General features: G+C 35.0%; 10 protein-coding genes across 11 annotated transcripts; 3 read left to right on the top strand and 7 right to left on the bottom strand.

Annotated features, from left to right (window-relative positions):
• Positions 1 to 660: 660 nt before the first annotated feature.
• LOC129944350 (multifunctional methyltransferase subunit TRM112-like protein) lies at positions 661 to 1704 on the bottom strand. Its single transcript, XM_056053714.1, has 3 exons — positions 1497 to 1704; positions 1320 to 1421; positions 661 to 1246 (listed from the first exon to the last, which is right to left on the bottom strand). Exons 1-3 carry the CDS (start codon positions 1572 to 1574, stop codon positions 1052 to 1054), a joined length of 375 nt encoding a protein of 124 aa, XP_055909689.1. The 5' UTR covers positions 1575 to 1704; the 3' UTR covers positions 661 to 1051.
• A 6898-nt stretch (positions 1705 to 8602) lies between these two features.
• Positions 8603 to 26767, bottom strand: LOC129945680 (uncharacterized oxidoreductase YjmC). Its single transcript, XM_056055534.1, has 3 exons — positions 26623 to 26767; positions 8997 to 9958; positions 8603 to 8934 (listed from the first exon to the last, which is right to left on the bottom strand). The coding sequence occupies exons 1-3, from the start codon at positions 26765 to 26767 to the stop codon at positions 8776 to 8778; spliced, it is 1266 nt and encodes a 421-aa protein (XP_055911509.1). The 3' UTR covers positions 8603 to 8775.
• Positions 10296 to 28315, top strand: LOC129945681 (ADP-ribose glycohydrolase OARD1-like). Of its 2 annotated transcripts, XM_056055535.1 has the most exons (4): positions 26767 to 26831; positions 26923 to 26982; positions 27733 to 28055; positions 28120 to 28315. In XM_056055535.1, exons 2-4 carry the CDS (start codon positions 26928 to 26930, stop codon positions 28264 to 28266), a joined length of 525 nt encoding a protein of 174 aa, XP_055911510.1. In that variant the 5' UTR covers positions 26767 to 26831; positions 26923 to 26927; the 3' UTR covers positions 28267 to 28315. The 2 variants fall into 2 exon arrangements, with proteins under 2 accessions (XP_055911511.1, XP_055911510.1); XM_056055536.1 differs by lacking the exons at positions 26767 to 26831; positions 26923 to 26982 and adding an exon at positions 10296 to 10573.
• Positions 28248 to 29054, bottom strand: LOC129945683 (ADP-ribose glycohydrolase OARD1). The gene is made up of 3 exons (XM_056055537.1): positions 28853 to 29054; positions 28605 to 28779; positions 28248 to 28422 (listed from the first exon to the last, which is right to left on the bottom strand). The coding sequence occupies exons 1-3, from the start codon at positions 28966 to 28968 to the stop codon at positions 28270 to 28272; spliced, it is 444 nt and encodes a 147-aa protein (XP_055911512.1). The 5' UTR covers positions 28969 to 29054; the 3' UTR covers positions 28248 to 28269.
• Positions 29055 to 38998: 9944 nt separating this feature from the next.
• LOC129947627 (dnaJ homolog subfamily B member 13) lies at positions 38999 to 40353 on the bottom strand. Its single transcript, XM_056058261.1, has 4 exons — positions 40038 to 40353; positions 39634 to 39982; positions 39203 to 39570; positions 38999 to 39146 (listed from the first exon to the last, which is right to left on the bottom strand). Exons 1-4 carry the CDS (start codon positions 40279 to 40281, stop codon positions 39055 to 39057), a joined length of 1053 nt encoding a protein of 350 aa, XP_055914236.1. The 5' UTR covers positions 40282 to 40353; the 3' UTR covers positions 38999 to 39054.
• An 848-nt stretch (positions 40354 to 41201) lies between these two features.
• LOC129945665 (uncharacterized protein CG1161) lies at positions 41202 to 42695 on the top strand. The gene is made up of 5 exons (XM_056055511.1): positions 41202 to 41477; positions 41542 to 41609; positions 41675 to 41783; positions 41876 to 42001; positions 42333 to 42695. The coding sequence occupies exons 1-5, from the start codon at positions 41400 to 41402 to the stop codon at positions 42498 to 42500; spliced, it is 549 nt and encodes a 182-aa protein (XP_055911486.1). The 5' UTR covers positions 41202 to 41399; the 3' UTR covers positions 42501 to 42695.
• A 7228-nt stretch (positions 42696 to 49923) lies between these two features.
• On the bottom strand, positions 49924 to 51028 carry LOC129945433 (proteasome subunit beta type-4). Its single transcript, XM_056055189.1, has 3 exons — positions 50773 to 51028; positions 50210 to 50708; positions 49924 to 50148 (listed from the first exon to the last, which is right to left on the bottom strand). The coding sequence occupies exons 1-3, from the start codon at positions 50913 to 50915 to the stop codon at positions 49996 to 49998; spliced, it is 795 nt and encodes a 264-aa protein (XP_055911164.1). The 5' UTR covers positions 50916 to 51028; the 3' UTR covers positions 49924 to 49995.
• Positions 51029 to 52088: 1060 nt separating this feature from the next.
• Positions 52089 to 61755, top strand: LOC129945654 (translocation protein SEC63 homolog). The gene is made up of 7 exons (XM_056055497.1): positions 52089 to 52465; positions 52656 to 53365; positions 53438 to 53666; positions 53734 to 54024; positions 54087 to 54213; positions 60437 to 61080; positions 61164 to 61755. The coding sequence occupies exons 1-7, from the start codon at positions 52342 to 52344 to the stop codon at positions 61334 to 61336; spliced, it is 2298 nt and encodes a 765-aa protein (XP_055911472.1). The 5' UTR covers positions 52089 to 52341; the 3' UTR covers positions 61337 to 61755.
• Positions 61756 to 72370: 10615 nt separating this feature from the next.
• On the bottom strand, positions 72371 to 88795 carry LOC129945874 (uncharacterized protein DDB_G0286299). The gene is made up of 8 exons (XM_056055824.1): positions 88630 to 88795; positions 88442 to 88549; positions 75700 to 76089; positions 74982 to 75092; positions 74633 to 74891; positions 74031 to 74551; positions 72869 to 73072; positions 72371 to 72626 (listed from the first exon to the last, which is right to left on the bottom strand). The coding sequence occupies exons 2-8, from the start codon at positions 88484 to 88486 to the stop codon at positions 72510 to 72512; spliced, it is 1647 nt and encodes a 548-aa protein (XP_055911799.1). The 5' UTR covers positions 88487 to 88549; positions 88630 to 88795; the 3' UTR covers positions 72371 to 72509.
• A 1753-nt stretch (positions 88796 to 90548) lies between these two features.
• LOC129945243 (uncharacterized) lies at positions 90549 to 96239 on the bottom strand. The gene has a single exon (XM_056054904.1). The coding sequence runs from the start codon at positions 96237 to 96239 to the stop codon at positions 90549 to 90551; it is 5691 nt and encodes a 1896-aa protein (XP_055910879.1).
• Positions 96240 to 101538: the final 5299 nt, after the last annotated feature.

Raw genomic sequence — 101538 nt, forward strand, 5'->3', positions numbered from 1 at the left:
ACGTTTGGATGTGATAATAACTACAGCATTTCCTATGTTTAACTCCAGGTTAAGCCCTAAAACTTAGGTTTAAATTTATTAATAAATAGCCTAAGCTCTGCATTTGCTTGGCAACAACTTAGCAAGAGTTCAGAAAACATCTATGGATATGCCCCATCAAATGTAATAAACACCAAATTATTTTTAAAAAAATGTTAGGTTAAAAAACGGCCACAAAATTCACTCTTTTGGTTGATACACCAATTCCAAGAGAAATCTCCATGAAAGCTTAAAATCCACTCCTTACATAGAATTCATTCTTCGACTTCTCCATCTAAAAGCATAATCAATTCTCAATCAGTTCAATCGAAATGAAGACAGTCAACTGAATGTAAATAGGAACTGCCTCTTCAGAATAATAATTATATGATATTAACTTGATTGTATCAAGTTGGCCGAACACACCCATTATTATTTAAAAAAAAAGAATAAAATTATGTCATTCTTTAAAAATGCAAATTATTGATGGAATTTACGGTCACAAATAAAATAAAATGTACATACATACTTCTTTGTTTACGTGTTCCTAAAATACCTCTTAAATCACAAAATGCAAATGCTAGTTCCTTTTTCTGATACCAAAACAAAAAATAAACAAGTGTTCATGAAAAACAAACAATCTGCAATAATTCTAGATATTTATTGCTTTAAAAACAAATCTCAAAAACAACAGTCATCAAGTGTACGTGCCTCTCAATATCAAAATAATAGTAAACCATATTTATTATAAATGAATACAATCATTAAATATGTTAATTCAAGCGGTCAAGGTAATTAATCAAAGAGTCAAAGTTTTGCAAAGAACCGAGAATGGATGATCGAATATTTAAATTCAAAACCAGTAATAAACATCAATTTGTCTCTTCGGAGGAGGAATGCATCATTTAAATAAAGGAAAACTAATAATTATTATTATTATGACGCATCTGACTCAACACTGGCCTTAAGCGCACCCAGTCGATATACATATACAATATACAATAAACTATATACATACTAAATAATTTATTAACTAAACTTCGTCTTCATTAAGTAACATATTAGGTATGCCGTCACTGATGGGAAAGATTCGTCCGGTTTCTGGACATTCAAGCTTGCCTTCGACAACATCAATCTCGAACAGTAGATTATGTAGTTTTTTGAGGAGTTCTTCATTGCTGACGATATCATCGGGCATTTCTTTTGGAATTACATAGTCAATTTCAGCCTTAAGTCAAAAATAAAGAACCACTGTTAAGAGACCATTCATGAATGGACTTTATGAAAAACAAAGAACTTACAGCTTGAGCAGCAATTGATATCGCTTGCCAGTCCAATTTGGGAAGCAGACGTTCCAGGAAAATAGCATTGTACTCTGTTTCTATACTTTGTTTCTTCTCAATCTGATAAAAATATAAAGAAAACACAAAATAGTTAACTCTTAAGATAACTTTTGCTCCTTACACTAAAAAACTTACTATTAGTTTAAGTGGATAACCAACTTTAACACCACGAATTGCTTTTGATGTAAGAAAGTTGTACGTGCTGAGTTTCATTTTGATATGAAGTGAGATTTGTTAAAATCGTATTTATATTTGAAAAAAACTAGAACTTATTTGTATCGTTATTTTTACTTCAGCAATTTATGAATTCGTGAGGAATTCGCGTTGTTGAAGGTGCACATGTATAGCAGAAAGACACAGAAAAACGAAATGCCAAATATTTTTTTTATCTTTCAACATTTGGATGTGTTCGAGAATGCGCAATCAATAATGTGAAAATGAAAACATCCAGTGGTGGTTAGATTTGAAATTAAATATTTTAAAATCTTTTTATAAACAAAATTATTAAATTTTGAAATTAGACAAATTAAACAATTTTCCATAAAATAAATTAAATTATTTTTCATTTAAATTAAATTTAAAAAACAATTTTGTCTCAACTTTCCTTTACCTAGGCACTGATTTTCAAATGCGTTTTTAAATAATATATAATAATGCGTTTTTTAAGGACTAAACTTCTTTCTATTTTTAATCATTGTTCAAAGTTCACATATTCACATAAGTTACCGGCAACAATATTTTTGTTTGACTTCCCCCCCCCCCCTGTTTTTTTAAATTATTTTATCATACATTATTTTTTGAATCTTCTTAGTTTTTTTTCATACATTTTAGAGAAATTTCAAGAAATCAAAGGTAGGTGCTTCTTGAATAGAACAATAGTTATTAATTATTTTTTAATTCAGCTTTGACAGGTCACTAGGAAAACGTTTTGAAATTTCCCAAGTCCTGTTAATGAAATGTAAGATTTTACCTATTTTAAGGCGAAGTTGCGTTATTTATACCTGGCCCTATTAGAAGGGTAATAAAACCCTTCTTCCTTTTTTTTCAGAAAAATTTTTAATTTTTACCCAAAAAGTAAATATTTGGCAAACAGGGAGTCATAAAGATATTGGGGTCATTAGGAAAACCCACGAGCTTGATGAAAGAAAATAAAAAAGGGTTTGTTTTTTCAAACTGTGCGAAAAAGTGTCCGGATCGCAAAAAACTTGTGCTATAAATGTGACGCTTTTTTTCTTCAATATCTAGTTTGGTTTTAAATATTAGAGAGTAAACGATTTTGAGTTTTACAATTTTTGGAAAAAAATGTTTTATTTGCGAAAACTGTGGCTCTATGTTTTTTGCGTCCATGATATGAAGACGAGCAATGTGGACTATTAAGCGAGGACCTGATGACGTTTGCAGTCTGCTGTGGAAGAGAATTCAAAATCTTGATCCTTCTACCAAAGAACTACATATATGTATTTGGTGAGTTTTGAGGGCAAAATAGGAACAACACACTAGTAAGATTTTTCTGCTATTAGTTTCATTGGGCCGTTTTAAGGTTATTCATCAGTACTTTCTTGTACGGGGTCACTCATTACTGCATTGTGATCGGAATTTTGGGACAACAAAAACGCTTATAAGAAGAACTGATCGGATATACACTCCCTGCGAATACAACAGAATGATATCTAACTCAAAACGAAATGCATTATTTAGAGTACCGAGCATTTCTTCTGATGATATACTGGATTTCAAAAACACCTGGCCAAATTTTTACAAGAAAGGCAGCAAATCATTAAACAAGGATTCTGTGTTATGAATTCTAAATACATAAGAAGATGAAGGAAGTCCGCAAAATCATATCGTATATAGAAGACGACAAAAAGGAGTTCTACCTTACTATATTAACGTGACCAACCACAGCTTCTAAAGGTGAGGAAGAAGAAGAAGGACAACTTTTTTGTATTAAACTTTTTTTTACTATATTTTTGGATGTGATCTTGCTAATGTAATCGTTTAATTACAAAATCTCTACTATTACTAAAATCTTTTGTTATCATTTAAAGCTTTATTTTAAATAAATTATGTATTTATTTCATTAAAATTTGAGTTTTATTTGAAATTTCAAACCGTAAGTTGCAAGAACAGAATAAGTCCAACGTTTTCAAAACGTTATACCTGGCTACCAGACCCGGCTACAAACAAAATTTGTATCTCATTCCACTCAAATCCACGTGATTTTCTTTTTATCTATTGGTCTTGTACCTCAAAAAAGTAAAATATAGAGATATATAGTTTGGCAGGGATGCCAAAACTAGACATGGCTCTATACACCTTGTCCCTATAGATGCTGTCATATGCGGCCTTAAAAGCGATGAAAAGATGGTGGGTGTCGATTTGGTGTTCTTGGGTTTTTTCCAGGAGCTGCCGTAATGTGAATATTTGATCAACTGTGGACTTTCCTGGTCTAAAACCACACAAATAAGGACCTATCAGGTTGTTGAGGATGGGCTTAAGACGTTCACATATTACGGCAGAGAAGATTTTATAGGCGTTGTTAAGTAGACTGATGCCTCTATAGTTGGTGCAGTTAAGAGGGACTCCTTTTTCAGGATTGGGCAAACAAACTGAGGTTCCATTCATCGGGCATGCTTTCTTCCGACCATATCTTACAGATAAGTTGGTGCATGCTCCTAACCAACTTATCTCCAGCTGCTTTAAAGAGCTCGGCATTCAAGCCATCCGCTCCAGGGGCTTTATTAGACTTCAGCTTAGATATGGCAATCTTTACTTCATCTAAGTCAGGAGGACGGGATTGTTGGCTTTCGTCGTCTTTGTTGAATGGATCATCCTGCCTGATAGTGGAATTCAGTTCGTCGTCACCGTTATACAGTCTACAGAAGTGGTCCTTCCATATCCTCAGCATTGACTGCGGTTCCACTATGATGTTTCCACTTTCGCCTTTGCAGCCTTCGGTTCTAGGTTTATGTACCTGTGAATTTCGTTTCACCTAATCAGAAAAATTTTGGGACTTCATTACTGCTTTTAAACCTCTCAACATCTTCGACCGCACGCTTCTCATGCCCCCTCTTTTTCCTTCTGAGAAGTCCCGTTCCTCTCGCCTTTTCTGCTCATAGAGCTCATGAGCAGCTCTATTCCTTTTATGCAGCGCCGCTTTGCGTGCCTGTTGTTTGGCTGCATTTGCCTGCCGACATTCCTTATCAAACCAGGGGTTCCTTGTCGGTGGCTGTTTAAAACCCAGCACATCAGAGGCGGCTTCTCTGATTGCATCTTGGCAATGTTGCCACTGGTTTTCGATACATTGTGTTGGCGGCAGAGAACTTCGAGAGAGGTTACTTGTAACTCAGTCGGAAAAGGATTTGGCTATCTCTTACTATTGTAGCCGTTCGACGTTGTACCTTCTCCCAATATCCTGTTTTGCCGTGGGTGCTACCTTGGCTATAACGAGGTAGTGCTTCGAGTCGATGTTAGCTCCTCGGAAAGTTCGTACATCCATAATGCTGGAACCGTGTCTGGCGTCGATCGCAATATGGTCAATCTGGTTGACGGTAGATTGATCTGGAGAAGTCCAAGTTCCTTTGTGTATGTTGAGGGGTGGAAAACGCGTACTGGGTACCATGACGTTTCGCCCCGCATCAAAAGCAATGAGCCTGAATCAGTTGTCGGAAGTGTTGTTGTGCAGGCTGTTTTTCCCGATTATTCCACCAAAGATGTCTTCCCTTCCTAGTTTGGCATTAAAATCGCCCAGGACTATTTTAATGTCGTAGCTAAGACACTGCTCATATGTTTTGTCTAGGAGCTCGAAGAACATATCTTTGGTGTTGTCGTCTTTCTCTTCTGTGGGGGCGTGCGCGCATATCAGGCTAATGTTGCCGAATTTAGCCTTGATGCGTATGGTCATGAGGCGCTCATTGATGCACCTATAGCTCAAGACTTCTTGCCTAAGTCTGGCTCCAATGACGAAGCCGCATCCAAATAAGCGCTGTTGGTTTTCGTGGTAGCAGTCACCATAGTATAAATATCGCAGTTTTTTATCCTCTTTTTGCCCGGCCCATCTTATTGTATTTCCTGGATATCGATGATATCTGCTTTATAGCGGTCTAGGGCTTCTGCTAATTCTTCGGCCGCACATGATCTGTTAAGGGACCTAACATTCCACGTGCATATCCGAAGTTCGTTGTCCTTTATTCGTTTGCGTTGGTTGTCAACAGTAGATCCATCCGTATTCGAGGATGTTGGTGCTTCGCAACTATGAAGTTTTTATGTGGCCAGGAAGTCAACCCGACGGCACAAGCCCCAACCTGGAGGGCCAGATCCTAAGTATAACTCCAAGGATGGGGAGCCGGATAAAACCGCTCCTTATAGGCCTGGGCTCCGAATAAGCCAAAGAAGCCCACCTCATTTTGTATAGCTAACGACCATTAAGTTAATAACTAGTGCGAAAAGTGATTAACTATGTTAATCAAACTGCCTCTATCAAGCGAGTAAGATAAACAAAAATATAAATTATTGTTTAAAAGCTGATAAGGTAGAAAAAAAGCGAACCCAGTAATGGATTTTCTTTATCTATTTGGATGAATTTTATTTTCTGCGCTATCCACCTGTTGTTCTTGTTTCTTTTTCTGGAAGTTCATAAAGTTCAAGGAATATAGAAAACACTCCTCTTTATACTTACTTACTTACTTACTTAAGGTGGCGCTACAGTCCGGGGCGGACCTGGGCCTCAACCAACAAGCGTCTCCAGCCAGCTCGGTCCTTAGCTAGCTGTCTCCAGTTTCGCACGCCAAGTTGGTTGAGGTCCTCTCCCACCTGGGTGCGCCACCTGAGTCGCGGTCTTCCTCTACTGCGCCGTCCCTCGGGATTGGATTCGAAGACCTTCCGGGCTGGAGCGTTGATGTCCATCCGCTCTACATGACCTAGCCATCTAAGCCGTTGGACTTTGATTCTGCTAACTAGGTCAGTGTCGCTGTACAACCCGTACAGCTCGTCGTTATATCTTCTCCTCCATTCTCCATCTATGCGTACGGGACCAAAAATCGCCCGAAGAATTTTTCTCTCGAAGCATCCTAAGACGCTCTCATCTTTCTTTGACAGGGTCCAGGCCTCAGCGCCATAAATGAGAACCGGGATGATGAGTGTCTTATAGATGGTGATTTTACATGCTCGAGAGAGGACTTTACTTCTCAATTGCCTTCTAAGTCCAAAGAAGCAGCGATTTGCAAGAGTTATTCTTCGATTGATTTCAGCGCTGGTGTCGTTGTCTGCATTAATAGCGGTGCCTAGGTAGACAAAGTCCTTAACTACCTCAAAGTTATAGCTGTCCATGGTGACGTTTTGTCCAAGACGTCGTCGTTCAGTGTCCTTTTTTGATGACAGCATATACTTGGTCTTGCCCTCATTGACCACTAAACCCATCTTCTTCGCTTCCGTCGCAATGCTCAAAAACGCTCCACTGACATCACGCTTTGATCTTCCAATTATGTCAATATCATCTGCGTATCCGAGTAATTGGATGGATCTTTGGAAGATTGTGCCTCTAGTGTTGACGGTTGAGTTTTGCACAATTCTTTCCAGTACGATGTTGAAGAAGTCGCATGACAGTGCATCGCCTTGTCTAAAACCTTTTTTGACATCAAATGCATTGGTAAAATCTTTTCCGACCTTGATAGAGCAGCGTGCATTCTCCATCGTCATTCTGCACAAACGGATAAGTTTGACAGGGATGCCAAAACTAGACATTGCTCGGTAGAGCTCTTCCCTATAGATGCTGTCATACGCGGCTTTAAAATCGATAAAGAGATGGTGGGTATCGATTTGAAGCTCCTGGGTTTTTTCCAAGATCTGCCGTAGTGTGAATATTTGGTCGATAGTGGACTTTCCTGGTCTGAAGCCACACTGATAAGGACCAATCAGGTTGTTGACGAATGGCTTCAGACGTTCACATAATACGGCAGAGAGGATCTTATACGCAATGTTAAGGAGACTGATGCCTCTGTAGTTGGCGCAGTTTAGAGGGTCTCCTTTCTTATGTATCGGGCACACTATGCTGAGATTCCACTCATCGGGCATGCTTTCTTCCGACCAAATTTTGCAGATGAGTTGGTGCATGCTCCCAACCAAGTCATCGCCTGCTGCTTTGAATAGTTCGGCGGTGATGCCGTCAGCTCCAGCAGCTTTGTTTGACTTAAGTTTAGATATAGCTATCTTCACTTCGTCAAGGTTGGGTAGGCGGAATTGTTGATCTGCGTCGCCGAGGTTGAGTGGTTCTATCTCCCTTACAGCGGAGTTCGGTTCGTCATCGCCGTTATATAATTTGGAGAAGTGATCTTTCCATATTCTCAGCATCGACTGTGGTTCTACTACGATGTTCCCTTGATCGTCTTTACAGGCTTCGGTTCGCGGCTGGTACCCTTGGGAGGTTATTTTTACCTTTTGGTAAAATTTACGAACCTCATTCCTGTTGTGACATCCCTCTATCTCCTCGATCGCGCGCTTCTCATGCTCTCTTTTTTTCCGTCTAAGAAGCCGGTGTTCCTCTCTCCTCCTCTGCTCGTAGAGCTCGCGAGCAGCTCTAGTCCTTTTGTGCAGCGCCGTTTTGTATGCCTCTTGTTTCGCTGCGTGCGCTTGCCGGCATTCGTCGTCAAACCAGGGGTTTCGCTGTGGTGGCCGTGTGAAACCTAGCACTTCAGAGGCGGCATCTCTGATGGCTGCAAGGCAATGTTGCCACTGGTTTTCAATGCTTAATGCAGGAAGCATAGGACTCCTTAGGAGGTTACTAGAGACTCGATCGGAAAAGGACATGGCAGTCTCTTGCGATTGTAGCCGTCTAACGTCGAATCTTCTCACAGTACTTCCTTGTTTTGGCTTGGATCGGGATATCCGTAGCCTTACCTTGGCTACCTCTTTATACAGTCCGCTAAATTTCATCAATTTAAGTGAACTTAAAAAGTTAGAAAAGGCTTCTTTATAAACACTTACCAAAAAATCAATTGGACTTCTTAACAAAACCAAACCTAGCTATTTAATCTTAAACAAACAATTTTGTTTGCTTGCTAGGAATTATCTTATAGTGGTGTAAAAAGTAAACGCAGTCATTTTTAGATATCCAGTATTAAGATCTGTCAAAAATGGTAAAATTATAACCAATACCTACCGTTAATTGTGATAATTTTTTCTTATAGCTCTGAATGTTAGCTTTGGATTACATTTTCTAATTTTTTTCTTTATAATGTATAAACTAAATTTTAAAGTAATTTATTTAATAAAAAAATAACACAGTCCGTGTTAAAGTACAAAAAGCAACAAGAAATAATAACAGTTCAACTTAATACAAACAAATAAAATAATCAATTTTGAAAATGCAAGTTTTTAAATAACTTTGTTAACATCATAGGCACTATAGTTTGTTTTCTTAGATAAAACTCATGGGCTTAACATTTAGCCTCTTGGAAAGTTCCTCACAGCATTTAAGTTGATTTTCAAGATATTGAATGCCACCAGCTTTATTTACAGCCTCCATTGTAGAGTCTTCCTTGTCTCCAGGCACAAGAACTGGTTTGGACGGATCAGTCTGGAAAAAAAAATTGTTTTATATTTATTTTGTCCCAAACAAAAATTATATATTATTCCCACCGGAATACATCCTCTTAGCCTGCTATTTAAATCAACCATTCTGTCTTCGAAATCTGGTGCAAAACAATTCGGATCCACTGCAATAAACACTTGACCCAAATCGGCCTCAGAATCTGCACCAGCATGAGTCCATTTTCTTACTTTCGTTGAATAGTTTGCTCCAGACATAACACCACTAAGAATATCAACAACAGCTCCTAAGCCGTATCCCTTGTATCCCGAAGTTATTTCCGATCCACCCAATGGCATGAGGCAGGCGGTGTTGAATGCCAATTCAGCGTCGTTGGTCTCCTTACCTTCTGGATCTTGAGCCCAACCATTTGGAATGGGATCACCTTTTCTTCTTTGAATTTCAATTTTACCTACTGCCACACTTGTCGTTGCCATGTCCAAGAGGAACTTATCGTCCTTAGCTGGAGCACCAAGTGCCAAAGGGTTGGTTCCCAGAGCGGCTTCCTTAGACCGAGTGGGTGCCATAAGAGGTGATGTGTTTGTCATTGATATTCCAACCAAACCATGTTCCATTGCTCGCATCGAGTACCAACCGGCCATTCCGTAGTGATTGGAACGCTTTGCACATACCCAGCCAACGCCCACTGTTTTAGCTTTTTTTATGGCCAGATCCATGCAGTAATTACCCACTACTGCTCCAAGGCCGTTCTTTCCATCAACCCATGCTGTGGCCGGAGTCTCTTTGATAATTTCCGGGATTGCAGATCCATTTGTAGAATTGATCGCCAAGTCATTAAGGTACATTTCAAGGCGGTTCATACCATGACTAAAATGTCCCCTGTGATCGGCTGCAACAAGAAGATCCGCCATTGCTCTTGCATGATCCTCCGGCACCTTCACCGCTTTGAAACAGTCAATCATGAATCTTCGAGACTCTTCTACAGGAACAAGATTGGGCTTAGGAGCACTGGCAGACATTGTAGCGAAATGTTTAGTCTTATGTTGAGTATCTGCAAAACGAAATTAAAGCAAACAAAACAAAATTAATCGAGGAATGCAGGATTAATAACTCTATTCAATAAAGCAGATTGTGATGAACTGAAATAATCAACTTCAACGTCAAGATCGCGAAGTATACACCTAAGCAATGATATAATTGTGTCCAAAATTAAAAAGCTAATGATAAGCCGTGAAGAGATAAACCGAAAAGAGGTTTCCGAGGGCTTTTAACCCCCCCGATAGAAACCCTCTTCAAAAAAGACTCTCACTTATTTCTCTGTTGCTGTTACTTTTTTTGTTTTGGAAATTTTATTGCAAAAATGATAGACAATTAAATGTTTATTTCTGTTTTTAATTAGATACCACAACAAGTGGGGGGCTGTTTGCTATAAATTATTGTTAAGTATCTGCAATAAACACGTTATAGGCAGAATACAAATAAATCGTGAGCGTGTACATTCATTGGAATGGTGTACACTCATTTTGAAATTCATTTATTTTTAATTAATTTACTTTAACAAATTTAAACCGTTAATGGAACGATGCGATGCCTTAAATTGACTTGAGACTTGGGAGTTTGCAGTGCTTTTTGGAGTTAAAGTCACATTATTGTGGACCTCAAAGGGGTAAGTAAAATATTTTTCGATTTATTGTTTTTAATTTTAAGTGATGACGAAATTGTAAATCCGATAAAGCTTTAAGACGTATTTTAGCATCTCTTCACACTAAATTGAATACAAGCTACATTTAAGTGTGAGGATGCAAATTTCAAAGATGACATATTCTTGGATTGAATGCCTTCAGTTACGCAGCATTTTAAGTCCAGAAAAATTATTGGCTACATCAAAAATAAAAACCGATAACACTGTCTTTATGGAGAAGGATACATATGTGTATATATACAGTGGTGGACAAGAATTTAGCAATTCTAAGTTTTTCTTAGTATTTGGTAGGGAACCCTTTATTTTGCAGTACAGAAGCAATGCTTGGCAAACTTTCAGCCAAAGCCTCACATCGTGACTTTGGAATTGTATACCATGGAAATTTCTCCTGTCACAATTTTGTTAAATTGGTTGTTTTTTTTGGCTCAACATCATTCCACAAATTTTCGATCGGGCTATGATCGGGTAATTGTGCTGGCCACTTCAAATCTTCGATTTTATTCACCTCTAAGGCACACTTCACTAACTTTGAAGGCACACTTCACCTTTAAGGCACACTTCACCTTGAAGGCACACTTCACTAACTTTGAAGTGTGTTTAGGTCGTTGTAGTGCATGAAGCGCCATAATAACGGCAAATTGTCTTCTGCGTAGGGTATCATATGATCCAACATGATATCTCTGTATACGTTCTGGTCCATTTTGGTGTCAATTTTTACGATGGGGACAACGCCGCTCCGTGCCATGAAAAAGCACCCCAGACCATAACGTTGCCTCCACCGTGTTTCACCGTTATCCGTGGTCGATAACCTATAAATAATGTTATCTTCATTTTTAGTTATCTTTCTAGCCCGGAGGTTTTGAAATGACGTAGGGAATTATAAACCAGCTTCCTGGAGCAGTCTAACAACTTAGAAATGTCTGTTACCATCCGCACTTTTGACTTCATTCTCAAAATCAGACTTCTTTTTTCCTTTACTCGTAAGCACCATTTTCCTTTTGCCATGACTAATTCATTTTATAATTTTTTTTTTAATATAGATCGTTAAAGGAATATTTAATTACCTAAAAAATTTTACCATTTAGGTATATGCTTAAAAGGTTCTCAACAGAAAAACTCAAAACGGTATAAAAACAATGTTATGGAATACATTAAAAAGCGGAGAGTACGATAACTCAGGTGACAAATTTTAATGACGGATTTCTACATACCAGTTAAAAACAAGCATTGTTTTACTATGGGAGGGGGGTCTATTTCCACCCTTTTAGGCGGTAGGGGAAATTTATAAAAATAGGTAGGTTAAATATAAAAAAAAAGAGGATGGGATGCGACCCACACTGATAACTTCCCATCCCGTCTGTCGATTTGTCTTGCTTAAAAGTTAGTCTATATGTACTCGTATCAATTTTAACAAATTTTCGTACTATTTTTTGTAGATTTTATTTTTATGAAAAAACGGACTGTTGGATTCTTGTATAAAAATCCCTGAATATCGAAAACAATATTTTCTGTAAATTAAAATAAGTTTGAAGCCAATATTTTGAATTTTTGAAAAGCTATTTGAGTCGAAAGTAAATTTTTACTAAGTTTTAGTATTGTTTTTTTAGTTTTATTTTCTGTACAAAAATGTTGAAAACAATATTTCTTATAAGATGAAATAAGTTCGAAGCCTAAATTTTAAGTTTTTGAAAAGATATTTGAATCGATATTCAATTGTTACCACCTTTGAGTAATGTTTTTTTTTTAGAATTATATTTTTTATAAAAAAAAACTGTCAATTCGAAATTTTATCAGATGTCAAAAACATTATTCTTCGTTGCACAAAATTGTTTTGGAGATGAAATCATATTTCAGTCGTAAAATTTTGGAGGTGACAAATTTTTTTTTCAGTTTTATTGATTTGTAAAAAAACGTTATATTGATTTTTTTCAAAAAATATACCTGTTTGGTATTATATAAAATTTAATTCAAGTCTCTAGCGTTTTCGGTTCGTAAGATATTTAGGGTTAACCAAAATGTTCACCTTTTTTTCAAACTGCTATGGTAAAAAAACCACATACGCAATTTTCTTGAGAGCCCTTTCTGCATCTTTCTGCCTTATTATCTGTACAAACAAATTTATTTGAAGTCGATATCTCTTCTGGTTCTTGAGCTATGGAAGACGAAAAAACGTCGTGAACGTACGAACGTACGGACGTAGAAACGTACGTACACACGTACGCACAGACATCTTTCTAAAAATCTTTTATTTCGACTCTAGGGACCTTGAAACGTCGAGAAATGTCAAAATTTTCAATTTGACAAATCGTACCCATTACAAAAATTTAATTAAAAAATATTGTAATACTAATAAAACTAAGTTTTATACATTTTTTTAAAGCCAACACTTCTGTCTATTAGCCTGTTTTTAAATTAATTAAAAACTATGTATAGTTTTTGAAAAAATTGTGTTAAACTAAAAATTTGGGCAAAAACAAGTTAAAAAAAGGTGTAAAGTGTAATTTTTCAAAACTTTATTATTATTTACTATTATTTTTTTAGAATTTATTGCTCTTATTTGTTTTTAATAAAAAAAAACTGAGAACTAGATAATTTTATGTCTTCTTGTTCTTGAAAAACTATACATATGTATATAGTTTTGACTTGATTTAAAAACTGGCTAAAAGAACAGAATGTTGTCTTTAAAAAAATGTATAATACTTTATTGTAAGTATTACCATAATTTTTCACGCCTAAATGGGGAGAGGGCTTATAAAGCCATGCTTTGTATATCTTTTATTATGAAATATTGTACTTATAAGAAGCAAAAATCGGAGCTTGAATCCGGAATCAGCCCTAAAAATGAATACCCCTATTATGTTTGGCGAATCGAACGTTCGAAGTAAGATGTTTTCATTAGCGAATTGAACTGAATTGACCTTTTCTGCTCCGGTCATAAAGGCCCACACGAAATCGTTCAGAATTTTGACAGCCACAATACATGGCGATTCTGAAAACATTTGGCCAACAGAAGCAATAGTCATAAGGAGTATTTTAGATTGAGTTTGTTGTGAAAAAAAAGAAAATGTTTTAAATAAAATTATTTTTGTTGTAACAGTCTTGTTATTTATTGATTTGATCGTATATTTTCTACACAATTAGCTTCTATTTGGTGAATTGTTCTGACAGGTTGAAGTTAACAAAGAGGATAGCTGCAGCCAAGCGAACTGCTAGTTCTTGTTGGTTCATGTCGTGAGCCCATTTTACCCGCCCGATGTCCATAGAACTTCAGTTGAAACCCTTCTTCGAGACGAGTTAGTGTTACGGCCTTGTCTGCGCTGATATGCTGCTCTATCACAGCATAGGAAAAGATTATCGACGGCAAAGAAAAATCCTTAGGAGAATGTTTTCACTTCAAGAATTTCCAAAAAATTGAATCTTGAGAGAATACATACCATATGGAACATCTTCACTGTGTGAAAGGAAGTACGTGGATATTTTCATTCTATCCGCATCCGAGACGAGGGGTGGTGATATACTTGGAGTTTTTTGTATGTTCGTATTGAAACGTTTGTTAAACTACTCAATGACTGGATCCCATTCGTTATTTTGGAACTCGTGTAAAATTTTACCTTCCTGAAAATCAACTCTATAAAGTACCTACATAAGGCTAAAGTTTCTATCTTGCATTTCCAGATCCTATAGTTCATTGCAGAGTATATCGAAAGTTCGGCGGCTCATTCTGAATTGTTTTTTTCATCAATACAAAATTTGACAACCGGTGTTAAACAAATTTAAATGTCAAATAAAATGTGTAAATGTTCGTTGTGAACTATTTTCGGGTTTTCGAAAACTTTTTGCCGAAAACCTGGTTTTGGCATTTTTTTTTGTGAAAAGCATATAACACATTTGACGGACTACGGTTGGCGAACTTGACAATTCGAGTTCGAAATTCAGTGCTACCATACAAAAAAAAAGACATAGATAAAAGTCAACTCATGAAATTTCATTAATTGATAATTTTCATATTTAATAAAATTACAAAATAAACCAAAATGATAAGCAACATAGATTTCCTTTTTTTTTTTGGAGAAAACGAAAATTACAGGAAAAAGTAAGAATGCTTCGACTGCGCAAGAATATTCGAGACAACTCTTGTTTCTTGGAACTTCGTAATAATCTGTAAGTAGAACAAATATTTTGTTCCTACTGGAAGTTCTATTTTTATTCTAATTAAGTCCTTAAGCTTCAGATCATATTTTTGACTGAATAAGGAAGCGTGTGTATTCGTATTAAACAAGTTGAAAGAACCTCCTTAATCCCTACTATACTAAAATTAGAGTCTGCCCTTAGATTTTTTGCTAGTGGGAGTTATCAGAGCAGCGTAGGAAAATATTTTGAGTTATGCCTGTCACAATCCTCGATTTCCTTAGTATTTAAAGAAGTTTTTTTTGCAATTGAAGACAAATTATGTTCAACCTAATTTAGTCTCAACATGTCATCCGATGAGAGATGAGAAACAAAACGCACGAAACTAATTTTATTTAACGGCCAGGTTACCAGAAGTAATAGGATGTATTGACGGAACATATGTAGGAATCATTGGTCCGATTGAGTTGTGTCATCAGTATCTTAGCAGAAAACGATATTACAGTTTAAACGCGATGATAGTACCTAAGTTTTTGTAGCAAATTAGTGTCAATATTCCAACACCTCTCGTTACATTCGGGTTCGATTCCATCAGTTTGACTAACTTTTAGTGCTAAGTTCTCTTGCAGCTAAATAAAAATGCATTGATTCATCTTATTTTATAAAAGAAATAAAATATACATATGAACTTACATTGTGTTATTTTCTGTCATTTCTTTTACATAAGCTTCGACATTTTCTCACACAATATGAATGTTCGACAAATAATAACACGAATTACGTTCAAATCAACGAACATTCGATAACGACAATAGAGTGAGATCAATCTTCGAAAAGTGACATTTAAGTTCTCAATTCGCCAACGGTAATACTCGCCAATGGTAATAGGGGCATAACTCTAAAAAGAATTATTCGAGAACATACAAAAAATTCACTTAAAGAACCTTATTATGTGGACCAGTGAAATCTTTTTTGTAGAGGTTTAAAAACCTCTTAAAATAAGTCTTAAATCATCACAAAGAGGACGTGTTTAAAAAGAAACTCCGTTCAAAATGTATCAAGTTTAAAATTAATTTGGGGCATTATTAAAAATAAGAATACAATTTTTAATGAATATAATCCTATTAAAACAAATTAACTACAATTTCTAACATAAATTTTAATAAAGATCTTCATTTGTGTTACGAGTATATAATCTTGTTAGACAAAGTATTGGTTTTCTTGCTTTTGAAGCTTCTAAGTGTATTTCATCGAATTAAACACGAACAGTTCCAATTCATATAAGTTCAGTTCAACATCTCTTATCAGTCCTAAAGAATTAATTTAAACGAATAGCTTCTCTTTTTTATGTAATTTTTTTTTGTATGGTTCATGCTTTTGCTTGATTTTTAATTTTTCTTAATAAATTATATGTTTTTCAATTTGATTCAATTTGTTCAAATTCCAAAGAAAACAATAAGAATTTGAAAATTAAATCAAACAACACAGACAGTATGGTTTTTATGTACATAGACACAATAGATTCGTTAATTAAGTTCTAAATTGAATAAAACAAAGTAAACAAAAATCGAAGGAAAAATCAAAGTCAAGACAGACTACCTATTTTTGAATGTTGCTGAATTAAATACAAAACAAATTATAGTTAAAATCGGTTATGGTATTGCTTTCTAAATTAAACACTATTAAACTAATGAATTTTAATTACGTTTGTACAAAAAATCAAAAAATTCCAAAACACAAATCAACAAAATATAAAAAGTAATATCATAAATATGAGATATTTATTATATTAATATATACCATTATTTATAAACTAGGATCAAATAAAAGACATTAAATAATTTATTCTACGTCAAGACCAGTCATCACAATTTAAATTTAAGTTTAAAAAAAAAAACAGAGAAAGTTTAAATAAATATAAGTTAGCTGCATAGTAAGAGATAGGCTATATGCATACAAAATACAATAAGCATCATTTTAAAAGCTTTCGAGCTTTTTGTTTTTATTTTTATTGCATGTTTCTAAAAATGTGTAAACTTGAACTTGAAAACAAAGCACTCAGTTTGATGAACTTTCTATACAAATTGAAATATTTTAAATCTTCGAAGACACATTTTGGTGTGATTCGTGTATTTCATAATATATATGAATGATAACAGAATAAAGCACTCATGAGCGTATGAAGGTTTGCTAATGCCTTGAAACAATAGCTTCTAAAATGGATCAAAATTGATATGAGTTTTAAAACAAATTAAAGGACGTTCAAAAACTCGGAAACAATCGCAATACCTTTCACATTTAAAGCTCTGGTCTTTTGCTTTCATTTTGATTATTATACAGTGTTTTCCAAAAAGAGGTTTAATTTTTTTATTTAAAAAAAAAAACAATGTTTACTTAAGAAAAATAAAAATCTGCACCAAAAACACTCTCTATAGAGTGTTTTTGATCTGCACCATGTTCTTTTTATGACCAATTTAAATATTTGTGGATGCTTATCGTGGTAAACTTGGAGAATTTCATTTCTATCCCATAGGAAAATATCTAAATGTTTTGAATTAAAAGATTTCGGTGGGAAATTGTAATCACTTTTCCGAGAAGTATTGCGGTCAAGTTTCCTTGCAATCAAAATTAATTTTTTATCTTCTACGGATTGGGGGCGTAGTTTTAGTAATGGCTTTAGTTTGAACTTGCCCGATCTAAAGTGTTGATAGCTTCAAAATTACAGATTATTGGAAACCCCTATTTTAAAGTGTTTTAAAAACATTAAAAAGATAATAATAATTAGTTAGTCTATGATAATACAAAAAACGAAATAATTTTATATTCAGTTCTATTGTGAGCTTCACGTGAAGAAGATTCCACCCGAAAAAAAATCCCTTTTTTCAATTCGCCTGTTGTGAGTTTCGGGCGAAAAAAAAATCATATATTAAAGATTTCCCTTATTGGGAGCACTCAATTCGGGCGGAATGAAATGTCATTTGGCGCTAAAATTTACACTTAGGTGAACAGAAGAACAACAAATTTTACAATTGACCAAATCAATAAATGCAAATCATAGCGATAGGCTGCTAAACAAGATGCAGGAAAATCCTGAAATCGCAAGAGGTTTTCTCAAAAAAAGTAAAGAAAAAATAAATGAATTTTGGAAGCAGATTATACTTGATCTTGGACCGTCCAAAAACGCTTCGTGAGGATAAAGGCTGCTACAAACAAAATAACGGAACAGGAGGTGGACCTAAAGGGTGATTTTTTTGAGGTTAGGATTTTCATGCATTAGTATTTGACATATCACGCGGGATTTCAGACATGGTGTCAAAGAGAAAGATGCTCAGTATGCTTTGACATTTCATCATGAATAGACTTACTAACGAGCAACTCTTGCAAATCATTGAATTTTATTACCAAAATCAGTGTTCGGTTCGAAATGTGTTTCGCGCTTTACGTCCGATTTATGGTCTACATAATCGACCAAGTGAGCAAACAATTAATGCGATTGTGACCAAGTTTCGCACTCAGTTTACTTTATTGGACATTAAACCAACCACACGAATGCGTACAGTGCGTACAGAAGAGAATATTGCGTCTGCTTCTGAGAGTGTTGCTGAAGACCGTGAAGTGTCGATTCGTCGCCGTTCGCAGCAATTGGGTTTGTGTTATTCGACCACATGGAAGATTTTACGCAAAGATTTTGGTGTAAAGCCGTATAAAATACAGCTCGTGCAAGAACTGAAGCCGAACGATCTGCCACAACGTCGAATTTTCAGTGAATGGGCCCTAGAAAAGTTGGCAGAAAATCCGCTTTTTTATCGACAAATTTTGTTAAGCGATGAGGCTCATTTCTGGTTGAATGGCTACGTAAGTAAGCAAAATTGTCGCATTTGGAGTGAAGAGCAACCAGAAGCCGTTCAAGAACTGCCCATGCATCCCGAAAAATGCACTGTTTGGTGTGGTTTGTACGCTGGTGGAATCATTGGACCGTATTTTTTCAAAGATGCTGTTGGACGCAACGTTACGGTGAATGGCGATCGCTATCGTTCAATGCTAACAAACTTTTTGTTGCCAAAAATGGAAGAACTGAACTTGGTTGACATGTGGTTTCAACAAGATGGCGCTACATGCCACACAGCTCGCGATTCTATGGCCATTTTGAGGGAAAACTTCGGAGAACAATTCATCTCAAGGAATGGACCGGTAAGTTGGCCACCAAGATCATGCGATTTGACGCCTTTAGACTATTTTTTGTGGGGCTACGTCAAGTCTAAAGTCTACACAAATAAGCCAGCAACTATTCCAGCTTTGGAAGACAACATTTCCGAAGAAATTCGGGCTATTCCGGCCGAAATGCTCGAAAAAGTTACCCAAAATTGGACTTTCCGAATGGACCACCTAAGACGCAGCCGCGGTCAACATTTAAATGAAATTATCTTCAAAAAGTAAGTGTCATGGACCAATCTAACGTTTCAAATAAAGAATCGATGAGATTTTGCAAATTGTATGCGTTTTTTTTTTTTAAAGTTCTCAAGCTCTTAAAAAATCACCGTTTAGTAGGACACTAACATTCTCTCCTGTTGAAGAAGTCATTTTCCAGTTTGTTTGTTTCTTCAAAATCATTTGGATTAAATCCACCCAAAAAGAGAAGTTTCGAAAATATGGAAAATGAAATTCAAATTGAAGATTTTTTGGACGAATTTGAAAAAGATGAACAACATAGCCAACAGAATGCTGATGTTATAACCTATTCACTTTATGATCCTATTTCAGTCGTACCTGCAACTATTCTTGCTTCAACCCAAGAAGTTGTTATGGAGGAACTTCAAACGTATAAAGAACTTTGTGACAAAGTGGGTGAAGCAATATGCATCATGAAAGATCATAATAACAACATACAAAATTGTATAAAAAAACTTTACATTTTCTTTTTATTGTAAATTATAAATTACTTCTTTTTATTAATCCTTGACGGTGTCAACACAAAAATACAATTGACTAGAATTGTTCGTTTTCTAGAAACAAATACTCACATACCAAAAAAACGAACAGTATATAATTATGAATATCCACTTAAGCAAATAGGTTTTTTAGTGGTGATAAATTGATTGGGGTTTTTTTAAAAGTGTCTTGTCGTACGTAGTTTAACACGTTTGCATAACTATGCATAATAAAATAATATCTTGACAGTTGTAACTAAGTAAATCGTTTTTTTTTTATTTATTTATTTGAAACCCCCTTGATATACCGCCTAAAAAAGATCTTAGGGTACACCTGAATCCTCTCCTTTTTTATATCATAACTATTCCAAAAATATTTTCATTTGTTGGGCGATAAATAATTTCTTGTTTTTTTGTTTTAATATCAAAGACAAGATAAGATATGAATTCATTTTGCTCTAGTTCACTGGATTGCTACTCCATTTTTAAAGATGGAATATATATAATATTTTTATAAATATATTTTGATGAATTGATAAAGATATTAGTGTTAAGAAAATTCTAGTTATAGGGTCAGAGGAATTTACAAAATTTGAGTCAATTTGTCAGTCAGTTCAGTCGAGATTAAATTTAATTGTAAGACTAGCAACTACCTTTTCAAAAATTCTATACATTTCAGGGTACTAAGAAAATGGAAATTCGAGATTAAGTTTTTATTGAATAAATGCTATTTCCACAAAATTAGTTAGACACATGATATGATGCCAAACCATAAAAAAGGGCTATAACAATGGTCGCATTCATAAAGCTAGTGGCTACGTAGTCAAACGATTTTTATTGGCTAAATCTAACTACAAAAGTAGTTGACATTTGCCCTTTGACGCAGTATAAATAATTCGGCTACAAAGTTAGTGGAGAATGATTTTGACATTTCACAATCAGCTGTTCGGTAGAGACACACGTATTCAAAATGAATTAAATCGTTCAGTATTTAAATACAAATACAAAGCATTCAAAATTTGTCTTAAATTTGATTTTATTGAATTTAAAAACACAAAAGATAAGTTACCAAATCAAAAATGTTTCTTATTTTATTATATTTGCATTTGTTGATAATATGACAGTTCCAGATTGACTAGCTTTGTAGTTTAGTTTTGCATTCACAAAGCTAGTGGAATTTTGACTACGTAGACACTAGCTTTATGAATGCGCCCAATATTTAGCTTGAGTTTCAAAAATTTGAACTCAATATTTTTCTTCGTTTTTATAATACTTGAGTCTAAAACCATTTCTTGTCAGTTTTTTGTAGGTTTCCGTGTTTTCTAAAAAATTTCACAATCGAATTTTTCTAAAAAATAACTTAAAGTTAGGAACTATATTTTCCATATGATAGAATAGGTTTGATTTCAATATCTGTTTTTGTTCCTGACATTTTCAGTTGAAAGACAATTTTTATCAATTATAGCAGCATTTTTTTAAAGTTTTGATTTGATGTTCAAAAAATATTGATTGGATTTTCTCAAGAATGTTAACTTACGTTAGTACTAAATTTAAAACAGAATGGAATTATTTTGAATTCAATACATTCCTTCGAATCGAACATCAGTTTTTACCAATTTTGAGTAGTTTTTTTGTTATATTCTTATTTTTTATAAAAAAGCAGTCGTTTTGATTTTTCTAAACATGTGTGTAAAATATAAAAACATTAGGTATTTACTAAAAAATAAAACTAGTTTAAAGAATTAAAGATATTTGTTGCCAAAATATTCAAGTCGAAAATCAATTTTTACCAACTTTTTTTTGTATTTATTTTGTAAAAAAAAATTGTGTCCAAATGCCAAAAACGTTATTCTTTGTTGTATAAAATTATTCTGGAGATAATATCATTTTTTGATCATGAAACATTCGAAGTAGCAAATATTTTTTTTTCAAAATTATACTAATTGAAGGCGCTAGTGTAATTGGTTTGTGAGATATTTGAGGCCAACAAAAACACACCAACTCAATATTTTTGAAAATCTTTTCTGCATCTTTTGATGTTCTTATCTGTAAAACAAAATTAATTTGAAGTTGATATCTTTACTGGTTCTCTTATCAGATATGGACGACAAAAATTGGTATCCCGAATCTTATGTGATTTCGTTCTTTAATGTTGGTACGATTGATATTGATTAATATCTCGGTGGCTGTGTTCGTTGAGTAGTTGTGAATTTGAAATCATGTATTTTCCATTGGGGAAAAAATCAATCTGTTACTGTTGATATTATTTAGTTTTGTTAATGAAAATGGATTAACTTAGCTTATTTTGCAAAAGAAAACAATAGAAATATAAATAAGTTTTGCTATGTTTTCACCAAAGGTTTATCTCAGTTTAGATTAAATAAATCTTTTTGGCGTTTCCACCGCACAAGAAGATTTAAAAATGATTAAGTTTGACAGCACTTTCTAAAATGCAAATGGTGTTTCAATGTTTCTTATGAAATGCAAGTGAGACAGTTTGATTCGTGTTAAACAATGAAGAACTGAATAGTTCAGCACCATATAAGAAAATGCTACCTACTCCATGTGCAATTTTGATTAAAACTTAACTATATGTTTTTTATACACGAACATTCAAATAAACGGACCACAATGCATTTTCTGTAAAACCAACTCCTCCACACAGGTTTTTCTTCAAAAATTTTGACTCGACTCCGATCCACGGCCGAATCAAGCTTATTTCAATTCGATTCAGGTATATAGAGAGTTGAGACGAGTTTCAAGCTCGCTTCAACACCACATGTTAATGTAGTATTCTACGAACAAAGCCCCTTCTGGAAGTTTTTATTTTATGTCAAATTGTTTGGTTAAAACTCTGAATATTTCATATTCAACTATTAAAAGTCATCTTACCCGATTTTACCCCTGAATTTAGTTTTTTTCTTTTGGAATTTTTTGATAAATTATTTTGGCAAATATTCAATTGTATCAACTTTCAAATATGAAAACTGGACTAATGCGAATAATTTTTCTCACTGTACTATATATGGAATACCAACAAAAACACGGCTAATAATTCTGAATTTTTAGTGAATGTTATTTTTACATTGGTCAATATTTTTTGTGAAAAAAAGTGGGAAAATTATTCGAAAAGAAATAGGTTTTACTCCAAGAAGGTTATTATTGAGATATGTTATGTGAGTGGAAGAGATATAGACTTGTAATACACTTCGAAACCTATCGTACTCTTCGTAACCAAGCAAATGCTAAAATTAGATCCGCTAAAATCGAAGCGTACAGTTTAAAGTTAGGAACAGCCAACAAACGCCAATTATGGAAAAATTTAAGAGAATTAGGGGTAGGTAGATCTAATATTGAGTATAATGGGAACATAGATGTTCATGTATTAAACCAAAACTTTGTTTCGCTTCCTTTTCCACATCTCTCTCATAACTCATCTTCATCACTTACTCGGGAATCTCTTAATACTTCTCACCAAGGTATGTCATTTGACTCTGTTGGTATTGATAATACAGATATCGTTGAAAGCTTACTTAGCATCAAATCGAGTGCGGTTGGAATCGATGGCATACATCCAGTTTTTGTGAAAGCAATTTTACCATACATCTTAACCTATTTGACCCATATCTTCAACACTATAATTATGACGGGTTTACCCTGATGATTGGAAAAGGGCAAAAATCATTACAATTCTCAAGGGTCGAAACACGGATGAATTCAGGCCCATCTCCATATTACCTTTCCTGTCCAAGGTTTTCGAGAAAATTCTCCAAAAACAGCTGAATGTCCATATCAGATCACAGAACTTGTTGTCAAGTAAACAATTTGGCTTTCGTGAGAAGCACAGTTGTACTACAGCAATAGTCAATGTAGTTGAAGAAATAAGATTGGCATTAGATGATAACCTTGTATCTTTTCTAGTATTACTAGACTTTTCAAAAGCCTTTGATACGGTGGAACATCACGTTTTATGTCAGAAACTTTCTAGTTATTATGGTTTGTCTCCATTGGCGGTAAGTTGATAAAAACATATCTGCAAGATAGATTTCAGGCGGTGTCGGTTAATAACAAATTGTTGCCATTCCTTCCCACAACCAGAGGAGTTCCCCAGGGTTCTATTTTGGATCCCCTTCTCTTCTCTCTATACATTAATGAAATACCAACTCAGATTTCGGGATGTGCGATTCAAATGTTTGCTGATGATGTACAGTTGATTTATAGTTGTCCCCTGGGGCTAATAGAAGATGGAGCTTATACTATCAACCAAGATCTCGGAAAAATATCAAACTGGTCTCAGAATAACGGTCTTTTCTTAAATCCTACCAAGTCAAAATGTGTTATCATCAATAAATCAGCCATTAACCTGGAGTATTTTCCAAGCATCCGCTTGAATGGTATACCAATTGAATTTACATCGAATGCGCGAAATCTAGGCATGTTGTTTAACAGGAGACTAACTTGGGACAGCCATATCAATGTGGCGGTGGGTATAAGGTTTATGGGGTTCTTAGAATGTTCTGGTCGTCACAACATTTTACGCCCTTGAACACTCGGATGATGATTGCCAAAACGATTGTGATCCCAATATTAACTTATGGTTGCGAAGTTTTTAGCAACCGTGATGCCAACATTAGAAGAAAATTGAATGTCGCCTTTAATAACATAGCTCGCTACATTTTTGGTCTACGTCGTTTTGATTGTATTTCGGAATTTTCACACCAAATTTACAACTTTTCCTTTGATCATCTCATGCGGTACAGGACTCTACTCCTACTCTGTAACATAATAAACACGCAACAACCTTCTAGTTTATATAATAGGATTCAATTCAGTTCCTCAAGCAGATCCTTAATGCTTATGCACCCTCATTATTCCTGTCGTACCTCTGAACAACAATTTTTTGTTTACGCTATTCGTCTGTGGAATCTTCTGCCTAGAAACTTGAAAACTTTAAATGGAGAAACTAGGTTTCGATTAGAACTCCGAAGTCATTTTCAAAGTGCCTAATTTTCAAAGAACCTCGCATAAAGTTGAGAGTTGAGATTAATATATACGAATTTTATATTATACTAGCTGGTTTACCCGACTTCACCCGGGAGGTATTCAACTATTTTATATAAAAAATTAGGATGAAAACTACTATTTTCTTATATTGTATCTTTTTTATTTAATAATTTTTATAAAGTATCTCTATACATATTTCTATTATGGTTAAAATACTTTTTTGTAAGCATACAGATTTTTTGCCGAGCTGACACGGAAGCTAGCAACATAAAATTGTCCGTGGGTAAAACAGGGATTTGTGATATAAATGCCTGCAACCCTCAGTGTCCGTGCCTTATTGATAGACATAGCAAAACAAAGCTTTATAGGGCATTCGTTAGTAATCATCAGTATCCTGGGAATGAAAACGCTTTGGCCTTGAGCTGAACCGGAAAGAATTTTAGCTTTAATCGCTTTCCCCTGCATAGTTACTATCCGTAATCTAGTACCATTGCATAATTTCGGTGCATTTAATTCCTCATAAGTATTATTGGAACCGCAATTTTCAAGTCTAGTTTATGCCAAGGAAGTTCTAATGTATTCAAAGAATTCAAAAATTCGATTGGAATATCAATAGCATCATCAGTCAGATTATCAATAGAAAGATAAGTTTGTTGATGGGCTTCAAACATTGAAAGAATTTTATTATTTATGCTTGGAACAGAATCGTTTTTAGGTTCTAAAATCACTCGTTCGCGTTACCAGTCATCCGTTTTTTCTGAAATTTGGGCGACGCGTAAACATTAGCTTTTAATTCATCTTGTCTAGTTACGCTAGTAGCAAATGTTGGTTCTATTAGTACTTCACCATCATTATTTAAAATATTTACAATTCCTATATCCAAAAGAGTTCTTGAAAATTGTGCTGCATTATTATCACCACCCAAATGTACGCGCATATTTGTGGTCAATCTTTAAAGTTTGACAGAAGTCCACAGAAACGACGATTTAATACCTCTTGGTACACCTGCAAACAGTATCACAACACCTCTCATCGCACGTTACTCAGTTCTAAAATTCCTAAGTGTACGGTCCAGAGCTTCAGGCTGGTCGCGGCATTATTAATTAAACTTCACTTCACTTTTAATTAAACTTCACTTCACTTCAATCCGTTTCTCAATTATTTATTTAATAGAAATAGTTTTAATATTGATTTCTTACAAATATCAAATTGTCATCCATACGTCATTACATAGCTGTCATTTTACGTCAATTACATAGCTGGCATTTGCGTTTTGTTATTCCAAGTCTGATTCTTTTTTGTTATACCACGTTTTATAGTGACTGACGTTTCATGTCAAGTCACACGGGAACGCTGTCGAACGGGATAAAAAGTATCCTATGTCCGTCTCCTGGCTCTAAGCTACCTCCCTACCAATTTTCAGCCAAATCTGTTCTGCCGTTCTTGAGTTATAAGTGGTGTAACTAACACGACTTTCTTTTATATATATAGATGATTTTAAATAACGAACTGAACTACTAAAATTTGTATAAATATACATATGTACATAAATATTATATACTAATTGTAATTTTAACTGAATAAATCAATTTGAATTTAAAGAATGAGATTATTAATTAAATTAAATTAAATTTTGTTTAAACTCAAAAATTTTATATAAATTCATCTTTGAAGTAGCCTGTTAACTATTTTATGTTTTGTATTTTAGCATATCACTAATATTATAAGATGTATGTCTTACTGTGTATGCATTCAATGAATAAATCTAAATTTAATTTATGTTTTTTTTTTAATTTTGTATATTAGGTAAATGCGATACAGTCCTTGATTTTTATAATTTTACATGAATGCAGATCAAAAACAAATATTAATTCTCATATTTCCCGCGCTTTATAATTTCTACATACATAAATATTATTTTGAAAACAAAATATTACACTTCCGGTCACTTACCTGTCAATAAATACCTCTTCCCCAACATATCATTTGTTGTACTTTTGAAACTGCATCGATAAAAACACCGCTGCAAATTTATTGTTGCAACCGGCAAAATGTTGCTAACAAAAAGCATGTTTTTTGCTGTCAATTTAAGTGACATTTCTGCAAATCAGCTGTTTAAACGACAACGCCAAAGTGTAGCTACCCACAAAAGTTCAAGATAGGTATATACAAATTACGAGAAAGATTTTTTAATAGAGTAGCGAATTAATCGAGAAAATTGTTGTATGTATATTTAGTTTTTAACAATTTTAGTATAAATGTTCTCAAGATTTCTTGTGCAGACTTCAAAATTGATTTATTCCAACACTAAGCGTAAGTAAAATTGATTCTTGTGCATTTATTGTTTCCTCTGAATTTTAATGTTACATCACAAAAGAAGGTTTCATTTTTTTTTGCAAATAGATGCATCCAGGTCTGCTGTATTATTACTTCTTATTTTTTTTAATTTGTACTTGAATTTGAGGTTTTTGTGTGTTTTGGTGGTTAAATTTCACTTTTTAATGCAAAAATTGGTGTTTAAAAACTTGTTTCTTTAGATTAAAATCAACAATGACTTTTCATTTGGTGGATCTTTTTGTAAAATGAGTGTAGGTACTGAGAGACTAACTTGCAAAAACATTACTTGTCGGCTGGACTGCTTCTGCGTATGCCAAATGAGGCGTAAGGTCTGTCAAGATGTGTGTAAAGCTTTTTTATTTATAAACAAAATCGAAACGCAAAAGCTATAACTACCAGCTGTTTGTTTGGAAGGTTTTTATTTTGCAATTATAGGTTAGTTATTGTTTAAAAAACTAAACAGTTATATTTTAAATTTAATCCCTGAATTTTATGAAAATTTATTTCTAAACTAAACTTTTTTATCTCCTCTTTACGATTCTTAATATCGAGAACTATGAGACCACGTCCGTAGATCACATTGTATTGCTCATACGCCACAGTTTAAATGAAGAACCTATATTCTATTAATATCACATCATAGACCGACGTCTTGTTTTAAAAAAGAACTTCTAAAAATTACAAATTTGAGAAGTTAAACCCAATTTTTAAACTTGAATTTTCTAGAGATTCAACACCAACTCAGAATGGCTAGTACCAAACTCAAACTTTCCGAAGTCGAAGGAGATTTGTTTTCAGCTCCAGAAGAATACTCGCTAGCCCATTGTGTTGGAGCTGACTTTGCGATGGGTGCTGGAATAGCTGTGAAATTTAAGCAAATTTACGGACAAGTCAACGAATTATTGGCCCAAAAAATCAGTAGTGGAGGTGTCGCTGTACTTCAAGATAAGAATCGTTTCATATACTACCTCGTTACAAAACCAGCCAGCTATGGAAGTCCGACATATGAGAGTCTGCGATCATCTTTAACTGAAATGAGGGATCATATGGTAAGTTATTTGTGATAATGTTTTATAACTCTTGATTTATTTTTTTAATTTTTCTTTTTTGTAGAAGAAAAACAACGTCCAAAAGTTAGCTATTCCTCGAATCGGTTGCGGTATTGATGGCCTTGAATGGGATAAAGTTAGTGCCGAACTGAATGGCGTTTTTGGCAATGAGGAGATAGAAATAGTCGTGTATGTCTTTGTACCAAAGTAGATATTAATTTTTATTTTGAATATAATTATAAACAACAATTTCAATTGAATCATTTTTGAAAACTTCTTCTATTTGTGACTTAACTTTGGTCCAATTGAGCTTATCTACTCCACAGCCAATTCTGGGTATTGCCAGTTTGTTAACTCCGTTGGTAAGCTGAAAAGTAGGTATTTTAATGAAATTGTATGATTCTCAAAAAATTATATCAGTGGCAGTCGTAAAGAATCCTGTAAGTAGAAATACTGAGAACTATTGTTCAAAGTGTCATACCCTTACAATGGTTCTTGACGATCGCTTATAGTTTCGAAATTAAATTAAATCTACTCAACTCAACTGACCATGTGTGTCCTCATTGCATGAAGTGACGAATACATAGTCTCGTAGGTTGTGGGTTGGTAACTGAGATCCTTTGTAACTAAATAATAAATAAATCTATAACCATCCTTGAGAACAGCAACACCTCCTTTGCGAACATTTTGCTTCATTAACTGTTCCTTTTGGCCAAAACGTTTCCTATAATAAATTTAAATTGCTTACATTATATGACCAAGAAGTGGTAAGTGGACAAACATTTCATGTTTCTTACACAAATTCAACAGCTATTCCTTTGGCCATTTTAAGATCGGCGCCCACACAATGAGCTAAAGAGAATTCTTCACTTGCAGTGAAAATATTTCCACTTATTTCTGTTATTTTAAACATTTTTAGTTATGGAATAATAAATTAATTAAACTAGGTTTTTAAATTTGTGCAATTTTATTCTTTGAATTTGACGTCTTGTGTTTTTGTTGAATGTTAATATTCACAATCGTGCCTATTCACAATATTCACATGTGTACACTAACAACCAACGACGAATATTCGTCGATTTTGACGTTTCTTTCACATGAGAGTTTTTAATTCGTTGCGAATAAAGCCACAGCCGAACACCATTCACCACAGAAACCAAAACAAGAATGATTTTTTAGGTTAAGTACGCGCGATTATTTTATTCGTTGCGAGTGTGGATAATGTGGAACGCGAATAAAGTTTGACAGTTCGTATCAACTATAATTTTTTTCACGACGAATAAATTTGTTTTCTTAAATTTATTAATATATTATAATGAAAAGTAATAGTATGTATCATAAATCAAATGGAAACTATATTGCTATCGTTTTGTTAAAAATTTGTGTGGAAATATGTCTTCAAACGTATATAAACTCACATTTTGTAATTCATTCGTCGTTCGTTGGTCGCGCTCATGTGAATACTACTTTAACAGTTCGTTCCACATGTTTTGCATGTGGAATGTATTGGGCTGGGGTAAAAAAGAGCGAAAATTCCAATATAAAATAATAAATTTCGAGATAATTAAAACAAAAAAAAAAAACTCAGCGAAAGTTCGAGCGAGGCAATGAAAAGAAATGTTTGTTATTATTTATAATTTATATAATAAAAAAATTAATAACAAAAAAAAACGCAACAAGACAACCAAAATAGAATAGAAACTTTTTGTGGTTGCCAATTAGAAAAATTTAGGGTTTAACCTAAATTTTCCGAATCATTTTCAAATGAGAGAAATATTTTTAAACCATGCTAATAATAGTGCGAACATTTAAGCCGTTTATTTTGAAAGTGGCATAAGTCACTTTTGTTTTAAGTCGAGATATTTAAGATATTTGTTATACCGTTAATTACCAATACTTCTCTCGAAGAAATCTCAATAGTTCTCAACTTATTGAGTGCAAATTTTTTAAAAATGAAAAGATACATTCAATTGTGTTTAGTTTTGCCATTAACTCGATTTTTTGAAAAAGTGACTTATGCCACTTTTGAAATAAACGGCTCATTTGTTGTTAACTTTACTTTTGGCGATAGATAATAAAAAAAGAATGGCTTAAACAAAGTGCACTAGCTTAAGAAATTTCTTGAGAAAATTCAAATGTTATTAACTTCACCGATTTCAGGGAGGTCTAGAAAAATCAAGGTTGGTCTAGAAAAACTAAGGGAAGTCTGGATATATCAAGGGAGGTCTGGAAATATCAAGGGAGGTCTAGAGATTTCAAGGGAGGTCTGGAGATTTCGAGGGAGGTCTGGAGATTTCAAGGGAGGTCTTGAGATTTCAAGGGAGGTCTAGAGATTTCAAGGGAGGTCTGGAGATTTCAAGGGAGGTCTTGAAAAATCAAGGGAGGTCTGGAGATATCAAGGGAGGTCTGGAGATTTCAAGGGAGGTCTAGAAAAATCAAGGTTGGTCTAGAAAAACTAAGGGAAGTCTGGATATATCAAGGGAGGTCTGGAAATATCAAGGGAGGTCTAGAGATTTCAAGGGAGGTCTGGAGATTTCGAGGGAGGTCTGGAGATTTCAAGGGAGGTCTGGAGATTTCAAGGGAGGTCTTGAAAAATCAAGGGAGGTCTGGAGATTTCAAGGGAGGTCTTGAAAAGTCAAGGGAGGTCTGGAGATTTCAAGGGAGGTCTGGAGATTTCAAGGAAGGTCTTGAAAAATCAAGGGAGGTCTGGAGATTTCAAGGGAGGTCTGGAGATTTCAAGGGAGGTTTGGAGATTTCAAGGGAGGTCTTGAAAAATCAAGGGAGGTCTATAGATTTCAAGGGAGGTCTGGAGATTTCAAGGGAGGTCTGGAGATTTCAAGGGAGGTCTTGAAAAATCAAGGGAGGTCTGGAGATTTCAAGGGAGGTCTGGAGATTTCAAAGGAGGTCTGGAGATTTCAAGGGAGGTCTTGAAAAATCAAGGGAGGTCTGGAGATTTCAAGGGAGGTCTGGAGATTTCAAGGGTGGTCTTGAAAAATCAAGGGAGGTCTGGAGATTTCAAGGGAGGTCTGGAGATTTCAAGGGAGGTCTGGAGATTTCAAGGGAGGTCTGGAGATTTCAAGGGAGGTCTTGAAAAATCAAGGGAGGTCTGGAGATTTCAAGGGGGTCTTGAAAAATCAAGGGAGGTCTATAGATTTCAAGGGAGGTCTGGAGATTTCAAGGGAGGTCTGGAGATTTCAAGGGAGGTCTTGAAAAATCAAGGGAGGTCTGGAGATATCAAGGGAGGTCTGGAGATTTCAAGGGAGGTCTGGAGATTTCAAGGGAGGTCTTGAAAAATCAAGGGAGGTCTGGAGATTTCAAGGGAGGTCTAGAAAAATCAAGGGAGGTCTGGAGATTTCAAGGGAGGTCTGGAGATTAAAAGGGAGGTCTGGAGGTTTCAAGGGAGGTCTTGAAAAATCAAGGGAGGTCTGGAGATTCCAAGGGAGGTCTGGAGATTTCAAGGGAGGTCTTGAAAAATCAAGGGAGGTCTGGAGATTTCAAGGGAGGTCTTGAAAAATCAAGGGAGGTCTGGAGATTTCAAGGGAGGTCTGGAGATTTCAAGGGAGGTCTTGAAAAATCAAGGGAGGTCTTGAAAAATCAAGGGAGGTCTGGAGATTTCAAGGGAGGTCTGGAGATTTCAAGGGAGGTCTTGAAAAATCAAGGGAGGTCTGGAGATTTCAAGGGAGGTCTGGAGATTTCAAGGGAGGTCTTGAAAAATCAAGGGAGGTCTTGAAAAATCAAGGGAGGTCTTGAAAAATCAAGGGAGGTCTGGAGATTTCAAGGGAGGTCTGGAGATTTCAAGGGAGGTCTTGAAAAATCAAGGGAGGTCTGGAGATTTCAAGGGAGGTCTTGAAAAATCAAGGGAGGCCTGGAGATTTCAAGGGAGGTCTGGACATTTCAAGGGAGGTCTTGAAAAATCAAGGGAGGTCTGGAGATTTCAAGGGAGGTCTGGACATTTCAAGGGAGGTCTTGAAAAATCAAGGGAGGTCTGGAGATTTCAAGGGAGGTCTTGAAAAATCAAGGGAGGTCTATAGATTTCAAGGGAGGTCTGGAGATTTCAAGGGAGGTCTGGAGATTTCAAGGGAGGTCTGGAGATTTCAAGGGAGGTCTTGAAAAATCAAGGGAGGTCTGGAGATTTCAAGGGAGGTCTTGAAAAATCAAGGGAGGTCTATAGATTTCAAGGGAGGTCTGGAGATTTCAAGGGAGGTCTGGAGATTTCAAGGGAGGTCTTGAAAAATCAAGGGAGGTCTGGAGATATCAAGGGAGGTCTGGAGATTTCAAGGGAGGTCTGGAGATTTCAAGGGAGGTCTTGAAAAATCAAGGGAGGTCTGGAGATTCCAAGGGAGGTCTGGAGATTTCAAGGGAGGTCTTGAAAAATCAAGGGAGGTCTGGAGATTTCAAGGGAGGTCTGGAGATTTCAAGGGAGGTCTTGAAAAATCAAGGGAGGTCTTGAAAAATCAAGGGAGGTCTTGAAAAATCAAGGGAGGTCTGGAGATTTCAAGGGAGGTCTGGAGATTTCAAGGGAGGTCTGGACATTTCAAGGGAGGTCTTGAAAAATCAAGGGAGGTCTGGAGATTTCAAGGGAGGTCTAGAGATTTCAAGGGAGGTCTGGAGATTTCAAGGGAGGTCTTGAAAAATCAAGGGAGGTCTAGAGATTTCAAGGGAGGTCTGGAGATTTCAAGGGAGGTCTGGAGATTTCAAGGGAGGTCTTGAAAAATCAAGGGAGGTCTGGAGATTTCAAGGGAGGTCTGGAGATTTCAAGGGAGGTCTGGAGATTTCAAGGGAGGTCTGGAGATTTCAAGGGAGGTCTTGAAAAATTTCAAGGGAGGTCTGGAGATTTCAAGGGAGGTCTTGAAAAATCAAGGGAGGTCTGGAGATATCAAGGGAGGTCTGGAGATTTCAAGGGAGGTCTGGAGATTTCAAGGGAGGTCTTGAAAAATCAAGGGAGGTCTGGAGATTCCAAGGGAGGTCTGGAGATTTCAAGGGAGGTCTTGAAAAATCAAGGGAGGTCTGGAGATTTCAAGGGAGGTCTGGAGATTTCAAGGGAGGTCTTGAAAAATCAAGGGAGGTCTTGAAAAATCAAGGGAGGTCTTGAAAAATCAAGGGAGGTCTGGAGATTTCAAGGGAGGTCTGGAGATTTCAAGGGAGGTCTGGACATTTCAAGGGAGGTCTTGAAAATTCAAGGGAGGTCTGGAGATTTCAAGGGAGGTCTAGAGATTTCAAGGGAGGTCTGGAGATTTCAAGGGAGGTCTTGAAAAATCAAGGGAGGTCTAGAGATTTCAAGGGAGGTCTTGAAAAATCAAGGGAGGTCTGGAGATTTCAAGGGAGGTCTGGAGATTTCAAGGGAGGTCTGGAGATTTCAAGGGAGGTCTGGAGATTTCAAGGGAGGTCTTGAAAAATCAAGGGAGGTCTGGAGATTTCAAGGGAGGTCTTGAAAAATCAAGGGAGGTCTATAGATTTCAAGGGAGGTCTGGAGATTTCAAGGGAGGTCTGGAGATTTCAAGGGAGGTCTTGAAAAATCAAGGGAGGTCTGGAGATATCAAGGGAGGTCTGGAGATTTCAAGGGAGGTCTGGAGATTTCAAGGGAGGTCTTGAAAAATCAAGGGAGGTCTGGAGATTTCAAGGGAGGTCTAGAAAAATCAAGGGAGGTCTGGAGATTTCAAGGGAGGTCTGGAGATTTCAAGGGAGGTCTGGAGGTTTCAAGGGAGGTCTTGAAAAATCAAGGGAGGTCTGGAGATTCCAAGGGAGGTCTGGAGATTTCAAGGGAGGTCTTGAAAAATCAAGGAAGGTCTGGAGATTTCAAGGGAGGTCTTGAAAAATCAAGGGAGGTCTGGAGATTTCAAGGGAGGTCTGGAGATTTCAAGGGAGGTCTGGAGATTTCAAGGGAGGTCTTGAAAAATCAAGGGAGGTCTTGAAAAATCAAGGGAGGTCTGGAGATTTCAAGGGAGGTCTGGAGATTTCAAGGGAGGTCTTGAAAAATCAAGGGAGGTCTGGAGATTTCAAGGGAGGTCTGGAGATTTCAAGGGAGGTCTTGAAAAATCAAGGGAGGTCTTGAAAAATCAAGGGAGGTCTTGAAAAATCAAGGGAGGTCTGGAGATTTCAAGGGAGGTCTGGAGATTTCAAGGGAGGTCTTGAAAAATCAAGGGAGGTCTGGAGATTTCAAGGGAGGTCTTGAAAAATCAAGGGAGGCCTGGAGATTTCAAGGGAGGTCTGGACATTTCAAGGGAGGTCTTGAAAAATCAAGGGAGGTCTTGAAAAATCAAGGGAGGTCTGGAGATTTCAAGGGAGGTCTGGATATTTCAAGGGAGGTCTTGAAAAATCAAGGGAGGTCTGGAGATTTCAAGGGAGGTCTTGAAAAATCAAGGGAGGTCTATAGATTTCAAGGGAGGTCTGGAGATTTCAAGGGAAGTCTGGAGATTTCAAGGGAGGTCTTGAAAAATCAAGGGAGGTCTGGAGATTTCAAGGGAGGTCTTGAAAAATCAAGGGAGGTCTGGAGATTTCAAGGGAGGTCTGGAGATTTCAAGGAAGGTCTTGAAAAATCAAGGGAGGTCTGGAGATTTCAAGGGAGGTCTGGAGATTTCAAGGGAGGTTTGGAGATTTCAAGGGAGGTCTTGAAAAATCAAGGGAGGTCTATAGATTTCAAGCGAGGTCTGGAGATTTCAAGGGTGGTCTTGAAAAATCAAGGGAGGTCTGGAGATTTCAAGGGAGGTCTGGAGATTTCAAGGGAGGTCTGGAGATTTCAAGGGAGGTCTTGAAAAATCAAGGGAGGTCTGGAGATTTCAAGGGAGGTCTTGAAAAATCAAGGGAGGTCTATAGATTTCAAGGGAGGTCTGGAGATTTCAAGGGAGGTCTGGAGATTTCAAGGGAGGTCTTGAAAAATCAAGGGAGGTCTGGAGATTGCAAGGGAGGTCTGGAGATTTCAAGGGAGGTCTGGAGATTTCAAGGGAGGTCTTGAAAAATCAAGGGAGGTCTGGAGATTTCAAGGGAGGTCTAGAAAAATCAAGGGAGGTCTGGAGATTTCAAGGGAGGTCTGGAGATTTCAAGGGAGGTCTGGAGGTTTCAAGGGAGGTCTTGAAAAATCAAGGGAGGTCTGGAGATTCCAAGGGAGGTCTGGAGATTTCAAGGGAGGTCTTGAAAAATCAAGGGAGGTCTGGAGATTTTAAGGGAGGTCTTGAAAAATCAAGGGAGGTCTGGAGATTTCAAGGGAGGTCTGGAGATTTCAAGGGAGGTCTTGAAAAATCAAGGGAGGTCTTGAAAAATCAAGGGAGGTCTGGAGATTTCAAGGGAGGTCTGGAGATTTCAAGGGAGGTCTTGAAAAATCAAGGGAGGTCTGGAGATTTCAAGGGAGGTCTGGAGATTTCAAGGGAGGTCTTGAAAAATCAAGGGAGGTCTTGAAAAATCAAGGGAGGTCTTGAAAAATCAAGGGAGGTCTGGAGATTTCAAGGGAGGTCTGGAGATTTCAAGGGAGGTCTGGACATTTCAAGGGAGGTCTTGAAAAATCAAGGGAGGTCTGGAGATTTCAAGGGAGGTCTAGAGATTTCAAGGGAGGTCTGGAGATTTCAAGGGAGGTCTTGAAAAATCAAGGGAGGTCTATAGATTTCAAGGGAGGTCTGGAGATTTCAAGGGAGGTCTGGAGATTTCAAGGGAGGTCTTGAAAAATCAAGGGAGGTCTGGAGATTTCAAGGGAGGTCTTGAAAAATCAAGGGAGGTCTGGAGATTTCAAGGGAGGTCTGGAGATTTCAAGGGAGGTCTGGAGATTTCAAGGGAGGTCTGGAGATTTCAAGGAAGGTCTTGAAAAATCAAGGGAGGTCTGGAGATTTCAAGGGAGGTCTTGAAAAATCAAGGGAGGTCTGGAGATTTCAAGGGAGGTCTGGAGATTTCAAGGTAGGTCTTGAAAAATCAAGGGAGGTCTGGAGATTTCAAGGGAGGTCTGGAGATTTCAAGGGAGGTTTGGAGATTTCAAGGGAGGTCTTGAAAAATCAAGGGAGGTCTGGAGATTTCAAGGGAGGTCTGGAGATTTCAAGGGAGGTCTTGAAAAATCAAGGGAGGTCTGGAGATTTCAAGGGAGGTCTGGAGATTTCAAGGAAGGTCTTGAAAAATCAAGGGAGGTCTGGAGATTTCAAGGGAGGTCTGGAGATTTCAAGGGTGGTCTTGAAAAATCAAGGGAGGTCTGGAGATTTCAAGGGAGGTCTGGAGATTTCAAGGGAGGTCTGGAGATTTCAAGGGAGGTCTTGAACAATCAAGGGAGGTCTGGAGATTTCAAGGGAGGTCTTGAAAAATCAAGGGAGGTCTGGAGATTTCAAGGGAGGTCTTGAAAAATCAAGGGAGGTCTTGAAAAATCAAGGGAGGTCTGGAGATTTCAAGGGAGATCTGGAGATTTCAAGGGAGGTCTGGAGATTTCAAGGGAGGTCTTGAATAATCAAGGGAGGTCTGGAGATTTCAAGGGAGGTCTGGAGATTTCAAGGGAGGTCTGGAGGTTTCAAGGGAGGTCTTGAAAAATCAAGGGAGGTCTGGAGATTGCAAGGGAGGTCTGGAGATTTCAAGGGAGGTCTAGAGATTTCAAGTTAGTTCTGGAGATTTCAAGGGAGGTCTGGAGATCATTTATCTTCCATAAATTACACTAGATAGACATGCGACCAACTTTCTGTTCTTTTTTTCTTGAGCAATAGATTTAAGAATGAGGACACCTATAGATTTTTCGGTCTTCGGTCTGGCTATACCAGGATCTCAAGGTACTCTCTGCTGGTAAATTGTCTTTAGAGAGTGACCTTACGTACTTGTATGCCCGTGGACTATAAAAATGTAAAGTCAATGCGAAGGACCTCAGTTCTGCCGGGTATTTTCCAAATATCTTCTTACCTAGCAATATCTTCATTAAATTGCTATCGTATGTCTAAAAATCAACAAAAAAAAATGTTTTTTGTTATTTTAAATATATATTTATTTGAAACGATTTTATATTTTTTATATTTATTGAAATATTAATGATTGACATCATAGACATACTATACATGGACTGCTAGTAGCCAACTTCACGATGGTTCTACTTTTAACGGACAAAACACTAGCGCAAAGAGGGCTATGCGGATAAATTGTGTAACATTTAATACTTACAGCCACTGCTGTCGTTCTTGCTACTATAGTAGTATTTTACTATTTTCAGAGTCAACTGCTACTCTACCCACGGACGAAAACTATTCCCCAAAATAAAACGGAAAAGAAATGTGTATTTGGTTTACTATAAAAACCAAAATTTAAAATATCCCCAATAATAGTGCAACAACAGAAAGAAAATTTTTACACGAAAGCCTTATAAAAGATAAAAAAACAAATTCACTCAAGGTAAAAACGGTGAATGCCCTACTTACTGCTAAGGAACTTCTTAAAAACAATTTCACCAAAAAATGGGTGCCATCGAAAACTTTAATCTAGAATAACAAAATATTGTATAAGATGCCAGTTATAGCTATCATTGGTTTTCATCATTGAAAACAAACATTGGAACTTTTTTGACAGGTTGTCTATAGCTATCCTTAAACATTTCTGTCATTAAAAAAAAATTTCCCGATTGAAATCCACCGACAAAATTTTACTGAGTGAAATCTATCATTGCAATTGTGTGAAATTGGAACACAAATCAGTGGAACGATTCGTTTTGCTTTTGAACATAAAGTATCAGCTGTTCAGGAAAATGAATAAATGCGCAATTACACTTTTTTTTCTCAAAAAAAATTCTTTGTGTGATTTCCGATGGATGATTACATAATTTTTATTTCTAATTAAAGGGAAACATCATCAAAATGTTGTTCTGGATCGATTTCAGTGGTAGCTATAATTAACCCCTTAATGTTTGTAACTGAAAATATGAAACATCGAATTTACAATAATGAATTTAATTTATTCATGAATATTTAAATATGTATGTTGATGTAAAATATAATTTTAATTGTCAATTTCTTATTTAATAAACAAAAAGTATTGAATTTAAATTATTTATTTCAACATTATTATTTATAATGTTGGCCTTTAAGCAGTGAAAGCAAAAATTTGGTACGACATTACATCCCTCTATTTGTCTGTTTTCGGAACATTAACCTTCGCAATAGGCCAATTAACTTCGTATTCGGACATTATTATTTTCAGTTTTTAATATTGTTCAGGGGCCGAGCATGTATTTGTTGTTTTTTTTTGTTTTACTCCTCCTTTTTTAAGAAAATACTCCCCAAAATGATAGAAAAATACTACTCTTGAAATTTTTAAAACGACAGCACTGCTCACAGCAAAAAAAAACATGGCATCGTTTATCTTCAACAAATTATACTAGATGTCAATACTTTCTATGTCAGAAAAAGCTTATCTCAACTAAATACAAACAGATATCGCTAAATATTTCATACCTTTTTTTGTCACTGGGCCTGGAAGGGCTAGTGTAGCTAATTTGAAGTGGAACCATTTTTATTCAAATTTTGTATGGAAAATTCACACCACTAGCAGTCCATGTATAGTATGTCAATGATGTCAATACTTTCTATGTCAGAAAAAGCTTATCTCAACTATATAAAAACAGATGTCGCTAAATATTTCATAACTTTTTTTGCCACTGTGCCTGGAAGGGCTAGTGTAGCTAATTTGAAGTGGAACCATTTTTATTCAAATTTTGTATGGAAAATTTACACCACTAGCAGTCCATGTATAGTATGTCTATGTTTGGTAGACTTCATTTAACTGAACGAAAAGCGAATGAGAAGAGGAACGCTGAAAACAGAAAATTGTCAGACACAAAAACACTCTATATATACTAGAGTGTTTTTGGTCAGACATATCTGTGTGTAGCTCAACGAAGAAGAGGGAAGGATTCTTGTCGGAGCCGTCGCGTGTGCGCCACAGATTTGTAGCAGTTAAATTTTACGTTATAAAAATTCTATTATATATATACAAAGACCATATACATTTTTAATTTTAATTAGTTGGTAATAAATGTTATTCAAAATATATTGGTATTTCACGACATCTTCTTAATTTCTTCATCAATTTTGTCAAACAATGTTTTGACTTCACATTTTAAATGTCGTGGAATAAGTATTGGAAAATTTACTGAAACAGAATTTCAATTGAAATAAATCAAATTTTTGCAATTTACCTATACATACTTTTAAAACGAAGAATTAAATTTCCTTTTTCTGGCTCATTGCATTCAGTATTTACTTTCGGCAAACCTTCACCATGAATTATTTTCTCATAATCTTGGGTTACCACATCTGTTATCAGGGTAACTAATTTCCTATCATCAATTGTTTGTAGAGAGAATTTAAAACCAACTAAAGCCTCACACAAACTGATTTCACGAACATGAATTAAATTGTTCCCGTCACGAAGGTAATTTGTATCAGGCTTGTCAATTGTTATAAAAATAATATCAGCTGGTATTGTAGTTGGATTGCGATCACCTTCATTGGCAAAGACGAATTTGGTTCCAGCTTTTGTTCCTGGGGGGATGTTAACCAAAATAGTCTTTTCCCTATAAAAAATTATAGAAAAACATTTTTCTCCGAAATCTTTAGGCAATCATAACGACATAAACCTTTTTTCTGTAACTGTTTCAAGATCATCAACATATTCTTGACGAAAGATTTTCATTCTTTTCATCGTGCCAAAGAAAACTTCTTTTAAATCAAGGGGAATTATTTTTTCCACTGGAGGTTCTTTAATTCGAACACCAATACCATTTTTATTCGAATAGAGTGGAGGTGGATTTGTTGCAATATCAATTAAATTCGAAAACGGTGAATATGATCCAAACACAGAATGATAAACCTTCAAGTGATCCCCATGGTACATGTAGGGATGAAAATAGCCATTGGGCAAAGCAACACCTTGAAATAATCCTGCTTCTCCAAAACGGTCATAGATTTCTCGGCGCAATGGATGTGCTATAAATTGTATTTCCTTTATAAAAAATAAATCAAACTTAATCAGGTTTCTTACATAAAACATCGAATGCCATGTTGATGTATGCCCATTGCGTCCCTCTTGTCAGACTATTCAAGTGACTTATATCTCCTTTCCAGCTCGTTGGTATAAAATCTTCATCATGTTGCTCATCTCTATGGGGATTGCACAGAACCGCCAATTTTCTGTATGATAATGTTATTTCCTCTTTACTCGCATCTCGAGGAACATTGAGGATTGCATAATAATCTAATTCACATTTTGAATTGTTTTTTGACATGTCGAACTAAAATTAAATTACTTTTTAATGAATGAAAATTCTTGACAAATCTTGATAATATATTTAAATAGTGATGTTAGAATTCGATTTTATAAGATTTTAACTGAGTTATGAATTTTATTTAAAATACTGTCGTCTTTGATCTCAGATTAAAAAAGTAAATCAATTGATGAAAATGTAGTACCCTTGGCATGATGGTTAGCGCGTTGGACTGTTTAAGTTAGCATTAAGTTTTATATTAAGGACCTTATTTTAAGTAGTTTTTAAGTAAAAATAAAAAAGGATCTTCATAATAGTTTTTTTTTTTCAATATTTTCTAATAAATACAAAAATAAATTAAATTTAAATTGAAGTAAAATAGATCTTAGGGCCGAAAGGCATTAGTAGTTAGTGTTATAGTTTTACTTACTCGTAGAGTGTCCGTATGGGACCATTAAATTAGTTGTAACTTATGGATAATTAGGCTAGTTTTATGAATTTTTGTCTAGCTTTAAGATAGGTTCAAGAATGAATTAATACAAATGAATTAAAAAAAAAAGTGCGTTGGACTATCATGTAAGGGGTTTCGGGTTCAATCCCTTCCTGTGCCACCTTAATTTAAAAAAAGTAATAATTTTCGAGGGTACTGCCTCTTGCGAGGAATTGACAAATCCTTCAAGAGTAATTCTTGCCATGAAAAAATGCTTTCTCATATTAGCCGTTCGGATTCGGCCTAAAATTGTAGGTCCCTTCCATTTCTGACAACAGTACTCCCACACAGGAATGGTTAAGAGTTGTAAGTCACTATGCCCTGGTTCACAACGGACTGTTGCGCCACCCAATTATTAAATTATTTAATTGATAAAAATATATGCACTCAAATATGTTGCATGTAAATGTTTAGTTATACTTTTCTACGAAAATGTATATACAACCAAACTGTCAAACACATCTGGCTACTTGCTCTGCTGTGTAAAAATTTTCAAAAGAAAAATTTTGCTTCATAATAATTTATCTTTTCTAAAAAAAATAAAAATAAATCTTATACGTAGCATCGCCTGTCTAAATCAACCCACAAAAGATTAAAAGCGTTTTATTATGACCAAATAACAGCGCAAAAAAAAAGAATATATTCAACAATGGAATCAAAACAACTGAAAAAATTATTTGTAACTTCTTTAATTTTCTTTGTACTTGCATTGGAATACGCATCATCGGTAAACTATAGACAAATTTTCATAAACATTTTTTATTATTGTTTAAACCTATCCCAACTCTTAGGCTGAAGCTGAAGTTGTCACTCCAAATGCAACAGTTCCAGAAATTCCCAGTGAACCAAAACAAACATGGTGAGTTTGAGTTGGATGTTTTGTTGTGGCATAAATTAAATAACAATTTTGGTCTTATTTTACAGTGTTTGCGATGGTGCTCTCTTACCCAGGAGGGGGGAAAATGGAAAAGAAATTGAAATCTGCCCACATTGCAAGTGTAAATACGAAAATCGCAATACGACACTGATTAAGGTAAGTCGCTTATGAACCATTCTCTTTGTGCATTCACTTTGATTGAACCTCCAAGATCTCTTCAAGCGATTTATTTTCTTTTTCCCCCGTAGGTTGTTGTGATTATAGTCATTTGGATCATATCGATTCTGGTTATCTATATGTTGTTCTTGATGTGTCTGGATCCACTGCTGAATAAGCGCGTCAAAGCAAACTACCAGGAGCACACCAATGAAGATGTACTTAAATATCCTTCAGTACAATATAAGTTACTAGTAGTAGATTATAATAAAGAATCTGATTGATATATTCACGCCATATATACCTCCTCCTCACGGTTTTATTTTTGGTTTTAGTATTTTATTTTTTAGAATTATTCTTAACATCACATAATCACTTCTTCCTAACCATCCATAATACCTACCGAAATTCCTTCTAAATCAGCTATTTATGGCCTTTATTGTGTTTTTTTTTTTGTATCTGTTTATTTTTGTATATATATTCCTCTGTGTGTTCCCTTATGTATGTGATTTAAAATTAAATTTTTATAATCTTCTTCTTCATGCCTAGGACGACACCACATCAGTTTCTCCGCAATCACTTCCCAACAGTGCCGCACAGGAGCTAAATGCTCGAGCCAATGTCCTTAATCGTGTGGGCCACCAACAGGACAAATGGAAAAAACAAGTACGAGAACAAAGGCGTCATATCTACGATAGACGCACGATGCTTAATTGAATCTACTGAAATTCTTTTTTTTTTCAAATTGGTAGTTGAAATCGAGATGATTTATGATTGTAACAAGTCTAGATAAATTTAGTTTTCTTTTTTTTAGCCAAAATAGTATCATTTTTGGTAAATCGTTTATTTTTTTTTGTCTCAGTTCGTTTAAATAAAAGACAACAAACTTATTTGTATTTATGAAACCTACAAGAGAGAAGTTTCTGTTTTTAAAACTCCTAAAAACAAGCTGTTTAGAGGGCCGTCGAGAGGAATTCAGGGCCCGGGACGGAAAAATCTCGCCCCCCCCATATTTACCATTCTTTTCAAAGTTCATGCCTATTGATATGGTACGTTCTAACTTCCATTACGAATGACATGAAAAATTGGTTGGAATTAAAGGAAATAATAATTTTTCGTTTGCAAAGTGAACCGAAAAAAAAATGTTAATCATCAAATCAATCTCACGGGTATAGTCCAGTTTAGTTGAAATGGAAGATGGATAGAAAATAATTCTACATGCGAGTAGATCAAATGTTGGTGGAAATCGGCTCCAAGTTCTGAGAATAAATAGTATTGAGCAAATTCAATGGCGAAGTTCTGCTTCATAAATGTGTTTCAGATGAATTATTTCTTCTTTCAACTCTTGAGACACATGCGAGTTATACTTTTGGATGAACCTTGTAACGGAGTTCGTCCATTGTTGAAAACTGTCATTAAAATAAAAATGTAGCATTCAAATTTTTTATCGTATCGAACCGACGAGAAATTCCAGATATAATTAATTCAACTATGACGTAAAAGGTGTTTTTCTTGAAATTTATTTCTTCGTCTGTTTCAATTTGCTCTCCGGCTTCTCCAAAATGTCTTCTTAATTGCTTTTTTCGGTTCGATGGGAACGATTCTTGAAAATCCCCCAATCCAGTAGCAACTGCTTTGCATTCAGATAAATTTTAACCCATCCGTTTCGAATAAAGTTCAAATCGGAGATCAAGTTGTCAAGATTTCGAATTTCAAAGTCAATAGTCATGTTTCTGATACTACTTTCACTTATAGCGCTAAGAACCTTGCACCAAATCGAAGACATCAGAACGCATTCAAATTTGTGCACATATTTGAAAACGCCATTTACATAATCATCGAGCTTCAGCAGTTAAATTAATATCACCTAAGGCTTCTAATGATGTTCTAAGGTTTTTCAGATGGGTTCACTGCCTCAATTCTAGCTGACCAGCTTGTATCGGAAAGTTTGTGAAGGGATCCGGGCACATTTTTCTTAAGAATTTCCCAACGTAGGGCACTGCTGCTAAACAAGTTGAAACACTTTTGAACAACTCAAAAAAATGTGATTGAGGCAGTACAACATTTCGCTGAATCGACTCAACACAAGTTAAGGCTGTGAGCTGCACGTGTGAATACACGGCATTCGGATTTTTGTTTAAAATATGACTTTGTGCACCATTATACTGTCCTTTCATATTGCTTCCATTGTCATAGCCTTGTGCACAACAGGCTTCTAAAGGGATTCCGTTCTTTGCCAATGTTTCGCAGATCAAATCAGCTATTGCGGTGCCAGTTTTTTTTGTTGCAATCGACAAATTCCAAAAACCGTTCTTGGATGGTTAACACATTTTCTTCCAAGCGCAGATATAATAATATAATAAATGTGTTTTGTTCCACATGACTTGAATCGGGTGTTGCATCGACAATTATAGCGAATTATTTGGCGTTTTCAATATCTCCATCAAAATAGCTGAATTCACATGTTAGGCACAAATATTAATGAACTCATTTTGAATCTCAACGGAAAGGTAGTGGACTTGCAAACGTTTGTGCTCTTGTTGTGAAATTCTTACTTTTTCCAAGTGCTCCTGAATTAAGTGGTCTTAATGACTAATTAATTCCAAAATGCCCAACAAATTACCTTTATTTGGCTTTCCAATAAGATTGTCATCGCCTCGTATTCCTAGTCCCCTGGTGGGATTTTCCGGTCCCCCGAAACCGAATGAAAAATTTCGTTTACAGCAGAAACAAAAAAACTTTAAAAAAAAAAAAACCGAAATAAATATTTGTGTTTTGTTTTAATTTGTCGAGCCCCCTCACCCTTCCCCCTCTTTCAACCCTTTCTCTCCTCTCGACGGGGCGGGCTGTTTACTAAAAGTTTCTAGCTCGAAATTTCCCTGTGAATACTTATTACACACATTGGGAACTTTGTTGGAGGAAATTCATTTCCAGAAAAGTTTTTTAATAGAAGTTATATGCACATAAAAGTAGAAGATAATACACGTACTTTTGGACATATTTAAGTATTAATAATAGGCATAAAATCTACAGTTGTGTTCATAAAAATAGCAGTGCTGGTCACATTTTATTAGATTGTCAATTATTTTAAGAACGGAAATTCTTAAAAAAAAATTGTTATGTTACTTGCATCGGTCTTTAGTTTTCATATTAGAGACTTTTAGCTTGAAGTTATACTCTACTTTTCCCGCTGAACACCCATTATTTCAAACTCTCTGGATATAGAGTGTTCATAAAAATAGCAGTGTTTTTGATTTTATAGTTAAAAAGTGTTAAAATTCAATTTTTTTTATTTTTCGTTAAGTGAATAAAGTTTTAAGTATTTGTAACATACTAGCATATAAAAAATAATAAATATTAGCTCAAAAATAAACAATGGGACGGGCTAGACAGTGCACCAAAGAAATTCGAAAACTTATTAAAACCTGCGTTTGGAGGGAAAAACCTACCAAAATATTCAAGGCATCCAAGGCTGCTCAGCAAAAATTGTCAGTAACGCCTCAAAATGGCAAAATAAACCGAAAACGGGAGGCCCAAAAAGGATGGCTACTGAAAGAACTGTAGGCTATAGGAAAATAAGAAATGGACTTCAATTGTCTGTTAACTCTGTCACAATAAGAAAACGTCTTTTATAAGCGAAGTTACCAGACCGAAGTCCACTCAAGGTACCATTCTTGACGAAAAGGCATGTGGCAAAGAGAATGCAGTTTGTTAAAGCGCATAGAGATTAGGCGAAAGGAAATGTGGAGCGATGAAAGCAAATTCGTCCTTTTTTAGGTCCAAGGGTCGTCGAGAATATGAGAGAAGACCCTAAAATGCAGCAAATCCACGGTAGACTATAAAAACAGTGAGGCATGGTGGAGCAAAAATTATGATATGGGCTTGCTCCTCATATTACAGGGAAGAGAAAATGCCTTTGGTTTGGGTATACCAACAAGACCCAAAAAAATTACAAAAATTCGAAATCATGGTTTGCACAGAAGAAGTTATCCGTTATAAAGTGGCCCGCTCAATTACCCGACCTTAACCCCATCAAAAATGTGTTTGTTTGATGTTAAGAACGCAGTTCATAAAGCAAAACCCAAGTATTCGAAAGAATTGTGGGATGCAGTGCGCGATTCGTGGAACGCGATACCAGTCGAGTGGTGACAGGTTTTAGTGGACCTGATGCCACTTAGATGCGAAGCAGTCATAAAAAACAATGGTTATGCAACAAAGTACTAATTGTAAGCTAACTTTATTTGTATAATTTCATGTAACACAACAGTATATTGAAGAAATAATAGAGCATTTATTTTGCATCAGAAAATTAATTTCCAGGTTCTTAGGTAACAGGTTGTTGTTTATCATTGCGTGATTTTTAACAAGTAAATTTATAAAGCCAATGGTATACGATTTTTTCGAAACCTTTGTTTGAATATTTTCCCAAATCTTATTTCTTTATACGAATATATGAATTTGAAATGAATCGTTTTTGCTTTGGTGAAAAGCAGATGCAGATTTGGATGTTAACGTTTAGAGGAACAAGGGTTGTATAAGAGAATTTTGACAATGTTTATACCACCTCTATTGAAACTGATAGTCTAATATTTAATTCTATTTCTTAGTCTCGCAACTATCATGTAAGATATTCAAACAAATCGTTGCGGGCATTGCGATAACCATATAATTTGTAAATGTTAAATTAAAATGAATTAAAATCGAAATAAAGTTAACAAGCAAAATTTAAAAAAAAATCAATTTACTGAAAACAGACCAAAAATAACTTTAACTTTTTCAATTATTTGATTATTTATTTTGATTTAAATCCAAAGTAATAATTGAGATGAAGTTAAAAAGTATTTTGTCTTTCATATTACGACATTTATGAAGTACTATGTTGAAGAAATAAGGCTCAAGTCTATATTTCATTTTAAAACTAAACAAATGTGTTGTAGTTTTTTTGGAAATAACTTGAGAACAAGTCTTTTATGTCTACTAACGTTTTTTTAAGCAACTTATTTTCTATACAAAAATAAATGCTATAAGGCTATTAATATTTTGTCTTAAATGTTTCATAGAAAGTTAAGAAACACTATGTACTCTTATGCTAAGATTGAAAAAAATTATTTTTTCAAGTATTTCAAAGTTATATCAACTATAAAAAATTGACACCTAATGACTCTTTACTTCTTTAGTGTTTTAAAATATTTTCATGTACATAACTTTTAAAATATTGAATTTAAGCAATTTTTTCTATTTTTAAATTAGCACAGTGATGGGAACAAATAATATTCCATTTAGTGTGTTTTTAAGGTTAATCTCTGAAGCTTTTTCTTTCACATATTTTAAAAAGTATCAAACAAAGAATAACTGTAGCTATATAAAACCCTCATCATCCCCGCCCTGCTATACGGTGCAGAAGCATGGACTATTACAAAAGCGGATGAAATCACTTTGGGTCGTTTCGAGAGAAAAGTTCTTCGTGTGATCAACGGTCCCGTATGAATCGAAGGGGAGTGGATGAGAAGATGGAACGATGAGCTGTAAGGGCTGTAACGGGCTCAACGACTAAGATGGCTGGGTCACGTAGAGCGCATGGAAACCAATGCTCCAATGCACCCAACTTGGAGCGCGAAATTGGAGACATCTAGCTTTGGACCTAGCTGTATAAAGATGTTTGTTCGTTGAGGCCCTATTTCACACAGGTCTGTAGCGTCACCTTAAGTAAGTGAGTGTGTGTTGCTAATCATATAATGTTAAAATTTTGTATTGAATGTTTTTAGTTATTTAATTTAAAAATAACAATTCGCTGCCGAAGCCCGAAATTGATATCGAATTTTTATAATACGTTTTTAAGATCACTAGCCTACATTATTTCAAACAAGTAGTAAATAAAATGTTACCTAAACAGATTTTTAGCTGTTATTAATTATTGTAATGAAGATATGCTTTAATACTTCTCGTTATCTCTGAAGTGTATACACTGCCGCTCATCTGAATAGGTTCACAAATATTTTTACCTCACTGTTGGCCTCTCTTCATACATATGTATTGCAATGACACATCTTTTTGATATATGTAATGAAAAAACATCATTATGTGCTGGTTGTGCTTACTAAAGACTAAATGTATTCATAAAAACAAGCATTTTTTTTGCTCATCTGAATAGGTTCAACGAATTTAATGGATTTATTTTACCCTTTTGTATTGTATGATTATTTAACAGAAGTTAATAATGAGTGTTGCCACCTCTTTTTATATAGTCTTGTAAATTCGATGTGGAATGGAACTAAACACAATTTTTCAAGGTATTGAAGCGAAATTTCTGACCAGGCTTTTTTAATGGCTGCGATTATTGACTTTTTGTCTTCAAATTGCCTCCCTGACTCGTATACTTTACGCCAGAGAAGTACCCACATATTCTCTATTATGTTAAGGTCAGGAGAGTATTGGGGCCACACCAGCATCTCCACATTTTGACTGTCAATACACTGCCTTACTGTCCTCGCTGTATGGATAGGGGCATTATCATGTTGGAATGTCCACGATGAAGTTCATGAAAGTAATAATTATAGCCCTCAGGGCACGAGACCCATTATCACCGTTATTAGGAAAAACACACTAACTTTATTGACAGATTAAATTTCGGTTACAATTAACACGTACATAACTCAACGACAACTGCAATTTTTGCTTTTGAACCTATTCAGATGAGCCAAAAAAATGCTTGTTTTTATGAATACATTTAGTCTTACTACCGTGGGAGAGTAACGGTAAGCTTTAATACAATTTTTGTTCTTCCAAAACAAGAACATAATGGCTGCGTTCAATATCGTGTTGGATAAGTGCATTTTTAATGTTGAACGATTTGGATAGCTGTCAAAAAATAAAAACAACTTTCACCTGTTCACACAAAGTAGAGAAAGATTTAATCTTTGAAGTGAAAATTGTTGTTAGATAAAGCATTTAATGGATAATTCAACAGATTCGTCGGTAGATGAAGAATTGATGGGTGCGTACAAATTTAATAAATAAGAGATAACCTTAATCTGTAATCTATGTTAAATTTCCTCTTAGCTCAATTGGAATTCTATACGATTAATAACTTACTTGCGAAATCTCCAGTTTTAAACGATTTGCCTTTACCCGAAAACTATCCTAACAGAAACGAGGACTATTATAAAGTGACAATACCTAGATATACATATATAGTTTGGTAGAATTTCGAACTCATTTCCGAATTAGCAGAAGTTGCTTTGTGTTGAATCAGCTGGTCTTTCAGATACCTACATACCACAGAAATTGTTGAATACCTTTGGATTCCTTTTTTGACATCTGAGCTGTTATTTCACACGTAAAACACTAACAAAAAGGTATCCGGATACCCTATCTGTCTGAGATTGAACGTAGCCAATGGTGCCCTTTCATTACATATGCATACATATATAAAAAAGATGTGTCATTGCAATACATATGAAGAAAGGCCAACAGTGAGGTGGAAATATTTGTGAACCTATTCAGATGAGCGGCAGTGTATATATTATAAAACGTTAGATCTCTACTTTAGTTCTTTATGTGAGTTAGATCTTTGATTTATCATATTTATATTATGATTTATCAAATTTAACCGAATTGTTAAAATACTCGAGTTTTCAAAATAAAGTTAAAAAAATAATCCGAAAATACTAAATGGAGTTTAAGATTTATATTTAAGAACTTCGGTATAGAGTACAATGGAATAAATATGAGTCTTGAAAGAATAATTTAGTTAATCGCTTTAAAACAAGGTGTCAGTATTAAGGCTTATAAAAGGTGCTTGTGTCAAAACAGTACGTGGGTTTTCATGCCTTTTGTGAACTCTCCGCCTCCTCTTATTTATTTTATTTAACGGATTGTACCCTCTGAAAATCCCAAATATTAATTTTTGCCAACAAAATGTTTCCTAAATTAACTATTCAGTTATACACCCTGTTCTTTACGAGCTGTAAAGCAACTAAATGCATTAGTTTTGCTAAAACTTTTGAAATACTGTTCTACTTATTCTTAAGATCAATTATTGAAACATTCAGCAATTTCTTTCTCTTAATCTTTAATCTGCCACCCCTTTGATTCTATTAGAGAAAATTCGATTTCATACAAAATTTGTAAAAAAATGTAATTTCCTTTAATCCAAAAAAAATTATATTTATTATTTCGTATAAAGAACATTTAAAATAAGACATGGAATTTCTTAATATCCCTTAACCATAGTTGCCAATTGCCAGTTTTCGTTGACCTTTTGCGATGTAAGGATTTCTGTACCCTCTTTTGTAACAATTGCCATGGAATACTTCGACAAAGCTCGACAATCACGGTAGTACAAAACTTCCATACATTTCTTCATCTAAAATTAATAAAATATTATAATAATTTATGTCCATGCATAAGCTTATAAATATTCATACCAATTGTTCAGCATCGGCTCTGTTTAACTTAGTGGTGTCTGAGATACGTTCTCGAACAATTGGAAGAGCCAAATGCTTTCCGAATCCAGTTGCAACAACTGTGTCCACATACGAACGTCCTCGCAAATCAACATGACCCAAAAATGGCACACCATCTTCCATTCCACCAACAACCATATCCAACCACAAAGGATCGAACTTACTACGCTTGTTATAGAGCACTCTAGTCAACCAGTTATACATTGACTTGGGCTTCATTTCGATGGTATCGTTATAGCAGATATCTTCGCACATCTTTTGATCGATAATTCTCTTCAGACTTTGGAAATCAGCAAAGTCTCCACCTGTTCCGATGGCGATTTTTTCGTTTATCTTAAAAACACGCTCTACATCTTGGAATCTAGCCAGAGATCCATATGAAACTAGATTATCGGCGGCTATGATGACACCTTCATCAAATTTGATACCCACAACTGATGTTCCGGTTGTGATGGGTGACCTAGAATGGTAATGTTCTTCAATTCCGACCTTTTTTGGGTAAATCAAGGAAAAAAGAAACTTACGATGTTCTCTGAGTTCCGAATATACCAGCTGGACCGGAGTTTTGAATTTCATTGGCAAAAAGGTTATTTCCCACAAAATTGTAGAATTGGCCAGGTGCTGGTCCATTTGCCCAAAACGGTTTTGCAATATCGTTTGAAAACATGTTTATTTTTATTTAATTTCTGATTTTTATATTTTATTTTATAAAACTTAAATGTTGAACAAAGCCAAATTTTTGCAAGTTGTGCACGATGACAACGAAAACCGGGAAATGTCACTTTGACAATTAAATCTATTACAAGCGAATTAGATGGGAACCGAAAAAACTGTTTAAGTACGGAGTTACATTCAACCATCAACATGGATAGACACTTTTTAAGGCTAATTTTGATATTTCACCATTTTATCTCGATTTCATCATTAAAGATACAAAATAGATAAGCGAAATAAAATGAGGAGATGTCGATTAAGCTGCCTTAAAAGAGTTTAGTTTGAATATCGTGAATCAATGTTTGTATCATTTGGTTATTTGTATTTGCCTATTTTATTTCTTTTGACACTTTGGAATTTTTCATTATTTGACATTTAAAAAGTACTACATTATCTAAAATGACATGATATACGCTTAAGTCACGTAATGCCAAGACATTTATCGAATATATCTTGTTCTTTTTTCTTAGACGTCACTTTTTGCATATAAAACCTATGGTATTATCATGGAGTTGATTTGTTTTACGTAACCCATAGCCTCAAGATGGCGTTAAAAGTTTTTGTATACAAAAGTTAAGCAAACAAATTGCAAAAGCTACTAGATGGGTAAAAACCCACGATGATAGTTTTATATGCAAGTGAAATTTAAGGTTTTGAAAATACCCTAAAACCAGTTTAAGACCAAGAGTAAAATGTGGTTCAGGAAGTTACTGAGGACAAACAGCATATATCCTTTTTGAAATGAGATATTTTACTATCAAAATGAAACCTGTCATTGGAAAAACCCATATAAATGACAACCAGATTGAAAAAATGTCAAAACTGAAGATGATAGATAAAAAACAAAAATACTGTGAGATTTTACCGGAAAAACTAATATTATTTTCTTATTCTTCACAATTTTCAAACCCTTGGTCAACCTTCAAAAGACAGGTCATTATTACAAATCAATGAAATATCGTTTATTTTTTTTCAATTTTTGGATTTGAAGAAATTTAACTGCAGTGAGTGCTCAACTTAACCTCATCGCATCATGTGGATGCACACAAAATGGCTATCAAAATAAAAATTCACTTCCAGGTGACGCTACATTCGCGTTTTTTATCTTTCTTCAACACCACATCTTTTCGTTCTGCTAGACGTGTCAAAACAGCCACAGAACAGAGTTTTCCCAAGAAAAAATTGTTACTTCACACGATGGTGATATGAGGAAAATCCAACGAAGTCAAATTAAATTTTCAACGCAATTAAACTATAACAATTAAATTAAACTATACACATTAGAATATTTCACCTAATAAGTGGCAGCATTAGCATTTGTTTCTTTTTTTTAATTTATTTTAAGAACTTATTGTTATTTATAATCGTTTTGTAAAATAATGGCAGGCCAAAAGTTTCAATACGATGAGAGCGGCGGAACGTTTTATTATTTCCTTTTATCATTCCTCGCCCTAATTCTAATACCGACAACACTTTACTATTGGCCGCGCAAAAAGAAAGTCGGTAAGTACACATCAAGCCATGAATGGAGCTACCAAACTTTGGAATTTAGTTTAAGAAATCACGAGCAAAGTTAAAAAGTACCTTTATACTGCAGAGAACTCAATTAATTATACGGGCGGGTGCTTTTTCGCTTGGCAGAACATAAATGAAAAAATGAATTAATTAAAAATAAACAATTCTCTGCTTGCAGATCCACGAAAGACAAAAGAAGAATGTCAATGTCCGGATTGCCAAACGAAAAAGCTAATTTTAGCAGCAGCTGAACCCTATAAGGCGCTCAAATTGTTCTTGGTCAAGTTGACACTGGTCTTGGGTTGGGCGCTGTTGGTTTTCCTCGCCTATAGGGTGTCACAATTCGATTACGAAATGGCCAGTTTCGATCCATTTGAGATTCTCAAAATTCCACCAACCTCATCGGCGGCGGATATCAAGAAAGCCTATCGCAAGCTTTCTCTGATTCTCCATCCCGACAAGGAGACCGGTAACGAAAAGGAATTCATGATGCTAACGAAAGCGTACCAAGCGCTCACCGATGACGTGGCCAAAGAAAACTGGGAGAAATATGGTAACCCAGATGGTCCCGGTGCCATGTCATTTGGTATTGCTTTGCCCTCCTGGATTGTCGAGAAGGAGAACTCTGTGTGGGTTTTGGGTTTGTATGGTCTAGTTTTTATGGTAGCATTACCCTCCGTGGTCGGAATGTGGTGGTATCGCTCGATAAGGTTTTCTGGAGACAAGGTTCTGTTGGATACGTCACAGATGTACTTCTACTTCTTTCACAAGACGCCACATATGCTACTGAAGAGAGTCATTATGATATTGGGAGCGAGTTTGGAGTTTGACCGACAGTACAACAAACAAGTGGTGGAACGACTTTCCGACAACGATGAAGTCCCAGCGGTAAATAAAATAAAGATTTTCAATCTTTTTTTTGAGATTTGTAAATCAAATTGTGTATACTTTTTTCTCCAGCTAATTCGACAATTGCCTAATTTGAATGAAAAATGCAAAGAACACCCGCTGTGTCGTTTGTATTCGATTAAGGCACGAGCTATCATTCACGCTCACTTGAGTCGCATGCCTCTGAATCCAGATACTCTCGAAAAAGATCGACAGTTGATTGTTAAGAAGTGTCCTTATCTCATTCAGGAAATGGTTTCTTGTGTTCATCAACTGGTGATGTTGGCATATGCTAGACGAGGTATGTATTCCATTTTGTTTTATTATATGAACTTTGGCTTAAAAAAAAACACTGTGATAATTTATAGTACCTCGAATTCCAACACTGGAGACAATCGAAAACTGCATGAAACTCTCACCGATGGTTATTCAAGCTTTGTGGGAATTTAAATCGCCACTTATGCAACTACCACACATTGGAGAGGATAATTTGCACTATATTATGAAGAAACGGCATTTAAAGAATCTTCAGCAATTCGCTCAACTCAAACCCGAGGAGAGTAGAGTTCTGTTGAGAAGTTTGACTGATTTTGAATATGATAATGTAATGAGAGTTCTTGGAAAAATGCCTCTAATTGACTTTTCAATTCGTTGTGAAGGTAATTTCTAGTTTTTATTCTTAAATATTTCCTTGAATAAGGATGATTTATTTTGTCAACAGTTATTGATGATGAAAACACAAATGTGGTAACAGCTGGAGCTATTGTCACTGTTACAGTAACTCTTGTAAGGAAAGATATGAAAGTATTGTTCGGAGACACCGAATCACCAGCTAAAGAAAGTATCAAGTGAGTAATTTATTATTATTATTTGCCACATAATGACAATTCTAAACAAAGCAAACAACCACTGAGAGTTGAGTATAACAGCGACGTCTAATTGATAAGCCAATGCTGTCTTCAAACACAAGTTTCGAGCACATACTCATACCACAAATGTTTAATTATTCATAGAGGTGTTTGTTAGATTCTCAGCATAGTATTTAATTAGAATATTTAATTTATTATCATTTTCATTAAACTACTTCGTTCGAATGTCAAGGTTCAAAAAATGCAAACACACAGTAACAAGAAAAAAACCTACTCGACGACATACAATTAAAATTATTGTATAGATTTTGTTTGTCTATACTCAATCTTTATAAGATACGAGATTTGATAACAATGAGTCAGTACATGCTCAGTATGTTGATACGAGGAAATCCCAAGCTAAAAATAATCGGTAAATATAGAATTCCAAGAAAATCAATGTAGAGCTATTTTCGATTGAAAACTAAATTCGTTATATGTACATTATTTAAATATTCCAAGTTTTAATTAGAATAATTTAATTGAATGCAACTAAAGCATTGCTAATTTTGTTTCCATTAAAAATCGCGTGAATAAACTTTTTTATTTAAGGTTCACAGATGATTTGATTCTTAAGTGTTGAAATTGAATCATCGATTGTTAATTGATGTGTATCCAAATAGGTTCTTTAATTTGGTCTGAAAATGATAATTACGTGTAAATGTGGTTTGGTAGCGTTTATGACAGTGTTTGGCAACCCGATCAACAATGTATGTTCTTGCAACACAACAATAGTTGAATGTGCATGGTTAGCTTTTAGTGGCTCTGCATTGCACTGAGCATATCCCCTCATCTGTAATTAAAGACGAAAGTTTTGACACACATTCCATTCCGTTTAAACCGCTCTTCTCATTCTTTCTTAAAACCATTTTTTTCCTTTTTAATTCAGATTAAAAACCACCTGAAACCTGTTTTCAGAATTGAAAAACAATACGCAGTAAACATTATTTCATATTTTTGTTTATTTGCGTCTTTAAGATGTGCTCCATTTAATTTTTATTAAAGCCTGATTTAATGAATTTATTATTTTAAGTCGCCGCACTCTTAATAAAAAAAACGTGTATGGAAAAACATTTGCTTTTGTTGACTTAAGTTGATAATTCTCTTATATCTTTTGTTAGTGGTATTTTGAATTCAATCAGAGTCATTTGATAAGTTTATTTTTATTATTTTAACTCTTGTTATGAAAACAGTCGTTGTTTATATTATAAAAAAGTAAACAAAATTAACGAAAATAATTAAGACCTTATGCGACGAAAATATTTTTTGTTGTTTACATAAGCTACACGCAGCGATAATAAAACAGACACTTTACTCAAAAAAAAAACATTTATCTCTTTTATGGTTTGAAATGTGAAAAACATTGTTACCCCAGTTTTCGATAAGATCCATGTTCTGGCTGTTGCTATAGGTAATAAAATGCACGACTGTGTCGCTCGAACTTTAGTCTGTTTAAAAAAGTACCTATAAAAGATTTAAATATAGCTGTTAAATAAGTTTGTCTTTAAAGATATAAATGCCATTTGACTTGTCAAAAAAAAAACGGCGCGATTCATCCCAAGACATAGCTTTATTTTAATTTCATATTAGGAGAACCAGGATGAAAACTAAATTATCTGAAGATAAGAAAGAGGAAGAACATATTATAAAGCGATCGCCTATTGGTTGTGTAGTTAGGTAGGTGTCTAAAACGAATAAGGAATAGTTCATTGGCGTGCTCAGCTTTATGCAGATAGGTAGATAAAGACATGTGTACGATGATAATGGCGGAATGTTATTGGTGGATAGAAGGTACTTACTACAATCCAATCACATCTCTTCTTTCCTAAAAGATTTTAGCTTAAAGATGGAGTTATTACGTTCAGTTTCATTTATTCGTTAAAGTTTAAAAAAAAAAACAAGCATATACGAACAGGTACAAGAAATTGATATTCATGTGTTGTCAGGCTCTTTCTTGTTTCATTTCATTTATTTATTGTATAATTATACTCTGTAGGATACAGGATACAATATCTTATAAGCTAGAGCAAATCTCAGTATCATAATACTATTTTTACAAAAATTGTGCTTTGAATTCAAAAGGTGGAAATATTATGTATGAATTAAACAGATAAACAAAACAAAATCAATTATGTAGGTATAAGTTATATAAAAAAGAAAGTAATATATGTACATTCAAAATTATCAAAAAATTTAAATTCAAAATTGATCATCATAACGATCACCATCATCAACATCATCTTCATAATCGAATAAGCACAGAGCTAGGAGAAGAATTCTCTTAGCATTTTTCCAAAAATGGTCGGACTGCTTATAATTTTAACAGAGCGAGGGAGGGAGTTCCACAAACGAATAGAATGCACATAAAACTGGCGCTAAGATACAAGGAATGAGTAACGTACTGGGATAAGGTCGCATGATCTTTCAGAACGCGTAAAGTGTATTTTATTATATAAGTATTCAGGTTGATGTGATTGTATGATATTGTGAAGCATGGTTAAAGTTCTTACTTTAAAGAGAGAAAAACTTGAGATGTTGTCATATCTCCTAAGACCATAAACGTAACGCGTGATACTGTTGAAAGCAACTTTGAGTTTTCGCTTGTGTTCGAAGTCAAAATTACTAAACACCTCACAACAGAAAATCATAATTGGTACTAATAACGTTTTGGCCAATATTAAGCGTGTTTTCAAAGGCGTTATGTGATGAGACGCCCAGAGCACTCGAAGACCTCCATATACCTTACCTAGGGTTACATTAATATGAGTGTTGTTAGCAAAAACTGCCTGAAATCTACCGGTTAAGTAACTCTTTCTTGTGCGGATTGGATTTTAGTTATGAAGTGACACGTAAGCAGTAGCTGTAGAGGTTGTACGTAATACAATGTATAGGTATAGGTTAAAAAAGGGATTCTTATAGAAATCACATATACCGTGGTGGACAAGAATCTAGCACATTGAAAAGAGCACAAGTATTTTTCTACTTTCAATTCTTTATTACTTGCAAGTAATGAAGATTGTTTGTGATTTGCGTTGTTTTTAGCTGGACATACATTTAGCCCGTTTTGCAATCAAAGAGTGTATTTAAAAAAAAAAAGAAATAACAATATTTGACGCAATTGAATATTCCTTTAATGATCTATATTAGAAAAAATTAATTAGTCATGGCAAAAGGAAAATGGTGCTCAAAAGAAAAAAGTAGTCTGATCTTGAAAATGAAGTCAAAAGGACGGACGGTAACAGACATATCTAAGTTGTTAGACTGCTCCAGGAAGCTGGTTTATAATGCCCTTCGTTATTTCAAAAAGTTTGGATTGATTGAAAACGTTAATCAAAAACTCCCGGGCCAGAAAGACAACTACTAATGAAGATATAATTATTTATTGGTTATCTACCAAGGATCCGTTTAAGACCTCCAGTGCTATTCGAAGCGAACTTTCAATGAACAATGGAGTAAATGTTTCCTCAAGGAAATAGGGGTTCCATTTGAAATACAGTTAAAATAATTTTTAAAAAAAATATTTTAAGATTCAAAATTTGACTTGAAAAATAAGTTGGTCTTCAAAAATTGAAATGCCATTTTATAAATCAAAAAAACACTTGATTTCAAATTTTTTTTTTGAAAATCGTTAGAGCGGTTTTTTTTAATCAATTTTTTATATATAAAATTTTTCAATTTTGTTCTAAAAATATTTTTGGTATGCAGTTGACATTTGAATTTCCTAAAAAAATGTTGACCAGTTTTTGAGATGTAGAATTTTTTTTCGTTCAAAAAAAGTATTGAAACAAAATAACGGTTCTATGAGCGGTACCTTTCCTGAGCAATACAAAAATATGTTTTTCTTATAAAAAGAAGCCAAGTTAAAAATAAAATTTAGAGAAAATTAAAAAAAAATCTATCGGTTTGTTTTTGAGAAAATTCGAATTTTCGTTTTTTGACCAAAAAATTGTATGGGGGCCACAAAATGAAAAAAAATTCCTAACGCGAATCTGCTGAAAACCTTAACTTCCAAGTTTGAACTTATTCGACCCAATGGTATAGGCTTTAGGACCGCCGTGGACAGATAGACAAAACAACCGTCGTAATATCATGTTTGATTAAAATCTCGAGTTCGAAATTTTGCACGAATGCAAAACTTGCACAGTGTTGGCCAAAACTAAAGCAACTTTTTGAATAAAAAAAATCTTTGTAAATTAAATGCATAAAGGTGCATATATTTCATTTCGCTAATAGTTTACAAAAAAGTTTGAACTTTAAAAATCAAAACTATAAAAACAAAAAATAAATATTTTAATCCTTAAAAAATTACAATAAAAAATGTCTTTTCTGTGTGGCCAAAACAAAAGCAACTTTATTTACAAATAAAATAATCTACTTAAGAACGTGATTTCTAATCAATATTTTGTGGAGAAACCGTTATTTTCCATCCCTGCTCTGCATCTTCTAGGTATACTCTCAATAAGATTCGTGATAATAGTGCTAGGGATACTCTTCCAATCCTCTTTGACTTGGGCAAAGAGGTCATTTGGAGTTTTACAGCTTTCGCGAATAATTCTCCGATCTACAATCTCCCATAGATTCTCTATGGGGTTGAGATCCGGAGACTGTGCTGACCATTCCGTCACCTCAACTTTATGATGACGAAACCATACCTTTACAGCCTTGGCGGTGTGTTTTGGATCGTTGTCGTGCTGGAAAGTCTATTCAAGAGGAACATTCTCCTCTGCGTAGGGGAGCATGATGCTTCCCAAAATGTCTTTGTTTACAAATCGATCCATTATCCCATCTATTTTATGAATAGGCCATACTCCCTGTCCAGAGAAGCATCCCCAAACCATGATGCATCCTTCTCCCCGTTTCACGGTTCCTCTTGTAAACGAAGGATCTAGTCCTCTGTTAATTGGCCGACGAACACGTTGCACACCATCTGAACCCTTAAAATTAAATTTGGATTCGTCAGAAAATAACACTGTTTTCCATTTGGAAACTGTATAGTTTAAATGCTCTTTGGCAAATTTCAATCTTTCTTATTTTTAAATAAAAGATTTTTTCACTATTTAAACGATTTCAAACCACCATCCACCGCTCTCCGGCGGATCGTTCTTTCACACACTTCCAATAAGAGATCTGTTTTAAGTTCTATGGAGTATAAGAAGGGTTTTTTTTTATTGCTCGGACAAGCAGTTTATCCTCTCTGAGCGTCGTTGCCCTTAGCCTACCACCTCTGTTTATAGTTATCACGGTGTTATTCTTGTTAAGTGATTTTATTAAGCGAGATATCACTGATTTATTAATGTTAAACTTTTTTGCAAGCTCCGATATTTTAATTCCACTTCTATAATCGTTAATTAATTTTAATTTAATGGTTGTTGGATATTTCGCGCCAATGAAAATAAAAAAAAAGACTAATCACTTCACAGGTTATTACTCCACAAATTGCATTTAGGTTTTGTTACGTTTCTAATGCCCAGATTGATTAAAAGTAACGGTATTTTGTATCTCCTGATGTCATGTGACGAGTTCAAAGAAGAGCAGCAAAAAAGTTGCTTTAGTTTTAGGTAAAACGAATTGGAGATAATTCTTTGTTATTTTTTTTCTTGCATTGTTGCTAACTGCTTTCAGATTTAGTAAAATAATTAACAACAAGAGTGGCTATAGGAAACAATAAAAAAATTATGATTTCATGATCAATTCAACGTCGTAAGACGTTCTTTAAAGCAAACTGTTGCTTTAGTTTTGGCCAACGCTGTACATACATAGGTCCTATATGTATGTATGTCGCAAGTAAAAATTGCTCTTAGCGAGAAATTGCATCGAAATCCCATTATTATGAACAAAGGGAAAAGGGTCCGTCTTCGGCTTTGGCTATATTTCGACTTTAAGTTAACCAAAAGACGAAGATTGAACTTTCCTTTTGCTAACTTATGGAATGCCTTACACAGCTAGCGTTAAAAGCTAGGATTGTCGGAAATTCAGGTATGACCCGGAAATGGAACCCGTGTACTTGACCTAGTGGTGAATTTTAGGATGTAGGCATAAATTTATTGCAAAATTTATTAGAATTGTTTTATTTTTGTTTTTATGATGGTTAAGGTAAACATGATTTATTTGAACGTTAATTTCGCTATAAGTTTTTCATACTTAATAATAATGTCTATTTCAGGGAAGAAGAAGTCGTAGAGGACACACCCGAAGAAGGTGTTGCAGCTAACAACACAGCACCTCCTAAAAAGCAAACATGGGCTAAGCAAGGAAAACGTGGTGGCAAAGGTAAAGGTGGCAAAAAAGGAGGTGTTAACAAACCAAAAACCAACAAGGCAGCTACAACAACATCTTCACCACCTCCATCATCAAGTGAAGCACAAAAAACACCAAAACCGACATCAACAACTACAACAGCTGCAGATAACCAACAAGATCAATCAAAGCATAATTCAGGAGACGAATCAGACGATTCCGAAATTGACGAGAAAGAATCCCCTGCAGGATCGGTTAGTGATGATGACGAGAAGAAAAATTCATCCCTTGACGATGATGATGATGAAGAATGGGACCGTTTGCAACAGAAACTCAACAAACGAGAGAAACTCGAAGGAAAATCACGCATTTCGCACACTGTACACTGTCCCATGTATCCAGAAGAAAAACAGGAATACTGGTGGACATATATCTGCGACCGCAAGTCACGCACGCTTCTTACAGCACCATATCATGTGACAAGCTTAAAAGACAGAGAAGAAATTCAGTTGAAATTCACAGCTCCGCGATGGGCCGGTGTCTACACATTTACCGTTTGCTTGCGGTCAGGTAATTTTATCATATAGCCCTTGTTAAAAAAATAGACATAGTTTCTAACCTATTTTGTTTTCCCCTACACTGTTTTCTAATAGATTCATATCTCGGTATGGATCAACAACAAGAACTCAAATTGGATGTGAAAAAAGCACCAGTACCTCCGGCTGATCATCCCCAATGGGACATCAGCGAATCCGAATCAGAGCACAAGGACGAACAAGAGCACGAAAGTGAATTCACGACTGATACATCTGATGATGAGGAATAAATATTTTCTTTTTTTTTTGTTTTAACTTTCTTCCAATTCAAATCATCACAGAACACACACACATTGTTTGCATTCTGATTTGAATTAAAAAATGTTTCTAAACATTGAAGATATTATTATTCTGTTCGTTTAGTTTATTATATGGATTATATTTATAAAAAAAAAACACAAAAACTAACAAAAAAAACGTATTGTCTCTTATATGTATATTCCATTCCAAAAAAAAAAAAAACAAAAAACACACAATATGGATTCACATTAGTTTTCTTTGTTGATCCAGATATATACAATCATAAGTTTTGAATACAAGATTATAAGAAAGTGAAGGCGATTTTTTTAAAATTCAACAAACAAAAAAGCATTGTTTAATAAAAATAGGTCCTTGTAATAAAAAAGAAGTAATAAATGTTGGAAAAGAATGTATGTTTTTTTTTTGCTTGTCTAGAAATTGTTTGAAAATCGTGAAACCTCATTTTGCAAGCGTTCGACGTGCTATTCATAATAATGTATTCAAAAAATATGTAAAGGAGACCGTACGTGCTCATTTGGGAAATATGCTAAATGTTTGTTCTTCATCAAGCATAAAAAGAACTTTAAATGCAAGAGTCATATAAACCTATGCCTATGTATATAATTTCACGAATTTTGTTTAGGGAATTTATTTCCTGCTTTTGTAAGTGCTTTAAAAGTTTTAAGTGGGTGCATTTGAATAACACTACAATCATTCTCACTGTACTTGTCGTTTTAACGAAAAAATTTAAATACAAACATTAAGCAGCATTCACATGAGCGCGACCAACGAACGACGAATGAATTATAAAATGTGAGTTTTTATACGTTTGAAGACATATTTCCACACAAATTCTTAACAAAACGATAGCAATTTAGTGTCAATTTGATTTATGATACATACTTTTACTTTTCAATATCGTATATTAATAAATTTAAGTCAACAAATTTATTCGTCGCGAAAAAAATTATAGTTGATACGAACTATCAAACTTTATTCGCGTTCCACATTATCCACACTTGCAACGAATAAAATAATCGCGCGTACTTAACCTAAAAAAAATCATTCTTGTTTTTGTTTCAGTGGTTAATGGTGTTTGGCTGTGGCTCTTGTTAAACTTCATTCGCGACGAATTAAAAACTCTCATGTGAAAGAAATGTCAAAATCGACGAATATTCGTTCATTCGTTGGTCGTTGGTCGTGCTCATGTGAATAATACTTTAAAGCGAAAGTTAATCTTCAATTGAAATGGAACCTTCAATGTATCCTTTGCTATTCTCTTCTCGTTGACACTTTGTCAACGTCAACCGAGTTAAAGGTGCATACTATCTCACTTGTTTAATAACTAACAGCCCTATTATGATTATCAAATATCAACACGATAGTTGATAATTATCAACAAAATTAATGAATCGGTATTATGGTGATCAATTATCAATATTTTTATTAAATAGTGAATTAAAAGATCTCTTGTGAATAGCTTTATTGATAAACTCGGTATTAGGGCTATCAAACTTATTGATACTCATCAAATATTCTATCAGCTACAAATTCTTCCTTGATAAATAGGCATGTACTATAAACTGAGCGCTCAGAGATTTATGAAAGAAATTTATTTAATGAAAACAACTTACATTATTGCGCCGAAATTATTTATAGACCAAAACACTAGAACTCAACACAAATGACAAACGTGAAACACCAAACAAAACCTATTCACAATCGTATATTGATTAGTATTCACAATGGGTGAAAAATTATCATTTGGTGCTCATAATACCAGTTATCAAATAATTGACAGTTGATAACAAAATAGGGCTGTAAGAGTCTTATCACCCACGATTGGTGAAAAATATTGTTATGGGGTTTTCCATGGGTAAATTCAGATTTACCTACTCCATGTGTTCCTTCTGCATGGAATGCGATTGCAATTGTTTTCCTTTTTGTCCTTGTATTAGTGTAACTTTATGTACGATTTAATTAGTGCAGTAGAGTTGTCAAATTCCCAGCTAAACATTTTAAAAAAAGATTGTATTAGTATTGGTGCAAAGAGGGGTACATTTGCCGAAAAAACGAGGAGTGGGATCGGGTAAGGTGATTTTTGATAAATCACAGTCGAAAAAAAAAAGAGGATGAAAACTGCGATATTTACTATGGTGACTGCTACCACGAAAACCAACAGCGCTTATTTGGATGCGGCTTCGTCATTGGAGCCAGACTAAGGCAAGAAGTCTTGAGCTGGAACATGTTTGCTGGAATAATCGATAAGAACAGCCTGGACGACAACACTTCCGACAATGGATTCAGGCTCATAGATTTTGAAGTCTAATAAAGCCGCTGGAGCGGATGGCTTGAATGCCGAGCTCTTTTAAGCAGCTGGAGATAGTTTGGTTAGGAGCATGCACCAACTTATCTGTAAAATATGGTCGGAAGAATGGAACCTAAGTATTGTTTGCCCGATCCTTCAAAAAGGAGACCCTCTAAACTGCACCAACTATAGAGGAATCAGTCTACTTAACATCGCCTATAATATCTTCTCTGCCGTAATATGTGAACGTCTAAAGCCCATCGTCAACAACCTGATAGGTCCTTATCAGTGTGGTTTTAGACCAGGAAAGTCCACATTTGATCAAATATTCACATTACGACAGATCCTGGAAAAAACCCAAGAACACCAAATCGACACTCACCATCTTTTCATCGATTTCAAGGCCGCATATGACAGCATATACAGGGACGAGCTGTATAGAGCCATGTCTGGTTTTGGCATTTCTGCCAAACTAGTCCGTTTGTGCATGATGACCATGGAGAATTCACGCTGCTCCATAAAGGTTGGAAACAACTTAACAGATACTTTCGATGTCAATAAAGGTTTTAGACAAGGTGATGCGCTGTCAAGTGATTTTTTTAACATCGTGCATGAAAGAATATTGCAGAGCTCACACGTCAATACTAGAGGCACTATCTTTCAATAGTCTGTCTAATTACTGGCATATGCTGATGACATTGACATAATCGGAAGGACTCAGCGTGATATCAATGGGGCTTTTGTGAGTATTGAGGCAGAGGCGGCAAAAATGGGTTTAACGGTTAATGAAGGCAAAACAAAGTACATGCTGTCGTCAAGAAAGGCCATACAACACCGACGTCTTGGTCAAAACGTCACAATCGACAAACGTAACTTTGAGGTAGTCAAGGACTTCGTCTACCTAAGCTCCGCTGTAAACGCAGAAAACAACACCAGCGCTGAGATCAAACGCAGAATAACTCTTGCTAACCGCTGTTTCTTTGGACTAAGAAAGCAATTGAGTAGTAATGTCCTCTCTCGAGGGACCAAAGTGTTGCTATATAAAACCCTTATCATCCCCGTCCTGCTATACGGTGCAGAAGCATGGACCATGACAAAAGCGGATGAAAGCACCTTGGGTCGCTTCGAGAGAAAAGTTCTTCGTGTGATCTACGGTCCCATATGCATCGAAGGGGAGTGGAGGAGAAGATGGAACGACGAGCTGTACGGGCTGTACAGCGACGTAGACTTAGCCAGAAGAGTAAAAGTCCAACGACTAAGATGGCTGGGTCAAGTAGAGCGCATGGAAACCAATGCTCCGGCCCGGAAATTCTTCGAATCCGCACCCACAGGACAGCGCAGTAGAGGAAGACCGCGAATCAGGTGGAGCGCACAAGTGGAAGGTGACCGAGCTAGATGGAGAAGTTTGTTGTGTGAGGCCCTAGTTCACACATGACTGTAGCGCCACCTTAAGTAAGTAAGTAAGACAGTCGAATTAATCAAATTCGATCTATGTAAGGTGATAGTCAAATTGATACCTAAAAAGCTTGTTCAAAAAAATGTGATAGTCGTTTTCAAACAAATATGTTTATTCCGAATAGAGCTTGTTACCAGACTTACACAAAGGACTTAGTTCACTGTGTTTCTTTAAAAAAAAACACATCCCTGTGACCGACAAAGCTTACGACATTCGAAAAAAGCAAGAAAAGTAAATATTTTATTAAAAATCATCCAATTTGAAACTTTTATTTAGATATTTTATAAGAATCAATTTAAAATTTCACCAAGCAAACAATTAACTTTGACAATTTGAATCTGAAATTGTTCAATCGAATTGATTTTAATCATCCTACACAGATGAAATGAAAATGATAGTTAATTTAACTATCAAAAAATGATAGTCAACTACCAGCTTAGCCGATTCTACCCCAGATCTGCAGATTTGATCTTAAATAAAAAATAAATCAATTAATTGTGCCCGATGGAAAGCAATGTTTTGGCAGATCCAGATCAAAAATAAATTGATTTGTTTTACTCATGGAAAATGGGGCTTTCTCCATTTACTGGTACCTGCTCTTCGATGCCATCATGGTAAAAACTAAATAAAAAAATCACCGATAAAATCAAACGTTTGACACGAAAAGAAATGTTTCCTCCTTAAAACATTGAAAATATAATTGATGCTTGGTTGATAGAAGCTTCCTTACAGCTCTTAGCCAGCCCGTGTGCGATTTATGTCAGGAATGGATGGAATCTACTTGTAACTTGAGGGCTTCATCCACTTTTAGAATGGGAAACAATAGATCTTTAGGTCGCAGTTTACATAAGTTGAACCTAATTCATTCATTCAAGCCGATATCGAAGGGCTAAAGTGATCGAACTCAGCCTTCTAATATGACCTATGCACAAACAATCTCGCCACAAGTACTATTCTTTGAAATAATTGCTGTCTTTAAAAAATAATTCAGGGAAATTTGGAGAGAAATGCACGATACCAGACAATTTTGCATGGAAGGGAATATTCCGAGGAAAACAAAATTTGCATGAAAAGTCCCGACTTTCAAAAGTTACAGGTTTTGAACTTTAAAAAATGTAAAGTTTTTGAACATGAGAAAAAATATTGCTCAATTACTTTAAATATTCACAAAAACTTCAAAGCTTGGAATCGTAAATTATATTTGGAAAGCATCCCTTTGATTTTATTTATATCGGGAATTGGGTTTCAAGGGAACTTTGCTTCTTTTATTTGGGTAAAATTTATTTAGGTATTTAAAATTTAAAATCAACAGAGGTTGGTTAGTTCTTTTGATTTACATAAATACATCGTATTTTTGCAAAAGCCATACTTCCACTTATTTTGACTAACATTCATTTTAAACTCTATTTTTGTAACTGTCATATTTCCAAAGACTTGGAAGCAAGCCAAAATTGTTCCAGTCGCAAACAAAATTTGCATCCTGCCATTTCTCTCTAAGTTCTTTGTAAGAATTATACAAAGGCAAATTAATCTTTAGATCAAATAATATGCTTACAGCTTTTCAATCTGGTTTTCGTTCACAACATACAGTTAATATTCGGTTTTTATTCTTAAACATATTTTTGGTGTTTTTTTCGTAGTAAAATTTGAATTTAGGTTTATTATTTGGTTATTTTATAAATTATAATATTATTCCCTAAATATTTCATTAAAAAAAACTTAACTGCATTAAGATATACGATGAATAACGCCAAAAAGGACACATGTAAGAGCTTCATTAATATTCGTTTTTTTTTTTTCTTTGCTGAGTTTGACATTTGCTCCGATTAACACAGTTTGTCTATTCAAGAGTACCGTTAAAATAAAATTTTGACTAGACGTTTACATATATTTTAAAAACGATTTAGTGTAAGTTCGTTTGGTTTTATTTAAAAATTTAATCATAGGGCGCAAAGGAAAAAATGCAAGCCTTGAAAAAAGAAACCTTGTTATTTTTCATCATAATAAAATTGCTGATATTTTAGTTTTTAGACATGGAGCCAAACACTATCGATGATATTGTACGGAGTCATAAAAGAGCACCAAAAATTGTGCAAGAAGTGTTAATGGAATGCAGAAAGAAAATATCTGCATCAACGGTACGCTAAACCATAAAGACAATGGTCTTGTTGCCTGAAAAAAGCCAATTATCAATATGCGCAACAGGCACATTAGGGTCAAATTTGCGAGGTAACACAAAAATAAGGATGCAACTTGGTGGGATGATGTAATATTTGCTGACGAGAGTAGGTACAACCTCTTTGGATCGGATGGAAGAATTATGGTGTGGCGCAAGCCAAATGAAGAGCTTAAAAGCAGGAACACAAAGCAAACAGTAAAGCATGGAGGCGGGCACATCGTGGTTTGGGGGTGCATTTCGGCAAGAGGCGTAGGAAGTTTAGTATTCATCGACGGTATATTGAAAAAGTAATACTATTTGAGGATCCTTAAAGAAAATTTTAGCAAAATTCTGAGAAAATGGGCATTTTAAGGAATTTCAAATTTTACCAGGACAAGGACAGAATGCTTCTGTATAACTTTCCAAAAGTTATCCAAACACTTCCACAATTTCCAGACCTTAACCAAATCGAGAATTTGTGGGATGAATTGGGCCGCCGAGTTCGTGAAAACTCTGTCTCTTCAATAAGTGCACTAAAGCAACGGCTTCAAGAAGAATGAAGCAAAGTAGACATTGAATACCTTCAAACAATTATAAAAAAATATGCCCAAGCGACTGAACGGAGTATTATCCAATCAAGGGTAACCAAAATATTAAAATCCATGGTAAGAAAAATTAATTAAAAAATTAATATATGTAAGTATGTAAAAGAAACGAATATTAATGAAGTGTTTTTTTTTTGAGTGTCGTATTCTTAATTTATTTTATTTTGTTAATTTGCTATTTTATTAAAAAAAAATATATATGTACATATGTTGAAATTATCAAATACAAAATATTTTAAAGAAAAACTTTTTTAAATTTAAAGTGAAAAGTAAAGTGTTTTAATGGAAAGAAACAAAAAAAAACGAATATTAATGGCACTCACTGTACTTGGCTGTATTAAAGCCCTTATAATATGTACATAATTAAAATTTCTTGGTTTTGCTGGATTAGCCTTCGACACAATTAACAACTCAATTCTCATTCGCAAACCAGTACAACAATTTTGAACGAAACCAGGCTGTATGAATCGTAGTCTTATTTCAGTTTTAAAGGGTATTTTTCAAAGATCTATTTTGGACAAATTCAATTCTCTTTCTACATTAATAAATTACCATCCATGCTTAAATACATCTTTGTAGATCTAAACGCTGGTAATGTCCAATTGTATTTGAGTCCGCTATAATTTATTGAAAATTGCAAAGCACCTATATCATCCATAATTGATCCCAGCAAAATGTCCTGTTTTCAAATTCTTCAGACTGTGTGTTCAGTTATTTTTTAAAGGACATTTGATCTGGCAAATTTTCCACGCTTCGTTCTGAACAACACTGCTTCTGATTTTGTAGAAATTACCAACATTTTCGGAGTGATCTTCAATAGGTCCTCCTCAACTTAATAAAATCATATAAATTCAATTTTTGGTTAAGTGCACGGAACCTTTCGTATCCTTCAGGAATCCCAACTCCGTACTCCTATAAGAACTCGAATAATGTTGTCGAAAACTATGATTTTTCCTATTTTTGTGTTTCATTGTGGAATGTAATGTAACTACTATTTGGAGAGTAAACGAAAACTTACATTCGTCTTTAACAGCAATATGAGATTTATGGAAAATATATGACCACATCTTTGTCTACGTTTCCAATCTCTACAACATGCAGACAAAACAACTAAAGTACCTGTTTTCTCCACTTCAACTTCCCGAGTCAAACAGAATAGACAAATCTACCATAAATCGACATACAGCTGTGTTCAAAATAATAGGAGTGCTTTTACAAAATTTGCTCAAGTGTTTTTTTTACCATGTGTATACGGGTAATCAGCCCATTTCTCTACCGTTAAGTATAACGGGACATTAAAGATGATAAAACAATGAACTGGTTTGCAATTCATAACCGTTTACATTTGTAACCAGAGATCAAATGATCTTTACTCTCAATCAGGCTATTCAAAATAATAGGAGTGTGAGTTATATTGTACGTAAAAAAAATCAAAAACTTAAAAAAAATAAACAGTAAGTAACTAAATTAAAATAGGAATATTAAATAGTTGGAATATCAAATATATAAACAAGTTTGGTTATTTAGTGGGCCGAGTAAAGCACTGCACCGACGAAAAACGGGAAATCATAAAAAAGTTACGAAATGAAGGAAAAACTTATAAGGATATAAAGTTGATGTTGGGGTGCTCTGACCAAATGATCGCCAATGCTGTAAAATATGAAAAAAAAAGTCGAAACCCGGGGACGGAAACGAGAAACGAGTGAAAATGACGATCGTCGTATTGTTCGCTACAGCCGAAAGGATCCTTTTGCGTCCTCTAAGATGATCCAGGAAGATCTAGGACTGGCAGTAATTAGCGTAACAATAAGAAGGCGATTGTTGGAACACAATCTTTCCGCTCGCAGTCCACGAAAAGTGCCGATGCTTACGAAAAAACATGTAGCCGCTCGTTTGAAATTTGCAAGAAGCCATACTAATTGGCCTGCAGAGAAATGGCGAAACATTTTGTGGACTGACGAGACCAAAATTGTTTTATTCGGTGGAAGTGGCTCTAGGCAATACGTCCGACGTCCAGAAAATTCCGAGTTTAAGCCTCGGTACACCATTAAAACGGTAAAGCATGGCGCTACTAAAGTGATGGTATGGGGCAGTTTCTCATATGCTGGTGTCGGCCCCATACATCAAATCATTGGCACGATGGACCAGCGCGTTTATGTGGATATAATGTCCAGTGTGATGCTGCCTTATGCGAGTTGGAATATGCCGGCTAAATGGGTATTTCAACAAGACAACGACCCGAAACACACCAGTAAGTCTGCCAAGGAATGGTTTCGGGTCAATGGGGTTGAGGTCATGAACTGGCCAGCTCAGTCGCCTGACCTCAATCATATAGAAAATTTATGGGCGGATATGAAAAAGGGTGTTTCTCGACGAAGACCCTTGAATTCGAGACAGTTGTGGGACGCAGTCGAGGAAACATGGAACTAAATTCCAGTTGAGAGTTGTCCGGCCCTTATGAACTCAATGCCACGCAAATGTGCAGCAATTATAAAAAACCAAAGGATTTTCCACAAAATACTGACAAAAAATCTTAATATTGAATATTTTTTTTTAGTTTTTTATACTTTATTTTGTTTACTCCTATTATTTTGAACAATTCGTTTTGGCTTTATTTTGATAAAATTCATGTTTTTACTACCTTATTTGTTTTAAACAAAGAAATCTTTAAGCATAATAATTAAAGACTGGATTACTTATTTTGTACAAAAGAAAAAATAAATTTAAAAAAATTATACAACTTTAGAGTCACGATTTAATCTAAATAGAACAGGCACTCCTATTTTTTTGAACACAACTGTACCTTATACCTGTCGAGTACCAAAACGAAAGTTTTTTGTCAACGCAGTGCGCCTATGAAACTCCCTGCTAAATGATATCAGGGGACTTGTTGATGCTAACCTTTGTCAAAACTAATTAAAGCTTTACTTTTCTTCCCTTTATTGCAATGTGTAACTTGTACAAACTCAATAAATTAAGGAAAACATTTATATTTACACTCTGTATCAATTTTTTTGTTTCCATTCAGTTTTCCTCTTTATTTTGAATTTAAATCAAATTCATTAAAATATAATATGTACTTATTTATTTTTGCTACCTAGTCCAGCCATACGTTCTGTACATTTTAAAAGCGCAATAAAAAAAATCTAGTATATTTTATATCATCAATTTTTTTTTTAATTAGTTCATAATATTAGTTTTAAGAAAAAAAAAGTTTTACTCAAAATGGCCGCTTTAGCCTTAATGAAGGCTTTTAGACGATTTGGCCATTGGTCTATAGCAGCACGCACTGTGTCGATGGGTATCGATAACGCTGCTGTTAACAAAGCAGCTTTTAGGCTACTCAAATGTCGGTGGGGAGTCTTAGAGGCCATGTTCTTAAGTTCGGACCACAAACTGTAATCCAACTGTAAATCTGGACTCCCCGATGGCCAATCTACAGCTGCAATAAAATCGGGAATATTTGTTTTAAGCCACTCTTGAAGAGAGAATTTGGTAATCTCTTAACAATACCCTCGAGAACATTCTACTGATACACTTTTGTATCGGTTTTCAAGCCTTTTTCACAAAAGTGCAGTGATGTGACACTTTTATGAGAAACCCCCCACCAAACCATTGCTGAAGCGGGGTGGTGTCCGCGCTGAACCCTTGAAACAACTTTTTTGGCTTCTTTGGTTGACGTCGCATATATCCTGTTGCTCGACGATAGGCTAGATATAGCTTGACATGGATCTGGCGGATATATCCAATTCTCTGGACATGATCTTCTGCTTCCAGAGAGGATTCCTACGAACTCGTCCAAGCACAGCTTTTACTTTTGCGCTCGTTCGAGCAACGCGTGGACGAGAACTTCTTGCTCTGTCCTCTACTTTTGAAAGTTCATCAAAATGTTTTATAGAACGATACACAAACATTCGCGATAAACCAAGTGGTTTAAAAAGTTCGAAAATTTGATTTGATTTTTTTCACACTTATGTAATGCGATTATCGCGACTCGATTTTCTTTAACGCCCCAGTCCATGATTTCCGATCAAAAGGTGACGTGTTTAGAAAAAATAGTTAAGGGTACTATTCCTAGTGGAAGTTATAAGCAATGCGTTCTTGAAATCGTGTAACAGAACTTATGGCTCGACTAGGTAATTAGCTTTTAAACATACCTTAAATGCACTTTTAAACTATCAATTCGTATCTTAATTCATATAGCCTATCGAAAAAATTATCTAAAATAACTAAATGTTTTGCCAAATTCTGATAATCGTTTATATAATAAAAGTTTTTTTTTTGAAAGACTGATTGAGTCATAGAAAATAAAATAACACTTATGCATGTTTATCGGTAACATTTTTATTCAGCTATTGTTTTATTATTTTTGTATTTTTTTTTTAAATTCCTTAATTTGCTTTAATCTTATTGAAAAAATATTTTTGATAAAAAAAACGAATCTACATAAAATAAAAGTACATAATTATTTTTAAAGCGTTTAAAAAAGGCCAAATATACAGAAAATTATACAGGGAATTTATTTCGTTTATAAATTCGTTTTTCTTTTTTAATTTATATTTTTACTTAATCTATAAGACCACAAAGGACTACATATTTTTATTTTGCAATATTTTATAAGAAGATTACTATAAGTTTACTCGTCTTTGTTTTCAGATGGTTCTTCAGTATTTTCTAATTTAGATTTGGCATCCTTTAAGATTTCGTCTTCTTCGGTCTCAGGCTTTTCTTCAACATTGCTAGCTATGGGATTCTAAAAATAGGCAAAATGATTTCATTTAATTACAAATATAAGAAATATAATGGCAAATGCAAAAACAAGCATTATAAATATTTGCAACAAAACGAAAATTATTTTTCTTAAGAAATATTATTGAGAAATTACTGCATTTATGATTTAGAAAATTAAAACAATACTTTTTAAAAATTAAAGATTTACTGAAGAATTATGCTGTAGGTTATTAGTTTGAAGATTTTGTTTTATTTGTTTCAGACCTCATCCTTTGTAACGGTTTCATCGGTTTTTGATTCCTCATTCTCCTGTTTGGCCAATGATTCTTTTGTTTCATCTTCTGTAATTTGGCTATCTTCTGAGGTAGTTAACTTTTCTTCTGATTGGATTTCAGTTGGTTTATTTTCATCTTTGGCGCCATCGTCATTAATTGATTCTTTTTCTGGAGTCTCTTCGTTAGATACGTTCTGTTTCGATATTTTTAAGAGTATGTATTTAATAAGATTATCAATTATCATTTGAAGCATTTTATTTATTTTGTTTCTGCAGCACGACACGATGGAATTGAAGTTAATTATTTATTTTTTGCATTAATCGTTGTGTTAAAAGCTTAAATATTGAGTTTAATTTGTTTGTTGTAATGACCAATTTATGAAATTCAATGTGTTCCGTATTAAAATTCTCCTAGTTCAGAGATTATTCGACTTTACTTTTATAAAAATTGATAGAATTAACTTAAAAGAAAAAGCAAAAGAATGTAGAATGTTGATACGCTTTGAATTTAATAACTGGTCATTGATCATTCAGTGAGAACATTAAAGAAGCATGCATTTAATAAATTCTATTATAACATTGAATTCTTATTTGAAGTTGAAAGTTTAGCAGCAGCGAAAAATCAGCTTTTTATTATTTGTTGATTTATGCCCCCAAAGAGATCAAGTTAAATAACCCGCCTGAAATTAAAAGTTAACTTCGCGTTTTTATATTCCATTTGGTTCAATACTTTAAATCCGTAAATATTACCAGAAGCGTAACACACTTAAGCAATACCTAAGGTCTAAGAAGTTTAAATAGTACGTTAAAGACGATTCTAAATCATCGATTAAATTCAGTACTCTTCAGAAATATTTTAAATGTTCTTAATTGACCGAGGCCCTACAATAACTCTTAAAATCTCAGTTTATCTGTTGATTATTTTCTTTTTAATTGATTTCAATTATTTGCGACAAAAGTTTAATTTTTAGTTTAATTATAATATTAATGCTTGTGAAGCTTTATATTTGGCGTTGCGATAGAGTCTCTCTTTAGTTTAATGCAATAGAGTAAAATAAAACGAACTTTTAGCAAAATATTTCTGTCTTAAAAGACAACACAATACAAAACAGCACAAAATATTGAAGAAGTGATATAGTAAATGAACCAAACCTCATTTTCTGGGTTCGCAACTACTTTATCGTCTGATTCTGTTAAATTGCTTTCAACTTTTGATTCTTCAAGAGTTTCTTCACTACTTTGAGTTTGAGCTTTTTCATCATCAGTTTTTTCTTCTGTTTTTGACGAACTCTTTTCCTCTTGTTTGTCTTTTTCTTCGTTGGTAGATTCTACATTTTCTTTGGCTTCAGTCACATTTTCAACAATGTCCTTTTTACTTTCGTCTATAACGCTCTCTTCCTCACTGTCACTTTCTTCTTCTTCGGATGATTCTTCATCTTTTGATTCTTTTTCTTTCGGCACTGATTCTTCTTTTGATTCTTCTTCTTTTGATACTACTTCTTCCTTTGATTCTTCTTCTTTCAAGGGAGCGTCTTTAGTTTCTTCTGCTACAGGCGAACTATCATCCTTTGTTGTGCCTTCCTCAGGATCTTTGTCACCTTTTTTACCATCACCTTCTGTTTTATCAACTTTTCCGTCACTACTCTCAGCCTTATCTGTTTGTGATATTTTTTCTACAGCAGATCGGTGTTAGAGTCCATTGATATCTATTTCTTCAAAATTCTTCTTAACTTACTTAAACATAACGCACTTACCAGAATTTTCCTCATTATCACTTTCATTTTCAGATTCTTCTTTATCTTCATCGGCCACTGGTTTTGAATCATCTGATTTTGCCTTTTCTTCAGGATCTTCACCTTCCTTCTCATCCTTGGCATCGTCTTTCTTTTCTGCATTTTCATCTGGTTTAGCAGCTTCATCGGTTTTAGTTTCTTTACTTTCTTCGTTTTCAGAAGCTTTAAGTTCCTTGGACTCTTCCTCGGTCTTCTCTTCTCCATTCGCCTCCTCTCCGGCCTTGATCAATGGTAATACATTTAATTAATCTATTCATAAACTTACATTGTTGCTTTTAAGATTTGTGATTCTTTGCAACTTTGTTCATACATTTTCGTCTGAAGGTGTCTTCTTCTCAGCTTCTCCGTCTTCAGCATCGCCATCGGTTTTTTCCTTTTTCTCTTCACCATCTGCACCTGTTTCATCCTTTGACTCACCATTCTTAATGAATCATTTCGGAGGACAAAAATTAAAAGACATAAATAGTTAAGTGAGATTTTCTTTTTTAAAAAAGCTGCAATACGACTACACATGCTGCACTTCTGCGCACTCGAAGCTTCAAGCTAAAATATTAGCTCATTTATACTCTTCCCACTCTGCGCGCTCTGTGGTTAGAAATGTTAAAGCTCTTTGCAAAATTAGAAAAATACATTGTTTTAGTCTTGTTTCGCTTTTTAAACTATAAAACATTTTAGTCGATTGGTAGTGACTAAAAATTTTGATTTTTATTAATTTTTATTATTCAACTAAATCGTTTACATTTCGTTTACATGTTGATTTTTATGTTGTATATGTTTTTTTTGTTTAATAATTACTTTAAATGGTTAAAAATATTGCTTAGCATTATTTTTTGCGGAAAACAACTACATAATATTTTGAATCTAATCGTTAGATAAATGATATCAATTGATAAATTAATAATATACAATGATACAAAAAAATAATGTCAATATGCGTATATTAATAAAGATGGTTAATAAAATATTTAAATTGCAAAAAAAATATTAATAGTTTGTTTTTTTGTTTATATACTCGTGTAAATTCAAACCTCCTTGTTTTCTTCATTTTCTTTGTTTTCCTCTGCCGGTTCTGTTGGAGGGGCATCGGTTGTTTCTTTTTCGCCATTTTTCAATTCGATTTGGGCAGTGGATACACTAGTTGTATCTGCTGGTGCTAGTTTAAGGAATTGGTCGAGAGTATCGATCTCGTTGGCCAAATCAAATGCATCGTAGTCGCCGCAATATTCTTCGTCGTTGAATATTTGTGGAGGCAGTGGGTGTCTGGGATTTGGATCGCTAACCGTTGCACCATTGCTGCTTGATTTTGTTTGCATCATGTCTTTTTCGGCTTCTTTTCCGGGCTCTGTTATATCGATAAGCTCGTACTTAACATTTTTACTGTCCAGAATCATGAGGACTCGCTGTTGGCGTTTTTTCACCTAGTAAAAGAAAAGCCAATTGATAAATGTAGCAAGGAAGCCTATTTTTATATTAAGAGGAGAAATGGAATAATGCTTCTGCAATATGTTATTAAATATCTTCTTTTTTTTTAAATCTATTATGTGTAAGGTTCAACCGCCGCTTCTGTTGTTTACAATTTTGGGAAGGGGTCAAAATACTGTTTTTCAGAATTCTGTATTGTAAATTTAGAATACTGTATACATATATATATTTTTTAAATAATAGACATAGAGGCACTATCTTTCAAAAGTCTGTCCAATTACTAGCATATGCTGATGATATTGACATAATCGGAAGAACTCAGCGTGATGTCAATAGGGCTTTTGTGAGTATTGAGGCAGAGCCGGCAAAAATGGGTTTAACGGTTAATGAGGGCAAAACTAAGTATATGCTGTCGTCAAGAAAGGACCTATAACATCGACGTCTTGGTCAAAACGTCACCATCGACATACGTAACTTTGAGGTAGTCAAGGACTTCGTAAACGCAGAAAACAACACCAGCGCTGAGATCAAACGAAGAATAGCTCTTGCTAACCGCTGTTTCTTTGGGCTAAGAAAGTAAAGTCCTCTTTTGAGGGACCAAAGTGTCGCTATATAAAACCCTTATCATATCCGTCCTGCTATACGGTGCAGACAAAAGCGGATGAAAGCACCTTGGTACGGTTCGAGAGACAAGTTCTTCGTGTGACCTCAACCAACTTGGAGCGCGAAACTGGAGACATCTAGCTAGGGACCGAGCTAGATGGAGAAGTTTGTTGGGTGAGGCCCTAGTTCACACAGGACTGTAGCGCCACCTTAAGTAAGTAAGTAATAAAAGACATGGGCACCCAAAAGGACACAAGCGGTCACAAGTTTTTTTCAAAACACACCTCTGTCTGTTAAAACCTTAGCAGAGTCTCTAGATCGATGTAAGGTAGATATGACATCCATCTAGGAAATGCGATGGGAAGGGCCGGGCAAAAAGGGGAAATATCGATATGTTGACAAAAAAAAGTCACTAAACACTCAAAATCCAACAATTTTTCAGGATCATACAGAATTGAGAGCTTTACCTTTCCGTGCATTTGCAATATACAAATTGTATGTGTCTATTTAAATATTAATAAGCGCGCTTTCAAGAGGTTCCGTACTCTTTTATGCCAAAGATACAGTGTGAGCATTAGGAAAGGAAGATAGTTTTGAAAGAGGAGGAGATTACTAAGCACATTCCCTTTGAATTTCTAAATATTCTTGAATTACAAGGAAAGGCAGAGCATTTCAAGGCATTTCACGTTTGTGTAGTACGACTAAAAGCCAAATATCTTTACAGTAAGCATGACTGTTATTGTTTTCGAGAGTATATTGATGGTGGCAAGAGTATTTGCTTATGGTTTACCCCTAAACATTTGTGATGTCTGGTGATTTTTTTCAGTAGAATTTTGTATTTGCAAACTCAAATCTAAGCATTGTCATATACGCAATATTTTCAACGTTCAAGAATGGATGTATGGTTACATTTTTATGCAAGATGGAGCTCCATGCCACACAGTCCGGTCCATTAAAACTTAACAGCCCTGATATGAACAAAATTAAAAACGTATGGGAGCTGATGAAGAGGGAAGAGCTAAAGATGCGGTCACTTATTGAAAGAGTAATTCACTTGTGGAATCACCACGCACAAATGCAGGAAACAGTCAAATCATGCATTAACAGTATGCCGCGAAGAATTGAGACTCTTATTAAAGCAAAGGGAGGTTAAACAAAATATTGAAAAAAATTACCAAAATAACAACAACAAAAAACTGAAAATATTAATTTAAAATAAATTCTTTAAATCTGTTGCTATATTTCTAGGAAGTAGTTTATATTCTGCATACAAAATAATTTAATTGCATTACAATATTCAAAAACCTGATAAAAATAGCTGGAAATTACAATTTTGCATAAAATCTAACGTGCGTCTAATAATATGGCTAGGGACTGTATGTTCTTAAAATTCTGCAGATATGGTCTTTCTAAACCTCTCTTAAAATTATTGAATTTATCGCTCAATCTTGATCATTTCTTAGATACTTGGAACCCTTCATTCATTACGCCAGTTCATAAAACAGGCTAGAAGCAGGATGTCCTTAACTATAGACCGATTTCAAAGCTTCAAACCATTAAAGCCATTGTCAAAAAAGTAATTTAAGAAAATATTAAGCTAGGGATTTCAGACAATCAACACGAGTACGAAAGGTATTGAACGGGGTAAACAAGTTGATGTCATATACACCGACTTTTCAAAGTCGTTTGAAAGGGTGCAGCATGAGGTGTTATCTAAAAAAAACTAGAACAACTTGGTTTTCATTCTCATAAAATGGTTAGATCAATATTTAACAGATCGTACACAGTTTGTGAAAATTGGATATAAAACATCAAAAAGAATTTATAAATTTTCAGGGGTTCCACAAGAAAGCCATCTCGGACCACTTTTGTTTGTTCTTTTTATAAACGACCGTCGATACGAAATTATCTTTTAATGATCACTTCGACTTTATGATTTCGAAGTCAAATAGAATGCTGGGTGTTCTAATGAGAAATTCAAAGGAATTTACTGATCCGCATGCTTTAAAAACGCTTTATATCTCATTGATGAGATATATGCCCAGTATATGCAATAAGCATTAATAGAATAGAAGCTTTTCAGCGTAAATTCACTAGATATGCTCTACGTAAACTGAACTGGGTAGATAATATTATGCCCTCCTATAACCAGAGGTGCTTACTTTTAGGCTTGAAAACCATTCAAATCAGTAGGAAACAGTGTTTTGTTCTTTTAGATAGAGACGTTATATGTAACCATATGGATTGTTTTATGCTGCTTGCACTTTTACCCAATTCATGTTCCTTCAAGTTCAAGACCTCTCAAGGAAAGAAATATCTTTCTTTTCTATACAGCGTTATTACACAAACTATGGAAAAAGTAAAGTGATCCCATATCTCGTTCTTCCTTCTTTTTTTTTTAACTCTGCATGCGATGTAATTAACTTACAATGGAGTAGAGTAAATTTTAAAAATGCTTTTTATTTTGTAAATTATTTTACTATTTATTTAAAATTATATACAGTGGCTTCAACGCATAATCTACATGTATATTTTGTTCGCTCTTATTTAAAGAAGAACACTTACTTATCCAAAGCAACAAAAAACCTAAATATTTTCAAAGAAAAAAAAAAACAAAAAAAAAACAGTTTTTAAAGTTCAACAAATAATCGGACAAAGTAATAATCTTCTTCAAAACAGTAAAAATCCAACATCTAGTATTTGGTAGCAAAGCCTTTACTATCCAAAACGGCTTGAAGTCGATTTGGCATGCATTTAACCAAATTTTGGTACACCTCAGGCTCAATAGAGTTCCAAGCTTGAATTAAAGCCTCCTTAAGCTGATTTAGACTATTAAATTTGTGTTTGTACACTCTCCTGGCCAATTCCTCCCACAGATGTTCAATCACACTGAGGTCTGAGCTCTGTGCTGGTGTGTCAATTAGTTTTGGGCAATTATGGATCAACCACATCTTTGCGACACTGGATGTGTGCTTGGGATCATTGTCCTGTTAGAATGCAAATTTCTTTGCGATTTGTTTCAAAATGTTGAGGTAGGCAAATTTGTCCAGTTTACCATCTATAAAATGCAAATTGCCTACCCCAGCACTTGACATTCAGCCCCAAACCATGACAGAGCCCCCTCCGTGTTTTATTGTGGCTTTGGTGTTTTGTAGCTGGAACTCAGTATTTTGCTTACGCCACAGACACATCTCTCCACCTGACCCATGCAAATTAAATTTGCTCTCATCAAAGAACAAGACCTTGAATCATCAAAACTGCAAATTAAAATATATTTTTTTAAGAAATATGATCACATTACCGTATTCCAAAAATTTTCTTGTTTCAACAAATATTCTTTCGCATAGTTTAACCTTTTATTTTTGTTTTTTAGGCTAATAAATTGTTTTTTTCTGGCAACTCTTCCATAGTATTCGTATCTATGGTGAGTGTGGCGGACAGTGTTGAGGCAAACATCCTTTCCAACACGATTTTTGAGAGAAATTTGAAGATTTTGCTGTTTTGAATGGATTTTTTTTAATACCGACCGCTCTTCTCTTTCACTTAAAAGTTTGCCTTGACCTTCTCGGCTTTAGTTGGCCAATCTAAATTTATATCTATACCTTTTGGTGATATCTTGGACCAACTCGACAATTTCTCTTACCGTTTTTCCTTCAAAAATTAATTTTACAATTGCCTTAGTTCGACACTTGTTGGTTTTCCACTTGGAGCCATTTTTTCCTTAAAGATTCATTGAAAGATTGATTAAAACAAAGAAAAGCAGCTCGGAGTGAAAATTTGAAAGTAACTTTATTTTTCATTTCCTATCTTTGCTTTGTTGAACTTTAAAAACTGTTTTTATTTAGTTTTACTCTTTGAATTAACCGTTAACATTTGAAAATGTTTAGTTTTTTTTTTGTTGTTTTTTGGATAAGTAAGTGTACTTCTTTAAATAAATGCGAAAAAAAATATACATATAGCTATTTTTTTAAAAGTTTATAGCACATTTTATATAAATGAAACCACTGTTCGATTATGCGTTGGAGCAACTGTATATATACAGGCATTTATTGATATTTTTCATATAAACATTATAATTAAATAGGTTAGTCTAAAAGAGATTGGAATGGATAGATGGAATGAATGAATAAATAAATATTACGGTTAAATTTCTAAAGGGAGCAATGTAACTCTCTACTTCAATAGACTCAAATGTTTGATAAAAAGATTCCTAATCGAATTTCAAAAGATTCTGTTCCAGTACCGTATAAAATAATGGATTTGTAAATCAATGTTGCAAAAGCTTAAGTCACTTTATACTTCACTAGACTCAAATGTTTGATAAAAAGTATAAAAAAATGGATTTGTAAATCAATGTTGCAAAAGCTTAAGTCACTTTCTAGCTTAAGTTTGAATTTAATTTACAACCTAGCTAGTGACTTATGAATTAAGAAACACTTTATTTCTAAGTTAAAATGCCGCAAGATGTTTGGGTTTTCTAAGGCGATGCAAGAAGTTTTTCTCCCCCACTGATCTGGCTGTTATTTACAAGACTTATATACGTCCAAAGCTTGAGTATAACTTCCATATCTGGGCTGGTGCTCTTGCAACTTACTTAAGCCTCTTGGATAGTATTGAACGTAGAGCATTTAGATTGATTGGTGATATTACCATCATAAGAACATTTACGTCACTTGAACATCGTCGAAATGTTTCTTGTCTCACCCTCTTTTACCGTTATTTTAATAGTTTATACTCTAGAGAAATAGCCAGCTGCATTTCAACAGTTCAACCGTCATACTCGCGCTTCTAGGAATACTCATCAATATATCTGTTGCGTATGTATTTAATATAAATATATATATGTCAACAGTAGGTATACTATCATAGTTTTAAGTAGATATAAGAATGATGTATTAGATTGAGTAGTCTATAAGAAGAAGCGAACCATTAAAGACCTAAAAACTATTCGACTCCGTGTTCTCTTTTGGTTGTACATAATATATATATAATAAACACTTTAATATCCTCGAGCCAACTTTGGTCGTACTGTCAAGTACAGAGATTCGTTCTTTAGCCGTACTATGCGAATGTGGAATGCCTTGTCACACTCTATCTTTTTTATTTGTTTATTTATTTATTTGTTTATTTAAGTAACCAATCTACGAATTTACATTCAACAGATTTCAAATTAAGAACATGTATAATACAATTCAGTTTATAAATACATAATATTACATATTATTATATATAAAATTAAAAATTGAAAAAAAAATTAATTAATTAAAGTGAACAATCGACTTTTAAATAAGTTTCTGGACATTGATATATCCAAACTAGAATAAAACATATTAAATAAATAACAACATGCGGAAATCGGTTCACGTTGTCCATATAGCGTATGATGGGAATCAATTGACAAAAGCGGTCTGGCTCTTAATGAAATTGAAGGAGCATACAGATGCAAGCAGTTAAGCAAACTCTCACAATCAATAGTTGAAGTCAAAATATCTAGAATAAACATGACACTATATATTTTTCTTCTCGACTCAAGAGTTTGTATTCCAAGTAATAGACATTTCGAAAATAGACATTTTCAAAAATATTTCGAAGAGCAAATCTGAGAAATTTTTTTTGAACATTTTCAATTCCCTTTTTATTAAAATCAGTTGTAGAGCTCCAAACAGCACAGTTATATTCAAGAACAGGACGCACAATACTGCAGAATAAAGATTTAATGGTGTAAGGGTCCTTAAATTCCAATGAGTTTCTTTTGATGAATCGAAGTAAAGAATTTGCTTTGGATACAATATAATTAATATGTAAGTTAAATTTCAATTTAAAATCAAATATAACGCCCAAGTATTTGAACTTTTCAACAACTTGTAACGGAAAATTATTTAATGAATAGTTTGGAATAATATTTAACAAAGTTCTATTGTAGGCCATACAAGCACACTTGTCAAAATTTAACAACAGATCATTTGACTTGCACCAATCAACAAATGAATTTAGATCATTTTGAAGCAGAAAACAATCATTTAAATTAGAAATTCGAGAAAATAACTTTATGTCATCCGCATACATAAGGCAATGCGAATTTTTAAGAACATTTGGAAGATCATTAATAAAAAGTAAGAATAATAAAGGACCCATACCTTCTGGAACACCAGAAGTTACTTTAATCTCTTTTGAGAAAAAGTCCCCGATCTTTACATATTGTTTTCGACCAAGTAAATATGAAGAAAGCCATTGAAGTAGCGGTCCATGGAAGCCATATGCTTGCAGTTTTTTTAAGAGTATGTTTAAATTAACCCTACTAAATGCTTTTACAAAGTCTGTATAAATCACATGAACTTGTTCTCGATTGTCTAGAGTATTAATGACAAAATTTGTGAATTCTACTAGATTAGAATTAGTAGACCTACCTTTCCAAAAACCATGTTGATATTTACTTACATTTTGCTTTATGATAGATTTAAATTTACCTTGAACAAGGCTATCTAAAAGCTTTGTAACGACAGATAGCTAAGTTATTGGTCTATAGTTCGTTACTAGGTTTTTTGATCCAGATTTAAAAATCGGATCAATGATAGAGACTTTCCACTCATTCAGGAAAACACCATTGGGAATAGATTCATTGAATAGATGTAATAGCGGAACAGAAAGAGAACTTGCACAATGACGAAAAACAATAGGAACAAATCCTAATATATCTGCAGTTTTTTTAGGTTTAAGTTTATGCAAAGCATCTTCAATCTCAGTTAAGTCAAATGATATGCTAGAACAATCAAAAATAGATGGCAAGGCATTAATGTATTGATAATTTATTGTTGAAGATTTAGAAGAGTTATAAATACTTTCAAAAAACTGTCCAAAAAAATCTACAATCATTTTTGAATCACTAGTTTTATTATTACCAAAAAAAACATAGTTGTTGGAAATCCAGTAGTACTTCGTTTAGTATTTATAAATTTCCAAAAAGATGGTAAAGATTGCTTTAGATTACTTTCAACAGAATGAATATAATTACAATAAAGAAATTTTGAAAGAAAAACAAACCCTTTCCAGAGACGAGAAAAAACTGAATAAGAATCATCTTTCCCAGCTATTGCAATATTCAGAAATTCAAAACCAATGTAAACCGACATCTCTTTTCAAACCCTCTCTCCCTTTCCTAGTGCTCACACTGTGTCTACATAATAAGGGTAATATATCCCTTTGAGTGTGCTAAATCATAAGCAACGGTTTGACTTATGAATCAGAAAAATTTAATTCACGACCTACTAAGTGATTTATTTATTTTTTTATTTATTTACAAAAAAAATAATTCATAAACTAATTGGAGAATTCTGATTAGAAAAAATATGAATTGGAAAATTTTTTATTTTTTTTTTTATTTTAATATGTAGCTAACAGTTCAAAAAACCAATTACAAGCTACAGTCAACATTAGATTAATAATATAACATAATTCTATCTGTTTAAATTATAATTTAAATTCATGACAAAAATCTGAAAAATATCAAAAACAAAAAAAAGCAAAAAAATTTTTAAAGTTAAAAATTAAAAAAAATTCATCAAAAGTAAAAGTAAAGTTTATGTAGTAAAGTAAAGAAGAAAGGCAAAGGCAAACTAGAATTAATAAGATGGTTATGACTTCATGAGGAAGAGTGCGAAGAAACAACTCTCAATAACAGTAATTTAACATTTCTTTCACTGAGTTCAAAATTTAGGATACCAAACGAGAGGAAGTAATTATTATGGTTAACTTGCATCCGGATCATAGGAGATTTCATGAATATATTAGTTCGTGAGCGAGGCGGTTGAAATATTTGCAATGCGTGGCGGTTAGGTCGAGATGGACATCGTATGAATACTTCAGACAATAATAAAGACGAATGTACTTTACCTATAATTATTTTCCTCAAGTAGGTTTCTGTTAACATTAACCTACGTTGAGATAATGAAAGCATTTTAAAAAGTATTAATCTATAATCGTATTCACTATGATTGGCGTATAGTTTAAACTGAAGGTATCTGGTAAATTTACGTTGAACTCTTTCTATTGTGTCACTGTGAGTTTTATAGATTGGTGACCATACAACAGCTCCATACTCAAGAATACTTCTACACAGCATATTAAATAACTGTAGGAAAGACTCAGAATTTTTAAAAAACTTGCCAATTCGGAAAATGAAACCCATCACCTTCGAAGATTTTTTAATAATATCGTCATAATGAGGTGTGAATGAGAATTTGGAATCAAATTTAATTCCAAGGTCTCTATGCTCCGTTTCCCTCTTTAACGTATTTTTATTTATCTCATATTCAAAGTTAATGGGTTTAAGTTTCCTGAAGTACGACACTATTGAACATTTCTTTATATTCAGATCTAAATTATTAAGTTGACACCAATCAAATAATGTGTTGAGGTCTTTTTGAAGATCAATGCAATCCCTAACATTATTTATAACTTTGAATATTTTCAAGTCATCTGCGTAAGCAAGAGACATGGAAGACATATTGTGAGTAACATCATTAACGTAAATATTAAAAAGTAATGGGCTCAAAATTGAGCCTTGTGGTACACCTGATGAAGGGTAGAAAGGTCTGGAATGTACATTATTTAGAACGACATTATATTGTCTATCTGAGAGATAGGTCTCAAACCATTTAACGAGGTTTTCCTGAAATCCAAATTCTCGCAATTTCAGTACCAAAGTTGAATGGCTTATCCTGTCAAAGGCTTTTGAAAAATCCGTGTACACAACATCGACTTGTGTGGATTTATCTAATGCTTTTGCCACAAAATGTGAAAAAGAAACAAGATTAGACACCGTCGATCGACCTCGCACAAAACCGTGCTGGCCATCGCTTAAATATGGAAGGATGTCAGGTATTATTGAGGTGTACACACACTTTTCAAAAATTAAGGACATGGCGTTCAAAATTGATACTGGACGGTAATTCTTAACATCAGAAGGATTCCCATTTTTTAGAATCGGAGTAACAAATGAATGTTTAAGACATGATGGAAATGTTTTGTCACGCAAAGATTTGTTGAATAGCATACATAAAGGTACAACAATAGATTCTTGACAGTTTTTATAAAATAAGTTTGGAACACCATCAGGACCTGCATTTTTTGTTGTATCAAGACTATTCAAAACACAAGCCACGCTACCTGTTGTCATCATAGGAACAAGTATATCTGTTAAATGTAGATTTGAATTGTTATTCAAGCTTCTGATAGATAATGCATTTGTATGGCTGTAGTTAAGTTGAAAATGCGAAGAAAAAGCTTCTGTTATACTTTGATTTGTGGAATGAATTTCATCATCGAGAGTCATTGTGTTGGGAATCTTATTGGATTTCCGTAGCTCCTTAGAGTATGACCAAAAGAACTTGACATTTGTTTTAATATTATTTTCAACTTCCTTTAGATACTGAGCATAACATTCATTGATCTGCTTTTTGACTACCGTACGCAAATACTGAAAAGTAATTACATCATCTGGCCTGTTAAATTTTCTTACCTTACGCAGCATTTTGTTTTTTTCTTTTATTGAATTGATAAGGTTGATAGAATACCATTTGGGATAATTTGCATTGCGCACTTTTTTAAGTGGCACATATAAATTAATTCCATTAAGTATGACATCAAAAAAACTTTTAAAAGTTAGCACGATTATTTTATATTTTCAAAATGGTTGAAAACTACTTTCGTTAATAATTAAATATTGATGTAGTAAAAAGAAGCTTTATATTTTTCAATCTACCAATTAGCTTATTAACTTTTTTATTTTTTAATCCACAAGTCATCTTCAGACTTCTAAGTTTGAAATTAATGACACCTGAAATACAAACTCGTTGCCTTGGTCTAAATTTAAGTTAAAAAAATGCAGTTGACTGCAAATGATGCTCTTTAAGCTGCCTTCTTCCGAAGTGCATCAAGCTAAACACAAAATTGATTGAAAATTTGACAGCAACATCGATACTAGTCTAACTGAGCAGAAAAATATGTTGATCGGGTTTCATTGGCCCTGACAAAAAGTATTTATTTTCAGTTTTAAACCAACTTTACCAAGACAAAAGTAATATTTAATTGCAGAAGTTTATTTATAAAAGTTGAATCAATTGAGTATTGAGATAAACAAATTGTTACTTTGTAAGTTTCTTTTGCTAAACGGTAACTCTTTATTATTATTAGACATTATATAAAAACTTTTCATGATTTGAGACAACAAATTAGAACCGGCTACTCATCAGCTAGTTATAATGTTTATGTATTAACACCGACAGATTGGTTTCGGGTCTTTTAATCGTTATTGCGATTATATTTTCTAGACTAAATAATCAAGTTTTTTTACAAATACAAAACTTGCCCTTGTGCAACAAAAAAAAAATAGTTATTGATGAGTTGTTTGGTGTCGTACCTACCTACCTACATTTATGATTCATTCAACCCTCATTGCAAGATAAGGAACAACACAAAACAATTCAAGCAACAACTTAAATGTGTTTAATTAAAATAACTCATTAGCAACTGAAGTGGCATTCGAGTTGATCTTCCGAAACAGAATGACTCAACATTCAACAAACTATTGTATAGGAAAGGATTTATTTATTTTATTTTTTATCAGCAAATTTTGGAATCAAAATAAAAACAAAACAAATTGTGTGCAGCGACTATGGAATTGCAATCATGATAAATTGGGGCCCCCATCACCATATTCCGACTTTCAAACCAAAACTGGTTTCTTAATTGCATTGTTTGCTTTGACTTGTTAACAATGAAATAAAGAAGGCTATCTTTGTTATTAATAAGCCAAACAACAGTAAATAGATGCGTGCATGGCAATTTGCAGCTGCGGAAGTTTTTCTTTTCAATTTCAGTTTCTTATCTAGTAGAAAATATGCCCAAATAAACTATGGTTAAATATTTTTCATAACCAGCCTCGAAAAAAAGAACAAAAAAGAAGTATTCTTGTTTGTTATTCCAAAACCACTTGAACGAGTTTGCTATGTGGCACTTGGTACTACATAGGTACTTCTGCTTCTCTGCCGCCTTAACACAGGCATGGGCTACAAGCAAAGCACAAGCAAAAACACAGGCACAAGCAAAAGCAAAAGCAAAAGAATCGAAATCGCAGTAGAAGTCAAAATAAAACCACCGCCCTAACTCAATTATAAATGCCAAATCAAACCCAAGCCCAATTTCCATTGAAAATAAAATAAATATGTAGATAAAATAATAATAAAATATTTCATAAAGAGAAAAACAAACGAAATAAAACCCTAATATTGAATTACGTCTAGGATATTGTGTTGAGTGTCTTATTGGGAAATTGTTTTCGTTATTTTTTTTTTGTTTTCAGTGCCATCTCCCATAATCGATGCAAAACCAAATTATGCTTAATTTCATTTGACTTGAGAGGTTTAATTTCTGTTTTATATTTAGAGGTGTTGCGCGAAGTGACGTAGTCCCCTCGCGAGTCGCGAAAAAATAATATAAAAACGAAGAACTACTATACTCGCACAATACATTAAAAAAGACAAAAATATTATTCACAGAACAGAAAAAAGAAGCAGTCAGAACAGAGCCTAGAAAAAGAAAAACCATTATCAAGACCGAACCGACCGACGATGGTGGGTCAATGCCATAATGGCCATAAAGAGGATCAATGTTGGCTCTTGCCTCTAAAATGGTAATGGATGAAAATGAACAAAAAACCAAAACCAAAACCAAAATGCATAAACATACCTCCTTGTTTCCAGACATTCCACTGACATAGACTTTTAGAGCCATTATTGTGATTGAGATTTGGATAAAATAAAATTTGTTAAGTGATTCACTTGAGACTTTTCGAAACTAAAAATTAAAAAGAAAATATTATAGATTTATTTGGCACTTTGATATTTTTGGGGGTGATTATTTAATGGTTGCAGTACTTTGTTTTAAATAAAGAGCTTCGATTGAACGGGTTTGCTTTTAAATGCTTTGATTAATTGAATTATTTGATTTTTATTTTGAGAAAATTCACTCTTTTTTCACTAGTTTCTTGGTGTTCTTCTTCTTTACCAAACGAACGACAAATAAAAAATATATGTGGGCAAGAGTGGACGGAAGCGATTAGTGATGTGATAGTTTGTTTCTATTGTATTCGTTAGTTTTTTGACAGCAACAGTTTGAGGAGTTCTGTTTGTTTTTACGGGGCAAGTTCGGAGAGCAGCTTCATTTTATTTTATTTTTTCGTAAAAATTAATTTATATGTTTAGGTTCTTTTTCAAAAGGCATTGGTGAAAAACGATTTAGTAAAATGTTGAAGCCATTTTTAGGAGTTTACTAGGGTGAAAAGATGATTTAGCTAATTTTAGACGATTTAAACATATAACTATCTCTTTTGCTAAAGTTAAAATGACGGAATGTCTAATTTAACTTTAAGCAATTTTCTAAATTTATATAGCATTTGCCAGTTAATCTTATAAGATTAGTGTGTGTAGTCCAGTCTACAGTTGGGAATTAATAGGTCCCTTTAAGTATGTTTAGACAAAATCGGATTTCCACTTCTTTTTGTAATAGACTTAAAAATTTGCAGTAGCTAGTAATTTGGTATTTAGTAAAATGTTGATCCCTTAACAATAGGTTGCATAAAATTGTGCGCCAAAAATAAGACATAAAACGGTTCTTTAATTCTGACAGCACAGTTTCTATTTGCTCAGAAATTAAGTTAGGGTATTCCCTTACAAAATATGCCAGAAGATTTTGAACATCATGACCATTAGTAATAAGTTCACTACACAACACCGAATAAGGAATTTCGATTGAATCCATTTTAATGTATTAAATTCATCATATATGTTTGTTATTATATTTCACTTCACTTTCACATTAAACATTTTTCTCAATACTAACTTTTTTTCATTAATCTTTTAAATATATAGTTTTAAGAAAGAGATTTTATTTTAATAATTTTAATTCATTTTGTATTAAGCTCTATAATATAATTTAAAATATCATAAAACTAAATCGAAAATCCAAAATCGAAATTCTCAGACCTAGGTCAATGTATTAATTTCTTTTTGTTTTTAAAATAAAGCTTGACATTTTTTCTTCAAATAATGGGCTTAACCAGTTCATTCTGACAATTAATACCGAAGAATTGAAACTTTTTGGTAAACACCACCGTCAAAACCAAGTTTTTTGAAATCCGATTCAGTGAAACATTTTTGATCATAACTTCCACATCTGCACGTATCTGCAGCTGATTTTTTCTGTTCTTTAACATGAATGTATGGAGCTTATTCTGGCATAATTACTTTCTTGATATCTTTTGGCGCTTTTTTTAACTCAAACAGTAAAAAAAACGCATTTTTCCTAGTACTTCTTTAGACTACTTATAGAAGGTATCTGTTGGAGTCGAAATTCTCAAAACAAGTAAAGCCGACACAATTTTTAATAGCGAACAAATTTATTGAAATTCAAAGTTCTTTATGGCGCTTTAAAATTATTTGTGTTGGTACCCAACCCGTGATTTATCGACTGACTTCTTACCGCAATTTCTTTATGTTGAAAGCTAGGTATATTATAAAATATTTTGTACATAGCTTCAGTTATAAAGCGGCTTAGCAAAATATATCAAATTTACAGGGTGATTCTACTTAAAGTTACAAAGATTAGTTATGAAAATTAGAAAAATAATAATAAAACATATTGATAGTTTGAAGATTTTCACAACCCCACAAACCCAACATATCCCACTAAGCCGTCGGTAAATCATAAGCTGAGTAGCAACACAAATAGTTTTAAATATTATAAACGGCGATAACAATCTCCCCCTCGTAAGCAGCTTCTTTGGAGTGAGCTTACTTTAGCCTTTATCGACGTCTAGGACGGCAATCTTGCTTGTTGGTCGTTCTAGCATTCCCGTTTGAGTTTTCACCATAGCTCTTCGGACTTGACCGTCTTTCGCGGTTACTACGCTTTCAATGATACCCTTTGGCCAGCTGTTTCGGGGTAGGTTTTCGTCCACGATGACAACCACGTCACCAGGGGCTAAAGGAGGCTGTTTTTCAAACCACTTACCTCGTCGTGCAAGCATAGGTGTGTAGTCTTTTACCCATCTCTGCCAAAATCTATCAGCAAACACCTGGGTTTGATGCCAACGCTGTCGCAGGTCTATGTCGTTTTCGCAAATAGGCTTGTACCCAGTTGTTGAGCCTAGTAAAAGATGATTTGGGGTGATGGCTTCGTCGTCGCAGGACTCAAGTGACACAAATGTGAGTGGACGGGAATTGATTAAGAATTCCACCTCCCATAGCGCGCATCTCAGTGTTTCATCGTTGAAGTTCCTTGGAGCCATACTATACAATATAGTTTTGATGGATCGGACAAGCCTTTCCCAGGCCCCTCCCATGTGCGGTGCTGCCGGTGGGTTGAACTTCCATCTAAGTCCATCGTATTTGGACGCAACAGTTGAGTAGTTGATGTTTTTGTATTCATCACATAAAATTTTTTCAGTGGCCTTGAAATTTGTGCCGTTATCTGTATAGATTTCTCGAGGCATTCCACGGCGTGATATGAAGTTCCGTATGCACATAATGCATGAGCTAGTGTCTAAGCTGTGTGCCACCTCTATGTGCACGGCACGAACGGTGAGGCACGTAAATATTACGCCCCATCTTTTCTCGCGTCTTCGTCCAATTATTGTGGAAATGGGCCCAAAATAATCAATGCCAACAAATGTAAAAGGGCGCTCGAACACTGCTAACCTTGCAGCTGGTAAGGTGGCCATCTGTGGAACTGCAGGCATAGCATAGTAATTTTTGCACCTTTGGCACTTCTTCCGCACGGATTTGTATAGTACACGCAGTCGTGGAATGTAAAACATCCCTCTGATTTTGTTAATGGTCGTTTCGTGTGATACGTGGTGGTGGTTCTCATGCCAGGAACGAACAATCAGGAACGTCACGTGATGATTCTTTGGTAAGACGATAGCATCTGGTTGGTTATTAAGATTCTCAGCTCTACTCCGTATCCTTAGAATGCCAGAACCATCTAGGTAAACGTTCAAAGGTATTAGTTTTGAATTGCTGTTAATAATCTTACCCCGTTCTAAGTTCGATATGTCCTGGCTGAATACACTCATCTGTGCGCATTTGTAGAGTTGTACCTTAGCGTCTTGAAGAATTTCATAAGACACTTGGTTTGGAATGGGTTTATTTCGGACAACAGCTTTTAGCTTTTCGATGTATAGCTTGAACATAGCCAACGCACGGTATAGTCGTCTCCAATCAGAAAAGTATTCTACGTTCATGCTTATTGAAACTGAAGTTCTTACATTTGAAGCTGTAGCGTGAAGCAAATGATGTCTAACTTCTGTTGTATCGACGGGTCCAAGGTCATCACATGTTGGCCAATCTTCAACTCCATAGGCCAAAAACTTCGGTCCGGTGAACCACAATTCGCTATTTATCTGCGACGATACCTTTGTGGCCAGGTCGGCTGTGTTCAGTTTTGAGGGCACCCATTTCCACTCCTTGGCGTTCGAATGCTCCAGTATCTCGCCCACACGGAACATAACAAACTGTTGAAATTTCCTGGGGTCCATTCGCAGCCACTTCAAAACCGTTTTTGAGTCTGACCACCAAAATCTGGATGTAATAGGTAGACGACGGACTGCTTGCACCTTAATAGACAGTCTTATGCCTAAAACAGCTGCTTGGAGCTCAAGTCTCGGAATTGAGACTGGTTTAAGCGGGGCGACTTTTGATTTTGAAGCTACTATGGCGACGGAGACTTCGTTTCCACGTTGCACACGCAAGTAACATACTGCTGCGTAAGCGTGTTCTCCAGCATCCACAAACGTGTGTATTTGGACATTCTCGGAATTGACCAGCAGTCGACTGTAGCAGCGGGGAATTTCAATAGCTTTTATTGATGGTATCAAAGATTTCCATTGAAGCCACTTGGAGTACAGATCTTCAGAAAGCTCACCATCCCAATCAATACCGGAACGCCAGACTTCTTGGAGAAGGATTTTCAACCCAATGGTAAAGCAGGTAACGAAACCAAGTGGGTCGAATATGGACATGAGAACTTGCAAGGTCTCTCGTTTTGTCGGTCTTACATGCTCATCCAACACATCACGCTTCAGTCGAACGAATCTAAAAATATATTTAAAGACATCGTTATTAGGATCCCAGTACATACCAAGGACTTTCTCAGTGGACCCTAAAGTCTTATGAGCTTGTACAGGAGAGCCGTTGCTGGTCAGCTGATGAACTACCCAAGAAGAGTTGGACGCCCAATTGCGGATATTGAAGCCAGCAGACAAGTGAATTGTCTTAACATCATTTGCCAAGCACAGGGCTTCCTCCTCAGTGTCCACGCTATCGATGAAGTCATCTACGTAGTGATAGTTTTTGATGGCTTCCACTGCTCGAGGGTGAAGTTGTTGAAACTGGTCGGCGTTTTTGTTGCGAATGTAATGCGCTATGCAGGGAGCGCAATTCATCCCGAATGTTAAGGCACTCATGACGTAACAGCTAGGCTGATCTAATGAGTCCTCCTTTTCCCACCATAAGAATCGTTGTGCGTGCATGTCCTGCTCCCTCACCTTGATCTGGTGAAACATCTCAGCAATATCACCACAGATAGCCACCTGGCCAATCCTGAAGGCTAATAAAACCTCCACCAGTGATGTTAAAAGGTCGGGTCCAGTAAGAAGGAAGTCATTAAGCGAACGTCCGTTGGATTTTGCTGCAGCATCCCAAACAAGACGAACTCTATTCGGCTTATTCGGGTTTTGGGTGACAAAAATTGGTAAATACCATACAGGATTGTTGCTTGTCGCTACTTTTACCACATTCAGCTTACTTGCATAGCCCTTAATCAAAAGATTGTCTATTTCGGCTTGCATTTTATCCTTCAGGTTGGCTTCGCGTTTGAATTTTTTCTGGAGGCACATAAGTCGGTTGAATGCGGTTTTATAGCTATCAGGCATCTTTTGATTATCGTGGCGCCAAGGCAATCCAATCTCGTACTGGTTATCCAGTGACTTACAAGTTGATTCCAATATCTGCAGGGCTCTTTTGTCTTCATGTGAACATATAGTGGTTGACGATGATTCCAATTTGAAAAAGGCTTTCATTGCTTCATGAAGATCATCAGAATGTCGGTCACAGTTACATGCATGTATGTTGAGGCAGCAGACTTGTTGACGATTGGGTACACATCCTTGTAAAGTCCATCCTAATCGGGTTTTAGTGGCGATTGGTTGGTTCCAGGAACCTTCACGAACCTTGAGAGGCACTGCCAACTTCCAGTTGTCTACTCCGATGAGAATTGTGGGGCGAGCATCCTGGTATGACTGAATTGGTAAGTCAGCCAAGTAAGGGTAACCTTGTGTGATTGCATCCATGTCCAACGTTTGCATCGGAAGGGAAAGCTTTTCCACGGTATGAACACCATGCATAGTATGTTTGGCTTTGCTCGTCTTATTTGAAATCTCGATGGTGGTTCGAATTGAATTTTCTTCAACTCGAGTTGTGTCGCCAGTCCAGCGTAAACATAAAGGCTCACTAACACCAGAAAGGCCTAGAATTTCAAAAATGCTTCTTTCAATCAGTGTCACTGATGAACCCTCATCTAGAAAGGCAAATGTGTCTATAAAAATATTTTTTGAATGAAGGCGAACCGGAATGATACGAAAATAGGGTTTCTCCCCCTCGTCAGCATCGCTGTGAGTATTTACATTTAAAGCTACACTCGGATTCGCATACAAATTGTTTTCACTTACTTGGTTCCTTACATGACTTACAAGAGCGGTGGGCTTATGTAGCAGTGGGTGATGCTTCGCCTTGCAGCTTTCAACTCCACATTCACTGTTGAGGTTACACCTTCGGCGATGTGAATTAAGACACTGGCGACACAACTTGTTGGCTTTCACCATTTCCCATTTTTTGTTATAGGTCATCTTCTTGAACGCTCCACAGTTGGAAATCTTGTGATCGGCACAGTTGCAAGCAATACAAGCTGTTTTATGGACTGATGGTTGCTTGACCTCAGTGTGGGTGTTCATCACGCCGCTCTTTTTCGATGAGAATGGTGAAACGACTTGACTAGCGGCTTCAGCAATATTATGCAGCCAGGTGCTAAATGATTTCACTATAGGAACTCGCTCTTCTTTTTGCTGCATAGCCCAACTCAGCTTATATTGACTTGGCAACTTATCGACAAACTCCTTGACCAGCATCGGATTGTTAAGATGTGCGGACATCTGACAAGCTTCCATTGTAGAACAAATGTTGCTCACTGACAATGCGAACTCAATAATGTTCTCCAACTTGTCTTTTGGTGGTGGAAGTTTCCTTGCTCTGTCAATCATGTTTTCGATGATGTATTCCGGTCGACCAAAACACATCTTAAGAGTTTGTATTATCTCTGGAACTAAGCTGGGCAGAAGGAGCTTATTGCGAACAATTTCACGTGCCTTACCTTTCAAACTTGCTTGCAGGCGCATTAAATTTTCGGCATCGCTGTATCCTGCTAATGCTGTGCTGTTATTGAAGCTACTCAAAAACAGGGGCCACTCCTCAGGGTCGCCGCTGAATACTGGTAATTGTTTCGGGAGCACTTGTCGCGCAGCTATTTGAGCGGGAGATGGACCAAGGCCGAGAGATGTTCCAATCGCGGATGAGTTGAAATGGAAGTTATTTTGTTGTGGAGCTGCAGAACATCCATCCGAACTGGATAATATTTGATATTTTCTTTCTAAATACCGCTGGTGTAACTTTTTTTCTTCCTCTAGCATCTCCATTTGCAATTCTTTTTGCTGTAGCGAAACGTCAACAACTTTTGGCAATGTTGCTGGGATAGCTGTCACTCGCTGAGAAGCATGTTGTGAAAATGTTGCTGGTTCAGCTGTCATTCGCAAAAATTCATGTTGCGATGACGATGTTGCTGGCAGATGTTGTTGCGCTTCAGAAACATGGAGATTTGTTGCCCATGTAATCATCGTAGGTGTATACATACTTGTACGTGTGAAATTAATTGGGGAACTCATTCGTGCATCAGTAAATAATGCTGTGGTACCACTTGGTACATATGATATCGGTAGGTGTTGTTCTGGAATCAAATGCGATTGCCTTGTGACCATAGGAACTGGCCGGAGTGGCAAGTATGACGGGAAGTTTGTATATTGAACACTCGATGAGCTCACCTGTATTCCTGTGGTCGTATTTGGCTGCGCGTTTGCTGTCGTCACTAGGTGTGATGTCGAGGGCGATGAAGATGTTTGTGGATGGATTGTGAAACTTGACATGAGGCCACTGAGCGGTTCGGTCGAAGCAGCATAGGCGCTAGTAGTGATTGGATTTGATCGTGGATTTGTGCAAAATTCGCAACTCCAACTGACATCTGCCACTCCATCATCAACTCCGACGCAATCGTAGTGATACCATTTATCACAAGAATCACATTGCACCATGCGATCTGTTTCCCCTTCACTGCACATAAGGCAGATTGAAAAGGCACCACCTTTATCACACTTTGGGGGCATTTCTTTTATTTAAATAAAAGAAACAAAATACAATTTAAAAAATAATTTTAAAGATTTGTTGGAGTCGAAATTCTCAAAACAAGTAAAGCCGACACAATTTTTAATAGCGAACAAATTTATTGAAATTCAAAGTTCTTTATGGCGCTTTAAAATTATTTGTGTTGGTACCCAACCCGTGATTTATCGACTGACTTCTTACCGCAATTTCTTTATGTTGAAAGCTAGGTATATTATAAAATATTTTGTACATAGCTTCAGTTATAAAGCGGCTTAGCAAAATATATCAAATTTACAGGGTGATTCTACTTAAAGTTACAAAGATTAGTTATGAAAATTAGAAAAATAATAATAAAACATATTGATAGTTTGAAGATTTTCACAACCCCACAAACCCAACATATCCCACTAAGCCGTCGGTAAATCATAAGCTGAGTAGCAACACAAATAGTTTTAAATATTATAAACGGCGATAACAGTATCTTTTATAAATAATCAATTTTTTTAAATAATTAACAATAATTAAGAAGCTAGAGAATTTATTTAAAGCAACTTCAGAAAAAAACATCTCAAAATTTGTTGAAAATACGGTTCGCAATTTGAATACAATTATTTTTCAACTTTGAGGGCTTGTAAATCAGAACATACAACATATACAGGGTGTCCCGTAAGTAATAGATAAGCCTAAATGCCGCATAATAGACTTTATGACCGTCCTGAAAGGTGATAAAAAAAAGTTCTATCCTAACCACAAGCAAAGTTATATGCATTTTTTTGCTCAGTGCATTCTTACTTTACACAGTTTTTGAAGTGAATGAGTTCCATTATTTTTTTTTTGCAGAAATATTTTACATTACTTGTGCCAACACATAAGTAGAAGATAATTATTATAATTGTTGGACTTCTTAGAGAAAAAAATTATTTAACATTGAATTTCAATGCAAAATGTGAAAACAAATAATTTTTGAAAAAGTTAAATCATAGCTGGTATACAAAAAATGCATGAATACCTGAGTGGCCAACTATTTTAAAAATATGCGCGTTAAATGCAGATTTCAAAATGGCATTACTTATTATTATATCTAGAGTCAATAGCAAGTTATTGGTAAAAATCTGCAATACTAGAGTAAATTTAGCAAAAACAAAAGTTTTCATAATTAGCAGAGTAAACGTGAAAATAATAACAAGCGTTGAACATAGCAGATTTTTGATTTATTTGCTGTTTCTACGATGTTGTCCATATGATAAATCCAAGCTTTCAACTTCTAGGGCCGAATGCGTTATTGATAAAAATGTCAAAAAAAAGGAAAAAAAAAGTCACATTTTCGAGCTTTTTTTTGAATTTTACCTGTTCTATTGGGCTTTAACAAACCCATCAAATATTTTGTTGGTTGCTATTAGTTCATTTGTTATTTTATCTAAACAAAAAGTTTTTGAGCCAGCTTTCAATCACATGATCACTTAGTTAGAAAACAAAAACAAAAATAGATAATTTTTTAACTTTTTTTAATTTAAAGCAAATGCTCAAACTGTTTTCCACCCACTCTTATATAGGTCCTCCGAATAAATGAACGTCTTAGTGAACGTGCAAGGTTTTGCTCAGAAATTTGTAATGCAGCTGCCTCCACACGATTTCATAGCTCCTCTAAAGACCTGATCTGCTTGCTGTATACGATTTCCTTAATGCATCCCCAATAAAAAAAATCAAGCGGATTTAGGTCTGATGAACGGGGTGGCCATATAATTGGTCAGCCTATCTATCTGCCTGGGTATCTTGCATTTAAATATGCCCGCACAGGCACAGCATTGTGTGCTAGACAACCATCATTTTGAAGCCAATGGAACTCCTTTAGTTCTTGAAGCACTGCTTCTTCCAGCAAGTTTGGAAAATCATTTTGGAGGAACTCCAAATAACCTTGGCCAGTCTCTTTTAAATGTTGACTCATCACTCCAAAGAATTTTGTCGCGCAGTCGTCTTTCCGATCCCAGTGCGTTGTGCTATTGCTCGGATTGATACGTTTGCGTTGCCTTTGCACTTTCCATAAATTAAATGCATGTTTGCATATTCTTGGTGGTCAGAAAGTCACCCGACGCACGACTTTCAACCTGAAGGACCATGTCCTTGATTTAACACTAAGGGCTCCTTACAGGCCTGGGTTGCGAATATGTCGTAGTAGCCCAATAAGATGTTCATTAGGTAGTACAACTTAAATGGAACGGAGACGCCACCGTTTTATTCCATCTTGTGAATTTTTTTCCCGCCATCTGGATGGTAGGAAATGTGCCTTAGTGGAAAAACCTAAAAATTTAGCAAAGTTAATTTGATCTAAAAAATGTATTGTCCATCAAACTTCTTCTGCATTTCGACATTAAAGTATTAAGAAGTTGTATATTGTTTTATTTAAAAAAAATACAGAGTTGAGTACCTATTATATTTATTTAATTTAACGGAACATAAACTATTTTACAAAAAATGCCATCCTTCATTCTTCTAAATTATTTTTAAAATTTTTCCTTGCACGGCTTATTAATCGGATCGTGAAACGTTAGAGATTTAGATCGTTTAGATCGTTAAAGAAGACTTCTCCTAGGTAATTCTTGCGATTTCGAGCTAGAGCAGGGCATGTGCAGAGAAGATGAAGAACCGTTTCTTCCTCTTCCTCTTCCTCGTCCATACAGCTTCTGCAAAAGTCATTTGAGAATACGTCTAGTCTCGTGGCGTGCTTTCCTATAAGACAGTGTCCGGTTATGACACCTATTATCGAGCTTATATGCGATCTGCTTAGAGAGAGCAAGCACCTTGAACGTTTTAAATCCAGTGTTGGCCAGATGTTTTTTGTGGTTTGACACGTGGTGATGTTGGTCCACCTGGTGCCTGCCTTCCTCAAAGCGTCTTGCATTAGTAGCAGTTTACAAGTAGCGATTGGTATGCCAGTACTTGTCAAACGTGGTAGGATGGGCTGTACTGTACCGTTCCTGGCGAGTTCATCTGCTTTACAGTTTCCTGGAATGTCTCTATGGCCCGGCACCCAGCAAAGGTGAATATTAAACTGTTGCGCCATCTCCATTAGAGATGATCGACAGTTATGGACTGTTATAGAGTTCCTGTCGAATTGTAGTTGGGGGATGGTGTAGTCTGTGTGCTTTGGAATTGATTCTAAGTACCTTAGAATTACGGAGTCCACTGCGACGAAGCATTGAGGCGAATAGCAGAGCTTGCAGCTATTTGTTTGCTAAATATGTCAAGAGGTGTAAGGTAGAGCAAGGTGTCCAGTGCCGCAGACGGGGTCGTGCGAAGCGATCCGCTTATACATAGGCAGGCTGAACGTTGGACTTTATTTAACTTAACTGATTATAGCTTTCTCTAAAGCAGTCCACCATACTGCCATACCGTACGTTAAAATCGGTCTGATTACCGATTTGTATAGCCAATGCGTGATTCTATGTTGTAAACCCCATTTATTACCAATAGCTTTTTTGCAAGAAAAGAGAGCTACAGTAGCTTTTTGACTCTTTCCTGTACGTTGCGTTTCCAATTTAGTTTTTTGTCTAAGACAAGACCTAGGTATTTGGCCTCGTCTGAGAATTTTAATTGGATTCCTTTAATATAAGGAGGGTTGACAAATGGAATTTTGTATCTCCTCGAAAATAAGACCAGATCGGTTTTGTGTGGGTTAACACCCAGTCCACACCGATCAGCCCAAAGTATTAGTCTGTCTAAGGCATTTTGTAAGAGTTCTTTTAGGATATTAAGATGCTTTCCTGAAACTGCTATAGCAACGTCGTCCGCATAGGCTATCACTCTGAAACCCTCCGCATCCAGACTAGTTAGGATTTCATTCACCACTAGGTTCCAGAGGAGAGGGGATAGAACACCACCTTGCGGTGTCCCTCTACTAACGAATCGTCTGCTAGAAGAGTTGCCCAGTTTTGAGTTAATTATTCTGCTAGTAAGCATTAAATGAATTAACACCCGAAGCGAACTCTCTACATTTAGAGATGTCAGTGCAGATGTGATTGCAGATGTGTAAACGTTGTTAAAGGCACCTTCGATGTCAAGGAAAGCAACCATAGTGAACTCTTTATGATGGAGGGAATATTCAATGGTGCGTACTTAAGTGTGTAACGCTGTTTCCACCGATTTACCTTTACAGTAGGCTTGTTGAGACGAAGACAGAAGTCTTGTATCGATACGTGCCCTTAAATGGATATCAATCAATCTTTCCAGGGTCTTAAGAAGGAATGATGATAGACTTATAAATCGTAAATCTTTAGCATTGACTTGGGAGCATTTACCTGCTTTAGGTATAAAAACAACTTTAACTTCTCTCCATGCCGAGGGAACATGGACCTATAGATGAAGACAGCTGGTAAAAATTGCCTCAAGGATTGGTTCAATTATATCAGAAGCTTTTTGTAATTCTGCTGGTATTATTCCATCTGGTCCTGCAGCTTTAAATGGTTTGAAGCTGTTGAGAGCCCATTGTAGCTTATCTTTTGTGATCAGACCTTTTGGATATGTTGTATTTGAACTTGAACGTGTAAAACTGTTGCAAGTTTCGGTAAGAGAACTACCAGGAAAGTGAGTGTCCAATAGTAAGTTCAGCGATTCATTACTTGAATTTGTCCAGGAGCCGTCTGTATTTTTCAAGCAGCTTGGCATAGCTGGATTAGTTGAAAGAATTTTCCGTAACCTAGAGGCTTCAGAAGTTTCTTCTATCATGCCACAGAAGGATCGCCAAGAAGATCGCTTGGATTTCCTTAGTGCCTTCTTGTAGATTCTTAGGGATTCTTTGTAGGAGTCCCAATGAGAGGCTAGTCTTTGGCCCGGTTGAAAAGTTTCCTGCATTCCTTCCTGAGCGAGTCAAGCTCTGAGGCCCACCATTGTGGTTTCCTATTTCCTCTTATGTGTATAAGTGGACAAGCAATTTCTAGCGATCTGTTCATAGCTGAGGTAAGGTCATTGACTTTGTTGTCATTTTCGTTAGCGTTAGAGGAAGGACTAGATAGTCCAGGTTCTAGTAAACTCTGTAATGAGTTCCTTTATAAAGCCCAGTCAGTTTTCTGATAGTTTCGAAAAGTCAATGGACTCGGGTTATCATCCACATTTATATTGAACTGGATATATCTATGATCAGAGAACGAGTGTTCTTTGGATACTTTCCAGTCCAAGATCATACGGTGTATACTATCTGAGACAAGAGTTATGTCTAAGACTTCTTGTCGAGTTTTAGTTATGAAGGTTGGTTCATTACCAACATTACTTACTAAGAGGTAAGTACCAAGAATATAATCAAAAAGA

The sequence above is a fragment of the Eupeodes corollae genome, chromosome 2, assembly GCF_945859685.1.
Source record: "Eupeodes corollae chromosome 2, idEupCoro1.1, whole genome shotgun sequence".
Classification (NCBI taxonomy): domain Eukaryota; kingdom Metazoa; phylum Arthropoda; class Insecta; order Diptera; family Syrphidae; genus Eupeodes; species Eupeodes corollae.

Excerpts from the sequence above, each read along its gene's own strand:
- LOC129945683 (XM_056055537.1), bottom strand. The coding sequence starts at position 28,968 with ATGTTTAAAATAACAGAAATAAGTGGAAATATTTTCACTGCAAGTGAA. Across the intron at positions 28,780-28,852 it reads GGAATAGCTGTTGAATTTGT|GAAACGTTTTGGCCAAAAGG; the intron begins GTAAGAAACATG and ends AATTTATTATAG. Across the intron at positions 28,423-28,604 it reads ATGCAATGAGGACACACATG|CTTACCAACGGAGTTAACAA; the intron begins GTCAGTTGAGTT and ends CCTACTTTTCAG.
- LOC129945874 (XM_056055824.1), bottom strand. The coding sequence starts at position 88,486 with ATGGCTCTAAAAGTCTATGTCAGTGGAATGTCTGGAAACAAGGAG. Across the intron at positions 74,892-74,981 it reads AGACACCTTCAGACGAAAAT|GCCGGAGAGGAGGCGAATGG; the intron begins GTATGAACAAAG and ends CCATTGATCAAG. Across the intron at positions 73,073-74,030 it reads TTGCGAACCCAGAAAATGAG|AACGTATCTAACGAAGAGAC; the intron begins GTTTGGTTCATT and ends ATATCGAAACAG.
- LOC129945681 (XM_056055535.1), top strand. The coding sequence starts at position 26,928 with ATGTTCTCAAGATTTCTTGTGCAGACTTCAAAATTGATTTATTCCAAC. Across the intron at positions 26,983-27,732 it reads GATTTATTCCAACACTAAGC|AGATTCAACACCAACTCAGA; the intron begins GTAAGTAAAATT and ends TGAATTTTCTAG. Across the intron at positions 28,056-28,119 it reads CTGAAATGAGGGATCATATG|AAGAAAAACAACGTCCAAAA; the intron begins GTAAGTTATTTG and ends TCTTTTTTGTAG.
- LOC129945654 (XM_056055497.1), top strand. The coding sequence starts at position 52,342 with ATGGCAGGCCAAAAGTTTCAATACGATGAGAGCGGCGGAACGTTTTAT. Across the intron at positions 54,214-60,436 it reads CCAGCTAAAGAAAGTATCAA|GGAAGAAGAAGTCGTAGAGG; the intron begins GTGAGTAATTTA and ends TGTCTATTTCAG. Across the intron at positions 61,081-61,163 it reads TACCGTTTGCTTGCGGTCAG|ATTCATATCTCGGTATGGAT; the intron begins GTAATTTTATCA and ends GTTTTCTAATAG.
- LOC129947627 (XM_056058261.1), bottom strand. The coding sequence starts at position 40,281 with ATGTCAAAAAACAATTCAAAATGTGAATTAGATTATTATGCAATCCTC. Across the intron at positions 39,983-40,037 it reads CATGGCATTCGATGTTTTAT|CACATCCATTGCGCCGAGAA; the intron begins GTAAGAAACCTG and ends TACAATTTATAG. Across the intron at positions 39,147-39,202 it reads TTTAATTCTTCGTTTTAAAA|TAAATTTTCCAATACTTATT; the intron begins GTATGTATAGGT and ends ATTCTGTTTCAG.
- LOC129945243 (XM_056054904.1), bottom strand. The coding sequence starts at position 96,239 with ATGCCCCCAAAGTGTGATAAAGGTGGTGCCTTTTCAATCTGCCTTATG.
- LOC129945665 (XM_056055511.1), top strand. The coding sequence starts at position 41,400 with ATGGAATCAAAACAACTGAAAAAATTATTTGTAACTTCTTTAATTTTC. Across the intron at positions 41,610-41,674 it reads AGTGAACCAAAACAAACATG|TGTTTGCGATGGTGCTCTCT; the intron begins GTGAGTTTGAGT and ends CTTATTTTACAG. Across the intron at positions 42,002-42,332 it reads AGGAGCACACCAATGAAGAT|GACGACACCACATCAGTTTC; the intron begins GTACTTAAATAT and ends CTTCATGCCTAG.
- LOC129945433 (XM_056055189.1), bottom strand. The coding sequence starts at position 50,915 with ATGTTTTCAAACGATATTGCAAAACCGTTTTGGGCAAATGGACCAGCA. Across the intron at positions 50,709-50,772 it reads TTCGGAACTCAGAGAACATC|GTCACCCATCACAACCGGAA; the intron begins GTAAGTTTCTTT and ends TTACCATTCTAG. Across the intron at positions 50,149-50,209 it reads GAGCCGATGCTGAACAATTG|ATGAAGAAATGTATGGAAGT; the intron begins GTATGAATATTT and ends TATTAATTTTAG.
- LOC129945680 (XM_056055534.1), bottom strand. The coding sequence starts at position 26,767 with ATGTCACTTAAATTGACAGCAAAAAACATGCTTTTTGTTAGCAACATT. Across the intron at positions 9,959-26,622 it reads GAAGAGGTATTTATTGACAG|ATACTCAACATAAGACTAAA; the intron begins GTAAGTGACCGG and ends TTCGTTTTGCAG. Across the intron at positions 8,935-8,996 it reads GGCTAAGAGGATGTATTCCG|ACTGATCCGTCCAAACCAGT; the intron begins GTGGGAATAATA and ends TTTTTTTTCCAG.
- LOC129944350 (XM_056053714.1), bottom strand. The coding sequence starts at position 1,574 with ATGAAACTCAGCACGTACAACTTTCTTACATCAAAAGCAATTCGTGGT. Across the intron at positions 1,422-1,496 it reads GTTATCCACTTAAACTAATA|ATTGAGAAGAAACAAAGTAT; the intron begins GTAAGTTTTTTA and ends TATTTTTATCAG. Across the intron at positions 1,247-1,319 it reads TATCAATTGCTGCTCAAGCT|GCTGAAATTGACTATGTAAT; the intron begins GTAAGTTCTTTG and ends TTTTGACTTAAG.